This window comes from Halichoerus grypus, chromosome 7, assembly GCF_964656455.1.
Source record: "Halichoerus grypus chromosome 7, mHalGry1.hap1.1, whole genome shotgun sequence".
In the NCBI taxonomy this organism is placed as follows: domain Eukaryota; kingdom Metazoa; phylum Chordata; class Mammalia; order Carnivora; family Phocidae; genus Halichoerus; species Halichoerus grypus.
In genome coordinates, this window is record NC_135718.1 from 146,478,239 (window position 1) to 146,621,756 (window position 143,518).

At 49.6% G+C, this 143,518-nt stretch overlaps 1 protein-coding gene across 9 annotated transcripts; it reads left to right on the plus strand.

The window, feature by feature from the left end:
- Positions 1-23,488: 23,488 nt before the first annotated feature.
- On the plus strand, positions 23,489-112,408 carry FAM78B (family with sequence similarity 78 member B). Of its 9 annotated transcripts, none has more exons than XM_078078407.1 (5): positions 23,489-23,923; positions 99,014-99,942; positions 109,248-110,062; positions 111,035-111,109; positions 112,043-112,408. In XM_078078407.1, exons 1-2 carry the CDS (start codon positions 23,661-23,663, stop codon positions 99,534-99,536), a joined length of 786 nt encoding a protein of 261 aa, XP_077934533.1. In that variant the 5' UTR covers positions 23,489-23,660; the 3' UTR covers positions 99,537-99,942; positions 109,248-110,062; positions 111,035-111,109; positions 112,043-112,408. The 9 variants fall into 9 exon arrangements, with proteins under 9 accessions (XP_077934533.1, XP_077934532.1, XP_077934534.1 ...); XM_078078406.1 differs by having other exon boundaries at positions 109,248-109,413; positions 109,995-110,062; positions 111,035-112,408; XM_078078408.1 differs by lacking the exon at positions 111,035-111,109 and having other exon boundaries at positions 109,248-109,413; positions 109,995-110,062.
- Positions 112,409-143,518: the final 31,110 nt, after the last annotated feature.

The following is a 143,518-nucleotide window of genomic DNA, read 5'->3' on the forward strand; positions in this document are numbered from 1 at the left end:
ACCTCTTTGGTTAGGCTTATTCCTAGGTATCTTATGAGTTTTGGTGCCACTGTAAATGGGATTGATTGAGCTAGAGGGTATTATGCTAAGTGAAATAAGTCAGTCAGAAAAGACAAATACCATATGATTCCACTCATATGTGGAATTTAAGCAACAAAACAGATGAACAAAGGGAAAGGGAAGGAAAAATAAAATAAGATGAAAACAGAGAGGGAGGCAAACTGTAGAGACGCTAAATTCTAGGAAACAAACTGAGGGTTGTTGGAGGGGAGGTGGTTGGGGGATGGGGTAACTGGGTGATGGACATTAAGAAGGGCACATGATGTAATGAGCCCTGGGTGTTATATGCAACTGATGAATCACTAAATTCTACCACTGAAATTAATAATACGGTATATGCTAACTAACTAGAATTTACATAGGGATGCCAGGGTGGCTCAGTCAGTTGGGTGTCTGCCTTTGGTTCGGGTCATGATCCCGGGGTCCTGGGATCGAATCCCGCATTGGGATCCTTGCTCAGTGAGGAGCCTGCTTCTCCCTCTGCCTGCCACTCCCCCTGCTTGTGCTCTGTTTATCTCTCTCTCTCTGTCTCAAATAGAGATAAAACCTTAAAATAAATAAATAAATAAATAAATAAATAGAATTTACATAAAGAATTTTTAAAAATCTCAATAGTAATGCCACCATTGTTTAGCACTTAGATAACAGTTTTTATTTAGGAAGGAGTATTTTATTATTTTTGGTGGCACACGATGATAATACAAAATAGGCCAACTTCCAGTTCATTTTATAATTTAAAAAGTCTCCACAGAAAATGCACTGAATTAGGAGTGGCTGGGTGGCTCAGTTGGTTGAGCATCGGACTCTTGGTTTTGGTTCAGGTTGTGATCCTGGGGTCCTAGAATAGAGCCCCACATTGGGTTCTTAGCTTTGTGCAGAGTCTGCTCAAGATTCAGTCTCTCCCTCTACCTCTGCCTCTCCCCCCCCAAAGATGGGTAAATAAAATCTTGAAAAAAAAAAAAGAAAATGCACTGACTTATTACCTACACCGAGAGTGAACCATTCCCACTGCCTTGTCATTGGTATGCCCAACAGAGCCCAATTCTGGAAAACAACAGCATAGGGATGTAGCACTAAATGACCTCAGTTCCCCCAGTCTGAATGACCACAGACCAGAATGAAGAGACACAGATTGGAGCAAGCACCTTCTACATAGATTGCACAACCCACATGGGACTGTTTGACTGTCAGAGAAGTCAAATAACTCGCCCAAGTACCTAGTTAATAAGTAGCTACATGAGACAGACTTCTGGAACTCACCAACACCTGTCTTCTCTCTTTCTTTGGCACACTGCTAGATCATGTTCCCAGTCCCCTTGCATTAGGTGGGGGTCATGTGACTGGTGCTATCCAATGGAATAGGGGAGGAAGTGGTTTATGCCCCCTTTCAGCCCTGGCCCCTACAACAAGTCCCACCAGATGCTCCATGCTCTTTCTCTTTTCTTGTCTCCTGGCTGGATGCCAAGGATCCTGTGGAGGGCTCAGAGGAGGCACTAGATGGAGGGAGCCTGGGTCCCCGAATCTCTACATGGATATATGTCAGTGTGATGAAACACAAGCTAGCCTATCAGGGGATGAGATACTACACAGAGCAGAGACAAGCCATCCCCCCCAAGCCATCTTAGACTAGCCAGCCCCAGCCAGCTCTGCAGGTTTTCACATATGTATGAGACATCCGATATATAAATATATAAATGGGCTGTGACATGGGGGAGGAATGCACCTTTATCATGTGAAACCACTGTTTTTACAGCTGTTACACCACAACAACAGAGTGCCATAATTTGAATCAAGGCCAGTTTGACTCCAAGCCTGTGGTCCCAAAGGGTGAGGAGCAGGATTGATAACAGATCCTACCTCCTAGCCCACATTCCCCAAATTACACCTGGCTGCAGAGAAAACTGTCCCTAAAATCCCTTCACACATGATTTCATCAGTAGTACTAGACTCCAGGAGAACCCTTAGGAAAATATCTGTGGAGCTTTTGCTACATAACAAAGCACTTCAACACCAAGTGGCCTGCAACAACAATGAAAAGAAAAAAGCAAAGAAAACATAATTGTAGCTCGCAGTTTGGAGACTGTGCAATTTGGGCCTCCCACAGCTGAATGGCTCTCCCAGCTTGGGCCAGACTCTGTTAATATCAGCTGGGCACTCATGCATCTGTGAGTCCATCATGGCCTGGCTAAAAGGGGTTACCTCTGCTCCATGTGATGTCTCTACCTCCAGCAGGCTAACTTGAGCTTGATGGGTTGGCAGCAGCTGCTGATGTCATAAGGGCAGCAAGAGGAGAAACCGCAGTGCACAGGTATTTTTCAAGTCAAATCAAGACACGTGACTATGCCATCAGGGGTGTGGGAGGGCGTTATCAAATGCTTGGATACGGGAGTGGGAGCAAATGTGGTCATCACCACAATCAATCTACTCTAAGAGCCAAGGATCACTATTTGGGGACCAGAGCACAAAACATGTGTGTCACCGACTTTCCAGCTCTGACCTCCAAACCTCCACCAATAGTAATATGATCTGGGGGGCAACAGCATCGGTTGGCTTTTTTTGGAGTTTACTGGAAACCAAGCTTGGGAGGAAATGACCGATTCATTGTGCCTGTGGCTGGTTTGGCAGAACTCTGGAGGCAGAGAGTCGTCTCCATCTGACAGAAGGATGGTTCCACTGGGTGTGAGAAATCTTCTTCCTGTAAAAAGTGAGTCATGATAAGAATAGAGTGCCAGACCTCCCTCGTACTCGTCAGTGTGGCAAGGAGAATGTGACCAAATCCCTGATGAGTGCACTCCCTTTCCTGAGAGGGAAGGAATAAAAGAACCTGGCAGGAGAAAGAAAAATTGCTCCTGGGGCGGCTGCCCCAAACTGCTCTCTGCTAACATTTCCTTTTGTCTTGATTTCTATGTTTCAAATCTTCTCCTTGTGGCTTGCTGTTGTTTCTATAAAAAATGTCTTTTACTTGGCAACATCCTAGCCAAGAAAAGGAAAATATCTAACAAAAAAAAAAAAAACAAAAAAACCACACAGCTTGTCTGTCATCTCAGGGACTGAGGGCCAGAACAATAATTTGTTATTGAGTTATTACGGGTTGAATTGTGGCCCCTCAAAATTCATATGTTCAAGTTCTAATTCTCAGGACCTCAGAATGTGACCAATTTGCAAACAGGGTCATTGCAGATGCCATTAGTTAAGATGGGGTCATGCACACAGAAAAACGGGTTTGTGATGATGAAGCAGAGATCATGGTGATGCGGCAGAGGCTAAGCACCCCAACGATTGCCAGCCAACCACCGGCAACTAGGAGAGAGGCATGGAACAGCCTTCCGAAGGAGCAAGAAGGAGCGAACCCCACCAACACTTTGATCTCAGACTTCTGGCCTCTAGAACCGAGATGATACATTTCTGTTGCTTAAACCACTCAGTCTGTGCTACTTTTGGTTACAGTGGCCCTAGCAAAACAATACAGGAGTGAACAACTACCTATGTCATGGGCCATTTCCACTGATTTTCTTTTCCACTTCTTGCCCCTGAGACTGTTGGCCCTACTTCCAGATGAGAACACTGAGGCTGAGCAGCATGGTCAAAAGCCAGGCTCAAGCCCAGGGTTCCTGACCCTGTCCATGTATTTTCTTTTACACAGTGTTGCTGCCTATTGGTTGATGGCAAAGGTCAATGTCAAGTCAAAGGTTAGAGCAGCAATTCTAAAGGTAGCTAACACCCCCGTTGTGCCATAGAATGGTTGCTGAAAGAATTAGTTCTTAATTGATTCTTTATAAACTCGATGATATTTTAAGTGTTTCCAGGAGTTCCCTGTTGAAAGGAGCCCTGTGGGAGACACTTTTGTAAGGGTCCTTCTGGGTTGTGAATGATAACCTTGCCTCCCTCTAAATTCATTTGCTTTGCAAGTGTGATTCGATCTCATTGGAGAGGTTTTTGCGAAAGTGGGCCTGCCTTCAGTTCTGCACCTCTGCCTTGGCTGGCGGGGGCTCAGGAAATGCTTGCACTTGCCGTGGTGGTTAATAGCAATGGAGGACGCCTACCTGTAGCACTGCCTTTTAAATACACGTGGTGTCTGCAATGATTTCCTCCCATTTCAAGCCGTTTTCAGCATCCTCAACTTAAAATCATTGCTTGGGTAGAAAAAGGGAAAAACATCATTTTGCTAACTGCCAACATTTAGCTATTAATTACTCCCTAACTATTAGTGAGCTTTGCGTTAATTAATATTCCAAATTCCTAGGTGCTTGAAAATTAGCAGGTGCTTCATTTCCTTCCCTGGGTCTGTCTTTAGGCTGGCAGGGTGGAAAGATTCCCCTCAGGAGTTGCATATGGCCCACTGGAGAGGGGATGGTGGTGGCCGGAGTGGCTAGAATCTTACTGCTTTAATGACAACCTCCATTTGGGAATACAGGTTGCCAATGTTTTAGATAACTTTCAAGGTTCTTTCCTGCAATCGCTTTTATTATTAGTTAATTAATTCACAAGCATCAACTGAGTATCTACTAAGTCCCAGGCACTGTCCTTGGCCCTGAAGATGCAGAGATGAACAGAGGAACTCCAGCCCTGCCGCTCACTGCTCGCCATCTAGCGGGAAGCTACATGGGTAAGTCAAGAACCACGGCAATGTGATGAGTGCTGCATCAGAAAGCTAGAGAGCACAGAAAAGAAATGTGACACTTTGCTGGAAATGGCAAAAACCATTTCCCAAAGTTGGTGGCATTCTCACTAAATCTTGAAGGCTGAGTAGGAGTATGCCAAACACATAATGTGACAAAGGACATTTCAGGAAGAGAGAAGAGTGCATGTCAGAGGCAGCTATGAGCACCTGGTGTTTGGTAACTGGTGGGTGGCTAGACACAGGAGGTGACGAGGAAGGAGCAGGAAGTGAGTTTAAACCAGTTTTCTGGGGGCAAGATCACAAGGGAGCTTGGGCATCAGTCCACAAGGAATAAGGAGCCGCCGAAGGGTTTTATCCTAGAAAGAAGGGTGACCTGATTAAATTTGGTGGCATGGAAGGTGGTATGCAAAGTGAAGGGGCTGGAGGCAGGAAATTGAATGGGAAGACAAATACAGTGGACGAAGGTCCAAGCTGGGGGAGCAGCGGTGCAGACGGAAAGAAGGGCCTTTGAAGATCTAATTGGCCTTATTAAGCAATTCATGAATTGGGCAGCATCCCACCCAGCAAGTAGAGAGATACTCCAAGGAGTTGTACGAAATGGAAGGTGTTTACAGGCAGGAGGGTGGGGCAAGGAAGTTATTAGAAAAAAAATGAGAGAGAGAGCGAGAGAGAAAGGATTGTTTCAGGACATGACATCTTTTTTTCAGGGAAGGAAATAACAGTTTCTTTTTTCTTTTTCTTTTTCTTCTTTCTTTTTTTTTTTGCTATGGATAAAAACAATTTTTAAAATATACATATTTTTGTTGAAGTATAGTTGACACACAACAGCAGGGTTTTTTATTTTATTTTTTTCATGCAGGTTACCTCACTAGTGCTGATCAGGAAATTTCTGACCAACTTCTAAAAGGTCGCATGCTTGAGGTAGGTTAAAACTGTAATTAAGACTTGGTTTGCTATTATCAGGGCAAATGACACCATTCTGGGCTTGGTTTCTTTTTCTTTCCTTTCTTTCTTTGTTTCTTTGTTTCTTTCTTTCTTCTTTCTTTCTTATGTACTCAGCTGAATTTTGTTTTTAACAGTATATTTAAAGTGCAGATGTTGCCAGGAAGCTTCCAGAAGTGAGATGTGTGCTCACTCCTTGCAGGGTGGTTTAGGACCTGCTCGCTCATTCTGACCCAGCTACTGTGAGAAAGTCACACCTGAGTCACAGAACAAGGAAGTCCCGTTTGCATTCACATGAGCAGGAAGTGCTGGCCTTAGGTTTTTCAGTCAGGTTTCCAGGTACACATAACGGAACCCCCTTCAGCCGCCATAAGCAGGAAATGAATTTATTAAAGGATACTGGGTAGCTCAGAAAATGTCCAGGAGGGCGGGAGGGCTAGGCCTGGGGGCCACATGACCGGCGTCGGACTAGGACCACACTGCGGATGGCTTCTGAGGAGACCCCACTCTGGGGGGGGGGGGCGTGACAGCACACGGTTCACACCCCTGGCCCTGGAAGCCCCAAACTCTGCTGCCCCCAGCAGCCCAGTGCCCCGTAGTTTCCCTCAACAGAAAGCAGCTTCCAGCGCCTGCATCCTCGGTCCGCTGTTTTCCTAATCGAAGTCTCCAGGCAGCGTATCTGATTGTCAGAATTTGGATCTGTGAGTAAACCCCAGCTACAAGGCAGGCCGGGAAGCCTTTGCCCCTTGGGGAGGGGAGGCTTGTGTTGCAGAAAATACCCCCAAACATAAGAGGGGTTTTAGAGCATGTGATTAGGAAACAGACAAATATTAGCTCCAGAGGGCTACCGTGTGAAGAAGAAGCTGGAATTGAGTGATCTCTTCCTCCTGGGCTTTGCGAATCACTGCTTTTGTAGACATTGCAACTCTTTACTTTATACGATAGTTCCTTTCCCCAGACTGGAAAACTCCCCGTGGCAGGTGAGGTGTGATTTTTGGTTTTGTGTGCCACATCGTTGATGCCACACACCCAGGAGGAGCTCATAAATGTGCCTGTCTCCAAGCCCACGATGACTATAGAACTCTCTGGGCCTACTCATTCGGTGAGGGTCCACCACGTACCTACTGTGTGTCCTGACCTGTGTTGGGCACCGCAGCTCGTGCCGTGTAGTCACTGGGCCTTCTGTGCAAAGTGCGCGGGGAGCCACCTGACGTTTGTCATCACTGTGGTCACCCATCATCCTTATAGGAACAATCACAGTTTGCCCCGGGAAAGCAGCCTTCCTTCGTCATTCAGGGAGGTCAGAGCCTCCTTTGGCATGGCCACCTCGGCTGCCCCTCCTTGGCATTGGTTTCTATGAGTGCGGGAGGACATTATCAAATAAACAGAAAGTTTGTGTAGAACTGGTATCATTTCTTCCTCAATAAAAAGAAACCCAGAAGGAAGAAGTACTGAGTTCCAAGGTCATGTAAGAAAAGGACCTTGTAGGCCACTTAGTCTTTGAAATGAGGACTCTAGGCCTGGGGGAGAGGCTTAACCCACTGATAACTCTGTTTCCATCTGTCCTTCTGAGAGGGAATGCTCAGGGATGCTCAACCATCCGTGCCGCTGGTTCTCCGACAGCTCAGGGAGCTGCCCAACTCTTATTCCTTACCCCAGCAGAGCCACTCCACCTGGGAGATCTGAATCACTGTAGGGAAAGAAAGTCATTTATCACAACTCTGCCGCAGAGTTCATCGTGATCCCTAAGGGCAAAAGTGAGGCCCTGGGCAGATGGCTTCACTTCTCAGTCTTGAGTTTTAGTATTGAGGGGTTAGGAGGCCCCATGCGGCTATGGCCTGTTTCCCTGGAAACACAGGCAGAAAGAATCTTCAAGGAAGCCAGGCAAATCCACCGTGACCAGGGACCTAGACCCAACACTGCCCGCAGACTTCAGCCATGTCCAGCAGATTGGGGCAAGTGGGTTCACTAGAATTAAGGGTAAGGTCAATGCCCCTGCTCCCAGTGATAATGGGGCTTCCATAACTTGTTTTAGTTAAGCTTTCAGAAGGGTATAGTGTGGACTTCTGATCTGAGGCAGTGTAGAATGGATTATCCAGATTTTAGGCATATTGGGATTAGTCTGTGGCTCCTTACCATACTCCAGGTGTCCATGCTCTAGGTTTTCATGACCATGGTCCCATTCTTTTGGATCTGAGGCTTCTTAAAAGCCAAGATTTTAAGCAATCTCATTTTAAGTTATTTTATGTCTACTTCCACTTCCAAACAAGATGGGGTCAGAATGACCAAAGTTACTCTCCCTCCTTAAACAGCTTAAAAACTGGACAAAATCTGTGGAACAACAGATTTCAGACACTGGACAACAGGCTGTAAAGGACAGGGTTCCCTGAGAGAAGAGGAACAAGGGAAGCCCAATGGTGTCCCAGAGTGACGTCTGGGAAGAGTTTCTAAGACATAGAACAGAGAGGGGAGACCCGGGCAGAGAGTCTCCCTGAGTTGGGAGATGCTGTTGGAATATTGAGGAACCCAAGGCAGCTAGAGTTCACAGAGCCAAGTGTCAATGAAAACAGACCTGCACAGAGAGAAAACTGCAGACATCTTCAGAGGGTTCCCTTGGAATCTTTGGCCGAATACCAATTAGTGTTTACATGTGAGGAAACTAGCTGAAACAGGAGAAAGACCCACCAGAAAAGAGCAGGAGAAACAATTCCCAAAGCTCACACAGAACTGGGAATTGTTTGCAACAATCAGAGCGGAGAAACCTGAAATATGTGGGATATCAGAAAGATATTTGAAAGACCACTGCCAGATTACCTCCATACTAAGATTGTCTGGTATCACTCAACAAAGTTCAAAAGCAAGCCTCCAAAGGACCCCACTGTTTTGTTTTTTTTTTTTCCTTAACTGCATCCCAGGACAAAGCACAAAAGCCTGTAAAGGAATACCAAAAAATCCAGCACCCAAAACATAAAATGTAAAGTGCTTAGCATCCAGTGAAAAGTTATCAGGCATGCAAACAAGAAAATATGTATGATCTCTCATGAGGAGAAAAATCAATCAATAGAAATCAATATATGTGCAATTGGTGGCCCTAGTGTAAGAAGAAAGGAAATAATGCTAACAGTTGAAATCAATAAAATTTAAAAAAGAATAACAATAGAAAAGGAAACCAAAAGCTGAATCTTTGAGAATGTCAATGAAATCTATAAACCTCTACACATAGTGATCATGAATAAAAAAGAGAGAAGACCCAAATGACCCATATCAGAATGAGAGTGGTTATCCTAACAGATCCCATAGAATTAAAAGGATAACAAAGGGTATAATAAACAACTTTATGCCAGTAAATTCAGCAACTTCAATGAAATGGTACAAATTTCTTAAAAAGGCATAATCTACCAAAGCTCTACCAAAAGAAGTAGATAACTTGAATTGTCTTAAAGCTATTAAAGACATTGATTTTGTTCCTAAAAGTCTTTGGATGAAGAAAATTCCAGGCCCAGAAAACTTCTCTGGCAAATTCTACCCAACATTTAAGGAAGCAATGATACCAATTCTACACAAACTCTCCCCCCAAATTGAAGAAGAGTATGGTAGGCAGAATAATGGTTTCTACAGATGCCCATGTCCTAATCCTTGAAACCAATGGATGTGTTACCTCACATGGCAAAAGGGACTTTATCGATGTGACCAAACTACGGATTTTGAGATGGAGAGATTAACCTGGCATTATCCTGGTGGACCCAGTGTAATCACAGGGGTGCTTGCAGGTGAAAGAGAGAGGCAAGAGAGTTGAAATAAGAGATTGGAAGATGTTACACTGTTGCCTTTGAAGAAGGAAGATGGGGCTGTGAGCCAAGGAATGCAACAGCCTCTGGAAGCCAGAAAAGGCAAGGAAACTGACTCTCCTAGAGTCCCCAGAAGGAAGTCAGCCCTGCCAACACCTTGATTTTAGCCCCGTAAGATTCACTGTGGACTTCTGACCTCCAGAACTGTGAGATAATAAATTTTGTTGTTTCAAGCCACTAAATCTGTGTTCATTAGTTCAGCAGCAATAGAAAAATAATACAAACAGGGAACACTTCCAACTCATCCTATGAAGCCTGCATTATCTTGATACAGAAACAAGACAATGACATTACAATAAACCACAGAATAACAACACTAGATGTGATCATCAAATTTAAGCAAATCTACTCTAACACTATATAAAGAAGATAATTCTTCATGACCAGATTGGGTTTAACCCAGGAAAGCTATTATGGCTCAATATTCCATTTCTTTTCCAACCTGCTCCAAATCCCTTTAATAGACCTGGCCTCCAGTGACCCATCCTATGTCATCTTCCACCTTTCCCCATTCCACTCTTCACTCAGGATTTATCTGCATCAGCCTTCCCAGCATTTCCTAAATATATAAAGTATCTCTGTATGCTCCTGCCTTTGCTCATGCTATTCCCCTGCTAACACTGTTCCCTCTAGCCTTCTTGCTGGGGACACTTATTCACCCTTCATATCCTAGAACAGATCTCTTCTTGTACTCTGAGAAACCTTCCCCTTTTAGCCTCAGGCTCTTCCTCCCCATCTTCTCTATCTCTCCACAGCACTCCAATGGGACCTGTCTTTAGGACTTTACCTTCTGTTATAATTCTTACTTTCCTCCCAGACTGTGAGTTCCATCAGGGCAAGAATGGTGTCCAATTCATCTTTGAATCCTCAATGCCTAGCACAGTGCCTGCCACGTGGGAGACCCTTCATGAATTACTGGTCAATAGACACTTTAATAGAGAATAGTTGACAGTCACTTGAGATACAGCCCTAGTGTTCTGCGGCACAGAGGGAACTAATCCACAAGGAAGAAATGAGCCTCAGAGATTGGAAGGGTTCCAAAAAGAAACACATCATCTTTCCACTCAAAATTACATCATCTAATTGACAAGTGTTCGGAGACCCACCATGTTGAAGCATTTATACATATGATACTCTTTTCGAGGGCAATAAGGAAGATGTGATTAATCCCATTTTTCAGGAGGAAACTGGAGCTGAGGAAGGACAAATTTTTCACCTAAGCTTATGGAGTGAGATAGTGGCAGAACAGTGAGATCCCCTCCCAGGTGGCTAACGGTACCCCACGCTGTCTGCTCCTTTGAGCACAGGCCACAGTTTCCCACCCCGATCTGAAGGAAGTGAGAATTAGTAGGGTTTTGGTGCTGGACTGCAGGCATCCCATCTGCAGTTCTGAATGCCTGCCCTCTGGATGATTACCACTCTAGGCTAGGGTACTGGAGGTCTCCCCAGCCTGGTAGCAACCCTGGTTGCCCCGTGACCTCTAGACCTTCTGGGCATTGCTCTTATCTTTAGCAAAGCACTTAGAACACTAATAAAAATGGGAAAGAGAATATGTTTGAATTGAAGATAAGTAGGGACAGCCAATAGCCCAGTGAGCCTCCCCATTTTACATCTTAGAAATCACGGAATCACCCAGACACAGTCAGCCATCTCCACGGCCATGGTGTCTTCACCTTGGGGTGTTGGGGGTCACTGGCCAGTCCGACATGCCTAAGAGTGGTCCCTTTATTCTTGTTTGACACGTATCTTCTCAAATCTCCCTAGTTGGTCTTTTGGTTTTTACCATGTCTGCTCATCTATTTTCAACTTTACATATTCTGCTCAGTCGTGTCCCTGACCCCATGAAACTTGGGTAACGTAGATAAAATCTCTTTTGCTTTTGTCTCTACTACTCACCTTGGGAATTTCCTTTCCATCCCCCCTCTTCAGGTCTCATCACTCTCTATGTAGAAAAAGAGCTGAATTCCTTCCCCTGATCATTCATTTTTTTTCATCTGTTTAATGTAGTATTTTAATCTCTTCCTTTTTGAGGAAAAAATGGCTTAGTCTCCTTATACCTCTGCAGAATTATTGTTTTGCATTCATTTTATTTTAATTTTTTAATATTTTTATTTATTTATTTGAGAGAGAGAGGACAGTGTGTGTAAGCACAAACAGGAGCAGGGGGTGGGGAGGGAGAGGGAGGAGAAGCCGACTCTCCGCTGAGCAGGAAGCCTGATGCAGGGCTTAATTCCAGGACCCTTGGATCATGACCTGAGCTGAAGGCAGATGCTTAACCAACTGAGCCACCCAGGTGCCCCTGTTTTGCAGTCATTTTAGTTACTACCATAGCATGCTTAGAAAGATGCTCTCCCTAGGGAGTGGCTCTTGATCTTCAACAACCAAGAAGAACAGACAATAATCCTTGTGTAATGCTGTCCAGATTGGACACTGAGTCACAAAGTTTAGGGACACAAGCAGAGAGGGCTTTAAGTCCCTAAGACAGTTGTAGTGGTAACAATATCTGACACTGGTAAAGCTTTTCATACTCTCTGACTGATGACACTCCTCAACCCTTAACAACCATATAAGGTGAGCAGGGCAGGGCAGTTTCCAGCAGTAATAAAAACAATTGCTTATTCCAATGGTAATGCTCACAAAGATTTCTGCCCTTGTGTTGTGTTTATTTTCACCTTTTTGCATGTGACCTGGCATTCTCAGGTCCTCCTTCTCCTTGAGAAAGAAAGACTGGATTAGCTCAAATGCTTAACCCATGCCCTCAGAAAGTTCATTTGCTTTTGCAAGATTTCTGCAGTTCCAGGAGGTTGATGTCCTCAAAGCCTCCTCTGACTCTGACTTCATGTCACTTCTCAACTACTGCTCAACTCCAGTTGTCTGCCTTGTAATTGACCCACATATGGAACTCAACATTACTTTTTAATTTGCACACATGCACGTACACACACACACACAGTCTTCATAAATAAGGAAGACTCTGTTAAAGGTTTGGAGACACAGAAGAGTGGGTCTTACATGAAAAAAATTAATACAATCCTTTTAAAACTGGACATCAGATTTCCCTGATCTAATGGGTGAATCTCCCTACCCATCTTAGTAGGCCATCCACTCTTTCCTTCCCTGTCTTCTCTTCCCATCCCCCAAATTCACATTCATTTCTGTGGGAGAACCCACCAACATCTTTTTACCAGGTCTCAAGCTCCTTGTCATCGAATTCTCATCTTCTGCCCCAAGCAGTTTATCAAGGTGTTTCCCAGAACAAACACAGGTGGAAATCTGGAGATAGCCATGAGGATCACCTTTTTGAATTCCCAATACAAGCAAGGAAACTGAGGCTCAAAGGCTTTATGTGCCCACGGTCAGCGAGTTGATATCACTTCCAATCTTCCATTAACTGAAAGACACAAAGCCTCAGAGACGTAACTTTCCAATAAAGCTCCCTGTGCCAGGCTGTGAGCTTATTTTAAGATACAATCAATTGTACTTTGAACATTTTAGGGAAACAGGATGGTCCTCTTCACCCAGCTCCATGGACGGGGGCGCCGTGAAATGAAGTTGTGATGTGTGTCCTGCTGGATGCTTGTCTCATGTTGCTACAGGGTTGTGGGTGTTGCTAACTGCCTCAGGAAGTGTCAACACTAATGTTATTTGCTTCACTGTGTGTAGTACTTACTGAGCGATACAGATAGAATTAGTTCCTATTCCAGTAAACACAATACCCAATTTAAAGAGATTCTCAGGCTTTCTCCTTCCTTTTTGTATTGTTTTCTTCCTATATGCTCATTCCCTTTATTATAATGTGATTTGGACTTGCTTTCCATTCGTATATCAATAGGTTCCAGTAGTAACAGATATAAGTTCTCATTCCACTGGTAAATGCTCACAGAGATTTGTACCCTTGTGTGTGTGTTTATTTAGCCTGGACTGAGGCCCAGGCTGAATTTTCTGAGTAAACACCACACACACTAGAGCTCCTTACACAATCAGTCCCTGAGGATCCCCACACTAGCTCCTCACAACCTCCTTCTGTATCTCAGACACATGTCCACACCACAGATTGGATGGGGCAATCCAGGAGGGGTGGGACTTGGAGCTTAACATGAAAATCCCAAAGCAGGTGCTGAGAGAAACGTGCCTGGTCCCCCAGGTACAGCATGGTGTCAGGAAGGCTGGGCCTCAGCCCCAGAACTGCTACTGGAGTGACGCATGCGTCCTGGCAGGGGACAAAACCAAGGCAACTCCAGGAGCAGTGACAAGGCAGGCAGCATGATGGAAGTCTGTGAGCAAGTGTCAGGATCCAATCTCTCTCCCACCCCGGGCCTGAGGGACTGCTCAGGTGAGAGAAGGCAGCAACTCTAGAAGGACTGGGATACTGGGCAGGTTACCAAGACGAGGACCCCAACTCATTCCACAGAGATTTGTGAACAACATATACGTATCCGACATTGTTCTGATGCCTGGGGAAACAGCAATAAAAAAAATTAAATACAGTTCCCACATTCATGGAGCTTATAATCTAGCAAGGAAGAGAGATCATAATTAAATAATCACAGAAGTGGATAAGTAATTCCTATGGTGATAAGGGCTGTGAGGAAGAAGTAGAGGGGCTTTATAAATGCATGCTAGTGAGCCCTCGCTGGGAAGCGCTGCTGAGGGGGTTGAACATTTAGATTGAGCCCCAAGGGATGAGTTGGCTACATGAATGGCACCCACAAGACAGAGAAAAGGTAAGTGCTGAGCATTCATGCATCCAATAAATATTTATTAGGTGCTTACTGTATACCGGGCACCATGCGAAGCATTTGGGTTACATTAGTGAACAAAAAGGCAAAGCTCCCTGCCCTCATGGAGCTGGTGTGCTTGTGGGATGTGAAAATGAAAAGCACACAAAAACTGTGTGGGTCTCGGTGTGGCTCCTCCGAGTGAGGGGGAGAGCTGGAGATTATGCTGTGGGATAGAAAAGGAGCAGATTACAAAGTCTTCTTCATCACCAGGAGGAGCATAATATCCTGGTACTTTGTATCTCCCGCACACAGTGCCTGACAGATGGTAGTTGCTCAGCCCATGAATGAATGAATGAAACAATAAATGAATGAACAAATGGCTTCAGACAGGCCGGTGAACAAGGACAAGAGCGTTTTGGAAAAATAATTCTCAGTGTAATGTCAAGGAAGGGATTGAGACAAGGACACCAGCTAGAAGTTGCAATTGTCTGGTTCAATAGAGGCCACGTAGGTTTGCTTATTTACTTATTTATATATTATACATGTGAGCACCATGATACTGATACATTCATTAATACCAGATACATGAAAATAGAAATTTGGGGGCACCTGGGTTGCTCAGTCAGTTGAGCCTCCAACTTTTGATTTCGGCTCAGGTCCTGATCTCAGGGTCGTGAGATCAAGCCCCACATTGCACTCTGCGCTCAGAGCAGAGTCTGCTTGTCCCTTTCCCTCTGCTCCCCCGCCCCTGTACTCTCTCTCTCTCTCTCACTCTCAAATAAATAAATAAATAAATAAATAAATAAATAAATAAATAAAATCTTTTTTAAAAAATAGAAATTTTAACAGGAAAAGTGGAAAAAAGTGGAAAAAGAAAATAGTAGAATTTTCTTCCTCTGCTCCAGTGGAGATTATCTTGGAGAGCAGCGCTCTAGAGGATGCGGGTGGACGGTGGCGGTGGTGGCAGTGAAGGACAGGCAGCCTCGGGGACAGGCGGTGGCTCTGCCCTCCACGTGGTGCGAGAGCTGGGGCGGCCAGCCCTGGTGAGGAGGAGCACCTGTGCATACACACTGGCGCTGAAATGCCGCCCCAGCTCCCTGAATCCAAACTCCACGCTCTGACCCACGCGGAGGAATCGGGGTGAAACACGCCCCTCCCAACAGGAGTGGGTGCCTGGCGGGATAACCTGACGGTGAGATGAGAAGGGAGAAGAAGGGAAGGTGTCTGGAAGAACTGTGACTGAAGCCAAAGCAAATCCAGAGAAGGCGATTGCCTTTTGCTGAGGGTGTTCGCTGACCTGGATCTACCGGCAAGGGGTCATCCCACCTGGGGCCTCAAGTTGTGCAGCCAATGTACAGCCTATCCCCTCCAGTCATGACAGTAAAACAGAAAATGGAGAGGCTATACCAGGAGCCCATCCACACCGATGATCCGTCCACTCTGGAAGTTCCCACAGGCAGGGATTGTGTTTTATCCATTTGCCCAGGTTGACCCTGGCATCCTCTAAAATGGGGCTAATGCTCACTACCATTTACTGAACACCCACCATGCACCGGGCGTTGCATGAGGAGATTTACATTTATTTATTTATTTTTTAAGATTTTATTTATTTATTTGACAGAGAGAGAGAGAGACAGCGAGAGAGGAAATACAAGCAGGGGGTGTGGGAGAGGGAGAAGCAGGCTTCCCGCGGAGCAGGGAGACTGACATGGGGCTCAATCCCAGGGCCCTGGGACCATGACCTGAGCTGAAGGCAGATGCTTAATGACTGAGCCACCCAGGCGCCCTGAGATTTACATTTAATTAACGGTCACAGCAGCCCTACGAAGTAGACATCGTGTTCTCCCTATGCTTATTTGATAGACACAGAAAATGAAGCTAAGGGACACTGAAATCATACAGCTAGTTCTTGTCTAACCTGAGATTAGAACCCAGGTATGTCTGACTCCAACTGCATTAACGTTTCACTATACCTCCCTCTGCCTCACGTAGACCCTGGGAGTTGCAGGCCCTGGTCCCAGCTCCCCATTTTGGCTTCCACAATCCCCATGGCTACATCCCCACATGCTACGTCCAGCTGCTTCCTACACACCATTCTCTCCATCATGCTTCGTGAACTTGGATGCCAGTGCTGAGGGTCCTCAGATCCCATTTGGAGTAATGAGGACTCAGAAACTCACCACAGATGCAGAGTCTCAGGCCTACCCAGACCTACTGAATCAGAATCTGCATTTTATCAAGATCCTCAGGGGGTCTGTAGGCATAATTTGAGAAGCACTGCTCTCAGCCTGAAAATGCCCTTTCTCTTACTCCTCACCAGGCTACATTTGACTCAACATCACTTGAGAATTTATAACGTACCAGGCACTGTGCTTACAACTGAGGACACAAAGTCGAATTAAATATGAGACACAAACTCAAGATGATGATAATGTATTCATGAGAGAGACATGTAAATAAATAGTATTTTTAAAAGTGTGAGTGCTATGAACAAAGTAAGAACAGGATGGAGTATCTCATACGCCTCACTGTCTCCAAGCAGCATTAGAATACCAGGCACCAAGAAAAGGCTTGATGATATTTCTGGAAGAAAGTAAAGGAAGGAAGGTAATGCAGAGAAAGGAAAGGAGGGAGAAATGAGAGAAGGAAGAATTGCACTAAGCTATAGTTTCTAAAACGACAACTCAAACAAGATGCGCCCATCGGTGACTTCCTCACTCGAACACTTGGATGTCTTGATATCAAGGTCACTATAGCCCCCAGCCCACCAGACTCTCCCCTTCTCCTCTTCTCATGTGATTCACTTGGAAAATGGTGTTACCATTCTAAGTAATTAGTCTGAAAATCTTAGATTTATCCTTAACTCTTCCTTCTCCTTTGCTCTTTCCATAAAGCCATTATAAAATCCTGTTATTCTGTTCATTCATGTGGGAGTTACTCAGTGTCCAGTGTGTGTTCTGTGTAGGAGTTCAGGGGTGAAAAAGATCATTTCTGGCTGAAGTGCTTGCAGTTTCTATGAGTCAGAGGGTCACAGCGTGTGGGCAGACAGAGAACTGAATCTTGGCCCAGCCGCTTACCAGTTTGGCCTGCGGGTGGTCCCTTACTTGCTTTGCACCACCATCCATAAAGGAGGATAACAGTCCCACCTCCCAGACTCATGTAAGGACTCAGTGAGACATACACAGTCGTCATCATTATCATTGTCATGGAGCAGGGCGGGCTTTGAACATGCAGTCGAGGACTGAGCTTAAAGAAAGATGGAGAAGTGGAAAGGGTGGAGCCCTGTTGAGGGAATGGTGAGTTGTCTGCTCAGGCTGAGGCCCAGGGTATGTTGGAAGCAGAGGCTAAGAAGGCTGAAAAGCCTTGGGGTGCCATCATGGAGCACTTCAACACCAACCCATGATATTTGTGGTAAATCTGCAACAAGAAGACACTGAAAATTTCAATAGGGAGTATCATGATCAAAATTTGTTTTCACTTGAGGTGTTGGATGACAGTGGCAAAGATGGAGAGGGAAGAACCCTCAGCCACAAGTGGGGTAGTCAGGAGGAGACACTGGCTTGCAGGGAGAGAGGTGCCAATTCACTGGTATGAAGAAGATAGCAGGACTTCTTTTTTTTTTTTTTTTTTTTAAAGATTTTATTTATTTATTTGAGAGAGAGAATGAGAGACAGAGAGCATGAGAAGGAGGAGGGTCAGAGGGAGAAGCAGACTCCCCGCCGAGCAGGGAGCCCGATGCGGGACTCGATCCCGGGACTCCAGGATCATGACCTGAGCCGAAGGCAGTCGCTTAACCAACTGAGCCACCCAGGCGCCCAATAGCAGGACTTCTGAATGGAACCATCTAGTAGGCAGATGAACGTGCTGGCCTTGAATTGAGGAAATGTTTGGGCTGGAGGGACCAACTTGGAAGACATCCATGGAAAATAATAATTAAAACCAGTAGCATCATTAAATGCCCTGAGAGAGTTCAGGTAGGGGAGGAGAGACCCTTGGGAATACTAGTCTGTGGGAGATGGGGAAGCAAGAGGAGTCAGAGAAGCTAGGAGGAGAATCATGATTTGCAGAATCATGGGATTAAAAGAAGAGAAGAGAATTAAACCCTATAGAGAAGGACCTAGAAAAGGACCTAACTATGGCAGAGACAGGCATGAGACCTTCAACAGGACAGCTGAGCAACTAGGGCATCCTTCTTCACAGTCTTTGCAGCCTAAGGTAATGTGAGGCTGGTGGGAAAGGCTTGACAGATACTGGCTACATGAATCAGCTGTCACATCTTGGGCTGACTGCCTTCTGTGAAGAGTCCATGGCCACGGTCCACTTCCTGTTGAGCTTAGCCTGATTTCTCTGACTTGAAGTGGTGGTAGGAGGAGCTCACACCAAAAAGCCAAGTTATTTCTTTAACCCTGAACTCTTGGACCTTGAGGATTCATTTACCCTCTTGCCTGTCTTCAGAACATCTAAGCTAGGTAGAAATCTATCTCCATTTTTAACAGCTCCAGAGGCAACAACTTGTGGTAATCTCTTCTACAGTTTCTGAAAATCCTTGCCAAGGTCAACTAGAAAATAGGCCCTTGTAACCCAGAGTTTCTAAAAAGCACACTTGACAAATTGAGTAATGAGTCAACCAATAGGAAAAATAAAGTCAGAGATCGCCCTGCTTCTGGAAAGACTGAGCACGGGGTCATCGGAGGCTGAGAGAGTGGACTGTAAAGGAGGTGCAGAGGCCAGCATCCTGGGGAATGTGCTCTGGGGCTCTAACTTGGGGGAACTGAGGGTCTCTGTCATGCACCAGACCATCAAAAGCATGACGTACAAAGGAGCATTTGTGCTGTGCCCTGAGAATAAACCCAAATGAGATTATTCACAAGGAATGATTGTCATCAGCGTCTCATCATTGAAGTCTTTCCCTTTCTTGGTGCCTAGAGCGGATAACCCTTGAGATGGTATATGGTGCTCAGAGACAAAAGGCATCACTTACCACCAAGAAGGCTCGTTGTGAGGGAAGACTGGGAGGACAAAGAAGTACCACGCAGAAAGAATTAGGATAAAAATATATTACTGTTGGTAAGGAGACAGAGCTTACAGTTAAGTCATGGGAAATAATATTTTATCATATTAAAAAATAATTTTAATTATTCTAATATTTACTGAGCAGCTCCTAGGCGGGGGGCCCTGGGCTGGGCAACAAGACATAATGCCACATTCCCCAGAGGTGTGAACAGCTTACTGAAGGAGATCTGTGTGAGCATTCAACTGTGACACAGCACGAAAGGTGCTAAGAGAGGCAGGTAAGTGATGCTCACAGGGTAGGGACACTCACTACGCCAAGAGAGAAAGAGGAGCTTAGAAGAACAGCACAGAGACATCGTGGCACTTCTGAGGACTTTCATGCATGCTACACGGAGTAGTCCATTGGCATTTGCAGACTGAATATTCATGGATGAACACAGTCTCCACTGCGTGATCTGAAAGGTCTCTGCCATGAGGTAATTGCTGAGACACAAATTTGAATGGCTTGCCAGGACGCCAGAGTGGACTTGCCAGCCACTTAGCTCGTGAATGGACCACACCCGATGGCTGGCATTCATGTCCCCACACAGCTCAGCTCTTCTCTTCTCCTTGACATCTATGTAGTCACGCTCCTACTGCGGCTAACATTTTTTTTCTTTGCAGAGCCAGGGAAATACAGAATTAATGAGGTACAGATGTAATGAAGTAAGGAGTTCATTTTAATGGCAAAATTTATTTAAGTCACTTTAGAAATCACCTTGGTCCCCTATTTATAGAACTATTAAGAGTCTAAAAGGATCCCTTACATTTTTCACACTTTACTGCTTTTTATAGTGGAAATGATATGTCATGGTGACATTCATGATTTTGGAGGCTCATGAAGGTCATGCATGAACCCTTTGAGAATGTCAGGGGTCCAGGTCTGTGAATAATGAGTTATATTTTATTGGTTCTCTACTGGATAAAACAAGGCCTCATTTTAAGTTTGGAAAGAAGGTATATTCTCCTTTATATGCTTTTCCTGCCATTTGGAGTAGGCTGCCATCGCTCTGCCCTGTTTATGAAGGCTTAGCACGTGCTACCAGAAGACGAAGGATGATATTTGTCCACGACACTGCAGCCTGACAAGTAACTCAAACCAACAAGGATTAACTACATTCCCCCAATTGAGTGCTTTTCTCTTTGTCTATTTCCTGGAACCCAATAACCACTGAAACCCAAACTCTGGCCCCCTCCCCCAAATACCCTCCACACAGCATGACAACACACAACCTCAATCTGCTTCCAATTCTGTCTCCTTGTTTTGACTACTACTAAATCAAATGTATTTATTGCTGAAGCCAGGAAATTCAGAGTTGGCCAGACTCTTTCCCCAACATCTAATCAGTTACCAAGTAAATCGATTTTACCTCTTAAATGACTCTCAAATGCAGCCAGGTCTCTCCAGCCCCATGGCACTGCCTTAGCTTGGGGCCAAATCATCTGTCATCACAATACCCTGACCCCCTGCCTTGAAACCATCCTTGCTCTATCCTCCAAAAGGATACCGGGTAATTTTTCTTAAAATGCAAATCTTGCGGGGCACCTGGGTGGCTCAGTCGTTAAGCCTTCGGCTCAGGTTATGATCCCAGGGTCCTGGGATCGAGCCCGGAATCGGGCTCCCTGCTCCTCAAGAAGCCTGCTTCTCCCTCTCCAACTCCCCCTGCTTGTGTTCCCTCTCTCACTGTGTCTCGCTCTGTCAGATAAATAAATAAAATCTTTAAAAAAAAAATGCAAATCTTGCACTCATTGGCTTCCAGTGAAGATCAAGATAGGGTCCTATCCCACCGTCTAACACTGAGAAATGCCTTGGCTGTGAGCTGTTTATCTCCCAGAACATGCTGCATTCTTTCATACCTCTATGCATTTCTCATTTGCCCAACTCTTGTCCTACACTGCCCGAAAGCTCTCTTCTCGGAGAGCCTCTTACAATACTTTCAGGATCCAATTCAAATGTCACTACTCCAAGAGAGCCACAGATACATCTCTCAGTGGCTCTTCTATCTGGCCTCCCACAGTACTGGATACACACCCCTAATGAAGCATGTGTCACAACTTACACTAACAACTTAACAGGTTTATCTTCAGTGATCTATGAGCTCCTGTTCACCTCTGAATCCTAGTGCGTAGCACAAGGCTTGGCTCCTGCCAGGAAGTCAGTGAGCGTCTCCTGAATGAAAGGACCCGCGATTGAGATCTGTAGCGATGTGGTAAAATGACCGAAGCATGCTATCAAAAGGCAAAAACTGCTTTTTTGTTAACTACAAAGTGAATCAAGGTGCCAGAAAAGTTAAAACAAGGATGAAGAATGCTTTTATCTCAACCGACTTTTAAATTACTCATCACATCTGTCCTAGCTAAAGACTAACTGTAGTCAGCCTCCCGCAGCCTGTTAGTCAGAATGTTTCACACTTGGGCACCAGATCCTGCAAAATGTTCAATGATCACAGAAGAAATACTTAAAGAAAAGCTATTGGGCTTTTAAATGTAAAAAGATGCCCAGTAAGAGCATTTGCTAAATATCATTTCCCGTTTGGTACATTAGACCACAATATTGGACACATGGCTTGGGTCATACTGCACACAATGTCCAATATCTACGGTGGCAGTGACCGCAGGAGGATGACAGTGAGGCTGTTCTTTCTTTACTCCTTCATTCATTCACAGACAGCTGCTGGTCAGCCCCCACGTGCTGTGCTCTGGAGAAGCTAGGACAAGAGTGGGTCCCTGAGATTCCAGGCTTTCTACGAGGGAGATGGCTTACTACAAACCGGTGTCCTGGACTCGTATCATTAAGCAGTTACTATTTAAATTCAGCCTGGTTCCAAAAATGTTCTCAAGTTCCCCTTGCACCTAGCAGGTCACAGGTTACCCTGGGTAACCTCAAGAAGGCTGCTAGGCATTCTAATCCAGCTAGATGGTCGTGCTGGGCACGACCTGTCTCCCCGCAGGTACGTTCAAAACGCCGTGTTTAGGTAAGTCCACCACTGCTCTAATTCCCCAATGTGTCGGGTTTTGTTGAAAGAGCATTTTCCGAGAAAGAAAAGATTTAGATGAAGGCAGGAGATGAGTAAAAGCTGAGCTCATGCTACAACCAAAACTCTTGGCATTTTGGCGACGTGGTGTTAGGGCACGGGGTGGGGGTGGGGGGGTTCTTTGGGTACCCTCCCTACATGTGGTGGTGGAAAGAAAAGCTTCCAGAGCAAATCCAGTCGGGGGAAGACGTAAATCCACCGCATTTCGAGCGGCTCCTGGAGGCTTCCTCTAGGTAGGCTACTAGGGGAGCTCAAGCCTAACTCTAATCTAACAAACCACATTACAAATAACCGACCTGCCTAAGATACAGCTGCTCCCCTAGCCCCCCTGCCCCCCGCCCCGGCTGCCCCAGACGGTCGCTGCCCGGTTCCCACCAGACTCGGGAGCGCGGCGCCCACCTCGGCCCCACCCCGGCCCCACCCGGGCCCCGCCGGGCCCCCCAGCCCCCACGTCCACCCCGGCACCACCTATCGCAGCCCCGCCCCGCGCCGGCCCCACGTGCAAGGCCCCACCCCGGCGCCCGCGGCCCTTTAAACACCCCCACCCTTACACATCACCACCCGCCCCCCCCGCCACCCGGACGGCAGCCGGAGAGGGACAAAACTCGTGGCGTACAGCCAGTCTCCTCCGCGGATCACGTCCCGGGCAGCCCGGCGCGAGGGGGCTCTCCACCCCCCGGCCGCAGGCCCCTGGCGCCCCCCAGCCCCCAGCGGCCGGGCAGGGGAGTGCGGGGCGGGGCCGGCGGCCGCGCGGATCTCCGCCGCCGCCCTCGCCGCCGCCGCCTCCGCCTGCCGCTCGGGCCGCCCGCTCGCCCGCCGCTGGGTGCGCTGCACGCGGGGGGCAGCCGCGGTGCAGAGGTTCATGCAGCAGCGGCGGCGGCGGCGGCGGCGGCTGCTGCTGCTGCTGCTGCTGCCGCCGCGGAGGCAGACAGACCGGGCGCCGCCGCCGCCGCCGCCGCCCTCCCCCGGCTCCATGCCGCCGCCGCCGCCTCCTCCTCCTCCTCCTCCTCTCCGGCGAGGGGCGGGGGGCTCCGGCCCCGGGTGGGCACCGCTCCGCGCAGCGCCGCTCCCCGCTCTGCCCTCGGCGGGGGCGCCCGCCGCCTCCTAGGAGCGCACGCTCCGCGCGCCCTGCCGGAGAGAGAGGGGGCGGGCGTGGGCGGGGGCCGGCGGGCGGGCGTCGGGGCGCGGGGACCCCGCGCGGCGGCCGGAGGAGGGGGCTTCCCGGGAGGATGCCCGGCGGCGGCTCCCCGCTCCCAGGCGCGAGCTGAGCCGGACCGGGAGCTGGCGGCGCGTCGCCATGCCGGCGTGACGGGCGCCCCCGGCTGCCCGCGCGGGCCCCCGCGCTGCCCCACGCCGCGCCGCGCCGGCGCCGGGCGGCAGGATGGGCTGTATCCAAAGCATCACCTGCAAGGCGCGGATCCGGCGCGAGAACATCGTGGTGTACGATGTGTGCGCCACCATCGACCAGTGCCCCACGCGCATCGAGGAGACCTCGCCCATCGTCCTGCGCTACAAGACCCCCTACTTCAAAGCCTCGGCCCGCGTGGTCATGCCCCCCATCCCCCGCCACGAGACCTGGGTGGTGGGCTGGATCCAGGCGTGCAACCAGATGGAGTTCTTCAACACCTACAGCGACCTGGGCATGTAAGCGACCGGCGGCGCGGAGCCGGAGCGGGGTCCCTGGCCCCGTCTCTCCTCCCCACCCCGACCCTCCTCCTCAGCTGCTTCTTAGCGCTCTCCCCATCCTCTTTCTAAACCTTCCTCCCGCCTCCTCTTCCACCTCCCTCCTCCCTGCGCTTTTGTTTCAGTGACAGGGCGGGTGTAGGGAGGCTCCTCGCGAAGGCATTTTCTCGTGGTTTGCTTCTGACTCCCCGTGAACGCGAGGAGGAGGGCGCGGGGCGGCGAGAACGCGACAAGGAGGGTTCGAGAGACGGGCGTGGGGGTGGCTGGCGAGTGCCCTGGGAGTTTCGGGGAGCCGTCTGGGCTTGATGGGGCTTCCCGGGAAGAGTTTGGGGGGACCTGTGGAGAGAGGAGTGGAGTGGAGCGCCGGGGGCGCACCGGCTGTGCCGCGCGTCCTTTGGAAAAGCCCGAGAGGGCTTGGAGGAGAAGGTCCCGGGCGTCCGAGCGGGACTTGCTGGTTCTGCCCCTGTGCCCTCCGCTGTTGAATTCGAGCCCTTGTGCCCCAGGCCGGGAAGGCTGCAGGCGTTTCCATTCGGAGCCGCAAGCCCGGCGGAGCCGCCTCTCTGGCTCGGCGCCCTCTGGACGAGTTGTGCGGCGGTGGGGAGCGGGAAGGCACCTTGTGCGAGCGGTCTGGGGCTGGCGCGGCGCGGGGTTTTCCTTGTGCTCGGGGCAAGTACACGTCTCCTGGCTGTCCAGGGTCCTTACTTGCTCCAGAACTTTACTAATTGCGGCGCCGGGAGGGATTCCCCAGCGCCCACCGGCGAATCCAGTCGGCGAGCTGGGAGCTCTCCAACTTCTTTCAGCAGCGCTGCTCGGTGCGCGCGGGGCTGGGCGGCTGCGGGGAGACCCGGCACCGCGGCGACTCCGCGGCCGCCACCCGGAGCCCGCAGCCTGCCGCAGAGCCGCAGGCTGCGGGCTGTCGCGTCCAGGACTTTTTAGTTACTCACTTTGCTTAACTCCCCGCCAGCCTCCTTGCAGAAACCGACTCTGAGCGGTTGGCGACCACAGTGGCTAAAAGGTTTGGGGCCTGCATTCTACCTGCGCTACGGTGTTGGTCTGGAACACCCTAATTAGCCTGCGGCCTCTAGAGAAACCCTCTTCTGGAAACCCAGCCTCATTTCATTTATTAACCGGGGACTCTGGAGCTCCCAAGGTTCATCCATTGAATATATGGGGCAAGGGAGTTTCTATTTTGAAAGGCCAAACGATCTTTTTTTAATGGCAGCTTGCAGGGTTTTTAACTGCACTCTGAGAGCATGTAAGTTAACACTAGTCATGGGTGCTAAAAGAGATTTTGACAGGTTGTTTTGTTCTCCCTGCCTTCCCCTCAAAGAGTTTGAACTTTTCTCTTTAATCATAAAAGCTGAGGGCTGGAGAAAGCTCATTCCTAGTGAAGATGTGCGAGAGCCCAGTTTCTTCCTATATGCCTCTGTTCACTGTGTTCTTATCTTTCTGGAAGACAGCTGGATGTAAGAAATGGGGGACATATTATTTTGGGTGAATCATGCCATTTAAAAACACACCCTCCAAAGGATGATTATATCTGAATACATGGGTCTCTTAAAGCTGTTCTTTTAGAAACCCATTATTTCCAGCGAAGTCAGAGCAAGCCCCAGACCAGGCAAAGGCCTTCCCTCTTGTCCTGGCCCCGATGGTGATGTACACCTTGCCCAGGTGGGCGGGGATCGGAGCAGTAATTGCAGTCTGGGGCCGATGCAGAGGAGGCCAGGAGGGACTGAGCAGAAACAGCCTCATTTTTCCCCGGACTACACAGCCAGGCCTCTCTGTTGCTTTGTATCTCTTGTGAATCAGTAAATCAAAAGCAAACAAATAAATAATTTCTTTCCATAAAAGAAAACATATCCCACCTCAGGAAAAGCTGAGTTGAGATATAAACAGACATAGTAGTCGGACTTCCTTGAATCTGGGGGACAGTGTGTCCACCGTGGAACCAGCTTCAATGGGGATGAACTGGTGTTGGGTCTGAGGGGCACTTATTCCCTGACCTTTCCTTGCTGAATTCTTGCCTCTGGGGCTTGGAAAAGAGCTTTGCTTTTCAACTGCTACTATCAGTATTTTAAGATTCTCAGTGTTCATATTGATGCACGGAAGCAAAACAGTGCCCAAGATATCATGAAGCATATTATTGGAGATCTGGGTCCAGAGTCCACCTGTTTTCATGGTTGCAATAATTGCTATGTTTAAGCATACTTTGGAGCCCAAATTGGATTGAACCCATCTCCACAAAATGTGTATGCCCTGAAAACTTAGCCAGGACAAACTTTTTAATGGGACCTCATATTGCATGGAAGTCTTCACAATCTGTTGGTTATTACCCACTTTAGCCAGTATCTTGAGTGGGGGGATAAAAAATACCACAGGCTGAATTTTCACCCCTCTGCAATGCTCTTGTTACATGAAGCATGGTATGATCAGAGGGTATAGGTTAGAAAGCTGCCTTTTCAGCATTTTAAAAGGGACTGCCAGAGGAAATCCATAATTTAAAATGGCAAGAAACTTCTAGTGACAGGCTTAAAAGAAAACATGAGCTTTTGTGGTTTAAAGTTTCAACATTTCCAAGAAGGAGTAGGTTTCTGAAGGAGCATTTGAAATAGTTGATGATCATGATGGCCGGAGCTTAATTTGAACTTGAACTCAAGTGACTTGGAACTTTCTCACATGATTGCATAGAACCCAGGCTGGTGAATACTTATGTCCTCTATTTATTTCTCCTTTGGCCCTGGTGAACCCCGCTAATGCAGCCCTGGTCCAAGTCTTCATTTTTAGGGAATGAAGGACCTCTGGTTTTTGTCAATCATCCCATCAATAAACAAATATTTATCAAGCGCCTCTCAGGTCTGGGCACCAGCAAAGAAAGCAAAGGACCAAGCAGGCAGCTTCATAGTTCCTCAGTGTAGGAGGGAGGGACACAGGCAGAACAAGCCTTTGCTCCCAAGCAGTATAGGAGAAATCTGGAAAGAGGGGTGGGAAGCCAGGCAGGGTTTTCTAGAGGCAGAAGGACTGGAACTGGATGTGAGCAATGGATAAGATTCAGCTAGACAAGGAGGGGGACTCATTCTAAGAGGGAAGAACAGCAAATATATGGGGGCAGGAAAATATAAGGTGTCTTAAGAGAGTATAAGTAGGCCGGAGTGGAGCTTTCAAGTAGGAGAGCAGTGGGAGATGAGGTCCGAAGGCAGGCCAGGGTCTGTTGGGAAAGGCCTAGGACAATATGACCTGGAAAGGAGAAGGTTGAGGTCAGGTCTTCTGAACCAGTGTGGAGAGGCTCTTCCTACTTTCTTCATACCTCTGGGCCATGCAGCGGCTTTTCAACAGAGACATAAAACCTTTGTGATGGAACAGTTTTGAATGCTAGAGTATGCCACCCAAGAGGTTTCCTGAGTGAGGTTTGAACAAAGAGTGGGGTTCATGTGTCAAGGATGAATGAGGTGAAGCCGAGGTCAGAGGGAGGACAGGCAATGGCTAAAGGCCCTCCCCACTCTCTCTGAGCCCATGTGCGTCATCTTCTAGAGCTGTAAGGGAATTGTGGTCAGCCCGAGGCTGGGAGACCCTTGGCCTGGGTGAAACTTGCGGAGGTCAGAGCTCACTCCTGCCTGTCTCTACTCCTCCTTGGGAGTCAGTGTTGATGAGAAGTTGACCCTACCTGCCCACCTTTGTTGCCTGTTCAGTCCAATCCAAGCTGGTTTCTATCCATTCCAGAATTGTTCTGGCTCAGTTTGTGACTTCCATGTTACCAATCCAGCAGATGCTTTTGAGAGACACTCGCTATTTCAGCAATATTCCGCATAGTTGACAGCTTCCTCCATCTTGAATCACTCCCATCTTTTAGCTTGATGCTATTTTTCTAGCTGTTTCTCTGTCTTACCTCAGAGTACAGTTCATGAGGACCTTACTCATTGGATCCTCTCCCTGGGTAATTTTATCCTTTCCCATGGCAGTCGACGCTCTGTGTGATGCGCAGTCACCTGCGGCATTGTGTGTGTGTGTGTGTGTGTGTGTGTGTGTGTGTGTGTGTGTGTATCGGTCGGTGTACGATTTCCCCTTTGGCTGTCTCAAAGACATCTCAGGCTTAATGTACCCAAACTGGAACTCCTGACTGCCACTCTAGCTCCCTCCCCAAATCTGCATCTCCACCGATCCTCCCCCATCTTGGTAAAGAACACCTCCAGCCCCTGAGCTGCTCAGGCTGAACCATGTGTGTCATCCTAGATATTTTCCCACACGTCCAGTCCATCATCAAACCCCCCTGGTCCCGTCTCTGGGATAGCTCTGTCATCCAGCCACCACTCCGCGTCCACTCATATCCTCACAGGGAGGTCACCGTCCGCTATCGCCTGCTCCAGCAGAGGATTTCCAGCCAAACTTCCCACCTTCATTCTTGCCCTCCCTCCAGTCTCTTCCCCACACAGTGGCCAAGTGATAGTTTCAAAATGTAAATGTTATCACTTTCCTGCTTAAACTCTTTTACTGACTTTTCATTGTAAAAGGTAGGAAATGTGAAGGCCTCGTCCCAGTCTCCGAATTTTCTGTTCTTAAGCCATGTCAACCTGTTTCCACTTCTAAAAAAAAAACAAAACAACAAACAAAACAGCTTCTTTATCCCAATTCAGAACTTTTCCTTGTGCTGCTCTCTGTCTGAAATGCTTTTCTTGCCCACCCTTTTCTAGCACATTCCTACTCCTTATTCAGGCCTAAACCATTACCTCCTCAGAGGCCACCCGGATTTCACAGTTTAAATTAAGGTTCTTCTGTTCTCTTGAATGAGACACTATTCTTTTACTTGTTATAGTTTGTAAGAATGTAATTGTATGTTTGTTTAACACCTGACCCTTCTGCTAGAATATAAGCCCCATGAAAGCAGATATTGTATCCATTTTATGCCCTATGAATGGTGCTTAGCTCCTAGCAGGCCCTCCATAAACATCTGAAAAATAAATGAGCCATTTTTTTCGGACCTCGAATAGTCTGTGTCATCTTCAACAAATCATGTCTGTCTTCAAAATCAGCTTTTTTTTTAAAGACTTATTTTTTTATTTGAGAGAGAGAGAACACACGGGGAGAGGCAGAGGGAGAGGGAGAATCCGGAGCCAACTCGGTGCTGAGCACAGAGCCCAACGCGGGGCTTGATCTCACAACCCTGAGATCACAACCTGAGCTGAAACCAAGAGTCGGATGCTTCACCGACTGAGCCCCCAGGGGGCCCCTCAAAATCAGCTTTTCCTATCACACCCAAGGCTAACCCAACCAAGCTCTTGAACTCTAGACGTCCCAGCCGTCACTTAGCACATACACAGTGTAACGCCGCTATGCTTTTGGGTTATTTCGTTCTGCGTTGCCCCGGCAGATCCGCTGCTCCTCAGCGCAGGGCTCCCGTCTGTCACTTCCTCTGCCTCCAGGTCTGTGCACGAGGAGCCGTGTTCAGCAAACACCCAAGCCTCACTTTCGCGTCACCTGAGATCAAGTGGCATTCGGTGTCTGCCCAAGGAGAGGCAACCCGGAGACCATGTCATAGCACCGTTCACCTGCATCACTGACCCGTGGTCTGAATCTCAGGACTGTGGGTGCTAGTACCCCGCTCCTTTGGGTCATTTGCCCCAAAGCTAGCAGTTTCCTTCGTGACCATGGCTACGGCTGCCTGCACGTGTGGTATGGCTTTGCATGTGGCCCTCCTCGATCATAGAGATGCCTCCTTCAGGCATCTGATGAGCCCCCAGGCCACTTGCACCAACACCCACCCTCCCCCCATTCCCATTACATCCCCGGATGGGGGGCTCATGACCTGGAAGGGGCTAGAGCTGCACTTCACCAGAAATGTCAGGGACTCCCAGTCGAGAGCATGAGATGAGAAACAGGATCCACTTCCCTCATGAGAGTCCTGAGTGCCCTTGAAGGGGAGCTGGCCTCACCCTTTGCCTCTAATCTTCTCCATCTCGGAGAGGAGGAGTGGCGGAGGATTAGCAGGTCTTATCAGGAAGCATTAAGCTCACTGGAGATAAAGCACAACCCTGGGGCTGGAAGGGGTGGGAGTACCCAGAGGGGACGTCAGGACAAGGGTTAGGAGGGGAGTTAAAAATGAAACGCGGCTCGTGTAACCCAGATGCTACAATTCAGCCGGGCACTGGGTGGATGGGGACAGCAGGGTGTCAGTGACCGTCCACCAGGCAGCAGAGGCAAAAGCTGTCTGCAGGTGCTTCGTGTTCCAGGTGAAGAGAGAAAGCTGGCGATTGGGGAGGGGACTGCAGACTCCAGTGTGGGGCACAAGATCCCAAATATCCCTTGCCCTCCGATTTGTCCAGCACTCGGATCTTGGCTGACCCTCCGCCGACCCTGGGAGCTCCATGCTGTCAGTGTGCCCATCTTCCTGAGGAGAAAACTGAGGCTCACGGAGGTCAGAGGACATGAGGGCACAAGCCTAGCCGGTGGCGGCACGGGGACTGGCTTCGGACCCTGTACCCTGCCTGTCTGTGTGCTGCCACGGCTCAGCCCGGCAGTGGTGGGGACCGGCCAGCACCCCATTCCTGGCAGCACTAGAAAACCTCGCCCTTACGGCTGCTGCGGCCTGGGGCCTCCTGGTGCTTCAGCGCTCCTTGAGGGGGGGCTTGGGTTGCCCCGCGGCCCCGGGTCGCTGATGCGGTAGCTCCTTTCTCGTGCGGCCGCTTGGGTCGCTGATCACAGAGGCGCTGCCTTTTCTGATGTGTTAACACTAAACAGCCCCGAGAAGTGGCCGCCGTTTATGAATGGCTGTCACGAGAAGAGAAGTGACGCGAAGTCAGCGGTAACCGTTCTGGTGACCACTCCCAGCCAGGCAGGGCCCACGTGGTGCCGGGGTCCCTGGGAGGGGTCGGGGCGCACACGCCAGCTTCAGAGAGACCCCCACATGGTATTGGGGGAGCCGCCTGCCGTTCTCACCGGGACTCCCAAATCAGCGAGGTACCCTGGAGTTGTCGCAGTGGGTTTTAGAAAGAGGGGTGCCTGTGTCCAGGTGGCGGGAGAACCGTCCGCATCCAGGAAAGCCTCCCGAGTCTGGGAGGTGCGCTACCGAAGGGCCCCAAAGGGAGGCGGAGGAGATGACCTGAAAGGTCTCGGTGCCGGGTGCTTTCCACACAGGGCCGCCCGGGACATCTCAGCAGCCGGGGGGGCTACTCCTGTGGCAGTGAGGTTCAGTAGCTGGCCCGGGGCCTCAGCCGGCCAGCAGCCCCGCCAGGAGCCCAGGCCCCGGCCACCCCTGGCCCCCTGCTCTTTCTAACCCGCTGCCTGCTCTCCTAGGAAGGAGGCGCTCAGAACTCGCTCTGCAAAATATCGCTGTCCCTCTACAGTTCCCTAGTCTTTTCCAGAACGGTCCTAGCTGTAGCGTGTTTCTCTGATTCGTGCGTTTCCTCACTCCTTCGGAAATGGAGAGAGTTGTTCCGAGGTCAGGGGCGCGGACGTCTCAGAGCTCCCGCTGAGAGTGGCGGTAGACATTTGCGGCGACAGTGGCTCTTTCTGGGGGGTGGGAGGGACAGAGAAGGCAGCCCCCAGCTCTCAGGGACCCCGAGCCGGCGTCTGGGCTGCAGATTTGAGCCCTGGGCCGCCTCCTCCAGGAGCTTCCTTGGGGGTCCCATGTCAGCCCTGATGGTCACCAGCAGATAGTGACCCAGACCCCTCAGTTCCTGGACTTCAGAGTCTGTTCGTCCCTCAGATTCTCCAGACCATCGCTGTTTGGACAGATGATCGGGAAGAGAAAGAAGACCCACTTCTGGTGGCGGAAGGACCCTCGGCTCACAGGACCGACATCCCTCTGGCTCCTGGGAATTCTGGTACTGTTGTTCCTTTCCCAAGGCCGCCTCAGGCCACCATGTTAGCCCTGCGGACCCTTCTCCCTCATTAGGCTCCAGTATGCTAGCCAGATGGAACCAGCGGCTCACGGTGCCGGCTGAAGATAGAGCCGCTGGCTCCCCAGCGCCGGGGTTCAGGTCAGAAGACCTGGGTTCGAGTGCCAGTCACGTGACCTTTAGCAGATGCCTTAACAATTCGGTGTTTGCTTTGCACGCATGTCACTGGGCGATGAAATCTGTCCTGTCACCGTCACTGGGGGGTAAAGACTGTGAAAGAGCTCTCCACACTGAAATGTGCTGTGCACGCATTATTGTTATCACGATGGAGCGTGACTCTTGTCACTAGAGGATGACTCTCAGTCAGCTTCAAGGAACAGGGAGGTCACGGCTGTGGCCCTGTGGCTTCCGGGCAGAAAGGCGTTCAGACTCTGAGGATGGATGGGTCCCAGACGGCTCAGCTGCTGTTCCCCGGCCCCGCTCAGAGCTGGTGGGGAGGAGAAAGGCTGGCTTTGCCCACAGGGAGCCAGGGCTGTTTTCCACACATACTCAGCGGTGGGTGGTGGCTACCCCTCGTCTCACCCAGAAGTCACCCTCCCAGATCTGCTCTGAGCCGTGGGCTCTGGGCAGCATGCGGGACACTGAGCACTTCCAGTTCCTGGACAGGATGCCTGCAACTCAGCCATATCCTTGCGGGGACTCCCCACCCTGTCCCGGGCCCTCCTGAGGTGACAGTGTCAGTCAGATGAGAAGCCTAGGACTTGGGGACGATTCTAGAGCGTGTAAGCCATGCTGTTCCAGCTCCGGAAGGAGCCGTAAGCTGCAGACTTCGCAACCCAGGTGGACAGATGGGACCAATGAAATGATTTGCATCCAAATTATTGTTAATATGTCTGCTGTCATAAATATATTTTATTCTCTCCATATAAAATGATTTTGTCTCTTTATAAGAAGTCTTCATATAATTAACCGGACGATAATCATGAAACATATTTAGAGCAACCATTCCCATTTTACATGAGTAAGTGGGGGCCTGAAGAGATGAAAGAGTGTGCTCAAGATCACCCTGGCAGGCCTGGGGTGGGGCAGGCCTGGGGTCCAGGCCTCTCAACTCCTCCCTAGTCCCTCCCTGTGCCAAGTGCACAGTCGGCCGACCCCGGACAGGAGCTGGGGACAGGAGCGGTCATCCTTAGAGCCGTGCACATTGGGCACCTCGGGCCAGTCAGGATTTGTGGCCTCTAAAGACAAGAGAGGGCAGATAGGAACATCCCAATGTATTCAACAGAAGCAAAGAGAAATGTGCAGGCTGTCAGATTACAGTGAAATAAATAAGACCGTGGTGTCTGATGGCACCTCAGTGGGGTTTCTGGGACAGGCCTGCCTCAGAAAGCCTCTGGCTGGTGCTCTCTCTTGGGGCCTGATCTTTCCAAGCTGGCTTTGGGCCTGTGCCAGGCTGGGGTGCTCAGAGGCTGTCAGAGGTCTGGCTAATGGGGAGTAATAAACCAGCATCCTCGGTCAGCATCTTGAAGGGCAGGTGGGCTGAGGAGGTCGGGGCTTCTGGGCATGAGTGGTGGCCGAGACACGCCTTGGCAAGTTGGGAATGGCCAGAAACAGGCCAATGAGATGTCGCTTTGCTCTGGGCATGGGGGTAGGGGACCGGGGTCATGGTGCTGGGGTGTGTGGGGACCACGAGGCTGGAAGGGGACTCAGGCTGGTTCTGGGAGAGCAGGATGCCGCCCTGTCTTCCTCCTCCTGAGGGCCACCAGCTGAGCCTCCATTCCCAATGGCAGTGTCCACACCTGAGGCTGGGGGACTCAATTCAAAACCAGATTTTTTTAAAGGGACTGAAATAATTGAAAATCTGTTTCAAATGTTCATGAATAACCTTCACATTTTGTTAAGAAATTTGTGTCAGAAAACTAAACCCACACTCCCAAGATTTCTTCATGGCCTTTGGAGCCAGGGAGCCTGTCTGGTGCTGGGCCCCATGTGGGCTTTAAGGAAGGAGCAGGTATTTGCCTATTGTCTGTATCCCCATGAGGCCATAAGCAGCTTACTCAACGATACTCAGCCATTTGTTGAACACGCATTTCATGCTAAATGTGCCGTGTGCACATCTGTGAAGTGAGGCTGTTACTTTCCCCGAATTAGAGATGAAGAAACTGAGGCCCGAGAGGTTGACTCACTTGCCTGGCATTGCCCAGCTAATCGGTGACAGCCAGGATTAGAAACCAGGTTTCCAGAGACTCCGTGACGTTATGCTGCCTCATTAAGGGGTGAGTGAATGAATGAACCAATAAATGGATAAGGGGGTGCTCAGGATATTGCCTGAGCACTTGCTTTTGTCCTTCCTGAGCAAACCTGGAGAACAAAGGGTTTAATCAGATTGGAAATAGCCAGCCTCCTCGCCTCCCAGCTGGTTTGCTCAGCTGGTCAGGACATGACGTTAATGAGACTGGGGTCTTGGGGTCGGACCCAAGGGACCCTCTCAGCACCTGAGTTCGCATTCTTTACCCTGCCAGCTACCAGCTACCAGTCACAGCAGAGTCTAGATTCAAGAGAAACAACCAGAAAAGTGCAGGTAGTGGGTCAGCAGAATCATCCATGAGTCGCAGAATGTTAAGGCAACATGGGAACTCATGAGCCCCCTGCTCATCTTAACAGACGGTGACCCCGAAGCCCAGAGAGGGGCCATGACACAGCCAGTGACCCAAGTCCTTCCGACCCCGGGCACCCCTAGTCCGTAAAGTAGTAATTGGGTCACCACATCCTATTGTTTGATCCCTGCCCCCACCGCCCCATTCCCTGTTTGCTGACGGTCCAGGTTTCTGGGCAGAGATGCCCAAGAGAGGAAGCAGCCCAGAGTCCAGGAAGGGCCTGGCCCTCGGCAGCACAGGGAGGAACTCACATCAGCCCAAGGGATGTCTACACAGTTGCCAGGAGCAGAGAGACCAGCCTCTTCCCAGTGTCCATAGACAGTGATTAGCACGCAGGAAAGGCGAGGGTCTCCCCAGAGGTACCCATCACAGGTGGCAGGAAATGGGAGGGTTTGGCAGCTGAGGGAGGAGGGATGTGTGGAGAACATGAGATTCTGCCTGGGTGCCCAGCAACTCAGAATCCCTTTCCCTTACCTCCCCACCTCCCTCGCACTCAGGGCCATACATGGGCCCCCTGGTCCGCTGCCCACACTCAGGCAAGGTAGCTTCATGGCTCCTGGCAGGTCCAGAAGAAACAAGATCCAAGTGGTGTCAAAGGTGACAGATTGTGAGGGGCCGGGGGCCCTCCCCTGACAGCAGGGCTCAGCTGGGAGGCTCCTGGGGAGCAGAGCAGATGGGGCAAGTCTGAGAGGGATATCCTAGCAGCCTGGAGACTCTGTTTCTGTTGTGGCTTTTAGTTGGGTTTCTCTCCATTTTTTGTTTCTTATATTTTGTTCACTTGAAGCCTTTTAGCACAGGGCATGATCTAAGTGTGCTGGCTGCTTACTCTCAATCAAGGAGGGAGGGGCGGAGGGGAACAGAAGCAGCCAGTCAAGGTCAACACCCAGTTTGGTGGGATTTAAGGGGGGTCTAAAGGAAGGACTGCAGAGGGGGCCACGTGTGCCTCCGAGCAGCCTATCACCTCGGCCCATCTGGTGGCTCCAAAGCTCTGTCTTCACACCACTGCAGGCTGCCCATCATGACGCCTCTGGAAATTCTGAACAACATCAAGTGGTCTGCCTCCCCCTGACACGGTCCTGTTCCAGCCTGGGCCTCCCTCTCAAAACTTGCACGGGGACCCACCTCCGGCCCTCCCTGGAGGATGAGGTACCTTCAGATCTCCTGGCCTAGTTTCAAGTCCCTGTCCCTGTCCACCATGTGCACCATCTCTCTGTCCATGTCAACATTTCCCTGCCTGGTTTCTGGCCCTCTGCTCATCTTGGGCCAGTCACCCTGTCAGGCTGCTGGGCCTTAGCCAGATGCCTGCCCCTGGCCCCTGTCCTCCTGGGTCCTCTCTGTTGGACTTCCTCTCTTTCTCTCTGAGGTAGGACAGAGAAATGCAGAGAGGGTCCCAGCCAGAGGATCATGCTGTCCTTTGCCCTGGGAGGCCGTGAGCCACCCTGTCCTTCGCATACCCTCTAAGCCTGCACTCTTCCTCTCATGGAGGGTGGGGGCGGGGGTTTCAAAAGCCACGGAACGATTTTTATAAAGAAAACTGTTTGTGACTTACAGGGGCAACTAAACTAGAGTTCTGGAGGTCTGGCAAGGCAGCTGGAACCTGGGCCAGACCAGAGGACCTGGGACATCACAGAGTGGGTGGACCAGGGAGGGGGCAGACTGATGCTCCAGCCTCCAGGGCCGGGCCGCTCACAGAGGTCTGTCGCAGAGGGATGGGGTAATGAAAGAAGTTGAAGAACATGGTTCACTGCCCTTGTCCTCTTGGCGGCCATCAGAAAGGCCTGGGTGTCAAGAGCAGACCCTAAGATTGGGAAAGAGGACGATTGATGGGGTGTGGACAGGGCCAAGGGAAGCCACAGACAGCCTGGTTCCTGCCCAGCGAGGCCAAACTCTTAACCTTTTGTCCGGCCCTGCCTTCCCGGGGGGTGAACTTGGGAGACCCAAGCAGGGCTGGTGCTGATCTCACCCCCACCCCGATGCCAAAGAACAGCCCCCCTCAGCCTTCTCTGCTGAAAGCCCCCAGGGTAACAGTCTCTGGTCAGGTAACTGAGCCGAGCGGCCCCAACTAAGGGGTGCCTGAGATGGAAGGGAGGGTTGGGGCTGGGCACCCCGAGGCGGCCCCCACTGTGGCGAAGGTGCATCCTCCTGCACTGGCCACTGTCTCTTCTTCTCTCAGATGTCTCAGAGAGAGCTCATCTTTTCAGGGCCTGGGTCCTCCAGAGCATCTCACCATCTGGGTGTACGTGGGGGGCCACTGAAGACTCTCAGAAATGGGACTGTTGCATGATGAGACAAAGGGTCAGACCTGAAGGTTGCCTAGAAGGGGTCATTGTGCAGATTTGGAGCTAAGGGCCCCTTTCTCCTGCAGGAGCCACCAGGCCCTCGGCCTAGAATGGAAGGGGCGATGCAGCATCGGGCCACCTGATAAGGTTTTCACAGAAGCCTTGGCCGTCAACCTTTAACCTGGGGATCTGTGCAGACTTTTCCATTAAGCAGCCGATTCTCTTTAGCCAAATGGCTGAAGGGTCGCGCGGGCTCAGGACTTGAAGCCGGGACACTTGGGCACCGCACCCTCTGGGAATGGCTGGTGAACACTCGGGGCTTCAGATGGTTTCCTCTCTGCTCACATCGCGCCACCATTTCTTCAGACTCAGGTGGAGGAGTCCGAGGCCAGGTACCCCCAGGCTGGACAAACAACCACCACTGAGCCAAGAAGAGTAGGGATGCTTTTGGATCAGCAGACGGGTGTGTTTAGGTCTTCACTCCAAGAAAGAAATCCATCCTCACTTGGATGCTGAGAGGGGTTTTTCTAAGATTTACTCTCAGCATCTGGTGCTTCTTGAAATGTCTGGGCATCAGAATTAGGATCTAGAATTTCACCTTGGTATTTACGACTTGCCACAAAAAAAAAAAAAAAAAAAAAAAAAGGAAAAGCATTTTGGAATGCTTTCATGCTATTCCAAAAGAGCAAAGACATTGAAAAAGTATTCTATTAGAAACATCTCTTGTTAAGTGGAAGCAGAGTCGCCAGAGAGAAGGAAGTGGGTATAGATGGTGGGACTGGTCAAGGGCTAAGTATATCCAGAGTTCAAGAGCACAGACCTGCTGACAGGGTAGCAGCGAACTCTTGAGCTGTTACAGCTCGACCTGCAATCATTTCCAGTCTCAACGATCCAGTTTCTTCTGTCCTGCCATCCCTGTTTGTCAACATTTTGATACATGCATGACCCAGGATGGAACTGAGGTGGATCGCCCTGACCCTTAGCTCCTTGGCGAAAATGAACTTCCGTACAAGCTCAGCATCTTAGCTCTGGGTCACTCCATCCGACTTCTGAATATTCACTATTTATGTCCATAAGATCCAACTTGTTAGTTGTGTTGTGCGAATGTTCTGTGTTCCTGCCAAGTTTTATCTGCTTGCTCTATTCGTTACTGAGAAGGTCTGTTGAAACTTCTCTCCATGCTGGTGTGTTCATGCCTCTCTTCCTGCAGAGTACTCCAGTTTACTTTGTACATTTCGACGCTGAGCCTGCCTACTTCTTTGGTTTTGCTTCCTCTTCATGTTTGGCCTCTGGGGGATCTGTTTTGCAAGATCAACCACGGATTCCGTAAGAGATCTGTAATGGAGGGTTTTTCAAGATATTTATTTAACTACATTATGACCTCCTTACTAGGTTCTTCTGTTCCTTAACTATAGGCAAAAAAATAAATAAGCTTTTAGGGGCTACTTTTTCTGGTTTGAAGGAATATCTTTCAAAGCAAGCTGCTTGTCGAGGCAAGGCCCTTTGGTAAAAAGACCTGAGGTTTCTTAGCACCCCCACCGTTGGGAGTGGAGAGAGGAGCCACGGCATGGTGAGGATCTTGGATAGAGGGAGTCTGGCAAGACCCGTACCGTGCACCGGCCACAGCCGACGAAGGCATACTGCTGTCTCAGTGACTCAGTTTCTCTGCGGTGTTGTGACTCTGCCCAATGACTGTGGCATTGGTCCCCATCTGTACACACTTCAGGGCCCCAAGTCTGCCTTGATGACCCAGAATGTTCTGCTGGAGAGGAAGCTCTTGAGGCCCTGTCTGAGCACAGCCATCCGCAGTGTCCCTCCGGAGCATCAGCGACTCAGAAGGATTTGCTCCAGGTTGCTCTGCTCTTCTTCCCTGGGCCTGACCCCGAGGCTCATTTTGCACTGGCATTCGGCCCTTGGCGGGTGGTGAGCTTGTGTACCTCCTTCTCTTCCAGATGGTTCTGAGAAGGACCATCAGGAGGAGGGAGGGGCGGGGAGGCAACACTGGCTGCTATTTCGAAGGCATAACCAGGGGCCCCCGGGAAGGCACCCATGCCTGGCATTGCCCGGGCACTCCTCGCGCTGAGTCGCTGGGGCGTGGGGACAGGGTTGGGGGCTCTCTGCGTCCAGCTGGGGTATGGAGATCTCAAGGCAGTTGGGGGTCACATAAAACTAGAATCCGGTGACAAAAGGCGAGGCTGGAAGTTTAGTATCTACCAAAGTGTTTTTCTCTAGGTACTTCCGCTGAGGCTCAGACTTGCTCTTAGAGCTCGTGCCGTCGTTGTCCATGTAACAAGGGAGAAAACCCAGGCTTGGGAAACTTAAGTGATTTGGCAGGTTCACGCGGTCAGGAAGTGGCCACACTTGCCACCTGATTTCACGTTGATTGCTCCCTCTCGGTAGCTGATGGTAGAAAAAGAAAAGGCGATAGAACTTTAGAAGCTGGAAAGACCGAGAGCTCCCCAACGCGACTGCTTTATTTCTCAGGTGCAACAATAGCACAGGTGTGAAAAGAGGTCAAGGTCATACAAACAGCTGAGCGGCAGACTAGCTGAGATCCTCCAAGGATGGAGTCTATTGTCAAACATGTCTGTTTTTATAACAATTCTGTGAATTTAATTTTTTATGCAAGCTTATCATTCCTCGGAGAAACACACTCCATAACGCAGTGACGGTCCTCAGGAATGACCTCGCCTGGACGGGTGCTGTGTCGGGAGCATGGGGTCTGAGCCTCCCCTCTCAGCTGGGCCTCCGGGCTCCGAGGGGCAGAATGAGTTGTCTCCTCCCTCAGGTGCAGGGGTGCCCGTTGGAGATCTGAGCTGCACCTCCCCCATCTGACTGGCATGCGGTCATCCATTCGTTTATTGGTTTGCCAGCCGATAGGCGCAGGACGAACCTGACCCAAATGTGTCTCGTTAATACTCGCTGAAATTCACATTATCTCCGGGAGACACATAAAGAAACTGAGGCTCTTCAAAGATCGTGTACTTTGCCCAGACTCACCGTGCTGGATCCAGAATTGAACACCAGGTTCAAAGGACTCCGAAGCTATGCTTCTGACCAGCAGGATCAGCACAGCATTCCTAGTACTACTGCCTGACCTAAGAGAGGAAAAGCAACCCTAAGATGCCAAGCAGGGCTTGCAAAGGCTGGGAGCAGCAAATAATTTGAACACCTAATCACAGAACCATTGCAAACATTCTTACCAAACTGCATGTACATGAGAGGGAGGTCAGGATTTTTCCGAAAACCAACAAAACACTCTTTAAACAAAAATTATCAAAGACTTGTGCTCTTTGTGTTCGTAGCTCTTTGGACCCCTCACACGGCACCTTGCGTTCAGGTGAGGTTTGCACGTGGTGGAGTGGGGTGGGGCTGGAGATTCATTGTCCTTGTGGCGGCTGAAGCATTAGATTCCTGGGCAGAGGGCGCCGCAGTGGAGAAGGGCACGGGGCTCAGAGCCACGGGCCTCTTACCTCCTCTTTGACTGGAGGCCACATAGCATGAAAGAGCATGGGCTCTGAGCCCGCCATACACGGGCTATGTACGCAGCTCCGTACGTAGCTGTTACTAGCCGTGTGACTTCAGGCAGTTCAGGGACCTCTCTGTGCCTCTGCTTCCCCATCCATAACAGGGGGTACCTACTTCATAAAATTGTTAGGAACATTACATGAGTTAACATTTACAACATGCTTACAACAGTGCCTCATGCATTGCGGTACCCTGTGATTTTGTTAAATGTTTTTAAAAATGGGTGAGGGGCGCCTGGGGGACTCAGGTTAAACGTCTGACTCTTGATTTCCGCTCAGGTCATGATCGAAGGGTAGTGGGATGGAGCCCTGCATCAGTCTCCACGCTCAGCAGGGAGTCTGCTCAAGATTCTCTCTCTCTCTCTCTCCAAATAAATAAATCTTTAAAAATTAAATAAAAAATGCGTGAACAAATAACTAAATGGACAAGTATTCATTGAATACCTGGTATGTGCCAGGAGCTATGCTAGGAAATCTTTCATCCCGTGCAGAAAATCTTGTGGTTGTGTACAAGCCCTTTTAAATCAGTCAGCTGGTGCTATTAAGCACCTGGATGCTTAGCACCATGGGGGGTCCACTATGGGGTTTGTAATCAGGGAGGCCTGCCTGGAGGAGGCGGAACCTGATAGACCGGTAGAGACCCCTGAAAGACTGCTGCAAGTTGCCTTTTCTCCAGGCAGAATTATACCAGTTCCCTAAAGTGTCCTTACCAGGTTCAAACTTGCTTATCCTTGGGACTCTGTTCCCAGAGAAGGTCTTCATGAGCGAGTAGCAGCCACGGGAGGACTTTTCATCTAGGCATTGTTATCCCAGCCTCGTGCCTGCCTTGGATCTCCAGAACCACAGCGTTCCCGTAAAAGAAGTCAGGTGTTACCTTCAACAGCCCCTAGGACTTTTCTGGCCATCCTCACCTCATGCCGAGCCCGCCTTCCCCGTCCTGGTTGTCAGCAAATTTCCCTTCCCCGTGTCCATCACTGCGCTTACTAGGCTGCACTTGGTTCTTTCCTGACCGCCTCTCCCAGGACGGATTTCCCTCTGTTTATCTCCGCCTGGATCTGCTGTCTCCTGAACCCCAGACCCAGAGCTCAAAGTCCCTGGATTAGATTATGAGCTCAGGATTTTTAGGAACCCTGATGCCTTTGTGTGCGTGCTTGGCTGGGGACGAGATCTACAAAGACAGAGTAGAGGGTCCTTATCCAAAAGTCATCAACTGAGCCTGAGCACTGAATACGGAGGAAGGCAAAGGACCTAAAGCTGCCAAGGGGAAGCTCAGGATAATAGGCTTTATGAGCCAGAATGAAATGCATGCTAATGCTCAGGAGGCTGTTTACCTGTGCTGAGGTTGACAGAGATCCCCCCTGAGACCCATTCCCCATGATTTGTCCACTTTACCATCCTCCTGGCTTTCTGGGCTCTGAATTGGAATGTTAGCCTAATGTGCCACCCTGACCCAATAATCAATACGTTTAATTCAGAGATACAAAAAGCGATTCAGACAGGATCCTAAATAAACATAATGCTTTGTGGTCCCAGATGTCATAAAACCCTGAGTGGAGAAGGTAGACACTGGCCCTGGAGGTCAAAAGCCTCTTCAACAAAGTGGCCGTAGCAGTAACTGAAATGTCAGTCCGTTGAACTAAAGGCCCAGAGCATTCCCGTGAATTGTCCTCAGGGAAGATTCTGGACCTTCCGGGCCATGTTACTAATAACCATCCTTCATCTTGGTAATAGAAACTTACAAAGTGCTTTGGCTCATAACATTTCCTCTGCTCCTCACTGTAGCTATAAGAAGAAGGTGGGGAGGTATCATGTCTTTTTTGCAAATGAAGAAACCAAGACCCAGCAGAGTTATGTGACACATCCAAGGCCAGAAGGCAAGGGATATGACCAGACAAGCTCCTTCTAACTCGTGAGGCAGGCTTTGTCCACTTTGCCATCCCTCCAGGCTTTGAGTTCTGCATTTGCGCATCAGCTTGATGGGCAGCCAACCAAGAAGAGCCAGTCACCTTTCATTTGGAAAACTTGCAGAGATGGGCTCCATTTGGTGCCAGAAATGTGTCTGACTTGAGCTTGTCTTTGACAATATGCAGATCCAAGATGGGCATTTTGCTGACTTTTGCTAAGATAATGCTCTGTGGCCTCTCTTAAAGTCACAAAGCAGCTGAAAGGGAATTTGAGAAAACATCTGACTCATCCTTCCCTCTCCCCCAGGAAACCCAGAATCAGGTGGGTGTCCTGTACGACACAGGCCCTTCCACATACACACCGCCCCTCCTTTGCCCATTGAAAACCCTCCTTTCCCCTTGAGAACCTGAGCAAAGTGCTGGTGCCGTGAACTGTCCTCAGGGAAGGCATCTGGACCCGACCTGCAGAATGCTCTGGAAGGCAGGACACCAGACGTGCTCTGGGACAATTTTTTTGCCGTTCAGACAGGTTAATGAGACAGGTGGGAACACATCCAAAATGTCAAGTCTCGCCTGGGTTCCATGTTTAGGTGGCACCTCTGATTTGGAAAAACGAAAATGCTGGAAACAGTCTTGATGGAAAAGATGAGAGTCTGAGACAGGAGTGGCCATTCCTGCAGTCCTTGGCCTCCTGAGTCTGTGGCTATCAGACAGGGGTCACCTTCTTTGTTCCAGGGCCCCTCCAGGTGGCACCTCCTTTACCTTGACTAAGACAGATTCAACCCCGAAGGGCCCCCTACCACCTGTCTTCTCTGGCATAGTTGGAGAATCAAGGAACTAAAGTCTGCTGTGGGCCTTTGAAGTGCTAGTCCAGTCTAGGAGGTGGTGTGGAGTGCCCCCACTGCTCTCCCCATCTCTGGCTTTTTCAAAGAAACTCAAAACTACTCCTTTTCATAGGCAGGGGCAGGAAGAGAGGGTTGCTTTTTTTTTTTTTTTTTTTTTTTTTTGGTGGGAAGATGAATGAAGTCACAGAGCAGCCTCTGGGTGAGGTCCCATGGGGGAGAACAGAGAGGGAGTTTCTTCCATAAAGAAATGGCAGGTCCCTCCTTCGCCTGTGGGCTCTCTACCTTTGATGTGCTCTTTGCCCCTTGAAGCTGAAGATTCTGCCCTGAAGAAAGTTAGTTTATACCTTGTTACTGAAGAAAATGGCTGAGGTTTGGGAGATAAACAGCCGCCCACTCCCTGTCTGTCAAGAGCCACCACCGCTCAGATGAATGGGAGGCCTCTCTCTGCTCCCTCTCTGCTCCCCCTCTTCCCCTCCCATGAGGACAGCTAGCTTCCTCCTCCCCAGCCCTGCCTCCCCCCCTTTGGGAATTGAGCTAACCCTTTAGGAAATATTTAATGTTCATAGGCCTCTCTTGCATAGAAGCAGTTCAAAGTTTCTTGTGATCCTGCATTTAAATCCGTCTCTTTCATTTCCTACAAATTTATTGCCATCTGTTGATTTCATTCCTATGACACCCACATCAAGATCATTCATAAAGAGGAGCAGAGCCATTCCTAGACCCTTCCCTTACTCAGCACTTTCCCCCATCCAAATGCCTGAGCGTGCCTGGGTCTGTGAAAACATATTCACCCTCCCCCGCTTTCGGTCTCTCCACAAACAGACGCACGCACGCGCACACACAGTGCACACGCACACGTCGGACAGGCAGTTTTGAGTTTTAGTATTCATTTCCTGAATAATGAGAAGTCAGCACTCCCCAGTCCCTTTATCCCTTGAGAACCCAGGTTGCTGGACCCACTAATTTGGGTTCAGGATTCTTTGCTGCCTTTTGTCAGCGATTTTGCCTCATTGTCACTCATTCCTTCACAAAGCCCCCTTCCTTCTTTATTCTCATCACAGGTGAGTTAGCAGGTTGTGTCTCATCTGTCCTGCAGCTCCCGAGGGCCCCCCCCAGGCTTGGAGGGTTTGGGGAGGGACTAAATGAGGTGGCCCGAGCCCAGTGCTCAGCATAGGGCCTGACTCCTGTGACGGGCTCCCCACAAATTATCGTTGGTATTGTTTTAGTGTCTGCCAGTCCTGTCCTTTAACGTAAATTTTGTCAGGTCTGCCCACCCTCTTCTCCCCATCTCTGCCCCCTCATGCAAGCCCCACCTCCTCTCACCTGCACCACTGCCTCCCATCTGGCCTCCCTGCCTCCCATCCCCAAGCCCTTCCCTCTGCCACCCATATGCATCCAGAGTGGGCATCTCAGCCTATACATCTGATCAGCTCATCCTCCTACTTACAAGCCTCCTAAGGTTCTCCATGCCCTCCAAAGTAAAATTCACACTCCTTACCATCCTTACCAAGTAATGCCAAACGTCTGCTGGGGGGGTGGGGGGGAGGGCATCTAACCTGCCTCATCTGCTGTCCCGCCGTCCCTCCACGGGGCCTCAACCAGACCTGCAGCACACCGCATGTCGCCCCCAGCCAGTGTCCCCTTCCCTTCCGGAAGACACCTGTGCATCTCCCCAGAGAGCTTCCCTGGCATCCTCCCCCCACCCCAAGTCAGGATGAGCTCTCCCTCCCTCCCACCACCCCAGCCTCTATGGCACATTCATAGCCAGCATGTATGTGTTTCCTGATATTTCATAAATCTCCCCTCACGTGATCCTCACAACGATATTGGGAGCTGTTACTATTATGGCCACCTCTGGATGAGGAACTTGAGACAGAGAAATGAAATGATTTGTTCAAGATCACACAGCTCTTTAGAGTTGGGATTGGAACCTGGGATCTGGCCCCAGAGTCTGCGTTCATAACCACCAGGCTCTGTGGCCTCCTGTGCTGTTGATCGAACCATGGCCCTTTCTGGATTGAGCTCCTTGACCTAAGAAGACGTGTGCTACACGTTTGAATCCTGGAAGCCGCCACACTGCCCAGCTCCGGGTCAGAGCACATCTCCTTTCAGTTAACCCTTCAGCCAATCACATCCTTCTAGGCCTGTGGGACTCAGATTTAAGACTAACCCACCTGATGCGGCCAGTTGCCCACCCATCAATCCACAATAGGCCCAGAATGCCTTCTCGGTGTTAGAACCATGGGGTCAGAGACTTAGAAGACAAAGCCTCCACCCTTGGGGAGCTTGTGACTTGGTTGAGGAAATAAACAAGATTATACACAAACCTAGAGTCATGGTAATGATTCCTCAAATCACAAACAAAGCCAGTTTCTTTAATTTATGGTCAGTCCTGACATAGAGTCTCCCTGTTGTCCCAGCTGGACCCCTTGAAGAGAGGGACCAAGTGCCTCTCTGTGAGCTCAAGGCTTCTGTGGCCGCCCTGTGTCTTGGCCACAGTTATGCACTCTTCCCAGGTCTGGATGGTAGAGGTCACTCAAAGGAATCAGGCATCTGGGAGATCCACCCTGGGTGGAAGAGGATTTCTGGAGGCAGAGCCCCAAACTGCAATAGACCCAAGTTGTTCAGGACTCTAGAACCTTCTTTAAGCATAGTCTGACACCCCCCCCCAACAATTACTTTCCACTGCACCATGTCCCTTAGTGAGCTACCTTCATAGAGATCTCTGCAAGGCAGTGATCCCCTTCAATGCCAACACGCCTCAGGTCAGAGCAGAACTGGCTGCCAGCATGCCACTCACCCTCACAACCTGCCTGATCACAGGGGAACTGTGCCCAGAGCAAGGAAACTGACAGTATGCCCTGCTGAGGAGCAGAGAGCACCATGGCTTTGCAGGACCAGCCCAGCACTCGGAAGCCTGCCTCTCCCCCAGCATCTCCATGCAATCCAGCCCAGAGCAGTCTCTCTCCTCCAGAGCCCAGGACACGTACGACCGTGCTTGGCATGTGCAGCTTTGCATCGTCAGCACATGCAAAAGACAATGTGAGCTGTGCATCCCATAGCTGCCACCGATCTGTGGCCACCCTTTGCCGGGCCCCACGTAGATATGTACCACTCATCACCTCCAGGCAGGAACACACTTGCCTGTTCTGTAAAATGGGGATAATCACGCTTACCTCGTAGAGTTTTTGTGAAGATCCTGCATCTACTTGTCTAATAAACAGTTGCTGAGGACCTATGATGGGCCCAGCTCCCAACACCTAGTAAACACTCAGTTATAACAGCTTTTAGGAAATCTGTCTTAGGGAGTTTCAAAATGATGTCCAAAATGTACAGGTAGAAATACTCCACTGTCTTCCTTTCAGTTGCTTAATACTCTGAGGGTGTTCAGAGAGAGGAATGTCTTGCTCAGTCACTGGAGTAAAACCCACAGAGACTTGGCACATTCCCAAACCTCTGGTGTGCTCCTGGTGGGGCACGTGCCCCATCAACCATTGGCTCCCTAGGATGTAATTGCGTGTTGACTTATCCATTTGTCCCACTGGAGACCCTGAGGGCAGAGACCGTCTCCGTGCATCTCACATGTTCTTGCCCCAGAAGTCACCTGTCAGACCATCACAGGTGAGCCTTGTGAGTGCTCCCCCTGCTCGCTGGCCCACACATGAGGCGGGCGTCCACTTTGGGAACACTTCATGCCCCTCTAACACAGCTACTTCTGCTTATGAGGCAGCGGGGCATCCGGGCTTTGGTGTCCAAAGACCAGATAGTAAAATGAGAGCTTGGGCTAGCTGGGAAAATTTCAGGTGTCCTCCTTGCTTTGTGATTCTGGAGCAATTCAGAGAACATCCCAAGGTGGCAAAGGGTCTGGATATTCTTCAGGTAATGTTCAAGGGACTGTAAGAGCTCAGTCAGGGAGGGAGAAGACGTGACAGGTGTCTTGAATTATTTGAGGCACCATCCTATAGAAGGCAAAAAGGTTTAAACTCTTTTGAAAGACCCCAAAGGCTAGAAACTAAACCAATTATTAATTAATTCAACAAGTATTTATTGAGCACCTGCCATATGCCAAGCACTATTCTAGGCAAGGGGGATGCAGTAATGAATAAAACAGACAAAAAAAATCCCCACCCTAGAGTTTATATTCTAGTGAGTGGAGACAATCAAAAAATAAACGTGATGGGTAGGAGCTTCTTGGAACCCCACAGTGGGCTGCCTGGGAGCTAGGCAGGTCTCTGTGTTCAAGGATACTTTCAGGACTTCCATGGCTGGTTAGACAACACGACCCTGTTAGTTCCTTTCAGCCTTACAATCCTGCAAGCCTGAGGCTAGTTAAGATGAGTGGTCTCTCTTTTTTTTTTTTTTTTAAGTTTTTATTTATTTATTTGAGAGAGAGAGAATGAGAGAGAGAGAACACCTGAGAGGGGATAGGGTCAGAGGACGAAGCAGACTCCCTGCCGAGCAGGAAGCCCGATGCGGGACTCGATCCAGGGACTCCAGGATCATGACCTGAGCCGAAGGCAGTCGCTTAACCAACTGAGCCACCCAGGCTCTTTATTCGGACACCTCTAGGCCAAATTATGACCTCCACTCTCCAGAAACTCCCACTCTATGAGGAGTGATGAGGTGATACAGTGGCTATTTTTATGCGTGGCACCAAGACCCATTGCTGGAACATGTGCATGGGGCAGGGAGGTGGTTGCCTCTCCTTGAGGTTGCCATGCTATTGAGGCTGAAGAAAGAGGATGCCAGAGGATGGGCAACGTGGTTGGACCCATGAGGGGGTCAGGAGGAGGGAGAGACAGGATGGAGAGCAGTAGAAGTAAGGATGGAGCCTTTGATGAGGAGCGAACAGAAGTAGGAGACAAAGGGGAGCCCCCAACTCAAGACGCAGGACCCCCAGCCTCACTCCTCCCCAGGCCCTACTGCCATCATCCTCATTTCTGAGCTGCAGTGGCCCAGGTTCCAGTGACATGGCTCATGTGCAGTGACTAGGTCTGGGACAGCCACTCCGGAGAGCAGGATGGAGGGGTGAGAGGGCTACAAGAGGACGCAGCTGCTGCCTCCAGCCACGTTCTCTCTCCTGCGACATCCCTGGAACCAGCTGCCTGAGGGGGGCTGGGGGCTGCCTCTGTTGTCAGCCTTGGTTCTCTGCCAATCTCATTCTTCCTGACCTCCTGCACATGGGGCTGGAGAGACAAAGCCGCCAGGTGTGGAGCAGATGCAACTGAAGCAGAATCTCGGGCTTCAGAGTCCTCGCTTCCCATACTACTGCTCTGCAGTCTCTGTTTTCACATCTATTGATAGCATCGTGGTTCCGCAGCAAGAACGTGGCTCGCGAGCTCAGAGTTCTCAGATTCTGGCATTTCATTCGATTGCCAGTTATTCTGTGAGATAGAGAAAACGGGAATTAGCTACTCTGATCTGCAAGCGAAGAAACGGAGTCGGGGGAGAACTCATTCATCCATGTTTATGGAGCCATGACTGGTATTAGGACCAGGAGAGCATGACATAGTGAACGAAGTACTGGACTTGGAGTTCAGAGTCTTAGATTCAAATTTCAGCTCTGCCACGGTCCAGCTGTGTCATGTAGGATGCATTAATTTTCTGATAAACTTTATTAGCTACAAAATAAATAGGTGTACCAGAAAGAAAATATTGCCCATGGGTGATATCATGGTGACATGGTGGTCCCATTAGCCCTTTCCGTGCCTGGGGCAGACATAGCTAATCGATCACAGCACACTCTCCCACCGAGCAGCCCCAGGGTCCTCCTGCCTCCCGGAGCCCGCAGCCGCTGCTGAAAATCGGAGTCAGCACATAAAATGAAATTGCTTGCCATCGCTCCACTAGATCCCCAGGTTCTTTTCTTATCATCCTGGGCATAGAAACCTGTACTCCTCGTTCCACCTGGTCAGCCTGGAACCTCCCTTTTCTGGAGATAAGTAGAGTATCAGAATGAGAAGTTCGGGTTCGGGTCCCTTCTCTTGCTCGTGGTCTCCTCGTGTTTTGCGAGAGTGCAACGGCCCCTGCCGTGGGCTAGTTCTGAGGAGTGAAGGGGAGGGAGTGCGCGCTTTTCTACACCGTAGGGTGCAGCACCAGCGCATTCGCGTAGCAGACACTCGGGGCATCCGCTGTGCGCCGGGCGCTGTCCCAACACGCAGGGGCGAGCCGCATCCGTACGTGGTCAGGCGGGCGACGTGAGCGCTCCCGCACGGGACATCTAGGTTCTCCCCCCACGCCGAGGCAGAGAAGGCAGCCAGGCCTCCGCATCTGGAGCAGACGCTCCAGCCCCAGTTACGGGCAGGGTAGCCCCGGGCCTGTGACGGAAGGCGGGATGCTCATGCTCTCTGAGCTCCTGGCTTCTTTTCTTCCGGCAGATCAGCCAGTTGCCCCTTTCCTCTCTCATCTGCTCTTAGAGTCTTTTATATGGATTATTGCTTATCAGCAAAGTTAGGCTGCTGGGAAGAGACAGAAGTAAGGGTCACGGTGGGTAGTAACACGGGCAGGGAGAGTGGGCAGCAAGGACGGCAGTCAGAGCAGAAGGACGTCTGGATGCGCTGTCCGGTTCCCCGCACCGCGGATCTGCTCTGGGGGGGGGGGTGGGGGGCAGTGCACAGTGAGGCGTCTGCCTCCCCAGCCCCCCACACTGCCCCCGCGGCCTCCGGCTTTCCCCTCCCCGGGATCTGCGAAGATTAACGTGTCTTCTAGAAAGCACGTGGCGCTTCTTGGAAAAAGCCATGCTGTGAACTCCGACTTCGGTAGAAGATTGAAGTCTTATCAAATCTCTGCCTCGCTCCATGCCTTAGGATCCTTACAGTCTTGTTCTCTTACATCCTCCGTGTCCTTTGCTAGTTCCCAGCTGGTCCCATAGACAAGCACATTACTGGCAGAGTTTGGTGAAGACACTGTACTTAGCCTACCTAAAAATACTGGTGAATGACACGTCTCCCCCAACGGGCTGTTTGAGGAGATTTAGTGCTGAGGCTTGCCATGTGGCTTCGTTTTTCCTGCTCCATCTTGTGAATGTGGGAACCCCTGGGGATTCCCGAGGTCTTGGGAGACTAGAACTCTCCTTAGCGTATCAAAACCAACTTTCAGAAAACCGGTTTCGTCTGTACTGACTCTAAAATACCCTGGATGATTAACCTTTGCACTATCTTTGCAGAAGACACACAGAATGTGACTCTCCAGGGGAAAGAGAAACTCGTTTAGGCACTACCCACCACCCCCCAATTGACAGGTGCCATGGTGTTAAGTGCTATGTCTGGGCCTGTGCTGGAGCTGGTCCCAGAAGCCCGGGACCACAGTGGAAATTGTTCCATTTGGAATTCTCCCTGGCTTGGGTGCCTCTCCATCTCTTTCCTGGCCTGGCCACAGTAGGAGACTCAGACCGTGCCATCCATCTGCCCTTTCTTTGAATCTTCAAGGAGAATATCTTCAGCCAGCATGTCTTGTACTATTGGCCTGAATAGAAAAGCAATGAAAGCTTATCCCTTATTGATGGTGAAACAAACAGACAAGGGGTGATGCATGCTTTCATTATAAATGGTGATCCAGAAGGATTCAGGTAATGCAACCTGAATCTCCATCAAGATGGTGTTTCCTGCTAGCCCATCTCCCAGCCTTAGCTACTGGAGTCATTCCCAATATACCCTTTGTTCAGAAAGGAATTGTTCTCAGAGTTTTGGACTTTGAGAACAAAAGGATGTATTTTAAAGATTTCATTGCTGTTACACTGTCGTTAGAGATTATATATTCCACCCCTCGACGGACTTTTTTCTTTCTTCTGGGGCAGCCACAAACCGTGTCCACCACATAGGTGTCTAAAGAAAAATCCTACTAAAAGTAGGTTCTACCTGGAAGTCTTCTGGAGAAGGTAAGCTCCTGTAGGTGGACTGAACTCTTTCAGGGCCCTTGTAGGAACCTCAAAATTGGCCTAATTAATGTTTTTGCATAGTAATATACCTGTTTTCATTGTAGACTTAATTAGCTTCTTTAAAAATAATTCTTCAGGTGAAAGATGTTAATGACTTCTCGTCCTGCCCTGCTGAGCAGAGCCAGAGAGCTTGATAGTTTTAGGCCAAATAAAAGGAAGTAGTACTTTACGCTGTAGGTAGTAAATGTGCAAAAATCGTTACTCCGAGAAACAGTATGGGCTGAAATTATAAATAGATTCCAGGAATGAACTCTTAGAGAGTCGTGGATGACAGATATAAATGGGGTTATTAAATGGAACTTCGGGGATATTTCCAAAATGCTTAATGTTAACATTCTAGATGCATCTCCCATATTCTCCCATGACCCTCTGCGATACCACTGTCAGGGGTGCCTTGTAAGGTGGGGTGAATGCTGGTCTGACCTACTGAGGTGTTTTAAATTCTCATGCTCCACTCTTATTAAGCCAGTTTAACCAGTTTACTGGTTACTACTACTATTATTATTATTATTTTGATGTTCTGGTCTCTTTCAATTGGCCACTTATTCAGAACTCTCTGAAATGATTTGGAAAATGTAGGGGGTCCTACAGCCCAGCCATAAGACAGGAAACCCCTGGGCTCCGATCCTACCTCTCTGCCAACTAGTTGCTTGACCCTGGGGTGTCGCTGCCCCTCTCTTGCCTCATTTTCCATATCACAAAGAGAGGGAGTTGGATGAAAGCTCCCCTGAGGTCCCACAGGTGGGAAAATTCTAGGAACCTATAAATAAATGCGATATGCACACTCATTCAGAGAGTGCCTGGAAAGAAAGAAAATGGGGGACTGCTTTGCCTTATTTTTTTTTCCATTTTTTAATTTAAATTCAATTAATTAGCATATAATGTATTATTGGTTTCAGAGGTAGAGGTCAGTGATTCATCAGTCTTATATAACACCCAGTGCTCACTACATCACGTGCCCTCCTTAATGTCCATCATCCAGTTACTCCATCCCCCCACCCCCACCCCTCCAGCAACCCTCAGTTTGTTTCCTATGATTAAGAGTCTCTTACGGTTTGTCTCCCTCTCTGGTTTTGTATTGTTTTATTTTTTCCTCTCTTCCCCTATGATCCTCTGCCTTGTTTCTTAAATTCCACATATCAGTAAGATCATATAATTGTGTTTCTCTGATTTCACTTAGCATAATACCCTTAGTTCCATCCATGTCATTGTAAATGGCAAGATTCCATTTTTTTTATGGCTGAGTAGTATTTCATTGCATATATATACCACATCTTCTTTATCCATTCATTTGTCAATGGACATCTGGGCTCTTTCCATAGTTTGGCTCTTGTGGACATTGCTGCTATAAACATTGGGGTGCAGGTGCCCCTTCGGATCACTACATTTGTATCTTTGGGGTAAATACCCAGTAGTGCAATTGCTGGGTCATAGGGTAGCTCTATTTTCAGCTTTTTGAGGAACCTCCATACTGTTTTCCAGAGTGGCTGCACCAGCCTGCATTCCTACCAACAGTGTAGGAGGGTTCCCCTTTCTCCGCATCCCCACCAATATCTGTTCTTTCCTGACTTGTTAATTTTAGCCATTCTGACTGGTGTGAGGTGGTATCTCATTGTGGTCTTGATGTGTATTTCCCTGATGCCGAGTGATGTTGAGCATTTTTTCACATGTCCGTTGCCATTTGGATGTCTTCTTTGGAAAAATGTCTGTTCATGTCTTCTGCCCATTTCTTGATTAGATTATTTGTTCTTTTGCTTTGCCTTATTTTTCAGGAAGGATAAAGTAGAGGACTTCCCCCTTCAGATAGGAAATGAACGTTGTAAGGACAGTGTCAGGAAAGAACTGTCAGCATGGGGAAACCCTGGTATCTTCCTTTTCTTCCAACCTGGTAGAGGAAGTGAGCGACATGCAGGGGAGAGCCCGGTGTGTGGGGGTCCGGCAAGTCTGAGTTTGGATGTGGCTCTGTCACCAGCTGAGTCTGTCCCTCATTGGTAAGACAAAGATGATAATGTGGAGCTCATGGGATTGTGGCGAGGCAGCAGTGAACAGCAGGAAGTCTTGTCCAGCTCCTGGTAGAAAGTGAGTGCTCAGTACATCACAGTGTGCACAGAAGGGAGGCAGGGGTTCTGATCCAGGGTGACTAGGGTGGCAAGCTCGAAGAAAGAGCGGCCTGCAGCTGTACAAAACCCACTCCAATTAGATAGGCATGAAGTTTGCCTCAGAAACCATTTCTAACCAATAAAGATCAGATCCGGCATCCCCCATTATATCCCCGGTTCTTTTTTTTTCTTTAAGATTTCTCAGCTTGGCGGATTCATATTGCTTTAAAGTAGTACGCGTTCTACTAAATCCATGGAAATAGCAGTAGCGCACCTGCAGAGTTTGGGGAAAGATCCCACACTCGAGTCTGGGTCACATGGCTGTCACCTGCTGGCAAAATATGCAAATTGCAGGTTCTTTTGTTTCATTAAAGACCTTGTTCCTCTAACGGGCATCTTTGGGGAAGTTCAGAATTCTCTAAATCTAGCATTCTGAAATAACAAGCATCCTCTCCCTAGAGTTCTCATAACCTGCCTTTGCAGAAGACCAAAGGGGGCATTTTTAGGGGTTTCAGGCACCGCATGTGGCTGCTGGATCAGTCAGCTCTGCAGAGCTCTGCCCTTGGTCCCCATACATAAAGCCAAGAGAAGAACACAAGTGCAGCCTCCGGCAGACATCTATTCTCAAAGCGAAGAGGAGGGCCACTTGGCCATCCCCAGAGTCAGCAATGCCTCCTGTCCTGCCAAGATCCTGCCAGTTTAACAAACCATCCATACCTTCCCTCATTCTTGGAAGTGCAAGTTCTCCAACAAATTCCCGGCACTGCTGGTGACCTGACATTGGCCCCAGAGACTGTTTCCATATCCTCCCAGAAGGCATAAGTAGTACTGTGGACACCCCTACAAACTGCTCTTACCACTTTCGTTAGGGGTCATGTTGGGAAGCCCGCAGATACCGCGATGCATTGTTTGATCGTACTAATGAGCTGGCGTTGTAACTCAAGCCACTGCTTATCTCATAATATTTCTGGGCAGTTAGCAACGAAACTGACCTTACTGGGTCACGTAGTTGATGCAATATATATATATATTTATATATTATAGTAGTTCCTTTAGAGAAAGCAACTGGAAGCAAGAACTTGGTGCCTTCATCCTAACATGAGTCTTTGCCTAATTAGGTAGAACGATTTGGCAAGAGGGCACAACAACCGTTGGGTGGAGAATCAGGCACTGGAGGGATGGGGAGCCTCCTGCTGTTGCACCTTATGGTGGTACAAGGGGGAAAGAGATGACATATGGGGAAGCCCTTTGTAATGAGGGCTGACATTCACCAGCCACTTACTGTGCACGTTCCCTGCTTCCTGCACGTTACACACACCTCATTTCATCCTCAACGATTACCCTGTAAAGGTAAGTAGTGGTAGTAATAGTAGTAGTAGTATCCCCATTTGACAGATGAGGGAACTGCAATGTGAAATTTCAGTGACTTGGCCAAGGTCACACTTCAGTGGCAGTGCCAGATTTTGAATGTCGGTCAATGCCGGTGTCACCGTCCTCACCTTGTGAGTGTTGGGGGAAGAGGAGAGGTCTGGAATCACCCCTCTAAGAGCAAAGTGAGAACAGAAAAGCCAAGCACTGCTTCACCCCCATGTAACGCAAAAGCAACGATACCGCTAATGTGCCATATTCATTTTGTGAGCTTTACTTCCCAGCGACAGCTACTCCGTGCCCGGTCTTCATAGCCTGTTGCTCTTACTGTAGAGACATCTGCTGACAAATTTAAAAAATCGGAGAAAGCTGTGCTTAGAGGAGTTTTTATGGCCTTCCTGACTTTCAGCCTCGGATTGGAGCAGAAACCTTCTCAACTGAAGTCAACGGCTCTGATCCGAGCGACAGCGATGCCTGTGTGTCCCTGTCACCGTGAGACAGGTCTTCTGCATTCAGCTGAACATCTCCTGCTCCGTGGGGCTGGGCTTCTTCAGGTCCTGCCCCCCATCCTAGACAGCCATGCTGCCGAGGCCACAGGCTCCGGCCCTACAGTTAGCACCCGGCCACCATGCTTGCGTTTTCCTCCATCAAACATACAGGATTTGGGAGGTATCCAGTTAGGAACTTCTTCAACCACTTACCCTGGATCCTGGCGACTTGGAACCTCATATGATGTTATACTGTTGTCCCTATTCTTCCTCACATGGTGCCCAAATCTGCCACATGGTGTCTTCTCCGCCCCCTACAGCGCCAAGAGCATCTTCTTGCATGGTGGCCCTGTAGTCACTTGAGGAAACGCTCGCGCCCCCAAGTGCCCTCTGCCTGTCAGTCTTCTTCAGCCCGTTTCTCTCCTGCAGATGGTAGGTTCTGGGACACGGGCCCAAATGCTCAGAAAAAGTGGCATCTGTGTCTGTCGGGCCCCTCCTCCCCCTCTGTGCCAGCATGCTGCCCTTCTGCTCTCTGGAGTCAAGGAATCCAGGAACCGAGGTGGTGTTGGGTTTCCCAGCGTGGCTCGCCTTGGGCTGCTTCCTGGGCTTCATCACGGTGGTGCTTGGAGCAGAGAAAGCCAGCCTTGATGCTCTTGGGTCTCAGCAAAGCCACCGTGTCCTGGAGGACTTAGTTATCCATGGGTGGGGGTTCTCTGCTTTTGCTTCCCACTGGCTTGTTTAATTTGGAGGGACTCTGGGAAAGCATCCCGGCTCGGGAGAGTGGTTGAGAGACCAAATTATTTTACCTCGGCCCACGCCCTTGGGGTCACTTGAACATCCACCAGGCTTAATAACAGCGATCTCGGTCAGGTCTGGTACCTTTGAGTTGCTGCCATGGTGTGTGTCTATGCAGGTGGAAGCATAAGCTAGGGGAAGGGACACAGCTGGGAATCAGGGAACCTGGGGGCAGGCCTATCTCTGCCACTGAAACAGCTGTGTTATCTTGGGGAAGTCACCCGACTTGTTTGTACCTCGGTTTCTTTGGCCCAGTCACGGGGTTAATCATGCCGATTTTACAATAATTCGGGGTTTCTCCACAGAAGCATTATTGACACTTTGGCTTGAATAATTCTTTGTTGTGGGGGCTCTCTTGTGAATTGTAGGATGGTAAGCAGCATCCTGGGTCTCTGCCCACTAGATGCTAGCAGCAACTCCCCATCGTGACAACCAAAAGTATCTCCAGACTTTGCCCAATGTCCCCTGGGGGGCAAAATTCCCCCCCCCCCGGCAGCTAGAGCCACTGCATGAACCCCTAGGATTACAGGAACACACAAAATAACCACGTGCGCACAGACAGGACACACCATGGGGGCCACCGTCAGCATCCTTCAGCATTTGGGTCTCCTCCGATCTCACCATAATTATGCAGAAGCAGAAAGAAACAGCGTATTCTAAACCAGACCCCTATGTGATCCAGCAGGAAACTTGATACGTCTGTGCTTTCACTTCGCGCCATCCAAGTGTCTTTCTTTTAATGTGTTTAATATCTACTGTGTGTGAAGTGAAGAGCCAAAAAGATGAGTAGCAGTGCCTGTTTTCATGGGTGATAAATTCTAGTGGGAGGAATCTTTCAGCACAGAAAGGACTGGAATGCAGGGTGCGCATACCTGAGAGCGCGAAGAGGTGGCCCAGAGGAAACGCTTTCTGGGAGAGCCGATGCTGGGGATAGGCCCGCAGGGGCTGAATAGGATTCCCGCTGGCAGAAGTCGCCTGCAGGTGGTCTGAGCAGAGGGAGCAGTGTGATGGAGGGCAGAGAAGGACATAGTTTGAGAGGACAAGGTAGCCAGAGATAAGACCTGGTGGCCGGTTTCTGAAGGCTCTGAATGTCAGCTGTGCCAGTTGCCCTTAATGTTGGCAATGGGGAGCCATGGGAGGTGTCTGAGCAGTAGAGTGCTGTGGTCAGAGCCGTGTTTAAAGGGTTGTTTGGTGGTAGTGTCTGGAGTGGATTGGAGTGAAGGGAAGCCAGTGCAAGGCGTCTGGGGGCCTGAATGAGAGTGATGGCCGTGGGAGTGGGGAGCACAGGGTGGATGAAGGAAGAGGTGCCGAGAGGCAGCAGGACTGGTGAGGGGTGAAGGAGGACGAGGAGGAGGCGGAGGGACAAGAATGTGGAATCTGAATCCCTGAGAAAGACGTGGCCATTAATGGAACAGGAGGAGCAGAGGAGGGACCAGGAATCAGGAACCTTGGGCCCTGGAGGGGGGCCCAGGAAAAGCATTAAACGTGCGGGGTTCCCAGAGGCTTCCACGCCCATGCCTGGGCCGGTCTCCCGCACTTCCTGTGGGAAAAGACACGCACTCGTTTGCTCAATGCTTTGTTTTTTCAGTGCGGACGGGCTTCTCAGATCTATTTATAATTTTTTAAGGGACGATCTATGTGACCCTCAAAAAATAACATTCAGTGAGAAAGAAGAAAAGAAGCTCAGTCTGGGGCCTTAGTCCCTGTGCAAAGCACCTTTTTATAAGCAGAGAGAATCCGAGTTTGGAATTAACTAAGTTAACAGCAGGAGCAGAATTGCATGCGAAGCATATGCCATATGCTGTTTTTTCCGAATATTCTAACAATACACCAGGACGCTCTGAGTCTATATACACTGGCGTGTGCCCGCACCAGGGGCTCTGAGCCCGAATTGGTACCCCTGGGCTTCCTGCCATTGTTCACACCCCCAGCAGGAAAGCGGAGCCGGGACTGTTGGAGCACGAGAGGGTATCCCCACCAAAGGCTTCTGCCCTCCCAGGGCCACCAGTCACATTTGCATCGTGTCCTCTCAGCAGGACCCAACGGCTTTATTTTCCCACCCTTAGACCTTGCTTTACCTCCCCGCCACGCTTTTCATTATTTCGTTCCAGCTCTCTACAATTATCACGTTGAGATCCTTAAATGCATCTAAGAAGGGACAATCAAAGCGATGGCTCCCAGGACACCCATCCATCTTCCACCCTACATACATATTTAGTCATTAATATTTATCTGCTAACCAGCCAGAGGGATGCTGCATGCCTCTCTGGGGCCACCACAGGAAAGAAGGCGGTCCTGCCTCGGCCACTCTGGCTGACAGCCCCATGCCTGGTTTGCTCCCAGTGGGAAAGTGGGAGGAGAGGCGCAAGGACCAGGTCCCCCAGGCTCTGGCTTGTGGATGTGGGCAGTGGGATCCAGCTTGAAACCTTCTCCTCTCTGTTCTCCAGCTGATGCCTAAAAACAGTGGCTTCCGTGTGTATAGCTTTTCACAAATGATCTAGTTTTTTCATCCATAGTAGCCCAGGCAGTTGCCATGACGGAAACTAGCATGGGTATTAACCCCATATTGCAGGGAAGACTGGGGTGCACAGCGGTGCATGACTTGTCCAATACATTTTTGGGGGCAGCAAATCCCATTGTGCTATTAGTAACAACAGTGACAACCATTCATCGAGCACCTAACGTGTGTCTAATGCTTTAAGTGAAGCTCTGAGCGCACCCAGCGGGGCCCCAGCCGATGAAAGAGGAACAGTAGAGACTCAAGGTTGGGGACACCCAGGGCACCAGATCCTGGCCCCCTGCGTGGAAAGTGGACTTGCCATGTGTGGGAACAGATGAGGGGGTGACACTCCACAGTCCCGGGAAAATTCCCAGCTCCCCCCCTGGATTGGTAGTGATTGAGTGGAGCCTACTGGTACATATCCTGTCCCCATCTGGGGCAGGACTGAGCTCAGAGATGGGTTGTCAATGACTGCAGCTCCAAGAAGCTGGGGAAGGAGGTAGGACGGAAAAGAGAAACTGTCAGTACTTATCAGAAATGTCCGAGTCTTGGATCCCATCAGACCTAAGTTGGTTGACCTGGGAGGACATCAAGAAGCTTTGGTTTGGTGCGCCTGAGTGGCTCAGTCTGTTAAGTGTCTGACTCATGGTTTCAGTTCGGGTCATGATCTCAGGGTCGTGAGATCGAGCCCTGCGTCGGGCTCCATGCTCCATGGGGAGTCTGCGGAAGATTCTCTCCCTCTGCCCCTCCCCCCACTCAGATGCACATGAGTGCCCTCCCTTTCGCACATAAATAAATCTTAAAAAACAACAAGAGAGAGAAGCAGCCGCAGCTTTGGTTTGCCGTGTGTAGGGGGAGGGGTATCTAGCATCGGGATGTACACCTAGGCTCTGATGCAGGGCCCCTGGGGTCAGTCCCAGCTCTGATACTTACAGGTCACGTCACCTTGGGCATCACCTTGCTCTGCCTCAGTTTCCTCTTCTGTAAAGCTACTTGTATTGTGACCTGCGAGGGCCTGCACGATGTGGCCCCTCGCTGCCTCTCCTGCTCATCTTCCCTGTTCTCACCCCTCCCCCGCACCCCTGGCACGGTCCTGCCTTGAGGCCACTCTCACTGGCCATTCCCTTTGCCCAGAATGATCTTCTCCCAGATATCCACATGGCTGACTCCCTCACTTCCAATAAATTTTTGCTCAAATAGCACCTTCTCAATGGGGACCATCCCCCCAGCGCGCCCAGCCGCTCACCTGCTCTACTATTCTACCCATCTTTTCCCTAACCTACTTTGTGGTTCACCTTGTAGTGTACTTGTGTATTATGTCTACTGCTTGCTGTCTGTATACAAGTCAAAGATCTTTGTCTGTTTTGTTCACTGCTGTGTCCCAGGGACCCACTACAGAGTCTGGCATAAACGGGTGCTCGTCATACTGTTGAAAGGATCGACACAGATTTACGAGGATTAAATTAGATAGGAGTTGTTAATAGTTTAGCTCAAAGCCTGACCCATAGGAAGGACTCAATAAAAGGCCGCTCTCATCGTATCTGACTTTAATATTGATTAATTTGCTGCTGGGGTGTAGTTTGGGTTCGGGTCCTACTGGAGGGAAACACGGGCCATGTTTAATGACCCGTCCATGACGGTTGCAGTCCCTCCTTGCCACCTGCCTTCCTAGTGGAAACAAGTAGGCCCTTTTATTGAGCCCCGTGGCCCACTGAGGCGGGTTATTAGAGTCAGCTTCAATACACAACTGGAGAAATCAAGTCAGGGAACGTTTGATAGCTCATTTAGGAAAGGCGGTGAGTCAGAGGCCTGCCTGCCCATTGGGCCAGCAACCGAAGGAAAGCAAAGCTACACCGAGGAATGCCGCAGCTCCAGGTGAGAATCACCCCAGCGCTGCGCCCCCAATGCTGGCTTTATCACGTTATGTTGGAAAAAACCGCATCTGTGAGAGCTCAGTGTAGAAGCCTCCTTTTGTGCCACGACGCAAGTCTCAGTTAACCACAGAGAAAGCCAAGTTTGCTTCCAGAATATGGAGAAAGGAAGCGTGGCTGAGTTAGCCAGAGGCATTTCGCAGAAAGGGCCGGTGGGCAGCAGGGCTCTGGCCAGCTTGTGTGGTCTGCCGGGACACGGGCAGCTTGGCCTCTGACCGCATGCCTTCCTCAGGTCTGCAAAATCCAGCTCAAGGAGTCTTTTCTCCTTCCCTCTTCATCCTCCTGCCACCCCACGGAGACAGTTCGATTCGATTCTGTCAGACAGTATTTTGTGAGTGCGGACTCTGTCATCGCCTGGAATGTGAGGGTGACTCTCACTGTCCCTGCCCTTGAGGGCTCACAGCCCAGCAGGGCAGACCGCGGCCCTTCGAGCCATTTCTGGCCACAGGAGTTAGGAGCACAGACTCAGAGCTGTGGGTGCTGGGTTTGAACATGGCTCTGCTGATTGCTAGCTTTGCGATCTAGCTTCTGTGCCTCAGTTTCTTTGCTTCATAAAATGGGGACTAGTAATGTGCCTGCCTCGTCGGGTTGTGGTGAGGAGCAACTGAATTCAAGTGTGTCAGCTGCCTAGAACAATGCCTGGCACATGGTAAACATTGTATGTGTTTGTCTTCATTACCATCATTATTATTGGGTAGCGTCCTTGTGTCCTAAGTACAGTAAAGATGCACAGGTGTGCTAGGTGCTCAGAAAGAGACATCTGATCTAACCTAAGGCTCTAGGAAGGATTCCTGGAAGAGGTGACAAAGAACTGAATCTAGCAGGATGAGTAGGCATTATCCAAGCAAAGAAGGTATAGACGTCCCAGGAAAGGGGTGTTGAAAACCATGAGCAAGACATAATGGCGTGTGCTAGAAAGTGCAAGGAGACTGGTGTTGCTATGATGTAAGTTTCCAGGTGGGACACCGAGTAGTGAGGTGCTAAGCTGACCACGAGGTCAGATCATGGGGGGCTTTTGACTTTACCCTTCTGACTTCTTTTAGCGCAGAGCCCACTCTTCTCCCCAGTTTGGTAGGCCCAGGAGTGGAGCTCAAGCACTAGTCACCTCCCCCCCATCCCACGGGCCAGAGTGAGCGAGGGGTGTCCACGTGACCCAAGCTGGCCAATCATAATGCGCCCCTGGGATTTCCACCGAAGCCAGAGCCGGGCTGGGAGAGTCCAGCTTGCCCCTCGTGCTGGGTGTGGCTGGAGACGTGTGGTTCCGGGGCGCCTGAAGGCCCCACCCCATGGGGGAGTCCCCAGTCCTGGCCCCTCAGATCCCAGGAACTGCCTAGGTTCCTATAGTTCTTCCTTTTGTGCTGTGAACTTCCCAGTATCCTGCCAATAAACCCTTTAAAAAAAAAAAAAATCCAAGCTTTCTCAAGCTGGTTTGTGACATTTGCAAATGAAACAGGCCTGGCTAATGGGCCACACTAAGGAGCCTGAGCAGCAGGGAGCTATTGAAGGTGTTAAATTGGGGTCGGCTGTGCATTTGGGAGATGCCACGCTGACAGCACCGTGGAAGGTGACAGAAAAAGAGTCGAGAGAGGACACGCTTAGGGGCCCCCTGAGTCCAGGAGAGAAGTATGGGGCCTGGCTGGCTCAGTCAGAAGAGCATGCGGCTCTTGATCTTGGGGTCATGAGTTCGAGCCCTACGTTGGGTGTCAAGATGACTTGAAGTCAGAACAGAGAAGGCAGACCGATCCCAGAAACACCGAGGTGACCAAGAGCAGCCTGTCAGCTGTCTCCGCCCATGAGTCCGGGCCTCCCGAGGTCCCTGGACCGGCCTAAGGTGTGTGCAAGGCCTGACCTGGCCTCGAAAGTCAAGGCCTGAAAGCAGGAGGCGGGCAGCCAGCAGAGGGGGTGAGAGGCGCCGTGTCCCGTGTCCCGCCCCGCGCCCCCTCGCCGCGCAGCAGACCCTGTGGGCTGTGCTCACTGTCACCGCGGGGCTGGGCGCAGCCCCCACGGCTCCGCGGTCACGGCCACGGAGGGATTTCTTTTAAATGTGTTTGTCTGGGTTCCCACCTTCCTTCAGAGCGGCTCCTGATCAAAGCAGACCCTGCCCTCTGCTGTTTCTGTACCTTCCTCCCAGGGCTCTGGGCCGGACCTCGGATCCCCCGTGCAAAAGAGGGCCTCCCACAGCTGGGACCAGCCTGCGCCCGGACTCCTGCACACAGCAGGGGACAGAGGCTCCCAGATGGCCTCAAGGGGGAGATGGCATTTTGCCCAAGTACCTTCTATGTCCCAGAGGCTTTAGCAATGTTGGTTCACTGAATTTTCACAGTAATCCTGGTAGGTCCTTTGTCACCATTTCACAGGGGAGAATGCCAGGGCTCAGGAAGGTGTGATGACACACACGAGCGCACACAGCCACTAAGGGAGAGAAGGAGGATTTGAACCCAGATCCGTGATGATTCTCACCTCCGGACCGATTTTTTAACCATTTGTCAGTGGGTCCCAGCTGTCTCTGTTCTGACGTCTGTTAGTACCTAAGACGGGGAGCCTGCCGACATAATGTGGGACGACACACCTTACAAACATCTGTAAATACCACGCTCCTGGGGTTTTTTCTTCCCCTTTATTATCTGATTCGGGTAGAGGTGGGTTGGGCTTCTAAGATGAGATGCAGTAGCTTCCTTTTCTTTGGCTTGGACCTTCCCCCAGTTCAAGGGCAGCTACCATCCCCCGCTGCTGGAAACCTGGCTCATCCACTGTGCCTTCCATCGCTCACGCTACGGGCGGATCTGTGTCGTGACAGAGCCACCTTCTCCCGGTTAGGTCAGCTACGGCATCAGCCCACAGATGCCCTCGGACTGGGCTTACCCTCTCCCTTAGGGATGGTTCCATTCCTTATTCCTGGCTGAGGCACACGCACGAACCCGCCGCCTACCTCACTTCCCGTTCTTCACAATGATGCCTCAGCAAATCTACCTCCCAGGTCTGGGAATTAATCTGATTCAGCAAAGCAGTCAGAGAGATGGGGACGTGGCAGTGAGTCGTCACAAACGTTCTGGCCACATGCATACAGGAGGCGCTCTGTCGTGCCTGCTTGGCAGTTGCCCTGAGGGCTCTGTGTCTCTCTAAGGGGCCACTGCGTGAGCCTCACGTGCGCCGCAGGTGAACCCGGCCATGTGAGGAGGGGACGCGGGGTAGTCGCTAGCGCAGCCAGACAACCTGGCTCCATCCATCACTTGTCACCCTGGGCACGTGGCTTCCTGCGGCGTGTCGCAGGTTCCTCAGCTGTGGAATGGTGACAAGAATAGTACCTACCTCCTGGAGTTGTGAGAATTAAATAAATTAGCCCATGTAAAATGCTTGGAACACGTGTTAGTAGGTGACACTTGGTGGGAGTCACTGAAGATCATTACCACGCTCGGGTCCTGGGCCCCATGCTTTAGAGGGCCCTGCGCTCCACAGGGCATGGAGTTCTGAATGGCCAAGGAGACATACGCGTCCCTACTCCTCCTTCTAGGCCATGCTTCAGGGACCCAGGACCCCAGAATTCCCTGCTAAAACAGCCTCAAACTGCTTCCAGGACCCATGAGGAGCTTTTCGCCCCAGGTCAGCCTCCTGTGGGTGGCCTCCACTGCCTTGGGAATCCTCAGAGGCCCCCGGTGCATGAAGGTGAGGGTGTGGGTGGAGCCTGGGCTGTGGGCTTCGCTCTCCCACCATGTGGGTTCGGCCCCTCCCTGACCGTGAGGTCCACGTCCACGGGTGTGTCATCCCTTGCCACCATGGTCCCACACAGAACTCTATGGAGTCTGAAAACTCTGAGTTGGAATCTGATCTTCCAGATAGGACAACATAGAGTAGCCAAGGTAGGAGAACAGCATCTCTTTTACCTAGCAGTTTGTAGGCTTGTTTTATAACTTTTAAATATTTACTCATATGGTGTGTGGGCTTTTTTATTCTTGCCCCAGACCCTGAACGTTTTTGCGGTGGGCCTGGTGGTGATAACCGTGGTGAGGCATGAGATCAAGAGCAGTTACTCAGAGCTGAAGCTCTGGGATGTGTCTGCCTTGCTGTATTGATTTCCATCCTTGCTTCCTCCCTCCGCTAACTGTGGCCAAATAGATGGAAGGCAGAGGTATTGGAGACTTAGCTGTAAGGAACAAGATAAGTGTTTGCAGATGCGGCTGGGGGTTCCGGAACCAGGCTGACCCCTCTGCCTGGAGCGTGCTTCCACTCATCCGGGTTACCTGTGAGCTCCCGGTGGAGGTCCTCCGCTCACCGCCCGCCCCTCTTCTTGGAAACAGCTCTCAGTTCCTGTTTTTACCCACCCACCTCACTCCAGGTGCTGCAGGAATCTTGCATTTTTGCTGTCTTCGGCAGCCCTTGCCGCGGCCCTTGGGGATGTGCCCCCCTCGTCAGGAGCCCCCAGGGCCTGAGTGAGGACAGTTGAGCAAGATCAATCCCAATAATTCACACCAACATACACAATTGTATTTCCAACAAATCCGGTTTATTCTTCCCTTGTTTCCCTCGTCTGCCTCTCCTCTCCAATGACCTTCGCCATTCCAACTTACCCTCATTTCAACACGATATGCACCACATCCAATGCACCTGTGTCTCCACCATGTTCCTGCGGCCGCCGGGCACCCCGCTGAGGGGGTGCGGCACCCTTGGCCAGCAGCCGCAGAGATAGACAGTCCCCAGACTTTGGAGCTGGCACGGTAGGATGGAAGGCACACGGACACACGAGTTCAAAGCCCAGCTCCCTCACTTCCTTTCTGTGCATCTTCGGACCAGCTGCTTAGCTCCTCAGAGCTGGGGATGCTGCGTGTATAAAACGCGGATAATGATGCGGACTGTTGGAGTTGTGTGAGGATTGAAATAGGCAGCACGGGTAAAGCCCCAGCAGAGTTCTCAAAAAATGTAAAGACAATGACCTTCTCCATCTCTGATTGTCAGCACCACCCCCAGCGCCTAGTGTGACACTTGTCGGTTGTTGTCTTCGGTAAGCCGTGAGGAGCTGACTCCACTGAGAAGGGCAGGCTGAGTTCAGAGCCATGAGTAACAGGGGATGCACTGGCTGAACCCCACGCAAAGCTGCCTCTGGTGATTGGCTTCCCTCTGGTCCTTGGCTTTCCTCCCTTGGCTGCGAAATGGCACCGTTGAAATTTAAGCTCGTGTCTGCGCTGGTCAGGAGCTCTGTGGGCCCAGGGAACCAAGCACCTGTGAAATGTATCCCCTTGGCAAGGCTTTGGGGGGTCTCTCGTGGCTGTTGACAGCACGCACTTTATTCTCTTGACCACTTATGTTGAGAATGCTGATGTTCTTTAATCTCTCCCAGGAATATTCATCACTCTCTGTCCAGGAGAGATGTGTGATAGAAGTGTAAATGCGGACAATGTAAAGACTTGTAAATGGTAAGGAGGAGGAAAACAGCCCTCTGAGGGGACGCATGCAGCTGGGAGAAAGGAGATAGGGAGGGTCAGCTTCCAATTGATACTCTCCTGGACGAACGTAGATCATCCGAGCGGTCGATTGATCTCGTAGCTCTGAGAAATCTCCCACACAGAACACAGAGGCCCAACCTGGGCCTCCGACTGGCTGTTTGTTCTTTTAAATATGATTGTGGGCAGATAGGGTGGTTTTCCCCCATGCATTCTCTCGTTTGGAATCTCCTATTTCAAAAGAAGATAAATATCAGGTACTCATGTGTTTTGCTGTTTGTAGCAGATGGCACGGAAGGAACTGAAAGCAACTGGTGTGTTAAAATCATTTTAACCCATCAGGGCCGCTTGGAGTAATTTCCCTGGAAACCTGTGAAAAGGGTTTTCAAGTTGAAGTCAAGACAATTGTAAATGTGTCCTTTTGTTGGCTAACAGAAGGTGAATGCTAATGCTGAGAGGGAATTGGGGAGCCGGATGAGTTTTTGTCTTGGAAGCTCTCTCTGCCCTCCAAGGCCTCAGCCGTCTTGGAACAGCCTTTGGGAGCCAGCCCTGTGGAATCAGAACTCAGAGAGTCAGCCCCGTCCTGTGGCCAGGTGGTGGGAGTGATCCTGGGCCCAAGAGTTCAGCTCCGTCCTCGGGCCTTGTATCTGTAAAATGAGCACCTGGCATGAGGTTGTGGTTCTTGTTCCTTCTCAGCCGATTCGCTCAACCTAAAGGAAGTCACTGAACTCTGTCAGCCTCAGATTTCTTACCTATAAATTGGGGGATTGGATTAGATAGAAGGGTGGCAAACAGATCACAAGTATATAGGGCTTCATGGGCCATATGGTCACCGCCATAACTACTCCAGTCTGCCGTTGTGGCATGAAAACAGCCAAAGATGATATGTAAATGAACAGGTGTGGCTGTTGCAATAAAATTTTATTTGTTTATTTGCCCTAGGTCCTGGATTAGAGAATCAATGAGGTTCTTTTTTTTTTTCTTAATTTTTTTTTGGTAGGATTTGTATGTTTGAAACTGGGAGGTAGAATATCTCTTTTTTTTTTTTTTAAGATTTTATTTATTTATCTGATAGAGAGAGAGACAGTGAGAGAGGGAACACAAGCAGGGGGAATGGGAGAGGGAGAAGCAGGCTTCCCACGGAGCAGGGAGCCCCATGCAGGGCTCGATCCCAGAATGCTGGGATCGCGACCTGAGCTGAAGGCAGACGCTTAACGACTGAGCCACCCAGGCGCCCCTCTTTCTTTTTTTTTTTTTAAGATTTTCTTTTTTTTAAATTCACAATATTTCTTTTTTTTAAAGATAATTAACAATTTTTTGAGATATAACTGACATATTAAAAACTGCACCTATTTCATATTTCATTTGCTGAGTTTGGACATCTGCATGCACTCATGAAAACGAACCATCACCACAGTCAAGGTAGTAAACATATCCAATAAGCTTTTTTCTAACTTAATAAAGTTATATGTTTTATCTAATGAAGGCATAAAACCCATTAGAATATGAAATTGTTGGTTCTTTTATTTGCTGTGTGATTAACTGAAATTATACTTTAGATGACTATCTTGGGATATACTTGATAAGAATTTCATAGAGGGAGCCTGGGTGGCTCAGTTGGTTAAGCGACTGCCTTCGGCTCAGGTCATGATCCTGGAGTACCGGGATCGAGTCCCACATCGGGCTGCCTGCTCAGCAGGGAGTCTGCTTCTCCCTCTGACCCTCCTCACTCTCATGTGCTCTCTCTCTCTCTCAAATAAATAAATAAAATCTTTAAAAAAAAAAAAAAAAGAATTTCATAGAATGTCAAACTCTTAGTGCTCCAAGGGATGTTCGGGATCACAGAGTGCCCCCGCCCCGCATGCTGGAAGCCCCTCTCCCCCTTCCTGAGCCCTGTTGATCCGTAGCCTGCAAAGGGCTGGTCATCTCAGACAGCAGCCCCCTCTACCCAAGCCCCTCCAGCGGTGAAGGCAGACTCTGCGTCCTTGTAGCCTCACCCACCAGCCCTACTGGTGTACGCTAGTTCCTTCTCCTTCTCTTCCTCCCCTTGTCCCCACAATGAGCTGCAGAGCCCAGCACGCTTGCCTCTGAGGACTCATTCAGCTCTGCCTCCTTCCCTCCAGTGCCTTCCTGGCCTGGCGTCCCTGGGCCCCCACCCCTCCCTAGCCCTGCCAGCTCAGCCTGGCCAGCCTTTGGCAGTGAACGCTCCCGTGGGGCTGCCTGCCTAGCTTTCCATCCCAGCTGCACTTTTGACTCTCTTGGACCCCACTTGGCTCAACGCCCCCCCACCCCATGACCTACCCAGACATCCAGAAGCTCTGCCCCGGTCCAGCCCCTGCCCCCATTCATCTAAGAAGAAAGTTTAGAATATATGAGAACCCCTGAGGTACTTTAAATCTCTTTTCCAGACCAATCAGAACCCCCGTCCCTTCGACCTACCTATTTACCTACAGTTCAGCCATTCCTGCCATGAATAAAACTGCTGACTTCTCGACAGAAATCTATGCTCATGAAGGCATATATCCATAGAAAAATCAGTGCCATTGAGACTGGGATGAAACAGGCCCTCGGAACTGCACTTCTCAGGTGGGAGTAAATGGATACTTATGTTATTAGCACATGGCAGAAGCAGCCGCTTGCGCTGACCAGGAAATGTGGCTTTGGGGGTGCCGAGACCGCAAGGGCTCATCATCTAAAGGAACAAAGACAAACTTGCGATTTGGGGGTCTGTTATTCTGTTTGTATTATGGAGCCCCAGGAGCAAGCTGCAGGCTTCACAAAATGCAAAATTAGGCAAGAATCCTATCCAGGGACATGTGTCTTTCCCTAAACTGGGGAGGGAGGCAGAAGGAGAGCACAGAAAGGCAGAGGTCAAGATACAATCCAAGGGACACAGTAGATCCTCAGCCAGGAGAGATGGCAGGGTGCGCCCATTAGAAACGAAGGGTCATGGGACCTTGGGGTCCACTGTTCTCACCCCCCCTTTCTCCAGATAGTCTTGAGGCCCAAGGGGTGCTCAGGGTGATAGAACAAAAGCAGTATTTGACTCATAAGTCAGGTATGGGCGATCCAGGTGAGGAGGGGTGCTTACCGCAGGACAACTCAGCAGAAAACACACACCGGGGATGAAATACATCAAGCCGTGGGCTTAGTGAAAGGATACTCCTCTTCCTAAAGGGACCTGGAGATAAGGAGCTTTTTAACCCGGGAACAGGGCACGTGGCATGCACTTCATTCTAACTTCATGGCGGCTCGTTTGGTGTTCAACTATGACCGTGCCCATCTGCTGATGGCAATTTCCTCCCAAATGGACCTTCTTTATAGAGAGTGCTGGCTCTTCTCTTTCCCCAGCTGAGTGCCTCTTGCCAGACAAACACGGCTCTGGTCAGAGCCTCGCCTGGCTTCTGTGGGCACAGCGCCCCCCCTCGTGGACGCAGACAGATGGCAGTGCGCGGTGGCCAGGCTTGTCCGGAGCCCCCAGAGCTTCTGTCACTGAGATGGAACAGTCTCTGCCACTCAGTAACCATTTGTGGAATGAATGAACAATCCATGTGCATCATGTTAAGGCACCAAAAGCTGCTTTTGGCTACATCTCGAGGGGAGGGTGGTACTGCGTACCCCTCCTAAATCTTTCACTCCTCATCCTTCCTCCCCAAATTTAAAAATTACCATCTCTATGCTATCAAATGAAGAAGGCTGAGGGGAACCATTGGTACAAAACCAGACTATCTCCCTGGGAGTCAGGAGCGCCTTGTATAGACGTGGGTCAGACACACAGTGTTAACTGTTAAGATGTTGGCCGACACGGAGTTTGGGGAGGAAAAAGCAAAGAAGCTACACTATAGTTAGGAGAGAAGGAATCCACATTGTCCTGTTCTCCTGGGCAGACTCCATGTCGCCTCTTCTGTGTCCTCGGAGGTGACTAGCACAGAGCTGGGGAAAGGATGAGTAAAGGTCACCTCCCCACCCCCACTCTGTTGTAATGCAGGATGGACTAGGTTTTTTCAAGTCCTGCTGGAAATCTCCTGGCTGGAAACCTTCCCAGATACCCAATTTTCTTGCTGGAAGTGCATTTCTTTTCTCCTTGAAAATTAGTATAGGGGAATTTGTCTCTGTTATAAACCCCATCCTGGTGGGAAGTGCAGAGGGCTCACCCTTCACACAGAAACTTGTTAAATGCTTGGTGTGTGCAGAGCACTGGGGCTGGGGGCTCCTAGGGAGGGAATGTGAAGGACTGGGGGGAGGGGCAGTTCATACAGAGAAGTTTCCTCGGACTCTGCACTCAGAGGACCTATAAACTGACCCCTCTGTGTCAAGAGGTAGGAAGAGCTGTCCACAGGCCTCCTAGGGTTCTCCACAGGAAATAGAGGGGCCGAAGCTGCATCTCATCCCTTGTTACCCTCCTCTTCTCCCCTCACTGATCAAAATTACAGGGGGCTTGGGCCCTTCCTACCATGAGACCCGAGGGAAAGCGGAATTGGCCTTCTCCCTGGGGACCATGACTCAGACCTCAGGAATGATTCTTTCTTTTGTAATAAATTCCTCAGGCACCTCTTATCTAGCAGCCCTGTTCGGGCCCTGGATTTGAAGAGCTAAACTGGACCCAGGCCCTGCCTTCTGGGTGCTTCCATCATGGAGGAGACAGGTATATATATAGGCAGAGTGGGAGAACTTGGCGGGCCTGCTAAGGAGCCCGTCCTTCCTTCTGTCAGTGATAGGGAGCCACGGAAAGGTTTTGAGAAGAGGCGTGGTTTGGTTGGATTTTCATTTTCAACAGGGGTCATCAGGACATTGGTTGGCTTGAACTCGTCACGGAGGTCCCGCGCCTCCCTTGACCCCTGAACACCGCGGCCCCCGCCTCCCCCGGCTGGGCCAGGTGCATCTCCCATGCACTCACGCTGCAGCTGGGCTGCTCGCTGAGTGAAGCGCTCGCCCCTGCGAGGTAGGGATGCCTGTCCTCCTGTCCTGTTCCAAACCAGCATGCCAGGCCCTGGGTCATGCTCGTCATTCTTCCCCGGGGCCCAGCACAGAGCCCCGACCACTGCTGGTGCTCACAAAATACATACATAGACGTATGTATTTTTAACAAATGTCAAACGGAACGACTGCAGTATTGCACGAGACAGGAAACTGGGGTCTCGGTGAGCCAGAGTGCTGACGGGGGTAATGTGGACAGGAGGGAGGGGCTGCACGGTGGGCAGAGCCCGGAGCCGGCCGCGCTCCTGGCGACTGCAGAGCCGCACAGGGAGCGGGACTCAGCCTCCCGCTCCCCTCCTGCTTTCGCCTTTTGTGCAGTGGGAGATGTTGGCACCTCCTCACAGGGCTGTCGCAGAGATAAGATGAGAGTATCGGGTGGCAGCTCACTGCCGGGGTGATTGACGGCTACCAGGCTGCCTCAGTTTCCCCAGTGCCCAGTGTGAGCAGGCCCCGGACTACTAGGTGCTGAGCAGAAGGGAGACGACCAGTCTGAAGGAGGTAAAAGTTCCCTTTTCTACCTTCCGTATCTCCTCGGAGAAGCCGCTTTCCTGGGGAGGCCGCACCTCTCTCAGAGCCCTGGACCCTCTGCCTCAATGGCCAGACTTTTTTCTAAAAGGTGACAGATCTATGCCAAAATCAATTCCAAAAAATTCCAACCACTCTGTGACTGACTGACTGAGTGACCGAATGGACCAGTGGCTCGTCACCCTCACCGTGCCCTTGCCTGTGGCCCAGGACACCGTTCCTCCCTGAACTTTACTTTCCCGACCACGAGATGGGCACTAGACTACGTTTGGTACAGGTCTGTTTCCAGAATCCAGCTCGATCACGCCGATGGGAGCACCTCCCAAATTCTAATGTGCAAGAGAAATGCCCTTTTATCAGCATACGTGGTACCCCCAAAGGTGCTCGGCATAGAGTGTGCACAGAGGAGGCCTGTGGCTAATGTGGAAGGGATAAATGGGGTCTATTTGATTTAGTTATCTTGTTCTATAAAGAAGTCGCATGCCAGCAGGTCCCCGCGGGCTGGTGGATCCCGTCATGGGCACCATGTCCCCAGCTCTGCTGGGCTGCCTCCTTGTGGCCACTGTTTGGCGTCATGCTTTCACCCCAGTTTGGATCCCGACAGTGCACCTGCTGGAGGTGGCGTGGCAGAGCTGACAAAGGCCTGGCATGCGGTTTCACAGCCGTGCCCACCCGCACACGGGCCCATCTCCTTGTCCCCCCGTCCAGCAGCCCTCTGTGCCAGGAAACACCAGCTCCTTTCCGTGCAGGGCTGTTAAGGGGAGCACACCTGAGTGAGCATGCAGTGGAGGCCAGCTAGAATGGCACGACAGGGCCAGAGACTCTGGGGGGCGGGGGTGGGGGATGAGCCCAGTCCTCCCACCTGCTGGAAGGATTTTCTGATGCCACATCACAACCCACTCATTGGAGTGTCATTTGTTTTGATCAAATTCCTCTTTTAAAATGCAGGAGGGTAGGGGTGCCTGGGTGGCTCAGTCGGGTAGGCGTCTGCTTCTTGACTTCGGCTCAGGTCATGATCTCAGGGTCGTGGGATCGAGCCCCGCATCTGGCTCCACGCTCATCAGGGCGTCTGCTTGAGATTCCCTCTCCCTCTTCCCCTGCCCCCACTCACGCTCTCTCTCCCTCTCTCCAATAAATAAATCTTTTTAAAAAATGCAGGAGAGGGACGCCTGGGTGGCTCAGTTGGTTAAGTGACTGCCTTCGGCTCAGGTCATGATCCTGGAGTCCCGGGATCGAGTCCCACATCGGGCTCCCTGCTTGGCAGGGAGTCTGCTTCTTCCTCTGACCCTCCCCCTCTCATGCTCTCTCTCTCATTCTCTCTCTCAAATAAATAAATAAAAATATTTTTTAAAAAAATGCAGGAAGGTAAATCCTAATGGTCCTTCACACCCTGATGAAAATAAATTCAGTTACATACTTAATTGCCAGTGTGTATAACGCTTTGACATAGCTTTGGTCATCACACATTTAATTTCATCTTCATAACTCTGCAATATAGCTTCTAGGTCTATTTCACAGCTCATGAGACTGAGGCTGGAGCAGTGATGTCATCTGGGCATATAGCGATAAGTAAGGGAGGTCTGTTCACCCTGCAGAGCGGGTCTCCCTTGGCTGCCCTACATAGTCTCCTGGGAAGGCTGTGGGGGCAGGACCTGCTGAGGGAGGGCTGTGAACTCAGGGCCCACTGCAGGTGCATCTCGCTGCTGACAGCAAAACAGGTAGAGGGCCATGGTGACAGCCAGCCTGCTCACGGTGGCCCTGGTACCCACACCTTCCTCCCAACCGTGGCCAGGACAAGGCAGGCAGGTCTAGGGCCGCTGACCATCTGAGGCCTGAAAGGGCCTGGTTCACTACAGTTAGTTTCTGTGGTGTTATTAAGTAGAAAACATTTTTTTTTAATCTCTCATCTCTGTAACTTAGCCAGGTTAACAATGCACTTTAAATGGATTTCCTAGGGGCGCCTGGGTGGCTCAGTTGGTTGAGCGTCTGACTCTTGATTTCAGCTCAGCCCATGATCTCAGGATCCTGGGATAGAGCCCCTGCATCGGGCTCCCTGCTCAGCGAGGAGCCTGCTTGGGATTCTCTCTCTCCCTCTCCTTCTGCCCCTCCCCCCACTTGCATGCACACACATGCTCTCTCTCTAAAATAAATAAATAAATCTTTTTTTTAAAAAAAGGCAAGTAAATAAATAAATAAATAAATGGACTTCCCAGGAATATAGACTTGGAGTCCAGCTCTGGCACCTGTTAGTGATAGGGCTGTGGGTGAATGACATAGCCTCTCTGGGCCTCAGCTTCCACATCTGTGAAGTGGGCGTAAGGCTACTATGTACTCAATAGGATCGTTGTGAAGAGAGATGAGGTGCCTGCCCGGGTGCCGAGCGTGGGGCCTGGCGCGTGGGAAGCACTCATGGAACCGCGGGTGGGCCGGGGCCTTGGTGCCACATCCCCGTCCCGCTTGGCTTGAGGGCAGGAGCTGGGGAACGCCTGCCTCTTGGGGGACAGGGAAGCCGGTGTATTGTAGCCACCCCTTGAAGAAGGGGGCGCCTGCAGCGGGCAGTGCAGACTGGGGGGTTAGTCGGCGCTTCATCAGCGAGCTCCAGGACGTAGGGTCCCCCTCACAGTCTTTCCTCAGCTCCCTCAGCGGAGGCGATGCCATGAGGGTTGGGAGCTGGGTCTTGCAGCAGGGGGAGGATTCTCAGGGAAAAGTGCCCTTTCCGGCTCCGCAGTTCCTCTCCTCAGCTAAGTCAGACTGTGGGCCCGAAAAACCAGATCCGTGCTTTTCTAGAAATTGGGTGAAGTGAGGTGAGGAGGAGAAGCAAAGCAACAGGCTGGTCTCCACAGAGCCCAGCTTTGGGGTCCCACCTGTATTTTCCCTCGACCTGCGTCTGTTTTGTGTCTGTCTGGGGACCAGCCTTGTGAATGCAATTGTAATAGAAATAGGATCAGTGACTAAGAAAACTAATCCCTCGTGAATACATTCTGAAGATGGGAATGACTCAGCTGGAAGGAAATTGCAGAGGCAGTGGAGAGAGTCACCCCAAGAAGTGAGGCAGAAGGAACAGTGCCAAGGAGGCCCGGAACAGCAGTTATAGCCAGGGAAGGCCAGGCCACTGAGCCCTGTCTCCTGACATTGATCAACTCCGTGAGAACCTGGATCATGCAACTTCCTGAACTCGATTTATATTCTCTTAGGCAAAATCTCTATGACCTGGGTGGAAATTTAGCCAGAGAGCAATAAAGAATGGTAAGCCACAGGTAATGAACCAGCCTCTGGGAAGCCAGGAGCCCTGCTCTCTGGCTGGTTCTATTTCAAATATTACCGGAAATTAGATAATAGTGAACATTTACCGAGTAGTTATTAGGTACCAGGAGCTGGGCTGCAAACTTTAATGACCTGCATTCATTGGGTCCCCTCAAAAGCTCTGGGCAGGAGGCTTCCCAGACCAGGAACGACTTGATAGTTGTCTGACATGTAAAGACATTTTCTTGGACCTTGTGAGCACGAATTTTCCCCCACTGCAGGTGGCCAAAAAGAAGTGAGTCCCAGTTACCTGTAAGGAAAGCAGGAAACTCAGTACATTTCCAGAACAGACGATAGGTGCAGCAGGGACACTGCACATGAACCTCACAGTCGGTGTGTCCTTGCTGGCTGCCAGCTATTTGGGCCTCTGTGACAGGTAGCCCTGGACATGTCTGAGCTCTCTGGCTATCTCTCTGCAGGGGTGAGATCGTTCATATCAAGTGTCCCCACTTGACAGCCAACCTCTGAAAGCAGAGGCCCATTTACTGGGGTGCAGAGAGCAAATGTGAACCCATTATAACCCTGTCCTTCCTTTCCCTGCCCATCAGTCTTAGAGAGAGTCCTACTTCTAACAAACTGCATAAATGTGGGATCTTCTTGATGGAGAGAACAGCAGGTGCCGCGGGCAGGGCCCTCCTTGGACAGATCCCAGCCACCTGGACCTTGCAGTTGCTTGATCCAGGGGACATATGAAAGAGAAGGATCAGGTCCAGGCCACCATTTCTGGGAGGGTCAGGAGAACCCTGTCAACAATGGCCTGTAATGGTCTTCCCACAGAGGCCTTTAACTTCCTACCCTCCAGGTTTGGTCGTCAGAGTTCATACCAGTGACTTTGTCTCTCTCCACTGCTGAAGAGACCTTTCCACTGCTCAACAGGGGCCTTGCAGGTTTCTCTGTCATTCCTCACATTTCAGGGGCACAGGACCTTCCAAAGCATGACTGTATGGTGTTAGTGCACGTTCACCCTACAAAGAATGCCCAGTATTACGTGCAGAGGCACTCGGACCTTGCGCCTGTCCTAGGACAGTGTCATCCCAGTGGGTCTTCACAGTATCCCCGAGCCCTGCTACGTGAGGTATCAGAAACCATGTCTCCCATAGTTGGGGGCTGCAATCTGCTCTCCCAAACTGGGGACTCCCTCCTTGGGTTTTCTGTGGGACTTGGTTCCAAGTGTCCTGGAGTCTGCGGTGACTGATGCCCGCCTAGCCAGCAGCCGATGTGCCTGTGACATCTGCTCACCGCGTCAGTGGCCAAGCAAGAAAGGAGTGGGGGCGTTAATGAGGAGCTCGGCTTGGGGCAGCAGCATAGGGGAGGGAAGGCCTGTGATTTCTCACCACTTGCCCGGCCTCGGCCACAGGAAGAGAAGATAATGAACAGTGTCCAGAACAGCCGAAGGAAGAGAGCAGTCACGGTCTCTTACCGCCCGACTCTTCAGAGATGCCCAGCTGTGCCGAAGGAGGAGGCGAAGTCAGGATTTCACGACCCCCGGGGCCAGGGCCAGTGATAAAGCCCTGCTCGTTTCCTTTTGAAGACAGCTCTTCATCTTCTCTGGATCCGAGGGCTCCAGCCCGGTTTCCCTGGCAACTGGGCTGACTTCCCGTGGCAAAGGTCAGCGTGCGGTGGGGTGCAGGCCGACCCGCCACAGTGGTATTGGGGGCGGGGGGAGGCCCCCGGTGAGGACAGGAGCAGGAGAACATGAAAGCAGGCCTCTCGGGCAACGTCAGGCGCCGGAAATATTCTTCTCCTGAGTCCCCATCTGAGATGAGGAAACGGGCATAAATCGGGGAAGTAACTCGCCCTGGGTCACGTGGCGCAGACACTGGAGAACCAGGAATTAGATCGATGGTGGGGCGGGTTTAACTTCCTTCCAGAGAAACTGTCCGGCGCTGCCACTGACCACCCATGGGGAAGGGGAGCGCTTGAAGCTGCTTCCCTTGGAGAGGAGACAGGTGCGCCGTGACCCGCATGGGGGCCGTGTGGGCTTCCGGCCCACAGGTGGGAGCAGGTGGGCTCTCGGTGGCCGCCTGTCCCCAGCAGCGGCTCTGGGGTCACCACAGAGACTTGGGGGCCCAAAGCAGGCCTGGAAGTCCACACTTGTGCTCTTTCTTACCAGGCAGAGCAACTCAGGATGAAAACTTGCTGAGAACAGCAGAGGCTCCCAGGACGACTGGCAATTTGAGTTTCTTAGAGGCAGACAATATGTTGGTACCAGATGTCATTTTAAGCTAAAAACCTATGGTTATGTTACTTAGATGATCTTCTTTATTTACTCTAACCCATAATCCAGAAGCCATTCTCCATTTAACGTGGGCCGTTGAGCATTCCTACGAGAACCACAGCCTGTATTTTTGGGTGTTGCCATTCCCAGCTGGGGCATTTCATTTCTGACTGCAGCTTGCTGCATTTAGGGTCTGATCGTCTCTGAGTTGATTCTGTCACTGGTCCTCAGCAGTTCACATCTTACTCCTCTCGGCTCAGGGAGTGTCACCCCCCAAAGTGGTTCCTAATTTGCTCCCCTGCTCCAGCCCCAGAGACTGTCTCCTGCCTGGGAGGGTCTGTGCATCACTCACTGTATCTATCACTTGGGCGGTTCCCTGCTCATTTCCCCATGCCCCCTTCTCAGCAGGGCTGAGGAGAGGCATGACTAAGGGGGTTTGGGGGGCGGTCCCTGGGGGTTCAGGAGCCCTGGGCCAGGGGCAGGGCAGCCCCAACAGTGTGCATGGAAGTCCAGGTTGTATAGCTCCGCTGGAAAACCGTGGTGGGGGCCCTCCTCCTGGGGCAGCCCCTCTGCAGCCCTCCCCCGGTGGCTCTGACAGCCCATGCCGCAGCGCTGGGAAGCCAGGGAGAGCGCCCACACCGTGGGCCGGCACCTGTGACGCCTGGGCGTGCCTCTACCCACGTCCCTCTGGCCTGGCCACGTCAGCTGCCCTGGCCTGCCACCTCTTGTGGGACTGGGGCAGTCGGAGGGCCTGTCATTGAGTTGTTCGTGCTCAAAGGAAAGGAAGCTGCCCCCACCCCTGCCCCGGGAAGCCGCCCTGCCCACAGGGCCTGGCAAGCTGTTTGGGAAGGGGGAAACGCGGCCACCTACGGCCCTGCGTGCCAGCCAGCTAGCTCCTGCAGGCCCCGCGAGGGTGGGTGCAGGAGGATGGAGAGCGCCGTGCCTACTGAGGATGGCCAGGAGGGTCTGGGCGGCCAGATCGGCCTGCCAGTTTGGCCACCTTGGCAGGTGGTTTTAGCTCTCGTGTTCTTATATATTAAATGTGCAGAAGGGTGGCTGTGGATGCAACGCCCTACTCTGTCTGGCAGGTCCTAGTGCATAAGCCACGGCAACTAGTACTGCTGTGGTTATTGCTGTCACTGCAACAGAAGTCTTGTCCCTCTCTGCACCCGTCAGCCTCTGCCGGCCCCAACGGGCCTCGGCGACCCTCAGGGTTCCCTCCAGAATACGTAGGCATTTTGATTCACAGCAGCATCCGTACAGGGCCAACATGTTCACGGCAGAAGAATTAAGGCACATTCGGTCCCCACATCTACAGGACCCCCCTGCACTGTCAGCCTTCTAAGGAAGGTACAGACAGGAGCAGAGGGAAGTCTGCTCAGGACAGGACAGCATGGGGCCAGACTCTCAGCCCCAGTGCAGCATGGCCAAGGGCTCTGCTGGGTCCACCTTGATCGGAAAATGCCCACAGCCGCACTCTGTCAGAGAGCAGATGCCCGTGTGGACACGCTCCCCCAGGTGGGGAGGTCCTGCCACCGCATGGAGGTGGGTCCCTACTGGGAGCACAGGACGCATCTGCCCTCCACAGCAGGGCAGGGGGCCTTCTGCTTCTGTCCTCCAGCTCCCGGCTGCCGCTCCTGGCTCCATTGGGGCCCACGTGACTTTGAGTCGCAGCACTCCTGGTCCTGCTCTTCAGCTGCCACCATTTTTCTCTTGGCTGTGACCACAGGCACTTTCCTCGGCACTGTCCCCCCCAGAAAGCTTCTTCTCTGCGGCTACATTCAGAGCCTCCTGTGTGAGGTCAGCCCTGATCCCGACCTCCTGCTTCCTCTCCAGCCTCTGGCTCTGTAAAGTGTGGCCTCAAAACTCTCTCTCTCTCACACACACACATACACACACACACACACACACACACACACACACACTTGTTCACACTGAGGACCTCTCTCCCCTGGTCCCCATGCCCCCTTCTCTCCCCAGGGAGTTGCCATTGTTCCCAGGACTAGTCAGTTTCCCTTCCCAGCAGCCCTGTCCTTGTATCATCCCAGCCAATCAGGATGCATCAATTCTTCCCTAAAAATCAATGCCTGCCTCACCTCCAGTGCCTCATCTTGTCTGCGAATTTTGTTGCTTTCTTTAACAAAATAATAAAGAACACTTTCCTTGTGACCCTCTTGCCTGCCGACTCCCGGCCCCTGCGAGGTCTCTGCTGAACAGGACTGCCTTATTTTGCAAAGAATTGCTCTGACACACTTTCCTCTCATATGTGTCCTCCATTAATTTAGCACAGATTTCATGTCTTAGAGGCTTAGCATGTGAGAAGGGACAGAAAGACATTTTATGTAAAAGGAAGCAAGCCCTTTGCTTTAAAGTGGGGGTTCTATAGGGCCTGGCATGTCATATTTTGGTTCTTTTTCCTTCTGCTTTTGGCCCAGGAAAAAAGGGCATGATCGGACCCCTCTTCTCTTGGTAAAAGTAATGGGAAGGGCAAGTACTTGGAATAGGTACATAAAAATTAGAATTTATGACCATCTGCATGTTTGTGCTGCCATTCACAACGGCCATATACAACTAGACCTGAGGCACCACCTGGCTGTGTGTTCCTACCACCCTTTTCCACCCAATACCTCTTCTGGGTCTTTCCTTACAAACTGACATGCCCCACTTTAAAAAACAGGAGTATCTATTTTTAAAGAAACTTGTAAAATAGGAAAAATGAATGGGTGCTCATTTGTACTGTACACCAAGAGTTTTCGGTTCCAAAATGCTTCTCTGCAAGGCTCCTTTAATGGGTTGCTGCCCCAGTATATTTGTTTCTCGGCATATCCTTAACTCCGGCTGAAGTTTGCAAGTGGACCTGAAGGAGCATAGGTCTGGGGCTCGGGAGCGGCCCGGCTTTAGTCCTGGCATGGCTGCTTAGTGGCAAGTCAGAAGGTCTCTGAGATCCAGTGTGTTCCTCTGTAAAATGGGCATCATTGGAGGATTAAGTTACTTATTCCTTCATTCATCAAAAATGTGGATTAGAATGACTTTTCTTAGGGCCTCTTCACTCTCACCTTAGCAAGCAAAAATAATCAGACAGACGGCACCAAATTTAAGGAATGATGTTTGGGGCGGTTAGGCCTATAATCAAAGCTATGCTGCAAACACAAAACTCCCTTTGGGGAGCCTGTTCCCCAGGGGCTCCAAGGGCCAGGACTGGATTTCTAGGGGGCAAGGCTGGCTTGCAGCTGAGGAGCATGGAGTAAAGGAAAACCAAGGTCTCTGTCCTAGATGACAGGCTTAAGGAAGCTTGAAGCTTGAAGACCAACAGGCAGCGAATAGGCAGAGAACCAGCCCTGAATCCATGATGGATGGTCAACAGGAGGGGCAGAGCAGGACTACCTGGGCGCAAGGAGAAGGTAGAGGGGCGGTGGAGAGCACTTACGACCCCGAGGGGTCCCTTTACAGGGGTGCCTGCTGGGGAGGATTGAGAGCACCAGGCAGGTTTGGGAGTGCAGGGTGCACCGAGGGCAGCCTGGGATCCCCTTCGGGGAGGAGGAGCGGGGCCGTGCCCGCCATCAGAGGGACACTTGCCCAATGCTCTTTATTCTCCACACCAGTGCTCACCTTCATTGGCACAGATAATTAGCATTGATGGCAGCTTAGTACCTAATTATTTCTGGCTCATGTTTACTAAGTGTATTACAGGCAGTTTGGACAGATATTCTCCCTGAGAGCCAGGTTCTGGAAAATTCATCAGAAAAATAGAATCTTGGTACATAAGGCTCCCACCCTTTTTGTGTTTCAGAAAAAATGGTAGCTCAACCATGTGGACCCCAGTTTCTGGGTTCTCCAGCTATCCTGCCTCTGTGAGAGCAGGGTGAGTGTGGTAGACAACATACAGAATGCAGATGGAGGTTTGAGACCAGTCTCCGTCACTTACTCACTGCTGGACCTTAAGAAAAATCACTTAACCTTTCTGAACTTTGGTTTCTTTGGCTCTAAAATGGAGGACATACCATCAACTTCACTGGATTATTTTGAGGATTAAATGGGGTTATTAAGGAGTATTTTGTGAAGTGTAAAGTGCTAAGCCAGTATTTGGCTCTGGTGATTTTCCCATTGGGTCAGTCACAGATGCAGAGCATCTCCGTGGCAACAGAAGGTGGGAGACCCACAAAGAATTATGTTTGAGAGCCCACCTCCTTGCATCAACCCGACCACACCATCGTCCCCTCTCACCTTGTCTTCCCTCACTCTTTTTTTTTTTAGGATTTATTTATTTTATTTTAGAGAGAACAAGAGAGTGCAAGATGGTGGAGAGGCAGAGGAAGAGGGAGAGAGAGAATCCCAAGCAGACTCCCCTCTGAGGGCAGAGCCCAACTCGGGGCTCGATCCCGGGACCCTGAGATCATGACCTGAGCCGAAACCAAGAGTCCAACGCTTAACCCACTGAGCCACCCAGGCGCCCCGGTCTTCCCTCACTCTTAGCCCAACTCCACGTTCAAGTCATTCAGAAGCTATCTCCTGCGCCCTCTCTTCCCCGGGCCATTCTCCCTCCTCCTCTGCCACTCAGTCTTCATCCGGGATCCGGGATCCCATGCGGGACGTGTCCAAACCCCACATTACCCCAGGCTAGGTCATCCACCTCCCACACCTCGGTCCCCTTTAAAACAGGACAGTGCTACTTCCCACCTCCCTGGGTGGTGGTGAGGATTAATAAGTGAACGCGTGCGAAGCGCTGGGAAGGATGCCCGTGCAGAGCAGGCCCTCGATCAGCGCTGGCTGTCATTGCCATCACCACCTGTTTCTCTCCCCAGCTGGCTTTCACGCTTCTCCTACCTCCCCTAGGATGACATGTCTTTGTCCCCAAATATCCCACACTGCACTGAACTGATCTGCCGCTAAGCCTGTCCTCCCCAAATAACGTCAACATTGCCTGGGATGTCAACAGCCCTGTCTTAAGTCTCGGTGTCCCCCGCACCGGGGACAGCGCCAGGCACAGGGCAAGTGCTCGAGACATCATGGAACTAAATTTAAAATGAGCCATACCTTTGAGGCAGTTTTTCTTATTGATTTTGATCGGGGTAACATTCCTTCAGCGGGGCTTGGTGTAGCCGGAGAAGGATGGACTTAACCTGCGATGCTGGGAGGCTCTTCTGTTGTCATCATTGCCACGGCCACCTCCTTTGGCTCATGGCACGTACTTCCCCTATGACTACTGTTCAGCCCAGTCTTCCTGTTGAATAAAGGGTCCGTTTCCTTGGCTGGGCATTGATGTGCCCGGCCAGGGGCTGGGCTGGTTCGTGTATCAGTGAATGGGCAGATGGCTGTGGGGTCCTGACTTGGAAAATGGAGCCCTGAGCAGTGGCGCATGTGGGATAGGATTTTCAGTCCCTCGGTTTTCACGTTGACATCTTTCAACCCACAGCAGTGCACGGGGTCAGAAAGGAGGCACTGGGAATGGGAGGGCCTGGGAGGGACAGGCGGAGCTTGGATAACTGACCTTCGTACGAACCTTTGTATTTAAAAAGAGCTACTTCTGCAAGTGGCTATTAGCAGCTTCCCGTGTGGCTTTCCATCGCTACCTCTGCTGTTCGGCTTTATCCTTGCTGCCAGGAGGACCAAGAGCCCCAGTGCGGCTCAGGAACCGTGGGAGCCGAGTCTTGCTGAGTCCACGCAGTGCTGCTGACCACAGGGCTCCAGCCCATGAGGAAAAGCTGCTGTTCGATCCCCACCAAAGTTATGTGCAAAGAGCTCCGTGCCTCCCAGAGAGCTCCCTCCTGCAGAATCCAAGGGATCCCCATGAAATTCCAAGTATCCCTCAGACGCCTGGAGCGCAGGGCCACCCCTGCCACAGGGACGTGGGCAACATGGGCCCCTCCGTGGAGCCCTGTCCTCCTTCCGGGTCCATTTCCTAGCTCCCTGGGCACTCTGGATGCCCCGGCTGCACCCCATCTGGAGGCAGCCCCTACCCCTTCTGGGAGCCCTAAAACAGACCATCCTTCACTCTGCTCTTCCAAAATCTTAAATTCAATCAGTCACTCTCAGGTGTTCCCACTAGGCTTCCTTCATCTCTTGAGCCCTCTGCTTTCTCCCTGCCCATCCCACCACGTTCCTCCTCCTCCCTTCTCAGTAGTCAGCCCTACCACTCCTTCTCCAGTACTCTCCATCCTCTTGCCTCCTGCAGACATTCACTCCCCCCACCCCACATGCTTATGAAATCCCACCGTGTGCCCGAGTGTGGCAGGTACTCGGTCTGTGGTGATAGCCAGAGTCCGCGTGTTCTAGCCCACATGAAGACATGGACGTTAAAGCACAGTCACACTCATGCATTTATGTAATTGCAAATGGTGATACATTCTGTGAATCAGAAAAAGCACAGGGTTCTGGAAGAGAAACCTAGTTTAGTTCAGCGTTGGGGAAGGGAGGGTGTGTGCAGATCAGGGAAGATCCCAGAGAAAACACCACTGGCACTTAGAGCTAAGGGTTATTCCGAGTTACCCACGTAAATAGGGGGAAAAATGCTTCCCGGATGGCATGTGCCAAGGTCCTGGTGCAGGGCAGAGTCTGGTATGTTTCAGGACTACAAGGCGAGCGGGTGGGGATGGAGCGCTGAGAGAACAGGGGAGCGTGGTATGAGAGGAAGCTGCGGGGAGAGCCGGAGGCTGGATTACGCAGGGTGAGTGGAGAAAGTGAGGGGGTTGGGATTTATTCTACCTGTAATAGGAACAGTCGCAAGCTGGGGTGGCTGCCAAGCCAGAGTCTGCCTCCTCTGCCCCCCATCTGGGTGGCTGGGGGCTGGGGGAAAAGGTGACACAGCCCTCCAGAAGCCAGGTGCGCTAGGATGGTCAAGAAGCACTTCCCAGAGGACTGTAGGGTGGAAATGTCTTGGCCACAGCTGGATGTCACTCGATAAAGCCAGGAAATTGTAATGGGCATAAAACCTAGTGGTCCACATACTTCCCGTGTAACCCACACGGTGGCTCCTGGCTCCATGAGGGGGCATTATTATCTGCATTTTATGGCTCAGGCAACCCAGGGAGAGGGGAGCCAGGGTGCTGCTCAGGGGGGTTGTGCAGCTGAGGGACAGACCGGGATGCAGGTCCGGATCTTCCGACGTCAAGTCCAGTGCTTTTTGCACCCCGCCAGCAGGGTCTGCGGAGGAGAGGGAAATTCCCCCGGGAAGAGAGTGAGACCAGAGCGGGGCACGGCGTGCAGGGGTGATCCACTGCTCCTTCTAGTTCACACAGCTCTGATGGGCTCCCAAAGACAGGAAGAGTCATGAAGCTCCAGATTTCAACTTAACATCTGAAGAGAGTGAGGTGCCAGAGTTTTCTGTTGTGAGTCAGCTCCCCTGCTGGCTCTCAGGCTGATGCCAGAATCTTCAGAGCAGAGATGATCCATCCAGGGGCAAAAGCCAGGCCCCTGGGGGTTTGATGAGGTGACCAACAGCTTGAGCAGCTTTGGCTCAAAGCGTCTGCAGCCTGGACCCCTCGTTGGGGGAGGCTGACTTCAGAGCCACCTTCCCCAGAGCTCAGGACGCAACAGCTGACACGCACTCCCTAAATGAGCTGTGTCTCTAGGTAGCATGAGTAGCGAACGCTCTCAAAAGGAAATTAGGAAAACAGCCCATTTTACAAGAGTATCAAAAAGACTAAAATACTGAGGAACAGGTGCTCTCCGGCATCCCAGCACCCCAGGACGTTCTCTGGCCTGAGTGCACTACTCACCTTCCTCCTTGCACCGAGGTCATGTGCATATAGCGGACACCGGGAGCCAGGCCACAGCCAGCGGTGTGTCCCCTCCCCACACATGGCCTTGGACGCAGAACAACTTCAAAAATTATGTGTTAAAGGAGTTAATCGATTAACGAGGAAAGCAGATGGGGGGACGGGGTGGGGCAGATAAATAAGGTAACTTTTTAAAATTGAAAACACAACGCGGTCAAGTGGGAGGCACCCAGGGCAGGGGAAAGAGTGTGGGGTCTGCCACTTCCCAACTGGGAGAATACCAACAAGCTTCTTGACTTCTCGGTCTGCGTTGCACCTTGGTAAGTCAGGGCTACTGACGCCTCCTTCCCAAGGAGGTTATGAAGACCAAATGAGTTGACTCGTAAGAAAGTACCGAGCGTGGTAGGCATAGTAGGAGCTTGAGAAATGGTAGTTTCCTCCCATCTCTGGAGAACTGGGGGCCATAGAGGTGACCGGGGCGTGAATCCTGGCTCCATGGTTTACCAGCTGCCTGATCCCGGCGTAACTTCATCTCTCGGTGCCTCGGTTTCCTCCTTTGCCAAATGGGGTGGTGATAATAGAAGCCGTCTGGTAGCGTTGTTACAGATGCAGGGAAAGCAGGGGTGTGAAGCACGTCCCTCACTGAGAGCTGCAGGGCATCCCCCCACCCCCCCCCCGGACCGAGCGCTGGGGGAACACGCTCTGGAACCTCTCTGCCCCTCTAGGTTGGTAATACCTCTGCGAATTCCTCTGTGCTCACAAATGTGTCCACCTCCGCTTCCCCGCAGACAGGCACCCCTTCTGTGTGCTAAGCAGGGACCTGTCGAATAAACCATTTTCATGGCCTTGTCGCCAGGACACACGCTGAGCCGGCGGCAGCCGCATGTTGTCTGCCCCCAGCGTAGCTGTGCTGGTAACCCCCCACATCTGCCGCCCTGCTCAGCGTGCAGTGAAATGCGGCGTGTGAGGAACACACAGTGGAAAGTTAATGAAAATAATAAACTCTGATTTTAAGAGTCGGTGCCGCTAGCCCACACCGCTTCCGTCCTCAGCCTCGCCCCTTCTGTGTCCCTGTGTGCACCCCGCTCTTCTGCTGCGCTTCAGGAACCTGACCGTTCCCCACCCTCCCTGCTGCCTGCTTGGGTATGACCCGGTGGGAATGGGGATCTCCCTGAAGAAGAAGCGGAAGTGCTTGGCAGCTGGGAGAAAGGGCACGGGCACGTCCCCATTGTCTGCCTTCCCTCCCACACCCTGCCCGGTGCCCGTGAGAGACGCGTGCTCCCCGCAGCTGGCCGGCGGCACCCGGCAGTCATTTCCCTCTGCCGCCATGCCTCCCCTGGGGCGATGCCTCAGCTGGAGTGTCACCCGTGCAGAGAACCGGTGCTTTGCGGGGGGCGGGGGGGAGGGAAGCAGGTTAGGGCGCTCAGGTCAGCACTGGCTGCCAACAGCCTCGGGTTCCGAGCCACAAGCGGGTACGGGTGCTGGAGAGTCAAGCTCGTGTCAGCTCGGCCGCCTGCTTGCTTGCTGACTTTACCAAATGATTTAACCTGAGCCTCAGTGCCCTATTTGGGGGGAAAAAAAGTGGAGGGGAGTAACATGTGCCTACTTTGAGGTTGCTGTATCAGTATCTAGTAGAGTGTTTGGCACACAGGAAGCCCCCAGTAAATATCGGCCGCTCTTGCAGGTAATAGAGGTATTAATAATACTTGACTTTTGAGAGTCCCCTCTGTTTGCCTTGATTTCTGCCTTGTCACCATAGCTGTTGCACTCAGTCTGGCTCCTCTGGTCTTGTTCTTGCTCCAATAAACAGACCTTTGACTTCATTTTCTAGTCACTACACCACTGAGGCCAAGGAGCCTGCACCCCAGACCCCACATTGACACCCCCCACCCCGGTACCCAGACCCTCGGGTCACTCCTGAGTCCCACCCTTGGCTTGGTGGCCCAGAGCAGGGTCTTTCAGCCTCTCCCCTGGTCTGTTGGCCTTTCTACCTACCTCCCCAGTCCTGGTCCCCCAAAGGGGCCTGAGCCCTGTAGGCTGTTCTGTCGGGCTAGCTGATGGGGTGGGCAGGACTGGGAAGTGGCAATCTCTCCTCCCCAGGCTGGGATCAGAGAGGCTCAGGCAACTCTGGTGGGTGGTGGTGCCCCTGAACTCCTGCTCTGGTTCATTCATTCATTCATTCATTCAATTGTAAATATCTAGTGACTTCCTATTCATCTTGGGGAAGATTTAGCCATCATGTGATCTTGACCTTGAGGAACTGTCCCCCATAATGATTCCCAAACCAGATGGGAAGAAATCACAACTACTACCTAGACCAGCAAATACAAAGAATTCGGAGTTCCGGCCCCAGCCTCCAGCGGCATTAGGTCCAGATGTCAGGGTGGGACGGCAGAGAGGCTATCTCCTCCTGGGGGCTGCCTGGGGCCCCCCGCCAGCCATCCTCAGGATTCCCCGTCTCTATCAGATGCATATGCCATCATCAGATTCAGCCCCCAGAAAACCAGCTGTGTCTTTATAAACAACAGTAAAAGCTGCAGATGTTCTGGGCTAAAAGTCAATGAGACTGCAGAGCATGCAGTGCCAAGCTGTCAGTTCCCCGAGGCTGGGGAAATGGGAGGGCCCCAAGGCGTCCTCCTCCAGGGACCCACCAAAAGATTCCAAATGAGGAATCTCACTTGAATAGTACAAAAAGAAATAAGCCAGCCACGCCTCCCCCCAGTCAGTGACAGAACAGGAGGAACAAATGCAAAGAAAGAGTTTGGAGGGTCACAGGGCTGTCATCACCACAGGAGCTGGATTCTAGAGCATAGGAGCTCCCGGGAAGGCTGGCTTGGGGCTGGGACCAGGCGGGGTGAAGGCGGGAGCCACGTTTCCTTCCACCCCAAATGCACAGGTTGGAAGCATGACGACCAGCAGATCAGAACCACCTGTCAGGAGCCGTGGTGGCTTCCCAGCTGCAGGTGGTCCCAGAGACTCAATCAGGAAGATGCCAGAAGCCTAGAGGGGAGAGTGAATGGGGCCCCAGGCCCAGCTTAGATCCAGGGCAGCCAGCCTGAGTCCCCACAGTGTCTTTGGAGCCCCGGGAAAACCAACTGGGTGGGGTCCTATGTTCTGGGAGGAGCCCCTCATCCTGAGCGAACACCCACTGCACTTTCTTCTGAAATCAGATTTCTTCCCCCCTTGAGGCCCTGAAAATCCCACCAGCCATCAGCACGAGTGCCTCCATGTGACAGCACTATCCATGAGCTCCGCCCCAAGGCACTGGAAGAGGCTGGAAGGGCCAGGTGGTGGTGGGGGGAGTGGGGCTGCACACTCCAGCCATGGTAGTCAACTGAATCGTCTGCTTTCATCCCTAGAAGCCAGACAAACGAGGGACAAGAGGAGAGGGAAGGTGGACATGTGTTTTCTTCCTCTCATTTAGGAATTTTGCTACTACAGATAGATGCTTTGTTAAAATTGAGAAATTTTATCCATCCATATTGGATGGATACACCAAAATGTTAAAAGTAGTTACCTATGATCACAAGATTATGGGTCTTTCCCTTTATTTTTATTTTGTTCTTATTCTAAAAAATAATTATTTTGGGGGCACCGGGCTGGCTCAGTTGGAAAAGCATGCGATTCATGGGGCGCCTGGGTGGCTCAGTTGGTTAAGCGACTGCCTTCGGCTCAGGTCATGATCCTGGAGTCCCGGGATCGAGTCCCACATCGGGCTCCCTGCTCGGCAGGGAGTCTGCTTCTCCCTCTGACCCTCCTCCCTCTCATGCTCTCTGTCTCTCATTCTCTCTCTCGCAAATAAATAAAATCTTAACAAAAAAAAAAAATTTAAAAAAAAAAAAAAAAAAAAAAAAAAAGAAAAGCATGCGATTCTTGACCTTGGGGTGTGAGTTCAAACCCCACGTTGGGTGTAGAGAACTACTTTAAAAAAAAAAAAAACTGTATTTATTCTGTAATAAGAAGTGATGAGTTACGTAACAGGATTGCAAATCATGAGCGTGAAGCATTGTGGACAGAGCTGAGTAGGCTGAGGAGTGGCTGCCATTGACCTGGGGAGGCAGTGCGGGGCACGGGGGGCTCACACCGACCTTTGTGCAACTCTGGACATTGGTGCCTGTGAACCAGCCAGATGGTCTTAGCACCACAGCACAACTCACGGCTGTGTCCTTGGAGCTGCCTTTGGGAGGAGGATTGGAACCCTCATTCCAAAGACAGGAGGAGGTGAGGAGCCTCTGAGTGCAGGTAGGTGGTGAGCCCCTGGAGGCTGGGCACAGACCCCCACCGTGCCTAGCACAGAGCCTGTGCCCGGACAGCAGACACCGTGCTCCCTCGGGACTCAGCCTGGGCCTGCGTGCCTGCCCCACACGTGTGAGTGAGGACACTCGCTGTTTCCGCTGCCCCGGTCTGCAGCTGTCTGTGGGGAAGGGCGCTTTGCTCCGAGAAGCTCAGAATTGGAGTCGGAGGTGAACCATCCTCAGACATGACCCGGAAAACTGGCCGCTGACCCAAGACCTCAGGCATGTCAAATATAAACAAGCCAGCAGAGGCCTCTGAGAACCGTGCTGGGCTAGGGGGTCCGCCAGAGAAACTGACCCCCCAGTCGTGAAGGATAAATACGTAATAAGAAGGTGTCTCTAATGCTAGTGAAACCCAGTCTAAACAGAACATGAGTGTGGCCGCAAGAGAAGCCTTTCACTTAAACATGGAGCCTCTCCCAACACGGAAGGCTCTTTAAAAACACTGGAAATTGTCTTTTCTGCTGTGGGAAAAAATACCTCCCTGTGTGCCAAGAAAAAAGGATGTGGTCAGAAAGGAAGGGGCGGAGGAGGAGGTGGGAGGCTTCTTGGAGTCTGACATAAACAGTGCAGAATGAGGAAAAACCTAATTTTAAAACTTACTCTGTAATCATGGTGCAAACCATCTGAGACTCGGGAGCCACGCCAGGGCTGGGATTGGTGTCTGAACAGGCTGAGAGGCTGACTAGAGGCCGTGGGCGTCCGGACTCACCAGGTGACACAGGGCAGCGGCTTTGAATTCCTGTTTCCCCCCACCTCCCACCACAGCCCTCTCCCCAGCCCTGAGCCCTGCCCCTGCCTGCTCCTAGAAGGGGGCTTCTCTTCCTCCTCTCGTCTCCCTTCACCCACCGGCCATGGGCTATTGCTTCCAGCAACTCGTGTGGAGGGGCTTCAGGGACTCGAAGGTGCCGGGCGCTGCCTTTGCCAAATCAGAAGTGACCCTGAGCCGCAGACTCTCTGGGATGTGGCACCGATTGCTCGTCCCAGTACTAGATGGAGAAAAGCCTGAATCCTCAGAAAACATGACATTCTCTTTAATTTTCCACACTCCCAAGTGGTAATGCCATCAGTTTGAGCGATGAAGATGAAGAGAGAAGGCGGGAGCCCCTTCTCAGCATCAGAATGCAGTGAAGTTAACACAGCAGCCAATTTCCTGTAGGAGCAGGCTCAGCGAGGCGGGCAGACCACAGACTCTCAGAGCAGTGCCGTTGATATGATCAGGGCTGATATCCAGCCTTGGAGCTTGAGCAGGGGTCTCCGAGGTCCCCTGTCCTGCCTGCATTAACCCTTTGGCTGGTGGATTTTGGAGAGATCCGGGGCCCTGGGCAGGAACCTGCATAGCTAGAGAGGAGGGAAGGATGGAGGGTGTCTGTTTAGCAGTTGTTTAAAAAAAAGTTTCAATATTTTAACAACTGGTATGGTGATAGCAAGTGTCTGTCAGCTAATATCACCCATGACTATTATCATTATTTTTTCAGAGCCTTTGGACCACTAATTTAGTACCAGGGAGTCACTGTGAGGAAAGCATGTGATTTTGAATCTGATCCTCGATTTGCAACTCAGCTCTGCCCATTGCTAGCTGTATGACCTTGAGCAAGTTCCCTATTGTGTAATGGAAAGTAGAATGATACCCACTTCATGAGATTGATGTAAGAAGTGGGTGCAGAGCTATTTCTGAGAGTACTTTGTAAATGTTAAGACTGAACAGATGTGAGTAGAAGCACACAAACCAAAAGAGAATTCTGATTTGGAGCTGTCCAGGGTTCCGAAGTCATGGGGCTCCAGATCTCCACCTGTCCCCAACATTTGTAGGGTCCAAGGAGAGAACACAAATGAAGGCCCACATATTAATTTTAATTAGTTTCTAAATATTTCTAAATATTAATTTTAATTGTAAGTCAACTAATGGAAAGCTAAGGGTGTAAGTCAGACTAAGTGCTAAATCACATCAGTTCTGCCCTCCTACCCTGATCTATCTACACCTTTATAACAACCTAGAAAGCAAAGTTCAGATTTAGAATTCTTGGACTCCTCAAAATTCTGTGCTAGAGTGTAGCAGCGCAGGAATAGCTGACCCCCAGCTGGCCCCACTCCTCTTCCCACCTTGGCTTGTTACCATATTGAGAGATAACGGATAATCACGCATATGCGTGTGGATGCTTAACACATATGTCCAAACTCCATGTGCACCCCCAACAAACAGCCAAGCTTTGGCCCACACAGGTGGAGTAGACTGCCCTTAGGAAGACAGAACAGGGAAAAGGCCTGCATTGACCCTGGAGGCACGTTTGGGGCCATATGGCTGGGAATACTGAGATCCCAGATACCCAGACTGTGGTCTAGAAGGAGGGGAACAGCCTTCAGGTGGGCATGTCTTCTTAGCCCCACAGGCCCCTTGCTCAGTGTGAAATGGCATAGCCAGAAGATACCAGAGTGGGTCCCTTAAAGCATAAGGACAAGCAGGGGCTCCTCTCACCTGGGCTGAGGGGCAGTGTCATCTTGGATCCCAAAGCCTCCCCGGGAGCTTGAAACAGGCTTGAAACCACCCATCCATCAGGGGACATCAGTGTCAGCAGTGCCCCTGAACACCTGGCCTATCCCTGCCCTCAAGAATGCTGCTATTGGCCCCCCCATCCCCTTGGTGACCACAAGGCTTCAGGGGGAGCAAAGTACAGCTCCTTCAGAGAGGTTGCTCTGCCCCTCGTGGGCACTGGGAGAACTGGCTGGAACCTGGACCTCAACCCACTTATTTGAATGAAATGCTTCACATGAGCTTCTTTAAATGGGATTTGCCTTTTTCTTCTAAAAATGGGATGCAGAAAGCATGAAGGTTGCAATAATCGATGTTTTCATTATTAGCCCCATTGGTGAGTCCATTAGCTGTGAGCTTTGGGTCAAAGACTGATTGTCTAAAATAAAAACATTGTGTTTATCACCGTGAGGAGAGGGTTGTAGGAGAAGGAGGGGAACGAGATACTAACGTGGATCTAGCCTGTTATAGTTTACAAAGTGTCTGCTCACATTCCATCACTCCAGCTGATCCTTGTAACAGCTCTGATATGTAAGGAGCCTGGAGTTATTTTCCTTCCCATTTTACCCACGAGGAGCCTGAGGCTGACAGGAGCAGCTTGTCTGAGGCCAGCCAGCTGTCACCTTGGGACTGACACCCAAACCACTGAGCGCAAAGAGAAAAAATGAGATGAAGAACTCATTTAAGGTTAAGGTTAAGACTAAGGAGCTTTCCCACAAGTGTGGTGAAGGAGAGAAAGCAGGGTTTGGGGTCAGAGAGACCTGACTTCAGATTCTGGTGCTGCCCTTCCCATTGGTAGGACTTTGCACAGTTTGCTTGGAGCTTCTTTTCCTTGTGTGTGACCTGCGTATCATCAAATCTGCCTCACACAGTTGCTGTCGGGTGCTTTCCCATGGAAGGATCAGTGGCTGTTAAGTTTCCTTCTTTCCCAACACTGCCCCCATTGCTCTTCCTTACTAACACCTAAAGTCAGATCTCACTTGTACCACATGCAGTGCTACATACTTTGCATTCATTACCTCATTAAATGTCCACACCAAGTACATCAAGTAAATCCTATTACTGTGTCCTATTTTGTAGGTGGGGGAACTGGTACAGAGTGGGCAAGTGACTTGCCTAACTGACACAGCCAGTAGGTGGTAGCACTCGGTTTACAAGCTGAGGCAGCCTGGCTCCAGAAATCCTGCTCTCGGCTCCTCTGCCCAACCAGCTCTCCACCTCGCTCTCTCCTTCCCTTTGTTGCCCAACTTCTTGAAGGAATTACCTGAACTCCCGTTTTTTTCTTGTGCTTGCTCATTCCCTCCGTAACCCCTTACAGGATGGCCTCCACCAGCATATCTTCACTGCTGTCTTGATAATTAATAAATCTCATAGTCTTTTCTTAACCCCACTTTCTTCAATTCATGTGGCTTTTGGCAATGATGGCTTCCTGAAATTCTCTTGACTTTGGAAGTGAGCTGTCCCCATTTGCTGTCTCTTCTGCTTCATAGGTTCCTCTTTGTCTCTTGGCCATCTGAACAAGCCTCCTAAGGTGTCTCTTTCATCCCCCGTGGTTTCACCATCACCATCAGCCAATCCTCTCCACGCAGACAGTTGCCAAATTTACACCTCTAGCCCTGACTTTCTCCCAAGCTCTCGATCCAACTGCAATTCCACAAAAGCAGCACCTCCCAGTTGAAACTCAATCTCTTCCTATCTTTCACTTAAGATCATTTCAATACTTACCTATTCAACAAATGATTCTGAACTCCTTCTATGTGCCAGGCACTGTTCTAGGTACTGGAGATATGGCAGTGAATAAACCAGGAAGTCAGTGCCTTCTTTGGGGTTACCTTTGAGTTGCAGGGTGAGGGGAGAGAGACCATAAGCAAAGTAAGTAATATAGTGTATTAGACAGTGGAGAAAAATAAAGCAGAGTCAGGGCATGGGGAGTGCCGGAGCAGGAAGTTGTGATTTTAAATATGGTTGACAAGAAAGGTTGCACTGAGAACATGATACTTGAGCCAGGAATAATGGAGGTAAGACAGCAAGCCTTGAAGATCCTGAGGGAAGAATGCTTCGGATAAAATAAAGAGTATGTGCAAAGGCCATGAGGTGGGAGTTTGCCTGGCATGCTCAGTGAGCAGCACAGAGGCCAGAATGGGCAAGAAGGAGAGAAAAGTTGATGGTGGCCGAGAGGAAATGGAGAGCCAGATCATGTAGGGCCACATAGGTCCTTTTAAGAACTTGGGCTTTTCCTGAGTGGCTTAGGAGCTGTGGAATCATTTTGAGTTGAGGACTGACATAATTTCACATTTGTTTCACAAGATCACTGTGACTGCCATGTTGAAAATAGACCAGGGCAGCAGAACAGAGGTTTTAGCAAGGAGGAGACTGGCTAGGAGGCTAGGTCAACAATCCAGGAGACACATCTCTAGCGTGGATCAGGGTAGTGGCAATGGAGGTGATGGATGGACAGGAGATGAATTCTGGATAGATTTTGATGGCATCAACAGGATTTGCCGATAGTGCATGGAATGTGAGAGTGTGGTCAAGAGTGACTCCAAAGTTGTTGGCAGATGGGCAGTTGGGTCTATGGATCTGGAGCTCAGGGAAGCAATTCAGATTGGAGATAGAAATTTGGAAGTTGTCAGGATTAGATGGTACTTAATAGCCATGAGACTGGATTCACCAAGGGAATGTGAGTAGATAGAAAGGAGAAGAGGACCAAAGACTGAGACCTGGCACCTTCCAAAGGTAAAGGGTTGAGAAATGAAGCAGAATCAGCCAAGGATGGTGAGGAAGAGCTCATGAGACACAAGGGGCAACAGGAGTCACGTGTGTGCTCCCTGTGCCAGCCACCATGTTCTGGGGAAAGATGCAAAGACAAACATGACTCCATCTTCACTCCCTCATGGAGGAGTCAGGGCTTCACACCCTGAAATACCACTGTGGGTGGGTCCAGGGATGGCTGTGGAATGTCAGAGGCAGTGAGACCACACCTTGTTACTTCTGAGAATGATTTTACACACACACACACACACACAGACACACACACCAGTCAACTGTATGTGGCTCTTCTGGTTATTTTACTTTATCCCTTCTTTTTGTCTCTGATAGGCAATCAGTTACCAAGCCAGAGAGTACCTACTTTTGCAGCATCTCCCATACGTAGCCCCTCCCCTCCGTTCCTTCCAGCCTAGCTGGAAGCCTCATTAAAGATCACCTACAGTGTTGCAAAAGCTCCTAAACATCCAGGTTCCCTCCCATTGGCCCTCTAATTCTCCTTCTTCCATCATCCTTCTTCCTGGCACATCATCTCCTGCTCAAAAGTCCCACCACCCCTGGAATGAAGCCCAGTGCCTAAGCCCATTATTAAAGGCTACTTCACAGACTGACTCTGCCCTGCCCACCCAGCCTTGTCTCTACTTCCCAGGTGCCCTCTCTTTCCTGGACACTCCATGTTCATGCTTAAGGCCACATGTTTGCCCATGGTGGAACCTCCCACCAGGGTGTGCCTTTCTTTGTTCTCCACAGCTCATATCCCATTTCCTCCACAAAGCTCTCTCCCTATAGCCAGCATGGATGTCCATGTCTCCAACGTCCTGTATCACTTGGAGTCTGTGTCGTTCACTTTTGTATGTAGCTATATAATGGCATGAACAGTCACTAAATACATTTATATTCACCAGTTCATTCATTTTTGTGTGTGGCTTGTCTGCATCCCCCTCAAGGATAAATAACTTTCAGTGTTAAGCATGGTGCTCTTCTAATAATAGAATACATGAATAGTAGATGTTAGTCTTTTTTTAAAGGTGAGGGAATATATAAAAGGTAAAACTGTGATAAAGCACTTTGTTGTGCTCTACCAAGCTCCAGGTAGATAGGCATGAAAGTGATTCAAATAAAATATTTATTCCTTCAACAAAAATGTATTAAGATCTACTACATGCCAACAATGTGTGAGATACTAATGATTCAAGAATAAGTCACAATCCCAAGCCTCAAGGAAATCATAATCTAATGGGGAAAACAGACATATAAACAAATAATTATAATATAACCTGAGAGCTGTAAAGAGCTGGATATATCCATGGGAGCATGGAAAAGAAGGCTTCCTGAAGGAGGTGATGCATGTAATGATTCTCAAAGGATGAGTGATTAGATCCAGTGAGACTGTAACAGGGGAAAGAGTGCTTTAGGCAGCGGACATGGCACGAGCAAAAAGGAAGAGGTTAAAACAGCATGGTGTGTGGAGGTAGGGAGGCCAGACCACGGAGGGCCATATATTAAGGAACTTGAATCCTATCATGTGGGTGATGCCAATGATGCTTTTGAAGGGTGTTAGGTGTAAAAAGGACAGAATCATGTCTGTGTGTTTGAACACCAGTGCGGCTAAAAGATCAATTTGAAAGGGATCAGGATTGGATGCAGAGAGGGCAGTTATGCCATTCCCTGTAGACCAGGTGGGAGATGCTAAGGGCTTGGATTTAAATGAGGGCAGTGACAGCTGGATGGAGAAAAGGAGATAAATTCAAGCATCACTTATGGAGCAAAATTCATAGGACTCAGTGATGCAATAGCTCAAACAGTCTAGGGGAGGGCATTAGGAAGAGCCAAAGATAACCCTTACTTCTGGCCGAGAAGACTGGGTGAGCAGTGGGTCACCCCTGGCAGAGAAGGGGGAAAGGGCCAAGTGTACGCTGGAGGTGGTGCGTTCACTTTGGGACATATGGAATTTGAAGTGCCTCCAGCATCCCATTCAAAGTAGTCCTCTTAAATGGTCAGAGAGTGACTCCAGGGTACTATCACGCTTGGAATTTGTCAGGGACTTCTTTGAAAACCATTACCAGGGCACCTGGATGGCTCAGTGGTTAAGCGTCTGCCTTCAGCTCAGGTCATGATCCCAGGGTCCTGGGATCGAGCCCTGTGTTGGGCTCCCTGCACAGCAGAGAGCCTGCTTCTCCCTCTCCCTCTGCTGCTCCCACTGCTTGTGCTCTGTCTGTCTCTCTCTCTGTGTCAAATAAGTAAATAAATAAATACTCTTAAAAAAAAAAAAGAAAACCATTACCAAAGCCAGTTTATCAGCTACATAAACCAGTCATGCGTTGTATAGGCATGACTCTTCCTGGGGGAAAAGAAAAAGGGCCACTACCTTAGAAAAAAAAAAAAAAAGAAAGAAAGAAAAAGAAATAAAAGTATGATATTTTTGAAAAAGAAACCTATCCACTAGACTTCGTCATAATGAATTTTGGGCTACCCAAAATCAAACCTTCCCTTAATGATGGAGTCCTTCAGTCCCTGGGGCTGTGGGAGAGAACATGCCTCAGACCCAAAGGATTTCCAATAGAGCAGTGTCAGAAGTCACAGCAATGTGGATGGACTGAGTACACAGCCTCCCAAGGTCACCACGCCCATTGGCTACACTCAGCCAGGTGCCTTTGTTTTGATGTGATGATTAAGAAGCTTGTTCTTTTTCTCTATTCCACAGAATCCTACAAGAAAAGGGTATCTTCCTTCTCTCCCAAGACAGGCACAAGAGTGCAACTTTATTGTATTATCTCTGTTTGCAGAAAATCTGGGACCAAACTAAGCTTTGTAAATTTCTCACATGACTGACCTCTAGAACCCTGGGCTTAAGTCTGCTCACATAACTCTAGGCAGGAAGGTGAGGGCAAAAATATGAACTGTGAAGACTCTATAGACAACATATCTTAATCGACCAGCAAGATAGCGAGTCCTGAAAAGGACAGTGTTACAACAGAATCAAAAATCAAGAATCAACCAGAATGAAAAACTCCCCAACCAATGTGCCTCAGTTGGCACAGTGTCCTAGACAGGAGAACAAGTACAATTTTATGCTGCTGAGAATGCTTGTCCTCCCGTCCCACAAAGGAACCAAAAGAACCCAAAGCAGGCCTGGTCACTGTAACCTAAATGGAGAACAGAGCTGAGGCAACACAGAAAGTAAATGCCTGATGACTTAATAATTGTCTCCACACTTTGGCTGGGGGCAAGAAGCTGACTCCAGTGTGTCTATTTCATAAACCCAACAAGCAGATTGGGTCTCACCTGACCTCTGATGCGTATATGATTATATCCCACTCAAACAACACTTATGCCCCTCTGTACAGTAAGGAATGGCTGTAGCATTATTGGGGAGCTGTAGCATTATCGCGGAGAGCTACTCGTCAGCGCAGCTACAATGAGCATGTGCAGCAAAATGGGCTCTCTCTGACTTTCTACGTGAGGGCATTTCCTCTTCTTCATCTCTGCCAATCAGGATACATTTCAGTTATGCCCAGCAGTTACCAGGGGCATGGAGACAAGAGAAAAGGTTCTTGCAGCTGTGGGCCCACCTCCTCCCCAGGCAGCCCTGCCTTCCCTTCTCTTCAGACTGGGGCTGACTAGCACAGGGGGAGCTGTGGGGGCCAGCCAGGGGCAGCAATTAGTGTCTCCATGTCCCCGTGTGATGGTAAAGGATGCTGAGACATTTTAGCATCAACTTGACAATGCAACTCTCTCTTAAGCCATTCGTATAAAGCCCTGTAGGATCTTCTGTCACTTCATAAGAGGAAGAACTTTATATCAAACAAGGCTACCACGTCTCAGCTGATGAGTGGAGCATCTCATTTTTTTTTTAATTATTAAATTCTTCTGCACTGTCACTGAGACTCATTCCCAGTCCCAGCAGTGGATATACGCAGAATGTGTAGCCAGGCTCTGCTGACTAAACTTCTACTTCTATTTGGGTTCAGTCCAGCTCCCTGTGGCTGTTCTGAGAGCTGCAATCACACTGGACAGCCTGAGTCTCCTCCACTCTGGCTTTCTCCAGAACCAGGAGGTGATAAAGTATAGTGGTCAAAAGCATAGACTCTGGAGGCAGATGATTCCTAATTCCACCTCTTACAAACTGTAGAACCCTTGGTGTTTAACATCTTTAAACCTCCACCCTCTCCTGTGTAAAATGGAAATAGAAATTCATTTATCTTGTGGAATATTTTGAACGTTAACTGAGATAACATAGTTAAAGTACTTAGCACAGTTGTTGGAATAGAGCAAGTGCTCAATAAGTATCACTATGATGATGGTGGTGGTGGTGGTGGTGGTGGTGGTGGTGTTAGTGGTGAGCAGAGGGGAGAGACATGGGCTAAGACATGGGCTAAAATCAGGTGCAGCCAGGAGGAGTAGCAAAGTGTCCAGAATGGCAGGTTTGCTAAACTAAGCAATTGGACTTCCAGGCTGGACCTGAAGTCAGTGGGAGAACAGCACATTAGAGACTATGTATGCCAGCCTACGGCACAACATTTACATTGAGGTGGTTTCCAAGGTGACCATGATCTCCTTGTGTTATCAGTTTCTACGTCTGTTTGCCAAGTGCTAGATTGGCCAATGACTGGAATTTAAGCAACCTTCTTTGTTGAGTAGAAATTCTACTACTGTGATTTCCTGGGAAAGTTTGCCTCCTTTTGCCCTCCTTTCCACCTGATACTTCCCTCTAAGTACATCAAATTGTCACCACCTCTTCCTAACAAACAAACGTTACACACACTCATACTTCCCAAGAAAGTGGTTCTTGCAATGGAATGCCTCTAACCAGCTGATTACAATTCCACCATCCCAACTAGTTGATGCCTCTGTGGGGCTCACAAATGCCTCTCTGAGCTTCCTGTTTCCAGTTGGACCAGCTATGATTTTATTTAACTAGTTTTGGCATTGCTTTTTAATCTTTGTGTTGTTTTGATTTGTCCCTACTTAATCCCGAAGCAGCACAGCATAGATCTTTGACCTGAATTCCCCTCTGAACTTCTCATTTTGCCCAAGTTGACAGTGTTAGTAAGTGGTGGGCACCTCTCCAGCTTTTGAAAAATTCATTCAGCCTCTTCTTTTCTTGTGCATCTCTTCTGCTTTGCCAGGTCAAGCTGGGAACTACCTGACTTGAGGGAAGGGAGAGTAAAAGCCATCAGTGACTCAGATGGGGTGAGCTACCCTTGGTACGGGAACACCACAGAAACTGTGACCCTGGTTGGTCCCACCAACAAGATCTCCAGGTTCTCCGTCAGCATGAATGACAACTTCTACCCAAGTGTGACGTGGGCAGTGCCAGTGAGTGACAGCAATGTGCCACTGCTCACAAGGATCAAGAGGGACCAAAGTTTCACTACCTGGCTGGTGGCCATGAATACCACCACGAAGGAGAAGATCATTCTACAGACCATCAAGTGGAGGATGAGGGTGGACATTGAGGTGGACCCTCTTCAGCTCTTGGGGCAACGAGCCCGGCTGGTGGGCAGGACTCAGCAGGAGCAGCCCCGGATCCTGAGCCGGATGGAACCCATCCCCCCCAATGCACTAGTGAAACCCAATGCCAACGATGCCCAGGTCCTCATGTGGAGGCCCAAGCGAGGACCACCTCTGGTTGTGATCCCTCCTAAGTAGAAGCAGACTGGCCTGACTGTGTGTGGAGCACATGACGCTATGACACGCAGTGAGGCTGCCAGGGGTGGCAGGAGCCAAACTGAGTTTCTGAGCCAAAGCAGACCACTTGGTTTGCCAGCATTTGCAGCCACTTATGAAGAGTAGGGCTGCTTCTTGGGTGGTAGAACCATAATCCTTAGGAAAAGTCCCTTCCTTTTAGGAATAAAGAAATCACTGATTTGACAGACTTGCTGTGATTACCATGCAAGTAGCCATATTTTGGAGCTGACCAGGATGATTCTTTTATCTGAACTACTGACCATTTCTTTCCTGTGAGATGCAGGGGATGGAAACAAAATTAAACAGTGCCTGTGGCAAATGCTGCTTCCCAACCAATTAGAAGTGGGAGTGAAAACATCCACACCAGGTGTTTGTAAGACAGAGAGTCCCACTGTCTGACTGGAGGGTGCTCGGGGAAGGGGGTGGAATGAAAGTCGGGCGGTGAAGAGAATGGGGAGAAGGAGAAATAAGTTGTTACTACAAATTAATACCTATGAATTTATTAGTAGACAATCAGATGTTCAACATACTCAGTGGAATGAAAGGTACACTTAGAGAACTAGAGATATATTGATATTCACTCCATTCTGAAGGGGAGCCTCCTGGGAACTGTCCAGGGTTCTGATGTGGACAGATGGTGCCTCGATGCTTCCATGTACCCACCTCTTTCCAAAATCTGATTGTTCTGAGTATCCTTAATCACAGTATTTGGATAGACAGTTCCTGTATTCTGCAGAAGCTATGATATTTGGGGACTTCACCATGTTTTTTGGTGAAACATTAATTGTGATTTTGTTTACAGCTGCTTATCCTGTTCCTGTTACCAGCCCTAAATTTACAAAAGCATAATTGTTTATAAACCATGGAATCCATGTAGGATTTTGAGAACATTTTAACAAATAAGAATACTATTTTCATTCTTTTGGGGTCTTTTTAGCTTCTGAACGATGTGAACATACAGAATGCACACATGTATATACATGCACACATGCAAGCATACATGCCAGGATGCTGATAGCATGACCAACACATGTGCCAGCGGTCCCTACATATGTCCTTGTAGCCCAGTACGTATACTTTATATATGTTTACTTTAGCTTGATTTCACAGAAGCTCAACTTTAACTGCATGAGCACTTGTGAGGAAGTGCCTCATAATGTTTAACTTCAGAGCTCTTTAAAGAAAATCTGAGCTGCTCACATTGTGCAAGACTATATGGCTGAGATCCAACCATCAAGGATGAGAGACCATATTTCCTTTAGTCAGGCCAATATCAAATGTTTTAGAGAGTTTCCAGTCTTTACAATAAGGACTTTCCCAGCTCTTCTAGCTTACATCACCCAGAAAAGAGCCTTTCCTTTTATTCTCAATCATGCAAACTGTGATACACACACACACACACACACACACACACACACACACGGTTTCTTCATTCAAAATCCCCCAAGCAAAATAATTTTAAAACTGTCACAATGTCATTGTAGATTTTGTGGATGGATACTGGCAGCCTAATCTCAGAGGTGAAAGAGTTGAAGTTCAGAGTAATTATTACAGTCCTATGGTTGGCTTCAATGATGTCTTCTACCACAGTCTGAGAGTGGAGGAGAAAAAGCAGGAGGACTTTCTTATTACTTTTATTTAAAATGCAATTAAGTCTAATTTCTTTCAGGTTCTAGTCCCAGGGGATGGTGCTTATTTACAAGAGAGGGTTAAGAGATCCACTTGAAATCATGTAGTGTTAACCTCACACCCAACCACCAGCTATTCTCTTATAGATTAGTTATTGATGGCAAACTGAGCTATTTATAACAGCACATTAATGACACATCAGTGACTCACAGAAGACCTAGAGACATTCCATTTAAAAATAATTCAGCGGTTACATTTGGATTCCACTGTCCTTCCCATGCTTCCTTGTTTTTTATGGGAGCTCCAAAGAGCTCCAGGGCTGAAATAAACCTGCCTATTTTCCACTCTGACATCTGAAACAACAAACTCTCCCTCTGATTGAATTAGATGGGATGCCAGGACACCAATCCTGGAATCTAACCCATGTGGCCCTATCCTAAGAAAACCTGATATTTAAAATTCCAAAATTGCAACAAACCACTGATTAATGAGAAATGATCATTGAATTACAAAATCCTGTACAAGATTTCTGTTTTTAAATTCCCCTTGCCCATCCATTAAAACAAGATATGACTTCCACAATCACATTTACATATAGCATAACTTCTTCAAGGGCATATCTGTAGAAAGCAAGGGGCAGCATACATAGTTAGATTTGTTCCTGCTGAAAAGTCGCACTTTTCAGAGTTTGAAAAGAAATGACCTGGCCAGTTTTCTGGAAAATTATGTAATAATGAGAAAAATAGAGAGGAAAGTGCTTATAAAAGTTAAAATCCCTTGGGCAAAATATACATTATGATTATTGTTGGTGATACTATTGTGAGCTGTGCAGTTGGGTCTCTCGGTTCTGGAATGAGCCGGGCAGAATGCTCCATTGCCCCACAGCTGATTATTTTGAAGTTAAAGTGGTTTTGCAAGGAAACAATCCCTTTTCTTTCTGTGATCCTTAGATCGTTACCTTTCAGCTTAGTCAGGATATTGCCAAATGAAAGGCTCTCCAGCAAGAGAGAATTCACCTTGAAATCTCTATTGGGGTCGCCCCATCCTCCCACCAGGCTTTTCTTCCTCCGAGAGCCCCTGGGGTCTGATGCCAGAGGCCATCAGTTTAGAGAGGCTCATTCAGTGCCTTGATCAGGTTTTAGTTGGGTGGTCTTATATACTTAAGAGACTATACTTAATTCTGAACACACACATAATGCAATGGTTTCTGGTGGCACAAGACCTTTTAATTCCGTGTGGGAAAGAGCATTTTGTCAGGTAATAGATCTTAAATGTAGTCATCTTTGAGATCTTTTCTTCCGCAATCTCAAGGAAATTGAGGTCCAGTTAAATTAGTTCATCTGTTCAGGGTCACAGACCTAAGTAGCAACAGAGCCAAGAGAAGAGCCTGGATCTCCCAAATCTCATAGCACAGCATGGGCACACTTACCTGAGACCCACTGTCCTCTCCTGCGTCTAGCCCTGAACCATTCACCCTTCCAGCACTAGAGGCAATTGAATTCCCCCTTTTAAAAATAGGGTGAAATCTTTGTTACTGTTATGTCAAAAAAATGAATATTCCAGACTCCCTCTTACCCATGACAGTTGTTTGAGATTGAACTCTTAATCTGGGCCCTTGGCAGCATGGACTTTATATTCCCAGGTCAGTGCTTTGGTTCACAGCCCATGGGAAGGTTGGAGGCTAGTCCTCTCTCCACCTCCCGTTCCCTGGGCTTTTTTACAACCCCGTCTCCTCGTGCTAGGAATAAGGGCATAGGGCAAAATCGCATTCTGAGCAGCAATTCTGAGCAATAAAATAAGAGAACTGTGATTTATAGAGTATTTTACCAAAGGCTTCTACATGCCTCTTCTCATCCCCAGACAGTCTTGCAGGGAGTGTACTTTTGTTGTTGATATTATTGTCTCCATTTTACAGACCATAAATTGAGATCCAGAGGGGTTAAGTGACTTATCCATGGGCACACAAACAGGAAATGTCAGGAGCTAGGATTCGAACTGGGCCATTTGGCTCCAAATCCCATGCTAGGACACTGTACTGTGCGGCCTCCCCATGCGTTCCCTGCCTGGAGGGCACCCAAAGAGAAGGAAGCAAGGGAGAAAGCATGCCACTTTCCCCTCCACGGCCACGTAGTCCCTACCAACTACTGAGTGGACATATTAAAAATAAGAGGATGAACAGTGTTTTCTTAGGCAGAGAACCTTGTAATCCTCAGGGAGACTGGCCCCCCAAGAATGCCTGTCAGGGGCTACAGGGTGGGGGAGCTGTGGTCATCTGGCAGCTCTCAGCACAGCCCTGGTCATTAGTAGAGGAAGTCAGCTCTCCTGGTCTCAGAGCCCCTTCAACAACCCATAAGCACAAAAGGAGGAGGAAAGCATGCGTTCCGCAGCTGAGGTCCCAGCTGAGCGAGACCCTGCCAGCCACCATCCCTCCATGTGGCAGGAGCGGCCCCTGGGGCAGAGGCAGTGCAAACAACGGCTTTCGGAGTTCTGGTTGGCACATCGAACGTTCTTGTTAGAACTGAGGGCACAATTAGACATGGCCAGAGCCAGCTCCCAACTGCGTTGCAAAGAAAGATGTAAACACACACACACACACACAGACCCACTACACTCACACACTCCTCAAGCTGAAAAGAAAATTAATCAAAAACCCAATGAACGCCTGAACTCTATAATTAAGCCTAAATGATCCTCAGATAGAAAGGGAGCTGAGTGAGCAAGCTCAGTGCACACAGATATTTTTACCCCAGAGTCTTACTGCCATTAATTTCTTTTGAGATCTTGAGTACATCTGGTTCCAGTTTCCCCGGTAGGACATCTGCCTCTAGAAGGCCTACAGGAGACTTGCCAGCTCAGTGGCCAGAGGACAGCCAAGGTTATTTGGCCATCCTCAAACACGTTTACAGGAATGTGTCTGGGGAGCTAAGGGCCAGGGCCGTGCTCCCTGCCACGATGCATCCTACTGCTAACCTCAGTCCTGCTAACGATTCCTTCCAGGCATACCATGCTTTACAGTTCACAAAGGGTTTTTCCTGTCCTTTACATAGAGTAAAAAAGAGTTCTGTTGAAGAGAGGAAATCTTAGTATTGGCCTAACCTTTCTATCCTTCTTATTATTAACAACAACAACTCCCCTTTGATTAGTATGTTACACTTTACACAGCACAGACACAGAGATTCTGTCATTTTGTCTCAACGATCCAGTAAGAGCTGCCCTATGTCCCTATTTTACAGACGAAGGATTTGAGGAGAAAGGTCAGGTGACCTGTCCAAGGTCACCCTAATGTTAGTAGTGCACGGAGGAGTTGAGCTTCAGTCTTCTGGCTGCATACCTGCACTCCATTCTCATGGAACATTCTCTCCTTCGTTCAGTGCAAGCATTTTTTCTCTGTTTGTCCAGCCACTGCTGTTCCTTGGGCAAGGCTGACTAACTAGGAGAGGGTGTCTTCGCAGGAATGCAGAAATTGATCCTTTTTGATTGATCCCTGGATGCAGTTTAAGACAGAATCAGCTCTCTGGAAGAGTCTGGGTTCAGCTATCCCAGGCTCTGTGCCTTCAGGTGATTTCTCTCCTATTCCTCATTGGAAGGGAGGCCCTTTTGGGTGCTCTGAAGTTGGAGGCCAGAGCCCAGGACTTCAGCGTGACTTGCGATCCAGCTGGTGAACTAGACCTTGAGCAAATCATTTAATTCACCTGGGCTTCCATTTACTCTTTTGTTAACTGAGCCACTAATACAACCCAGCCAACATCACAGTCAGGAAGACACAGGGGGATGATGTCTGGAAACACTCCCAAAATGTCTAACATGCTGCCTGTTGTAAGGTATTGTCACATTGGTAGAATCACAGGGCCCAGAGCTAATTGCACGATTTCAAGTTCCATCTACTAGGAAGCCCAAAACCATTTCAGGGAAACCCACTCTGCCCGCCGAGTAAGCCTGGCCTCAGTGGAGGGTGGTGGGCTTTGAGCTCCCCAACCCCCGCTTGCCCCCAAACACCTTGCTGGAGAGGCCTGGACCCTGGCAGTCAGGAAAAGAAAGGAGACCACTACGTAGCCCTGTAGGAAGCAGCTCTGGGCAGAATTTGTAGCTGCAACTCCAAGAAGCCTTTGGAAAGGAAAGGAGGCTGAACATCAGATCTGGGCCAAACTTGAAATCCCAGCACACTTTGCCTGGTTTAAGCCACCTAGAGAAGCCAGCCAGGGGCAGGGGCCCTTTTCCTGTTGTGAGCTCAGGCAAGAGATACAGAGGCAGAAAATGGTGATAATAATAATTTTACACACACATACACACATACACCTTTTTGTGGGTTTCCACTGATACAGAGGGGGAAAATATATATATAGTGTTGGGGGTGGGGATCTCCCACTGTCCTATCTCTACAAAGTTTCTGATGCCCCAGATCTTGGCTAGGACACCACAGTTTGGAGGTCGCATTACAGATCTGGCTCTGAGTATGCAAATAAAAGGATACGTTTCTTCAAATGTTCCACCCCCCAGGCTGTCCCACCACATGGCAGGCATACGTGGTTATGGTCCCTCTCTCTGCCCACCCTGCCTGCTGTGGCCCCGTTCCACATGGCCCCGCCTGGACCAGCCACGCAGCTTGCCTCAGGACTGCTTCCCAAGGCCCCCTGAGGGCCCGCTGCACCCCTCCCCAGCCAGACCCAGCACCATGAGCCCTCTGAGGAGAGAGGTAATCTGGCCCAGCTGGGGAGTGGTCCAGAAGAGAAACCACCCGCTCTTCTCACCGGGATAAATATGAAGCCAGGCCTCTGGGCAGCAGGCCACATGGCCACACGCAGGAGCCTCTCCTCTGCCTCCGGGCTCCCAGGGGTCCTTAGCTAACCCAGAACATGTGGCTCAGTCCTTAAAGCCGCTGAGTGTGGGTCAGAAATGCCGAGAGAAGGGAAAATAGACGCTATGGCATTACAGCGCTGAGGGGAGAAGGCCGAGACCCAGAGCAGCAGCCCAGCTGCCCTCGGACACCCCTGGGGACCATGGGGGGCTCTGACAGGGCATGCGAAGCATTCAAACAGCAAGATGGCTACATGGGGGGCTGGTCTCAGGCTGGCTGATGCCCCATGTCTCTGGGAACAGGGAGGAGACAGGAAGGACGGCAGAATACTTTGCCTCAGGCCAGGCTCAGGATGAGGGTGAACCAACCAAGGCGCCCAGGGTGCAAAAATTTCAGAAGGCCCTTGACGCAGGTTTGTGCAAAGACCGACTCTGCACTTGCTGAGCACGAACGCCCCACGGTGTCTGCCCTGGATGCCTGGCTTCCCTCACCCTGCTCCCAGCCCTGCTCTGTGCCACCATCTACATGCTGCTTTCTTCACAGGAAGGGAGGGTGGGGGTGGCTCCCGTGAGATCCCTCGGGATACTCATTCTCCCAGCAAGTGTTTATACGGAGCATCTACTATGTGCCAGACTAAACAGAGCCCCTGCCCAGAGGGAGACGATGCTCACAGGAAGCTCTGGGCACCACTCATCCTCTCCTTTGGTGCCATACATCACAAGTAACCCCAGAAGTTTAACAAGTGCTCCCTTAGTCTGCCTGTGAGGGGAAGACGCCTTTCCGGCCCGAGGACTTGGTGAGGACGGGTGAGGTGACAAGCAGCATTCTGTCGTGTTGTTTGATCTCTTCCAAGGAAAGGCACTAGGGAGAGCCTACAGCCTCATCCACACATACACAGGCTCTGGTGATGGGAGAAACAGCTGGTTATCTCTCCATCTGCTCTTGTCCCCTCACCCCCACCCTCCAAACCAATTAGAATATTCCACACAGACATGATCCAATGAAATGTTAATTGGAAAAATAACAGGAAAGATAATACATGCACTTCAGGCTGAGAACTATTTCATTAAACTGGTCTTTGAAAGCAAGACAGCCAATTAAATTATTTCCCACTTCACTCCCTCACGTACCAGAAACTATAGAAAGCTATTACTTCTAATTAATTAGGAAAGAAAGAAGGGCCCTGCATATGCATATCAGATGAACGGGGCCTTAGGCTCTACACCACCTAGCTCTACACACGCGCACACACACACACACATGCATGTACACACATGCATGCACACCCCCCCACGTGTGCACACATGTGCATGCGTGTGCACACGCACATACATGTGCACACACGCACATGCATGTACACGCACATATGCACATGCATGTACATACACACACATGCACGTACACACACACATGCCTTAGGGTTGAAGACTCATCTGCTGTCTCACCTGAAGAATGTCATGGGTCTTCTGAAAACAGCAAAAAAAAATCTGCTCCCAAGAGTCACTCACAAAATCAAACAAAGGAAAATGCCTTTTTTGGGCACATTCATCAGAAAGGAAATAGGGGCCTTTGTTGTGAGAGAATAAGCAGCTCTAAACTCAGTTGGATTCAAAACGATCTTGTCCTTTCCTCTTCAGGAAAGAAGGAGGCACTTCCCAAGCCAGCTCCCTCCTTCAAATGCTCAGGATGGTGTCAGGGACCAGGAGACCCGTCCTTTTGAATGGACCTTAATATGAAGGTCTCATGCAAGGCATCTTCACGTTTCCATCTGTGAAATGGGAAGAAGTCCTGTTCTCAGTGCCACAGTCACCCCCCCGAAATTTTTAAGCTCGTGAGAACACATTGGCAGAGTTTCCTGGGGGAAACTGAGAGATAAAACTCAACCATGCAGTTAAAATATTTCCTGTACCAAAATTATGCTAACCCAAAGGCACCCTTACTGTATAGTAAGTTGAATACAGTTAACAGATATGAACATTATAATAATGAATATAATGGTCATATAAAGCAGTTGTCACAATGATGTGACGTTTGCACACAGGCTTCTCTCCAGTATGGTCCATGAGCAGCACACAGCCTCCGAGGTTGTCTCAAGGCTTCTGCACACAAGTGCCCACGTCATATCCCGACTTCCGCCATCATCCCCCACGTCTGTCACTCTGTGCCATGCAAGATATCAAGGGCCGGCAGAGCCTAGCACTCTCAGTGCCTCTGACCACTCACTCACTGCAGGGGGCGGGGGACAGGCACTGGGTGCACTAGGGCACAGCAGCTAGAGTACAGGGTGTATGGGGGAACCGTTTCTAGAATGGCTTATAGGCTATTAAGTCCCCATTTGTACATATAATGTGGTTGTCTGCAAACTTCAAACAACTGGAACGAGTTTATTTGACAACCTCTGTAAGAACCGGGGATTTGTTTTCTTCTTGAAATTGAAACCATGCAGACATTCTGAAAACGCCACGGTGTTCATTTGTTGTTGGAAAAACTCGTTCTGCTGTGCATCCCTGTAAGCAAAGCCAGTATATCAAAAATCCAAAGACACAAAGCAGAAAAAATGATCAGGGAAGAAAGAGGAGGATGCCTGGTGCTTGGATTCACCTCAGAGCAACTCTTCCTTCCATGCATTCAAAAGTACCGTTTTTATTTGAAAGATTCAGTTCGCCCCCTTCTTTAGGACCATAACTATTAAAGTGATATATACAAATACCCACCCACACACAAAAATAGTGGCAGCAAGTTTGTCTTAAAAAGACAAACTGACTGACAACTTCAAGTTGAGTAGTATAGACCTACACTCGAGAAATTTTAGTGCAGTTGGAGTGTGCGCCCAGGCACAGGAGTATGGGGTAAGCCACAGGGTTCTGGTGAATCAGCGAGTCTTGCAAATCTCCTTGTGCCTTCAGGTGCTAAAAAACAAGGCAGGGGGGTGGGGGGTCTGGAATTCCCACCCATTTCTTTAGATCCCTTTGTGCCTTGCTGGTGGGTAACACCTATGGATGATCTGGAATCCCTTAATATTATTTTAGTTTTTAATCATTTTTTAAGACCCACATAAATACTATAGACCATCTTTACAGAGAAATGCATATGTAAATAAGTCCCAATAACTTCGCATAAAATTGCAGGGTCGTTGTCCCCTTGAAATCTATAAAGCCAGATTATAACCATCTGCTTTTAAGGAATGAGATTCTTTGGTCACTGTCTTCATGCCCGTCTTATTTACATGTTTCCATGTCCACATACAGGTCACCTAGTAGGACAAGGCACGTCCAGCAAGCAGAACCACATGGCAGAGACTAAAGAGGAGGAAATGAGCCATGGCTGGTGGTTCTAGAAGCTGAAGACCTGGACAGCTGATTTCCCATTAAAACGAGTGCCATTCTCCCTGTCTCCTCGCCATCCTCCCATCCCGTGAGCTGTACCCCCTCCTACCAAAGCACGGGTCATGCAGCACTCCCCATGGACTGGCTGGGCTGGGCTCGGCTCTTGGCGGGCTGTGCTGAAGTGGGAGCTGTGTCTGCTGTATCTTTTTGTGTGGAAAGATTGGGTCCATCCAGATCTCAAGTCCATCCCCGACCCTCTAAAGTGAAGCTGCCCAGGGAGGAAGAGCTGGTCAGCCTGGACTTCAGACACCTAACATGGCCCAGCCTTGGTTCCCAAACTCTTGCCTTCCCTCCCTACGCTTTTGGGTCTGAAACAGCGGGAATGCATATCTCCCCTTTTCCTCCCTTCTCCACATGGGGGGCCAGTGTGGATACTCTCTTGAGATTTCTCTGATCCTTGGAGCTAGGGCCAAAGCAGTCCTGCTTCCCTGGCATGACCAGGCTGGTGTCTTCAGGTGACCAAGGGCAAGTGTATGTCAGCAGGATCAATGGGGGGAGGGGAGAGCCACCCTAAGAGGGCAAAAATGGTGTGCATTGTTTTATTTATTGGTTTATTGGTTGGCTTGCTTACTGGTTGATTCATTTATAAAATATGTATTTATTATACAGCAGAAAACCCACTCCCATCTTTGAGGCGTCCAGCCCCGGAATCTGTCTTCTTGGCCCTGGAGAGCACAGTGAGTGACTCCTCTCTGAAGCCACAGAAAAAACAGAGGGGGGATTTCTCTCTCTGTGCCCAAACACTTCTACCCCAACCAGATTTTCAGCCAGAAGTGGGGTTAGAAACCACCAGCTCTAGTGAGGCAATAAAGCCATACAAATCAGCAGAAAGAGGGTCAACTGTCCAAGTAGAAGCTCCCAGCATCCCGCCCTCCCCTCCCCCTCACAGCATAACCCCTCCCCTGCTCTGTGTGCACGTGGGGCGGGGAGGAGGGGCAGTCAGCTGCAGCCTGGCCACCTCAGATCTAGATTTTTCCTTCTGCTCTGGTGCCGCCTTCTGAAGTCCACATGCACATTAGAGATGCCTGAGGAGCTTAAACTCATTACAGCAGAATCTGGGGATAGAGCCTGGGCATGGGTGTTTTTAAAAGTACCCCCAGATGATCCTAATGTGAGGCTAGGGTTGAGAAGCACTTCTAGTGTTTTTTCCCTTCGTCCCTCCCACCCATCCACATCCTTCATCCTCTATTTCCGGAGCTTTCTGCCTTGCCAAGAATGGGAGTGGCCACTGGGGAATGAGAACTCTCTTCCCATTTCTCCAGCCCCTCCTCCTCACTCAACCTTACCCATCAGGTCAACCAACCTGAGTGGATCCCTGGAGAGTTGGCAGGTCCCACCATTTTGCACCCCAAGGCTGGTGCCTACACCCAGCCCGGGGGCTCTCAAACAGTGTCCAGCTTTTCTAGGAATAGAAACCCACTCCCCACCAGATTCTCTTTTTATCTGCCCCAGACTCCCCAGCTCCAAAGGTTTAAAGGGCACTTGGGTGACATTTATGTCTCCCAATCCCAATCCTGATGGGAAGGCCCGTGCTGAGTCTTGATAACCCAAGGCTTGGCTATTTCTGCAGAGCCACCTGAATTGAATGAGGGTCAACTGGTAACAGAGGAAGGAGTCTCATTACCCCAAGCCAGTTCTTTCCCCAACAGTTGTGCAGCATCCAAATCCCAAATGGCTGAGAAGAGACATCTCCCCCTTCACACTTTACAAGATCTCCACTGAGTGTGAGTAAATGCGTGTGTATGTGTGTGATGTGTATGTGTGTATGTGTGTGATGTGCATCAGCTGCATACAAACCATCGAGATCCACAGAGATGTACCATGTTCATAAATGGGCCCAGGTGAATTCCATATTAGATATATACACAAGAATGTTGTAATATATACAAACTGTTACACACACACACACACAGTCCAGGGAAACCTGGGATGTGGGAAGAGGTTTTTTTCGTACTTGATCTCCCCCATCTGAGTAATTTCCTGGGGTGAGTACTAGTTCACACACACCCTCTGTTGCCCAGCCTGTCCCCTCCTGCATTCCATACCACCAAGCCTTCTTTCCCCATTAGTCAGAATGTCCCTGCCCTATGTCCCATCTCTCAGGGTCCTACTCTCTGATAGGTGACAGACAGTTCAGTCAGTGGGTACTAAAGAGTTGAGGGTTACCCCTCCCAGGTGACATTCATGTTTTAATTGGGGCTACAGATAATGCCTTAATCCGAAGGAGTGGCTCTAACAGTGGGTATCTCAGGCACAGCAGTGGGCCAGTAAGGGAGATTACTTTTTATCAGGGGAGCTTTTTAGGCCCCCCCAACCACACTTATCTCTAAGATCAACCCTTCATAAGTACATGAGCACAAGCAAGCACACTTACCTATGTACACTTTCCAGAATGTTGACACTCCTCCCTTATATTGGCCCGAATTTTACAAATGAAAAAAAAAAGAAGAAGAAGAAGAAAAAGAAGAAGGAACAGCTAAATTAATTTAAACCTCACTGGGAAATGTAGCCTATATTTCACTGGCCGCCAGCCACATGGCCCACCCCACCCTGTTCCATTTCCCTGCTGCTCCTTCTCTTTTCTGCTACCACCCCATCAGTTAATTTACTCAAAAGTGTCCTCTCTGTGCCCCCCTCCCCCCCGTGCCCTCCAACAGATGTATTTCCTTCCTTCACTGTTTCCCGTTTGGAATTGTGCTGTTTTTCGGTGTTGTCTGGACAAAGAGCAGGTGAAAAGCATGAGCATGTGTGTATCGCTTGGAAGAAAGAGAAACCGGGTATTCTGCTGCAGTTTGGAAAAAAAGCCACCCAAGGAAGAGACGAAAGCTGGCTCTGCAGAGTGCCTTAAAAATGACTTCAATTAGGAAATTCTGAGTCGTCAGTCTTTGGATGTTACATAAACTCAAACAGATGTTGCATTTCACTTCTCTGGGATTAAAAAAAGTTAAATACAGTATGTATTCAACAACAACAAAGTATCTTTTCTCTTTAATTTGGTCATTAAAGATGCAGCGGCTGGTTTTTGTTTTGTTTTGTTTTTTTTAAAGCCTTGGGGAGGCCTCAGAATAAGCAGCTCTGGGACGTACAGAGGGCAGATGCAAGAGTCCTGCCCACTAGGACAACTGGTGGGCTAAGGCCAACTTAGTGCTGTGAAACTGGGGAGGGGAGAACATTCTAGAAAAGAAGAGGGCAAACCTTGCCCTTTATCCCCTCCCCACCACTACTCCTCTCTAGAGCACCCTTTGGCCAGTTTCTGCTTTGCCTTTGCTAAATGATTTCCCCTTAGTTCAACACTTGCCACCTAGGATTCTACTTAAACAAGATAACGTGAAGAGTTTGAGCTCCCAAAGGTAGTTAAGGCTTCTGGGATATCGCCTTCTCTCCCTCGAGTCACGTTTTTTAATGGTCAGACCTATCTGGGTGACAATGGGAAGTGTAGTTGGGATGGAGATCTTGGCGTGCACGTGGATTCTGAACACTCTGCAGGTGGGAAGGAACTGGGGAGCACAGCTCTCCAGCCCTGGCCGGCCACAGCACCCACCCCGGCCCCCCACCCCTGCCTCTCCCGCCTCCTCCTCACCCTGCTTTTCTGCTGGAAGTAAACACCTGGCTGGCAAGTGCTTGGTGTCATCGGGCTAACAGCTGTTCTTTCTATTGGACCTTTTATTCAGAGCTATCATGGCTATTTGCCACAAGAGATGGGACCCTTTTGAGGGGTCAGTAGTTTTAAGAGGGCTAGGAGTCAAAAATTCATATTTGTTCTCTCTTTCTCTCTCTCTCTCTCTCACCATTCAAAAGAGGAAAAGCAAGAAGGAGACCCAGATACTCAAAGAATGGTAAATAGTGGTTTCCACTAGGGGGAAGAAATTTTATCTACCATGCCTCTCCTGGGGTGAGGGGCGGTACATTTTTAAACATATATATTTATAAGTAGGACACCCCCCCCCCACCAAGTGAGCCAAGCAGGACATGCACAGTTCTGTGGGAAGCAGCCTTACAGGCACATTTCGGAAACGGGATTCCTACATCTTCTCCAGTAAAAAGCATAATCTGAAGTATATCCTGTGTGAAAGGGCAATTGGCACTTTTTCCTAATTAATTTATTTTAAGAAATAAACACTGCCGGGCACCTGGGTGGCTCAGTTGGTTAAGCGACTGCCTTCGGCTCAGGTCATGATCCTGGAGTCCCTGGATCGAGTCCCGCATCGGGCTCCCTGCTCGGCAGGGAGTCTGCTTCTCCCTCTGACCCTCCCCCCTCTCATGTGCTCTCTCTCATTCTCTCTCTCTCAAATAAATAAATAAAATCTTAAAAAAAAAAAAGAAATAAACACTGCCCTGGTGATGGCTGAACACACCGAGTGTGTGTGTGTGTGTGTGTGTGTGTGTACATGTATAAAGCTCAAATGTATAAATGAAGGTTGGGAACATAGTGACAGTTGAGGCAAACTTGAAAATAAGTGGTATTTCTTTCTCGCTAAAAGAAACTGTAAAATTCTATGTTAAACTCCATAATGGTTTAGAAAAGGAAACAATGATATATTTGATTTAAAATACACACACACACACACACACACACACACACACTTAAAGAAGAAATTTGGGGGAACAAAGAATATTCAAACAAAAACTATATATTTATTGCTACCTATGTGAAGAAATGGTACAACCTGCCTAATCAACTTATGGCACAAATATGATCACATTTGTTTTATTTTTCAAATTAATTACCTGAACTTTCTTAGGCCCTGTTAGCAGAGAGTTCAGTAATCCCTTCTTGAGGCTCCTCAACCCACCCACCCCCAATTTCTCAGTAACCCTGTATCCTGAACTCATCCCAAAGAGAGCCGAAACACCAAACAGAAAGAACATGGTCATGTTCATCCATTGCTGCCTTCCCTTCCCACCAGCTGAGGGAAGATAGCAGTTCACTGTTGCTGGGATGCCCAGGGCAAAAGTTATCACCTTGGTACGGCTTTGGACACCATACTCTGCTCAGTCACTGTTCTCAAAGAGAAACGATGCCAAGGGTGCTGGGAACTGGAGGCCCTTCTAAAATCCATCTCATGTTGTGCTGAAACCACCTTCCTCACAACTTTCTAAGCCTCTATGTTACACCCAGTTCAACAACCTAAAGCCCTGTCCGCCCACCCAAGTCAGTGACCTTAGCACTCTTCCTGCTCTGAGCCCAAGTATGGGTCCCTTGGAGATCCCCACGGGTGTCCCAACTTCAAACCTAGGAAAGGGAATTGGGTCTCCTTCCCTGACTTACAGAAAGGCCCAGGTCTCCTAGGCAAGCTGATCCACTTCTGCCTTGCCCCTTCCCTGAAGCCCCTGTTTGCATAAGTAAGGAGACCACTGGAGTGATCTGCAGAGCAAGAGATTTATTTATTTCAACAAATACTTATTAAGTGACCAGCATGTACCAGACACTATTCTAGATGCTGAGCAGTCCTCAGGATCACACAGACAAAAAATCCATCCCTCCTGGAACTGCCATTCTAGTGGAGGGAGAGATAGGCGATAGACATAATGAATAAGGAAATTGTATGTTATGTGGTGAGAGGTTCAATGGGAGGGGACAAGAACAGAGAAGGGGGATCAAGAGTTCAGGAAGATCAGCTTCCAGGTTCTTTTCTATCTGGGCCATATGCCAAGAAGCAGCTGCCAATTGCATTTACTAATAAGAACAATAGTAATCATGCCCTCTCCCATTTAACCTATGCATCAGGAGGTGCCCTGGGCCACGGAAGGATCACTTCACACTCTCCAAGGCAGTCTCAGGTTGATCACCTCCTATCTCGGGCAACTTGTGGAGCCTTCACTGACTGCTGCTGAGCAAGGTGAAGTGGCCCCCGAGGGCCACATGGCTACTAAGAGTCAGGCTCTCCTGACTCCCTTGTATGATGTCCCCAATGAACGTGGAAAGAGCACAAGACATGAAGCCCAAAGATTCAAAACTGAGACCCAGCATTGCCTCTTACTAGGTGTACGCAACCTAGAAAAGTTCCCTGCAAACAGAAGATAAGACTGGATGTGAAATTACATTATAAATCAGAAGGCATGGGACAAATGACACTTTTGGGCAACTCTGCGGGCTGCCTCAACACTCCACTTACCTACTCTCGGTGTGATTCATTAAGTAAATAAATATAATTAAAAGGAGTTATTTTTACAGCATGCTGCACACAACTCCCAAAGCAATCCTTACTCAAGTTGGAAAAATTAAAACAGTATATATTTTCTGTCTGTAAACTAATTATCTGATTCCAACTGGATTCAGAGCAAGTCCACTTGCAGGTACTCTACGAAAGCATGCATGTAACTACATGAAATGTGCTGAAGAAGCACTGGGACATGGTCCTTGCCAGGAGCTTCTGAGCCCTCTGTGTGGAGAAAAGGACATTCGTGTGACGGATCCCAGGGGTGTGGGTGTGGCAACAAACAAGCAGTTGGATTTATTGTCCCATCCCAGGCCTCTGGCTTCCCTTTGTTATCTCAGCCATTGGAGGATGCTCACCATGGAGCAGAAAGAAGTGTCATGCTGGTCTGAAAGGCAGCTGGTCCTGAGCCCATCAGTCTAACCTAGTAAGTAAGACTGAATTCAGCTTCTGGGAAAGCTTAGAAGATAAAAACTATAGGCAGGAAGTTGCTATGCACTGAGCGTGTCCCCCAAAATGCCTATGTTGAAAGCATATCACCCACAGTGATGGTATTTGGAGACTGGGAGGTAGTTAGGTTTGGGGGGTATTTTAGTCTTGGAGAGGTGATCAGGTTTGGATGAGGTCATGGGGAAGGAGCCTCCATGGTGGGCGTGGTGCCCTTATAAAGGGATGAAAAGACCCCAGCTCACTCACTTGTGCTCTCTTGCTCTCGCTTGTTCGCTCTCTTTCTCCCCCAAGTGAGGAAACCAGGAAGAGCTCCCTCACTAGAACCACACCATGTGGCCACCCTGATCTTGGACTTCCAGCCTCCAGAACTGTGAGAAGGAAATGTCTGTTGGTCAAGCAATCCAATTTATGGTGTTCTCATAGCGATCCCAACTGACTAAGACAAGAGGCATACTCTCTTTTCCGAAATGGTTCGTAGAGCTGCCAGAGGTTGCCTGCTCTCCTCTCCCCACGGTCAGGGTGAGAGACTTTAGAACAACAAGGGAAGACAGTAAGTAGCCTCTTCAGCCATCCTCCCAGCTTGGAGGGTGTGCAGAAGTGTCCCTTCCCTGCTTCTGCAGTTCCTCACCGTCAAGATGCCAAGGGAAGTGGGACAAAACCACCCAAAACACAAAGATACTTGATAAGCCCAGGGTCAACATGAAGGAAGTGGGCAAGCCTCATTTTCATAGGGAAGGATAGAGAATGAACCAAGACAGAAAATGAAACAAATCCTGGAATAAGCAAGAAGCATGTGGGAGAAGCTAGAACCACGATGGTCATAGTTTCCAAACTAAAACTTCATGTGCATAGCCTGACAAAGACACAAAATAGTTTAAATAGAATCTATCCGCAAAGTTCAGGAACGTGTCTGTGTCTCCACCCAGCAGCGCCGTCTGAGGTGTAGCAATTGTTCACTCTAGTGAGAGCATCTACACTGAAGATGATGGGAACCAATTATTTTCCTATCACTGAGGAAAGACAGAGAGAAATGGGCTCCAACCGAAGCTGTAGGGATCTTCTGTTAAGATTCTGAGAGAGTGAAAAATGGTCTTTGGTGGGGAGCTGTTCTTTCCTTCCTAACATGCCTCTCCCACCCCAAACAGAGGGGTCCACAAGGCAGCAGCAAACACTGCAGGCTGGAGAGTTTGTCCCTGAGCATTTCTGAGTTGACTTAGGCTATTTCTTCTGAATTCCAGTGTATTAAATTGATGGTTATAAGGACCGCCCCCCAAATCCCATGTCTTTAAGAGAGCTTCCCCCACCCCAGGAGGAGCAGTGCCCCTTAGTAGGAAATAGAAGTTGGGGGTGGTGGGTCTGGGGCGCTGAGTCGCTCAGTAACCACACAGCCTGGGATCCCAGGGGCAGGGAGGCCATCGCCCAAAGCACTGGAAGAAACAGCACCAAAGCCGACTAGGGACCCCAACTCTGCACTGCCTCCTCCCCTCTAGGGAGAGATCTCCCTGCTGGTGAGTTCACAGAGGCAGAAACCAGAGGCTGTGAACAAGGACATTCTTATATCCCTGTTGAACACCTCTGTTGCCAAGTCATGCTAGGGAACTACTGCATGTGATGAGGCGGCCCCTCAGAGAACAGGGAGTGGGGGGCCCATTCAGTTGAACAAACCTCCTAGGAGTACCTACTATGTGGGGGATAGGAAGAGGAGCAGGACACTGCCTCTTGAGTACCAAGCCCCCAGATGAGCCCACGAGGAAGCCTGTGACTGGAGTCTGGTAGGGGGACGTGAATCTGCTATGAAAGAGGACAGGGGTCCCAGAGTCCAGGGAGCAGGGGCTTGGAAACCAAGCAGCGGAGTTTCCCAGTGATTTCTCCTGTGGCCCACAACCAGGGAAGAGCCAGGCAGCACCCCTCAGCAGAGGTGCAAGATGAGCCTCCCTTCAGTCCAATTATTCAGCCCCCAGAAATACCCATTCCTTCATTATTTACTCAACAAACATGTCGGGCACACCTGCTTGGTGCCAGGCACTGTTTTAGGGGTGGGAGACCCAGTGGTGAACAAGGCAGGCAAACCTCTGCTTACATTCTAGTTGGAGGCTGCAGAGTGATAGATAGTAAAATCAGTAACCAAAATAGAGGCTAAGTTAGTGATAAGTGCTCTGGAGGAGAATATAGCAGGAAATGAAAATATAGATTGATGGGTTTCAAACAGGAGGGTCAGGAAAGGTTCAGGAGAAGGTAGCATTTAAACATAGACTTGAAAGAAGTGGGTGTCAGGTGGATACCTAGAGAAGGAGCTTATCAGGAAGAGGAAACCGGCAGTGCAAAGGCCCTGAGGCCGGAGTGAACAGGAACTACAACATGATTGAGGAACTACAGAAGCCCAGTGGGGTTAGAGTGGAATGAGCCTTGTCTTTGAGACCCAGCTTGCCAGGAACTCATCTGAGTGCCTTACTGCATCTGAACTGGCCCTGCCCACTGGTCTTCCATCAGAGGGGAGGATGTCCTGGCTGGGTAGCCAATTTCCCCATGAAAATTCTTCAGTAGTTCCTGGGTCTTTGATGGAGGTGAGTTCGTGCTGGGCAAAGGAAGGAAGGAAATAAGAAGCAGGTATAGGACACGTGGGGTTGCGGCAAGACCATGGACTGTGAACAGGTCCTGCTAGTCTCTTGGCAATGGGGCATGAGCTGCCCCTGTGTGAAGGCCCATTCCCCCTTGCCCCCACTCCTGCTGCAGGGCTCAGTCGTTCCGGCTGCCGGTACGCACTTCTGTACTCACCTCGGCTGCTCGGCAGTTCGCTTATTGTGAGTTTCTTGAGGTCAGGAGCAATACCATAATTCCAGGACCTCAGAAGAGAGGGTCACTGGGTGAATGAATAGGAGATTCTAGGATCATTGCCTTCCTTAGAACCGAGTGCTCTGAGGGCAGTTACTGCAGCCTCACGGAGGAAGCATCTACACTGGAGCAAAACCGTTCCTTTTCGGACTCTCCCACTGCATCTGCGAGCTGGTGAGCTGGTGAGCTAGCACACGGGCCTGCATGTCCCATCTGCCATTGGCCTGGGACTGGAGATCCTTGGGGTGGGCCAGAGTCTCCCAGAGCTGGAATCCACGGAACACAGCCCGGCTCCCAGTCTTGGCTCCCAGTCTTCGTGAGGACCCAGCAGGAGTCACAGGGCATGGCCCTTCCCTGGTGGGGAGGGGGCTGTGGGAGGGGGGGATGGAGGGGTCCCAGGACTGGTGCTAAGTGCCTGAGCATAAACCCAAGCAGGAATCTACATCGATGCCATTTTTAGGGGCCCAGAGGGAAAGAGGTCATTTTTGCTGGCTTTGCTTGCCTATCTTTTTGCCAAAGTGAGACTTTAGCCGTGGTAGTTGCTGCTTCAAAAGCCCAGGGTTTACCCACAAATGTCCCCATCACAACAGGCTGCTTTGAAGGAGCCAGTTCCCAGGGCGGGTCACAACACAATGAGAAGGGGCAGCGGCCAGGGTGCAGCCACAGCCCCCTCCCTCCCGGCCCCCTCCACCCACCACCCCAGGGGCGTTTGTCCACACCTCGTGCGCTGGCTCCCGCCTCTTGGCCATCACACAGAAACACGCCAGTGGCCATTCGCCGTGCCAGCGCGGCAGATGTGTTGGTCTAGGGCACCAGGGTGTGAGAAAACAAATCCTTTGTAGAACAAATGTGCAGAACGCTTATTTATGTGTTAGACATTTCAAATCCTGTTTTCTGCAAAGCTGGCTCCCAGGCAAGTGAAGCTACATAGAAAATCTTGGAGGTTGAGATGATTTAAGCACAAGGGGGAAGTCAGGGGACTCTGGAACACAGCCCTCTCGACAAGAGGGTGAAACCTGATCATCTCTTGGGAGAAGGCACCTGGGAACTAGGAAGAGGGAAAGAGGGGAACCTATTTTTTGCAACATATCCTTTTGCCCTATTTTGTTTCCATGTATGTGTAATAGCTTTTCAAAAAGTTTTTAATCCATCATATTTAATATAGAGAGACTTTCCCACCTTTTACATTGATATTCATCCAATCGCTATGTATTTCCTTTTCAAGAAGCATTGAAAAATACACTTAGTGGACTCACCAGGTGCCGAGTGCTGAGACACCCCTTATTTCGCCTTCACGACAACCCCGCCAGGTAACGGAATGACCACTTTACAGGCGAGGAAGCTGAGGCTCACTGGCACTGAGCAACGCACCCCGGACTCACAGCCACCTGACTGCAGGGTGGGCTGGGCCACCTTCTTGCCTGCTGCACCCGTCCTGAAGGATGGCGGAGAAAGCTCCGGAGGAAGGGTGTTCTGTTGAACACTGGCTGAGAGGCATGATGAGGAAATGGACCATCTCCTCCCTCCTCTGGCCTGGAAACATTTTTTTCTTTCCCCACTTGCCTTTTCTGGGGTGTTTGCCTCTCCTAAGTCTCAGCAATAACGAGCTCAGGGTTGTCTCCCAGACTGTGTGGACAAGACAGCAATTAGCTATTCTCACCTCCTATGAGCTCCTTGGTGCTCAAGTGTCTCTTAATTCAAGGCTACAACCACAATTCCTCTTTCTCTCTCTCCTTCTCTCTCTCTCTCTCTCTCTCACACACACACACACATACACACACATACACACACAGAGTTCTATACCCACTTTGAAATCAACACTCTCACACCAGAATGTTGGTTCTACACTGAGACTCAGAGACTGGCATTGACCCTTGGTCCAATGAGCAGCATGAATGAACTGGATTACCAGTAAAGACCTCTATCCCCCCAGCTGTATTCTTGTGTGGGTGGCACCTAGTGACACTCACGGTCTTCTTTAGGGGCCTCAGGGAACCCCACTGTTAGCATACACACACCCCCACTCCATGCTCTATAGATGGAATGTCTATGTCCTCCCAAAATTCATATGTTGAAATCCTAACTCCCAAAGTGATGGTGTTAAGAGGTAGGGCCAGGGCACCTGGGTGCATAGTTGGTTAAGCATCCGACTCTTGGTTTTGGCTCAGATCGTGATCTCAGGGTCATGAGATCAAACCCCACATTGAGCTCTGTGCTCAGCAGGGAGTCTGCTTGAGATTCTCTCTCCTTCTCCCTCTCCCTCTGCCCCTCCCACTTGTGCTCTCTCTCTAAAATAAATAAATAAATCTTAAAAAAAGAAAAAGAGCTAGGGCCTTTGGGAGGTAATTAGGTCATGAGGGTGGAGCTTCATGAGCAGGATCTGTCCTCTTATGAAAGGGGCCCCCAGAGCTCCTTGGTCCTTTCCACGATGGGAGGCCACAGCAAGATGGCTGTCTATAAAGCAGGAATCAGCCCTCATCAGACACCGAGTCTGCCAGCACCCTGATCTGGGACTTTCTAGCCACCTATGAGAAATAAATACTATTGTTTATAAGCCACCCAGCCTGTAGTAATTTGTTAGAGCAACCCAAACAGACTAAGAGACCCCCTAAAAATACCTAGTCTCTACCCCCCGTGGGCAATGCCATGATTTCCTTTTGCATGAGGCTTTGATCCTATTCAAATACACTTGCCCCTGGAAGGGCAGCCTGCAGCAGAAGTGACAAGCCCCCTCCCCAACTCCCCTGGGCCTGCTGTATACTCTATACTACACAGCTCTGGGGGTGCCATTTACATCATAATCCTAGGGGATTTTTTATATTTTTATGACAATTTGCTGGCAGATAGCAACAAATGTCTAGTACTAGTGTTGCTCACCCGACCCCCCCACCAGGATAGAACGCACTTGATCCAGACCACCTCCCTGCCTTGACTCACTGGGGGGGTGCAGGTGTCATGAACCTTGTCTGCCCTGGTCTCTTCTTTCCACCAAGCCTTGTGCTGCCTCATTGCTTCAGTCTGCCTCCACTCCATGACCCCTTTCTGCATCTTTTTTCTTTCTTTTTTTTTTTTTTCTGAGAGCGAGAGAGAGAACACATGCACGCACACACATGCATGCATGGGGGGAGGGGCAGAGGGAGGGAGGGAGAGAGAGAATCTCAAGCAGGCTCCACGCCCAGTATGGAGCTCAATGTGGGGCTTGATCCCATGACCCTGAGATCGTGACCTGAGCTGAAATCAAGAGTCAGACACTTAACTAACTGAGCCACCCAGATGCCCCTCTTTCTGCATCTTGATGGGAACCAGTGTCCTACTGTCCATGGGAGACTAGCCTGGGGACTCTAGCCCAGGACTCCATGGTCAGTCACAGAATGGGGGAGAAGGGGTAGGAGAGAGCAGCTGGATCCAAGGGAGCTCATGCTGTCTCCTCGTTGACCACCGTGGTCTCCAGCTGTAGAGGCACTCCCACTCCCTGGCCTGAATGCCTTCAACTGCTTCTGCCATGTCCCCATTGTCCCTTGGCTCTTCTCATCACCACCAGACTTGGATCCCTAGTTGGATGACCACAGTTGTCCACGCTGACAGGGCTGAGGTTCTGAAGGGCTCTGTCCCTACCTATTACAACTCTCTCCACTCTTCCGGCGATCTCTCTCAGCAAACTTGGGACGTGGCCCAAGACCTAAGTCAAAGACATTGGTAGGGTCTCCACATTCCCACCCCAAAACTGTCCCACCCTCCAACAATCACTCTGTCCCAGGACAGACCCAAAGCACCTCAGCTCCCTGTTCTCCCAGGGTGAATTCCCAGCCCATCCAGGTCATCCTCGGGGAAGCTGGGGTCTCCCCTCGGTCAGGACATTCAGTGCCTGGAACTTCACTACCAGCATCCTCTTCATCCATGCAATTTTTTCTCGTTATAAGGTTGGTTTGTTTATTTTTACTTTAAAAGGCCATGAAGTTGCCCTCCTCCACCCTCCCCCACTTTTTCCTATGCCTGAGTAGACAGCAACATATCCAAGACAGTCCTTTGGACTTGCAAGACAGTCCTTTGGATTTGCCTGGAGAGAGGGTCCCTGGCAGGTGCCTAGACTCCCTAGGTAGGATGCAAAGCCAAGCCCCGCCTCCAGCTCCTTCACTGGGGCTTCCACCTTTGTTTCACACACACACACACCCCACCCCACCCCGGGGAAGGCAGAGCCTCTGTTTAGATGGGGCACATGCCTCCAGGGCACCTCTTCGTGCAGGCTTTAGGGGATTATTATTTATAGTTCCTTAATGTCTGCTTTCCATGCCTGGCTTCCTAGGAAGCAATAAAACGGGAGACACACTTGCACCTGCTCCAAATGCTCACCTTGCTACGAACAATGGCTTCTGGTGATTTAGGTCTTACCCTCTCCGAGGCCAGGGCAGGGGTTCTCACAGTCCTGTAATTATGCTTCTTGCTCCAAAGGGATCTGAGGCAGCCCTTTCCAACCGTCTAAAACAGGGTGGTGTATTTATGTGTAAGCAAGCCAGCCAGCAAGCAAGGGCAAACCCACCAACCTGGGAGGGTCGAAGGCCCAAGTGCATGAATTAATCCCAGAGCCTGGCAGCACTCGGGGCAGGCAAGCCATCAATAAAACATCAAAGGCCGGTGTCATTAGAGGAGGCAAAGTGGGATATTTTATTCATGACTGTATTTTGAAGGGGCTTGCTCATGACTCACAAATTATTCATGAGCTTCTTTCTATTTTTAAATGCAAATTACAAGGGTGTTTAAAGGGGCAGAAGTGCTACGCCCTCCCCCTAGTCCCACTCTAGGCTATTTTGGGGAAAGACTGTCCCACTTCAGGCTCCGGGCTGCTTTCCTTTCCAGGTCCTGTCCCACAGGACAGTCATCATGGTTTCCCCCTAAGGGCCTCTCCCAGCCAACTGGAAGGCTGGCAGAGCACCACCACCCCCCCAGACCCACCTTCTGCCACTCACTGTACCAGCAGCTCCTCACCAACCAGAACCAGAGGCCAGTCGCTGTGACGGGGACCTCAGCGATCATCTCTTGCCCCGTGGATGAACTGAACATATGATCTGGAGCTGGATCCTGAATCTCCCAGAGATCACATGCCCAGGTTTCTCTGACTTTCTGCATCACAGCTTTTGCAATGGGGTCTAGGGATCTCCATTCTAAATAAATTCCCCCAAGTGATTTTTATACAGAGTGCAGTTTAAGGAGCGCTGAGCTGGGCCAGAGGTTTTCAGACTTCAGCACGTCTCAGTCACCTAGACAACTTGTTGAAACACAGATGGCTGAGCCCCAGCCCCAGAGTTTCTGATCCAGTAGCTCTAGGGTAGGTCTGAGAATCTGCAGTTGCCAGGCGATACTAATGGAGTCTGGGGACTCCACTTGGAGAACAACTGACCCCTGAAGACTATTGAGGCCATGCATCTGGGTAAGAGTCTCCCCCAGAAGGTCTCCCAGCAGCCAGGTCTATAGGCCATGTAGACCACCACCTCCCGACGCATCCCATGAGCTTTTCCCACTTCTGAGCCTGGTTCCTGGTCTTCTTGGCTTGCCAGAATGTAGCCACAGCAGTGACATAATTTAAATATCATGACAGCTTTAAGAAAAATGTGCAAAGTCCTTTTCTTCAATCCACATTCATTGCAGAGGCATCTGCTTTATAGAGCACCCTGCCTGCATTTCTTGATCCAACAAACACCAATTAAGTACTTACTATGTATGCCCTGGTGATGGAAAAACACAGAGTTCCTGACCGCAAAGAACCAACAGTCCATAGGGTCAAATACAGACAGTTCCGGGCAATGGTGACATTGCTGGGAACGCCAAGAGAGACACATAACACATCCCGGGTTGGGGGGAAGGGGTCCCCAGGGAGAGGCAGCACTGGAGCTGAGTCTAGAAGGACGTTAAGGAGTCAGCCCTGGGAGGAGGGAGAAGGAGGGAAGATCAGCTTAAGCAAAGGAACAAAGGTGAGGAAGCATCCGGGAGTGGGGGGGTCTGGGAACACAGCAGGTGTTCTCACGTCTTTAGTCTGTCATGGCAGCATCTTTGACACTTAGAGTGATTCATCCAGACCCTGGAGAGGGCACGGTGGGGAGCAAGGAGGTGGCAGAAGTTGGAAGTGGGGAAATTCCTCAGCCTCTGTGAGATGGGCCAGAAAGAAGACTGTGGAGCCATAAGCCTATGACACTTCACGAAAGTGACCTTGAGCGTCAGTCTCCAGAGGATCACTGCTCCGGTTGGGAGGGAGTGAGGACGGGGGCTAGCAAGGTTTCTGTAGAGACTTTGCCACTGGCCTCGAGGAGGCTGGGGTCCCCCAACAGGCCTTCAGGAGAAAGTCCTACAGACTCAACCACACAATGGGCTTCTTCTACTTTCTGCCTCCCAGCAGCCAAATTAAACCCATCTTCTAAGTCCAGCTTAACCATATCCTTTCCCCAGAAGACCTCCCTGTCCCCTCATTTAAAAGTGCTTTCCCTCCTGTCAGGTAAACTCCTGTGGCCTTTTGATGTGTGCCTCCCTGAGAGCATGTAAGACTGTCATTTCCCTGACTAGATCAAGCTTCTTGAAAGCAAAGGCCATGTCTTATTCATTCATCAGATACATAGCACCTGGCACAATGTCTACCATGTAGTAGGGTCTCAAAAGATGTTGAATAGATGAAGGAATGAATTGAATAAGTAATTGAATGAAATGATTTCCCATGGTGGTCTCACTCCCGGAAAGCAGGCTAGCCATCATGTGATCAGAATGAATATCCAGGAAAAGCGTACTCTTGATTATTGGGTGTTACTCATTGATAACCAGACTCTGGAAGGAATGGGGCCCTTACTGAATACTGAACCTCCCACATGCCAAAACCCTGAATGGGAAGTTCAAAACTGTCCAGCCAGAGCTCCCAGTACTTAACCAACAGGCGAGGGCTGCAGAGCCCCAGATCCATCAGAAGCTGAGAGATCACTTTGTGCATGCTCTGCAGATAATTAGCTGTGTGCACTGGGGACTGCAGGCACTTTGGGAAAATAATTACAATAGGTCAAGGGCTCAGCCAAAGCAAAATCAAAATGAAATCATACAGACTGCTGAGGTCAGGAAAGGGATGCTCCAGTCTTTGAAATCCCATCAGAGAAATTACAAAAGGAAGGTAGGAGTGGGGAGGGGGAAGGATGAGAGAAGAGGAGCAGAAGTAGGATGCCTGCCCCTGATTAGAGTAGAGGATTCTGGGTAGGTGCAGACCAGTGAGCCAGGGAGCATTCCAGTTCGGCCTTCTCCCACAGCCAGGGTGGTGGGCATACAGGGTTCTCCCCTCATGCTTCCCTCTTCCTTCACACACACACGAATACCCACTCACTCCGGTCTCTCTCCTCCTTGAGGCCGGTCAGGAGGGATGATTCCAAGGGAGATTAGAACCACAATGCACTGCTGTGGATGTTGGGAATGGGGAACCACTCCAATTATTCACTCGCGAAATCGGGAATGTTACTTCTTAAGCCATGAGTACAACCAGGTTCAGAAGGGCTGGCTAAAGATTAGTAAGACTCATCCCAACCATCAGCGGCTTATGCCTGGGGTGGGGGAGAAAACTAAGGCTCATGCAACTATCAGAGAAACCATATGGCAAGCCGCGAGTTACCGTTAAGCAGTGGCGCCCATCCCCGTGCAAGCAATGGGGAGGTGCGTTGTGCACAAAGGATTTACAAACAATAGATGTTCTAAAAGAAGGTCTGCTTTTTATGATCATCATTGCTGTAACTCTAAATAATACCTGTTATAAAATATTCCTCCTCACACGTAAAGATGGCTCCTACCCATATGTCACCACTGTTAAGATGAAGAGTCCCAAGAAAGAGGAAGTTAGCACAGGTTAGAGCAGGTTGGGAAGATTTCACAGAGGAGGAAGGTCCGAGGGTGAACCTTGATGTGTGGGAAGGATTTGAATAGTGAGGGATAAGTGTAGGGATTCCAGACAAGATTCTACTTCTGTGTCCACCGCATTGAGGTGCATCCCCACCTTCCCTGCCAAAGACTTCCTACTGGTAATCTGTCAGTGAGTCAGTGGAGGAGCCTCCTCATTGAGGCTTGGTGCCCTGGACCTCCTTGTGGGACACTAACAGAGGAAGCAAGAGCAAGCAGGTCCTACCTGCAGTGTCCCTGGGGTACGTGCAAGGCAAGTAAGGCAAGACAAGTGGGGCATACTAGAGAGCTTTGATTGGGGTCCCAGGGCACTGAAATGAAAAGAGAACGCATTTTTAAGAAAAAGAAAATGGGATCAGCAGCAGAGTTGACTTCCTGGCCTCCACCAGAACAAGCAACAAAAATTGAGCTATCAAGAGAATCTGGTCCTCCAAGCTTTGGGGTGAGGCTGCTGTTCTGGGGACAGCTCTGCTTCTCATGGTTCAGAAGCAGTGTCACTTCGCAGCAGGGGGACCTGGGAGGAAGCTCCAAGTAATTGAAAGGCTGTCAAGAAGGAGAGAGATGAGTCTCACTGTACAGCTCCAGAGGCAGAATTAGACTCAGTGGGTAGAAATTATACAGAGGCAGATTTCAACACTACATTAGCCTGATGTTTTCTTGCCATTAGAGATGTCTCACAGTAGGGTACACTGCTTGAGAGGTGGCGAGCGCCCTGTCACTGCGTGTGGTCAAAAGTGGCCGAGGGGCGCCTGGGTGGCTCAGTCAGTTAAGCATCTGACTCTTGTTTTCGGCTCAGGTCATGATCTCAGGGTCGTGAGATCGAGCCCCACATCAGGCTCTGCGCTGGGCACGGAGCCTGCTTAAGATTCTCTCTCTCCCTCTGCCTCTGTCCCTCTTCCCCTGTGTTCTCTCTCTCTCTCAAAAAAAAAAAAAAAAAAAAAAAATGTGGCTGAGCAATGACTTACTGGACGATTGTAAGGTGCTCTGAGGGATATCTTAGCAATGAGCATGGATCTTGGGGGCACCTAGAGGTGCCTCTTTAAGTCTGAAATTCTGTAATTGTGAGTCTCCTCCTTGACCAAACTCTTGGATTTAAATCATGCAACCCAGGGATGCCTGGGTGGCTCAGTCAGTTAAGCATCTGCCTTCGGCTCAGGTCATGATCCTGGGACCCTGGGATCGAGCCCCACATCAGGTTCCCTGCTCAGCGGGGGGCCTGCTTCTCCCTCTCCCTCTGTCCTTCTCCCCTTCCCCCCAGCTCATGCTTGCTCTCTCTCTCTCTCTCAAACAAATAAATAAAATCTTTAAAATAAACAAATAAATAAATCATGCAACCCAATATCCAGACTCACCAAAGCCACTGTGGAAATATCAGTAACAATCCCTAGACACACACCTCCCTGGTAGCTCACCAGAGTCCAGCCAACCATCTCTAGAGGGAAACCAGAGACATGTTCTGTTGATTGACAGGGAGTAAAAAGAATGCGGGGCTCAGAACCAGGAGATCTAGGTTCTGCTCTTAAGCCGGTTATTAACTGTCCAGGGAAACTTAGGCAAATCTCTTCTCTGGGTCTTGCTCTCCTTACCTATCAAATGAAGAAGATTGCTTAGAGTAGTCCTCAGATTCTCCCCAGCCCAAAGCGATTCACCTATGATCTTTGTACTTCATTGAGAAAATAGAAGCGACCAGATAAGCATCACCTCACCTTCCTACGCCAGCTTCTAAGACCACACACCCTTGCCTCCTCTTGTGTTCAGGTGGGAAAGTATCTCCACGCCTCTCCAAAGTCAACTTCTCTACTTGTGCTCTGGACCTTGCGTGCACCAGAGCACGTTGGTCCTGAAATCACTCTCCCTTTCCTGCCTAAGCCATTTTGCCTTCCCTACTAGGGGAGCACACACACATGCCAAATAGCAGCACATGGTGTAGGTCTGACTCGGATCCTGATTTGAAGAAATCTACTCCACAAAAACATTTGTGGGACAGTCGGGGAAACATGAACTCCAACTAAATGTTTGATAATATTAAGGAAAAATCTAAATTTTTAGGTGTGATAGTGGTATTGTGATTGAGATTGTGATTGTGTGTGTGTGTGTGTGTGTGTGTATAAAGTGCTTTCCTTTAAAATAATCCAGGGGACCAGAGGCATAGGTGGGGTTATGAACGAAAAAAGACTGGGTATGTATGGATAACTGTTGACCTTGAGGACTGAGTACATAGGGTTCATTATACTATTTTCTTTACTTTTGTATATGTTTGAGATTTTCCAGAAGAAAACTTAAAAATAATAAACAAATAAATAAGGGGCAAAGCTTTCAGCATATATCACACCACATCTTGGTAGCAACCTAGGGTTCCAGATGCCTGGCAGGGAAGAAAGGTGGGTGAGCTCTACAGATAGGAGGACTCATCCCCCCAAAGGCCGGTCCTGCAGACAGAGAAGCAGAGGTGGGGAGTCCTGAGAGGGCAGGATCCCGAGGACCACCAGCAGGGGGAGCAGTCAGGTCTTGTGGAGAGAGGACCACCAAGGGGCCCCAATTAGTGTACCCCTCCCAACTCACTCACGTGTCTCAGAACAACTCCTAATTACTGCTTTACTGTTTCCTGAAAAAACCTCTTCACATGCCTTCTCTCATGTCCACCATCCTCACCATCCGTTTGAGGCGGTCCTCAACCTCCTCCATTTTGTTGAAGAGGAAAACAGGGGCTCAGAGTGGGAAAGTGTCTTGCCAGAGCCAAGACTTGAACCTGTCTTCTCTCTACAAAAGTCATATTTTTCCCTGTCTACTCATTGTGAATTCCTCCAAGATAGAAATACTTTTTAGGCTTTGAGTCTCAAGTGTAAGCAGCATTCTGGGGCATGGTAAGAGCTCAGTGTTCGCTGAATGAAGGACTGGGTGTGAGCTGTGTGCCACGTTCACTGTAGAGGCCTTTTCTCTTCCATGGGTGCTCATCACAGACTGTGCTAGTGGGCTGTGAGTTCCCCAGTGGCCAGGAGAGGCTTTCCACGTTTCTGTGGTCCCTACTTGGCCCTAGACATGAGCCAAGAGGCAGTCTGGGTAAAATGGCGGGGGATGAGGCACAGAGCTCCTTGGGCAGGTGGCGGTAAATTTCTCCGTAAGAAGACACTCAGTCCATTCGTTATGTTCTCTCTCAATGAAAGATTACAGTTTATTGTCATAAAATAAATAGAACCATATTTATTATTCACATGCTGGTTTCTTAAACTGTTGACATATATGTCTTTTCTGACTTTTGTAAGTTATTTCCTCTTCATCACTGAAAAGCCAAACTGAGATGTTGGCAACCACCCGCCCCGTCTCCCCACAGGCTATACCCACTTCGGGTCAGATACTGGGCAGGCGAGGACCCTTCTCTGGAATAACCTTAGAATCCTCAGAGCCCAACAATGGGTTGGCAGGGGCTAAATGAATATCTCAACTCACTGAGAAATCCAAGTGCCATGGTCTTGGCACACTCCGAACAGAATCGATGGGTTAGTAGGAAGTGGGGAGGGAGGGCTGGGGAGATGCAAAGTTTAATTTCCTTCCCTGGCACCCTGCCAGCTGGATATAACAGCAGCTGCTAATATATTTCAAACAGCCAGTTTCATGCAACACTGGTCGTAGAAAAGCTGGGTTTTTGTCAAACCCTGGGAAGCAAACTGAGTGAACGGGGAGCTAGAAGCCCAGGGCAGCGTGGCCCGGGTGGTCACACTCACAGACCATGACCCCAGCAGCTCCAGCTGTTAGCAGCTCCTCGCCAGCCCTGGCCCGAGGTCCTCACACCTGGAGTGAAGTGTCAGAGTGCCGGCCAGGAGCAGCATGTCACCGAAGCTGCCAGGCATTCCATGTCAGCCCTGAAAACTCCTAGGGATTTCGGAAACAGGACATCAGGAGGGCTCAGACCCAAACAGGCACGGAGCAATCAGGGTTTTTAATAAACACTGACACGTCTGTGCACCTCTGACCCACACCCGGCCCGCCTGCCGGGTCTGTCCGGGAAGAGGGGCAGGCCAGCCCGGGCTTGGGTGGTTTGCCTGACACAGCAACCAACAGGCTGGGCTGACATGGAACCGCATCCTCCTGAGGCACTCCTCCTCCACCAGGACCTTGGAGAAATGCATCCCCAAACTCCCTAATGCCACTGAGAAGGAACCTGGGGTGACATGGAGTCAGGTGAATGGAGAAACGTCCCCTCCCTCTATGAGCCTCTAGCTCAGCCCCTCAAGGAAACTGTGCCCAGCTCCTCGGGAGAGAAGGGTGGTGACTCACAAAGACACAAAGATCTGTTGACAGTGATGGGAGGATGCTGTTCTCCCACCTCCCCTCGGAGTAAGGAGCAAGACCGTTACAGGAGAGACCACCGAGAGAACAGACGGCGAGGCCATGGCTGTTGGCCTCCCCGGCCCAACTCCCACCCAGGTGCTGCTCATCGCCAGCCCTAACCAGACAACCAGGATCCACCTCCAAGCCCATGAAAAGGCCTCTCTGGGTTTTAGTTCTGGGTCCCTGTGCTCCAGCAGAGAAGATCCCCCTGCAATGTAGTGAACACAGTGAGAAAGTTTTCCTTTGTAATGCCTGGGTCCCGGGCTGCTGCCCCGAGCTGCTGCCCCGTCCTGAGATGTTCCTAGTGGGCTCCAGGAACCACAGCAGACAGATGCCCCAACGCACCCCAAGCATTCCATCTGTTTCCAAAGTCCCGCATATGCATACAAGTTCCATCTCCAAATGATTGAAAGCAAGCTTTGGGGAACCACTTTTGAAATCAGACATGTGACTCGACTCCAGAGACTTCAACCCTGACTCTGGGCTCCCAGGGACTCATCCCTAGACCTGAATGCAAAGCACTCTGGGCGTACATTTTCTTGGGGAGAGAGTGCATTGCTTTCAGCAGATTCTCCAAAGGGAATGTGTCCCCACAAAGGTTAAAAAATCACTGATCTGTAGGCAGATGTGTTGTTTACAAACAGGCCCAGCGGTCTGGCAGTCCTGCCTAAGTACAGATTGATGCCTTGACCTCAGACATGGACGATAAACAAATTAGAAGCAGTTTTCACTGCCTTTGTAATTCATTAAAACTGCTAAACCTGATCTTCTCACCAGAAGCTCTCGGGGTTTGTTTCATCAGCCAGTTTATTACAGAGGCTGGTGACTTCACATCTGCATTGCAAATAGCTCTTCTGTGTTGACATTTCATTTGGTCTTGAAAGGCCCATAATATTTTGCGTGGGGTTAATGGCTCCCATTCAGAAATGAGCATATATTCATGTACTGAAAATATAATGAGGGGCGCTGGGTGGCTCAATAGTTTGAGTGTCTGATTCTTAGTCTCCACTCAGGTCATGATCTCAAGAGTCCTGAGATCGATCCCCACGTCGGGCTCCATGCTCAGTGCAGAGTCTGCTTGTCCCTCTGCTCCTCCCCTCGCTCTCTCTTTCTCGAATAAATAATTTTAAAAATATATAATAGATGCTCAATAACTACAGTTTGAATGAATAAATAAAATGAATTTAAAGACAGGTTTCCCACTGCACAGTAGCCATACACATGCAGGTATTCTAAGCAATTATAAAGTTTAAAGGCTTTTCTTTTTTTAAAGATTTTATTTATTTATTTGAGAGAGAGAGAACGAGCGGGAGGGAGGGGCAGAGGGAAAGGGAAAAGGAGACTCCCTGATGAGCAGGGAGCCCGACATGGGGCTTGATCCCAGGACCCCAGGATCATACCTGAGCTGAAGGCAGACACTTAACCAACCGAGCCACCCAGACACCCCTAAAAGCTTTGCTTTTTTAAATTAAATACCCATATTCATTATTTATTCATCCACCCAACAAATGTTTTTTTCAACACCTTATTTAACTCCAGACTGGAAACTCCATGATAATAGGAAGCCTGGGACCATGTCATATTCACCTCTGCATCTCTAGCATCTCTTTGTACATATGAAATGTTCAATAAATATTTGTTGGGTGAAAACAGGAATTCCGTTTTTTGGTTTGTTTGGTTTTTTTTTTTTTTCAAAGAAGTGCCAAACATATTCAAGCTAAGAATCTGATTTATGCACCCGCTTCTGAAAATAAGAGTAAACTATTAGCAAAGAGGAAGCTCTGGAGGCACTTTGGATACTCGGAGCATATAGATACTTGAAACTGTAGCAATCCTTCATATGTTAATCCAACACATCCTTGTTAAGCACCCAGCACTCCACAGGCACCGAGGGTGCAGAGGGGGGCCTGGTCTCTGCCCTATGACATGTACTTTCAACAAAGTCTAATCCACGGAGGGAGTAGGGCAGGGAAGATTAGCCAGCATCACTGAGGAAGGAGGCGAAGAGAGGCTGGCCCAGTCCAGGTCTGCAAACAGTTTCCCAGCGGAGTGATGTGTCACTGGGATTAAAGGATGAAAGGGACCGAGGGCCAGGCAATGGGGTACAACTGGAAGTGTCACGGGACACACCTGGGGACTCTCGAGCTCCGGCTGGAAAGTCTCCATCCACAGCTCTTCAGACAGCTGACACCTGGGAGGCCAACATCGCCTACATCCTTGGGTTTATTGAAGGCCTAGGAGTACTCTGAAAGGAAGAGATAAAACACCTTGATCTGATTCACCTCTACCTGCCTCTCCCTTTCTTTTTCAACAATAAGATCCATAGTGAATGCTGAGAAGGGGCTTGACAGGGAAATTTTGCTTTGAAGAGGGAAAAACCTGCGTGAGGCCTCTAGGTAAGAGATGGTGGGGTCCATCAGAGGGACTGAAAGCAGCTCAGTAAGAGGCAAGGGAGATGCGGCCGGGGAGGCAGGCAGAGGCAAAGCCTGCATAACCTTCCGTCCACGGAAGGAATTTGCCCCGAATCCTAAGAACAAAGGGACATGATGTCACTCACATTTGTACCACTGAAATAACTCTCTAACGGCAGAGATCACATCAGGAAGCTCTCGTCCAGCTGAGCAATGATGGTGACCCCAGCTGGGGGTGGTGAATGGAAAGATGTTGACAATTTTGGGAAATATTTAGGAGAGGGAATAAAGAACTTAAGGATTCTTAGAGCACTTATTGAGTTCTTGCTGTATGCGAGGCAGGAACTATCTCATTTACTACCCCCTCCCCGCCGCCAGTTCTCCTGGATTGTTTCTATTATTATCTCCAGTTTTCAAGAAGAAACTGAGACATATCAAGTGGAACCTATTGCCCAAGGCCACCCAGCTCATAAACGGCAGAGCTGAGAATCAGCCCAGGCCGAATCTTGATCAACGCACCATAGCATTTGGGTGTCTGGTTTGAGCAACAGGGAGAATGGTGGTGCCATGTACTGAGGCAGAAAACAGGAGGGCTCATGAGTCTGGGTGGGAAGGAAGTTATGAGTTCAGTTTTCCACATGCTTGTGGAACATTCAAATGAAAATGAGCAGCAGGTGTTCTGGAGCTCAGGAAATAGGTTTGGTAGGGGGCAGGGCAAATAGATTTGAGAGTTATCAGCAAGAAAGCAGCAATCACACTTCACAGGCTTCCTCTGTGAGAATGATGCTGAGTTGGGGAGCAGATTCAATGTGTTCAAAGTGCAGAGGAAGTGGGAAGATGTCAGTCGTAATGAGTCCAGCTGGTCATGCACACTAGCCACTCAAAGGGCATGATGTCAGGGCCCAGGGTTCTGAAACCTCAGCCTTCCCAGGCAGCCTTTTGATACCTGCTTCATGCCTCTGCCACAGGAGCTGCTTTTTAAATACTGATTAACTCCTCCTTTAAAAAGTCACGTTTCCACGCTGCCTGCCAAAACGGTAACAGACAGATAATGTACTGTGTCATTAACACATCCCTGTCTATTTAAAAACCTCCAGAGAAGCAAGCAGATGAGCCTTGGAGTTAGCTCAGCGGTGGGGATTACTGCTTGGCTAATTATAAACAGCATTCTCAGAACTCCAGGAGACGCTAAGGGGGGCACAGCCCCTGTCTGCCCCAAGAAGCCAGGAGTAATTATTGAATCGTATCAACTCAACACTCAGGACACAGGAAGATAAGCAGGGACATGACACTTTGGCACAATGTGGACCTAGAAATAGAACCTCATCCATGAGACAGTGTGCCAGCCAGCCGCCCAGGTGAGGTGGTCCTCACCTCCTAGGATTTGGGCCCTTGTGTGGCCCCCTCCCTCAGGACTAGCCCTGCATGGCCAATAGAACACAATAGAAGTGTATGCTTTTCAAAGCTAGATGATAAATAACGGCGCAGATTCCACTTTGGTCTCTTGGATTGCTCACTCAGATACCATGTTGTAGGACACTCGAGCAGCCAGTGAAGAGTGCCATGTGGTCCGGAAGTGAGACCACCAACCAACAGCCGTGGAGAAAACTCCATGTTGAATATCCCAGCCTCGGTCAAGCCTTCAGATGATGCAGCCCCAGCTGACACCTGACTGGAAACTGATGAGGCCTCAGAGCCACCCAGGGAAGTGGCTGCCAAGTTCCTGCCTGACAGTATCTGTTAGCAGTAATCAATGATATATTGTTGTCCCGAGCCACTGAGATTCAGTGTAATTTATTACATTAACTAATACAGCAGATAAAAGACTGGGTCCAGAGTAGGGAAAGGAAGGCTAGGAACTGAGCCCCTACTACTATACCTCAGATTACTTCACCTCAGGGACTCACATATATTATCTCATCTAATCCCCACAATACCTCTATGAGGTAGATATCAGCTCCATTTTACAGATCAGAAAACCAAGGCACCAAGTATGCAAGACTGCAAAACCTGCCTAGTCCCACAGCTAGGGAATGCAGAGCCAGGGTGTGAACTGCGACCTGCCTGCTTCAAAAAGTTCCAGCTTTCTGTCACAATGTCCTACCTCCCTGGAAATGAGGAACCTCAGACTCTGGTTCTAGCTCTGCCACTAAAGAGCTCAGTAATTTGGGGAAATCGTTCATTCTCTCTAGGTTAATTTTCTTTCCTGTAAAGTAGGAAATGAGAGTTGTTAGCCCCTAAGGTCCCAGTTAGCATTAATATTCTTTGACCCTGTGGCCCCATCTCACTGTGTCTACCCTCCTTCTAGGACAGGTTATTCTCAAAGACTTCCCTTTGGCTCCAGTTGCTCCCCATCTCCTCATATGGAATCGGCTTCAATTGTAGCAAGAGGGTCTTAGGTTAGCCTTAAGAAATCCTTGGAAGTTCTGGGAAACTTCAGTTGCCGAGAGAACATAAGAAACTTTCTCCCCTGGAGGCTTTTCAAAATAAATTTAATACCTATTTGTCTAGGAGCCTTAGGCTAGCTGAACAAATTAGAAAGAAATGAAGCTAAGTCTGAAAGAAACCAGGTGATGAGCTTTTGGTAATTTCTGTCTTGCACACAGTAAGTATCTCAAGGAGAATTTGTGGAATGAATAATGGGCCTTTTCTTTTGTGTCAAGTGGAAATGAGCTGTGTGACAGTGGTCAGGTTATTTAACCATGCTGAGCCTCAATTTCCTTATCTGTAAACAGTAATTAGCCCAAAAGGATTATAATAATTATAAAACACAATAATGCTTATCAAGACTTTAGCAGAAAGTCTGGAAGAGAGCATGTACCCAAGAAAAGAAGAATCACTACATTGATTCAACAGAAGGACACTTCATCAGTATCCTTGATGGTTGGAATGCAGGTTCCTTCTGTTTCTATGAATGCTTCAAAAGCATTGGCATCTGTGGAAGGTGAATTTTGGAAGGAGAAGGCCATATGGTAGATTCAACCATCCCTTCCACCACCCTCCAGCTGTTTAATGTTTGCCTTGCAGCACCTCCTCACCAGGGCTCTCCAGCTCCAACCCTCACTTTTGCCATGTCTACCCCCAGAATCTACCTGTGGCCCCACCACCCAGTGCATTGCAACACCACCACTCCTAGCCCAAGGTTGGCTTTTTTCAAGCCCTATTAGGAAACTGACTTCTGATTGGTGGCCTCTTTAGGACCTTCCCTTCACAAAAGGACTTATAGCCCCGCAAACTGTATCGTGTAGCACCCACCTCCATACCTCTCCTAGGGAAACCTCAAGAAGATACTGCTTAGCCCCCTCCCTCCTGCCTGTCTCCAGATCAAACCCCCTACACCACCCACTCAGAAGGCTGATTCCTGTGGCTCCATCCATATAAAGAATTTCCCAGGACTATTAGATCCAGTATGGGTCTCTAGAAGGCAGACCCCTAAGTGGTACTAATTCCATTCTGTCTGCGGATGTCATAAAGGCTTTCTTATCACTCACCCAGCACAGGAAAGTGAGTGTGGGGGAAGGAAAGGGCCCGGCATTACTGTTATCAAGTGCATGTCGTCCAAAAAGAGATCTGTCAGGCTTCAGCAGGGGCTGTTGATGGGCTAATTCAGTTAAAACCTCTCATTGCATTAGGGGGAGAAGACCATAATTATATCTTGAAGCCCATAAGTAAAGGGTCATAATACTTAAATAAGTGAGGAGGGCTCCAGAACATTCAATAATAAAATCAGGTTAGGACCAGAGAGAAAATATGATCATTGAGTCAGAGATGACCCTTGGTTTTCATTAGTCCTTGCTAAGATTGCTGGTGGAGATGGTTTGTTTTCCATTCATTTCATCAGGGCTCTAAAGAGTATGCTATTTCCTTCAATACCCCCCCTATCGAAAAATACCATGAACCTCACCCAAGTTCATAAAACCAATGACAACAACAAGACTCATTTTCATCAGAAATCTCTTAGGGATGAGGAAACCAACTCAGAGTTGACATGACCAGGTATGGATTCAAGTCAACCGTTTCAAATCTGTATTGCCCTTTACCATTTACAGAGTTTTGTCCTGTGCTCTCATTTAATTTATCCTGACAGCAGCACTTAGTCCCATGTTGCAGGGGTAGAAAATAAACTTGGAGATGCTTAGATCAACATTCACTGAGGATCTACCTCTAATTAGGCAATATGTCAGGTGTGGATAGGGAGGGTCACACAGATGACTTGCCTGTGGTCATACATCTAGCAAGAGGCAGGGCTAGGACTGGAGACTTACTCTTCCACCTCTTGATCTGGTTCTGACTGTGATCTTGAAGCTGGGCCAACTGAATCAGCCCCTCTGACTGAGGGAAAGACATGGTGTCCCATAGCTAAGTACACATTTGTCTTCCTGTAACTCAGATCCTCTATTTTGAAAGATCCATCTTAAACCATTTAAGTGGAATTAATTTTAAAATAAGAGATTCTTTCTTTCTCTCTCTTTTTTTGCTCTTAAGAAGGATGAGAAGCCTGGAAAGATGAATGGAAATGTTCTGAAAGTAAATTAAAAAGTCCCATCATGTGAGCATCAGGATTTTGTAGTGTTCCGCATAACAAAGCTATCTGCCTTCCCTTGTAAATGGTTTTTGATGCCTGGAATTTTCTGGTCCAGGGGACCAATATTTCCCTAAAAAGAATAATTCAATACAACAAAAGCTATGTCCTGTCACCAGTCCTTCCGTTATATGTACATGGAATTATCTCATAGGAGATAGGGTTTGTCTCACTTATTACACCACAAATTCCTCAGGGCAGCAGACTGTGCCTAGCACAGTGCCTGACAAACATGTGGAGCCCAATCAGTGTTCGTTCAACTTAGGTGATCTCTATAAGACATCTGTGTGTTTTAGGACTTCAATTATAGAACACACCCAGGAAATTAGGTTTTCTACATGTAAGAGAGTTTTCCAAGTAACTCGAAAATACTCAACTATAGAGAACACACTGGTGGTTACCAAGGGGGAGGTGGGGGGGGGGGATGAGTTAAACAGGTGACGGGGATTAAGGAGGGCAGTTGTGATGAGCACTGGGTGTTGTATGGAAGTGATGAATCACTAAATTCTACACCTGATACAATATTGCACTGTATATTAACTAGCTGGAATTTAAATAAAAACTTGGAGGGGGAAAAAAAGGAAATACTCCTTTATACACCAAAACTTTGCACATGAAATTTTCCTTAATATCCTCAGGTGGAATTACCATCCGTTCCTCTCCACTCCTCCTCATTTTATTTTTACCCTATTACTACATTTGATTACAGTGATGGGTTTACACTGGAGACACCTCAAACCCAGATCTAACTTATATGCTGACAAGGATGCCCCTTCCGTGTAAAGGTCTCCCCCACTAAACTGTGAGTGCCCCATGTCTTTGCATCTGCTCCCTTATCATGAGGCCCAGCATAGAGTACATGAGGACAAAGAGTATGGAAGGAAGGAAGGAAGGAAGGAAGGAAGGAAGGAAGGAGGGAAGGAAGGAGGGAAGGAAGGAAGGGCTAACTGAACTAAGAGAATAAACAAATCTATAAAAACAGGGGGAGATTTAAATATACCTCTCTCAGAAATTGATAGAACAAGCAGGCAGAAATCAGTAAGGATGTAGAAACTTTGAACAACATGTTTAACAAACTGAACTTAATTGACATATTTAGAACACTGCACCCAGCAACTGCAAATTACACATTCTTTTCAGGCACACTCAGAACACTTACAAAAATTAACCATATGCTGAGCCATAAAGCAAGTCTCAACACATTCCAAAGGATAGAAATCAAACTGAGTATCTTTAACCATAATGCAATTAAGCCAGACATCAATAACAGAAAGATTACAGGAAGTCTCCATATGTTTAGAACGAAAGAACTATACCATCTAAATAACCAATGAAGAAATCACAATAAAAATTAGAATATAGTTTAAATAACAGTTAAAAAATACTGCTTATCAAAACTTCTGGGCTTCAACTAAACTACTGATGTATTAGAAAAGATATCATACCAGGGGTGCCTGGGTGGCTCAGTCGGTTAAGTGTTGGACTCTTGGTTTTGGCTCAGGTCTTGATCTCATGGTTGTGAGATCAAGCCCCATGTCGGGCTCTGCACTAGCGGGGAGTCTGCTTGAAGATTCTCTCCCTCTGCCCCTCCTCGCACTTGTGCCCCCTCTCTCAAATTAATAAATAAATCTTTATTTTAAAAAAGATACCATACCATACAATCATACCATAGAGTTGGCAACTTTCCCCCTCAAAAGACCTCTCCGAGTCCAATCTCCTGAGCCACACCCCAGGCCTGCTGAATGGACTCTGCCACTCTCCAGGGCTGGATGTACCATTTCCTGTCTTAGCATAGCCCTACATTCAAATGTGGTGCACTCTCAAGCAACTTCCAGAGAAAACATGCATGGGAGATACTATTTCCCAGTCCTTACAAGTCGAAAAATAATTCTACCTTCATGTTTGACGATTAGTTTGTCGAGATAATAGGACTTTAGGTTTAAAATTCTTTTTCCCTCAGAACCTTGAGAACATGTCTCAATGGAATAATGACATCCAAGGTCGCTGATGAGAAGGAGATGCCAGGCTGTTTCTTGTTTCCTTGCGGACCTTCTGTTTTTGTTTTCCTCTTTCCTCTTTGGAAGCTTTTAGGAGCTCCTTCAGTTTTGAGTTTCACGATGACAAGTCCAGATTTGAGTCACTTTGCATTGATTGCGTTGGGAATGTGGCAGGCTCTTTCAATATGGAGATGTTACTCTTTGACTCCAGGAGTTTGCTTCTATTGTTTCTTTGACAATTTTCTCTCCTCGATTTTATCTGTTTGCTTTTTGTGGGACTCCTAGTAATCAGATGTTGAACCTCCTGTATTGCTTGATCTGCCATTCGGTTCATTTAATTTCTTTAACAATAATTCCCATTTTTTGTTTTTATGTGTTTGTTTGCCTAAGTTGAGGGAGTATGTATCCTGATGCTAGGCATTCAGTGTAGGGAGTAAGGGAGAGGCTGACTTTCTGTATGTAGTTGCAATTACTTCCTCCCCTTGCAGACCCACATAGCACGCCCCCCTCTGTTATGTCTGATGTTCTCCTTCCAGTGCCTGTGGGCATCTAAGTTTTCCCCTTCCTTGTAGCCCCTCCTTTCCTCTCCTTCACCTGGTACTCCTTTTCCACCTATTTTCCATCTTCCAGAAAATGTTGAACTCTCTCTGTCTTTATTGTGGAGAGATGATAACTTTTTTGTGATTTAATATTATTTTAAGGGGTCTTGGGGGAGAGAAGATAAAGCTTTGTATTCAGTCTCCTATCTTTACTCGGAAACTCAGTTTCTATTTCCTTACCTGTTTGCCTGCTATAGGGCAGTAAACAAAGAGCTACCACATGTTTTTTCTTCTGTCCCGAACTTGAGTGCCTGACACATGTGGCTAAACATCATTCCTTGAATGTTTGCTGAATTGAATAGGAATGCCCAGTGCATATTATGCATGCTCAGGCACCCTGAGATAATTGCCAAGTCCTTAAAGAAACCTATAAAGATATGCCTGTAATAATCTGAGTCTCCAAACTAAAGTCAGGATGAAATTTCTGACAGATTCCAGTGCACTGATGAGGACCACATAAGTGAATATTTTAAATCTGGATGATCCTGAGAAATCTAGCACTCTGGCTTAACCTGCTACTCCCCTGACAGTCCAGCACCTAATACAGTGTGCTCTACTTACAAGAAACCCTGTTAATGTGGCTTTTTAAGATGATAAATGGAGTTAGAAGAAATGTCACTTATGTCAATCCTGAGAATATCAGGCATTCTCCAAGTTGAAAGCAAGAATTTCTTCTTCTCTCAAAGTGAGTAACTGCTGAGTATTGTCCCAAAGGTTACTGCTTTTATTTTATTTGAGTTGATAAAACCTCAAGATTTTGATCAATGAATTGGGAGGTTTTCCATCTTATCAATGATTTAGAATCTGGCTGATAGCTGATGAAAGAGTTTAATTCACAGAGGATTGATTTTCTAGGTATTTACAAGGAAGCAGCCATTCAACTCCCGGAAAGAATTATAGCTCATTTTTCTCCCTTTGTCTGAGGGGCCAGGAACCTGGAAGAACCAGAGAGCAGTCCAGATTGAAAGGTCAGGCTGGCAGTGTGTACTCAACTCTGTGTGAAGACAAAAGGTAAATCTTTGAAAGTCCTGAGATAATAAAAGCCCAGTGAAAATACAAGTAAAGTCCTATGGGTCAGAATCTGAGTCTCCTGGCTGCCGGTGTCCCTCCTGTATACATGTTTCGTGGTACAGTGGAAGAAGCAAGAGCTTTGGAGTTGCACAGATTCACCCAACTCTGCTACCAACTCTTTGACCTTGGGGAAGTGTCTTGACCTCTCTGAGCTTCACTTTCCTTATTTATAAGGCCATTGGAGGAAATTAAATAAGAAAGTGAATGTTAAAGACTATATCCAGGGCCCCATACATAGTAGTTGCTCAATAAATGCTAATTCCACCTTTCCCTTTATGTCCGTGGAGCCTCACTGTGAAGCCACTGCTGTCGATAGACTGCATTCTCACAGATCAGCCCTCCACTCAGGCAGTCAGAACTGATAACTCTAATTTGAATTTCCCTGATGGCTAATGATGATGAACATTGTTTCATGTGTCTGTTAGCCTAGTGAAATAAGTCAAGCAGAGAAAGTCAATTATCATATGGTTTCACTTATTTGTGAAACATAAGGAATAGCATGGAGGACATTAGGAGAAGGAAGGGAAAAATGAAGGGGTTGGGAATCGGAGGGAGAGATGAACCATGAGAGATGATGGACTCTGAGAAACAAACTGAGGGTTCTAGAGGGGAGGGGTAGGGGGATGGGTTAGCCCAGTGATGGGTATTACAGAGGGCACGTACTGCATGGATCACCGGGTGTTAGAAGAAAACAATGAATTGTGGATCACCACATCAAAAACTAATAAAATTAAAAAAAAAAAAGAACTGATAACTCTATGGACAGATATGACACTGCTTCTCCATTTCCAGGCTTCCTTCCCACGATTCTTCCTTGAGTCCTTCTCCATTTTCTCCTTCTTTCTTTCCCGTTTCCCCTCCCCTCCCCCACCAAGTCCCATGTCACGTGATAAGAAAGGACATGGAATATAGGCACAGTGTGACATCAAGAGTGGGGAGTACAAAGGAAAGGGAAAGAAGAGAAAGAATACATGGCCACCTGTCTCTTGACGGTTTCTTTCCCTCTCACTCAAGGCACTCTTGTCTCTGCCTTCTATTTCATCTGCCATGACAGGCTGGTGTTTTCCAATTCTGTCTCCATCCCAGACCTCTCTTCTCTAGATGTATATCCGACAGCCACTCAACATCTCCACTTCTGTGTTCGTACACTCTTCATGCTCAATACTTTTAAACTGAACCCATAATTCCCCCATCTGCCTGCTTTGCCCACATCCCACTTTACTTCCAGGACAGCCCATTTCAGGTAGTGGCACTGCTGTCCACCCAACTGTCCAAACCAGAAGCCAAGGAGAGAGACATCCTTGTCATTTCTTCTCCATCCACTCCTGCTGGCACCAATCACCAAACTCTCCCTAGTTTGCCTCCTCCAGACTCCTATCATTCCCATGCTAAGCCTCCTGTATCTGCTCTCCAAATTTTATTTGCCCCTCATGATTTCTGTCTCTTTGTATTTTTGATCTTGTACTAAGATATTTCTTTCACTTGAACTTTTAGGTCATTAATATTGTTTTCAAAAGTGATCATCCCTTCCTTAATTTTTAAATTCAAAAATTATAACTATTGTTTGTTTTGGTTCTCTTTTTATCCCAATTCCAAGAGCTCTTTCTTTTTTTTAATGTGGTACAATTCTCCTTAAGTGCTTGTATTATTTTTAAATTAAGATTGATGTCTATCTCCTCTAGCAGTTTTATTCCAAAGGAGTTGCCTCTCTGAATGTTCTACTCACTACTGCTCTCTGCAGCTGTTGTGCATCCCTGGGCTCCTTGCATTTTCCTTTGTGAGCTCTTGGCTTG

Bases quoted from the DNA above. Each gene is read 5' to 3' on its own strand.
- FAM78B (XM_036097608.2), top strand. From the start codon at position 23,661: ATGGGCTGTATCCAAAGCATCACCTGCAAGGCGCGGATCCGGCGCGAG. The intron at 23,924-99,013 runs GTAAGCGACCGG...CTGCTTTGCCAG, and splicing joins ACCTACAGCGACCTGGGCAT to GTCAAGCTGGGAACTACCTG.